The sequence below is a fragment of the Giraffa tippelskirchi genome, chromosome 7 (genome assembly GCF_054371585.1).
Source record: "Giraffa tippelskirchi isolate mGirTip1 chromosome 7, T2T-mGirTip1v1.2.pri, whole genome shotgun sequence".
Lineage (NCBI taxonomy): Eukaryota > Metazoa > Chordata > Mammalia > Artiodactyla > Giraffidae > Giraffa > Giraffa tippelskirchi.
The window spans coordinates 7,600,106-7,712,260 of record NC_137281.1 but is presented as its reverse complement, the minus strand read 5'-3'; the positions used below and the strand labels follow the sequence as shown (position 1 = coordinate 7,712,260).

At 50.1% G+C, this 112,155-nt stretch overlaps 7 protein-coding genes across 26 annotated transcripts; 3 read left to right on the top strand and 4 right to left on the bottom strand.

Annotated features, from left to right (window-relative positions):
* Positions 1-2,351: 2,351 nt before the first annotated feature.
* On the bottom strand, positions 2,352-15,191 carry BCAT2 (branched chain amino acid transaminase 2). Of its 7 annotated transcripts, none has more exons than XM_081515333.1 (11): positions 15,012-15,191; positions 11,664-11,738; positions 11,140-11,420; positions 7,331-7,441; positions 7,116-7,235; positions 6,805-6,968; positions 4,293-4,435; positions 4,044-4,129; positions 3,719-3,859; positions 3,571-3,645; positions 2,352-2,768 (listed from the first exon to the last, which is right to left on the bottom strand). In XM_081515333.1, the coding sequence occupies exons 3-11, from the start codon at positions 11,320-11,322 to the stop codon at positions 2,730-2,732; spliced, it is 1,062 nt and encodes a 353-aa protein (XP_081371459.1). In that variant the 5' UTR covers positions 11,323-11,420; positions 11,664-11,738; positions 15,012-15,191; the 3' UTR covers positions 2,352-2,729. The 7 variants fall into 7 exon arrangements, with proteins under 7 accessions (XP_081371459.1, XP_081371457.1, XP_081371460.1 ...); XM_081515331.1 differs by having other exon boundaries at positions 11,140-11,343; XM_081515334.1 differs by lacking the exon at positions 15,012-15,191 and adding an exon at positions 14,815-14,887.
* A 1,785-nt stretch (positions 15,192-16,976) lies between these two features.
* HSD17B14 (hydroxysteroid 17-beta dehydrogenase 14) lies at positions 16,977-38,921 on the bottom strand. 2 transcript variants are annotated; one of them, XM_081515329.1, is made up of 9 exons: positions 38,209-38,921; positions 37,664-37,702; positions 37,430-37,512; positions 36,835-36,901; positions 30,534-30,625; positions 18,058-18,162; positions 17,634-17,701; positions 17,437-17,533; positions 16,977-17,346 (listed from the first exon to the last, which is right to left on the bottom strand). In XM_081515329.1, the coding sequence occupies exons 1-9, from the start codon at positions 38,306-38,308 to the stop codon at positions 17,173-17,175; spliced, it is 825 nt and encodes a 274-aa protein (XP_081371455.1). In that variant the 5' UTR covers positions 38,309-38,921; the 3' UTR covers positions 16,977-17,172. The 2 variants fall into 2 exon arrangements, with proteins under 2 accessions (XP_081371455.1, XP_081371456.1); XM_081515330.1 differs by lacking the exon at positions 37,664-37,702 and having other exon boundaries at positions 38,209-38,358.
* Positions 38,778-65,284, bottom strand: PLEKHA4 (pleckstrin homology domain containing A4). Of its 4 annotated transcripts, none has more exons than XM_081515325.1 (20): positions 65,184-65,284; positions 62,503-62,592; positions 61,268-61,375; positions 59,427-59,499; positions 59,210-59,310; positions 58,943-59,052; positions 57,168-57,386; positions 56,534-56,813; positions 55,422-55,496; positions 54,171-54,218; positions 53,961-54,041; positions 53,652-53,801; positions 52,627-52,725; positions 51,122-51,262; positions 49,318-49,417; positions 49,170-49,246; positions 41,991-42,152; positions 40,042-40,100; positions 39,533-39,645; positions 38,778-39,209 (listed from the first exon to the last, which is right to left on the bottom strand). In XM_081515325.1, the coding sequence occupies exons 2-20, from the start codon at positions 62,584-62,586 to the stop codon at positions 38,947-38,949; spliced, it is 2,343 nt and encodes a 780-aa protein (XP_081371451.1). In that variant the 5' UTR covers positions 62,587-62,592; positions 65,184-65,284; the 3' UTR covers positions 38,778-38,946. The 4 variants fall into 4 exon arrangements, with proteins under 4 accessions (XP_081371451.1, XP_081371449.1, XP_081371453.1 ...); XM_081515323.1 differs by lacking the exon at positions 65,184-65,284 and adding an exon at positions 63,064-63,609; XM_081515327.1 differs by lacking the exons at positions 59,427-59,499; positions 65,184-65,284 and adding an exon at positions 63,064-63,609.
* PPP1R15A (protein phosphatase 1 regulatory subunit 15A) lies at positions 65,217-68,806 on the top strand. The gene is made up of 3 exons (XM_081515328.1): positions 65,217-65,473; positions 66,154-67,962; positions 68,386-68,806. The coding sequence occupies exons 2-3, from the start codon at positions 66,163-66,165 to the stop codon at positions 68,728-68,730; spliced, it is 2,145 nt and encodes a 714-aa protein (XP_081371454.1). The 5' UTR covers positions 65,217-65,473; positions 66,154-66,162; the 3' UTR covers positions 68,731-68,806.
* Positions 68,807-69,896: 1,090 nt separating this feature from the next.
* On the bottom strand, positions 69,897-79,107 carry TULP2 (TUB like protein 2). Of its 5 annotated transcripts, none has more exons than XM_081515308.1 (14): positions 78,634-79,107; positions 77,709-77,850; positions 77,385-77,417; positions 76,895-76,946; positions 76,351-76,477; positions 75,576-75,677; positions 75,183-75,299; positions 74,149-74,372; positions 73,234-73,536; positions 71,533-71,642; positions 70,914-71,028; positions 70,723-70,821; positions 70,318-70,489; positions 69,897-70,054 (listed from the first exon to the last, which is right to left on the bottom strand). In XM_081515308.1, exons 3-14 carry the CDS (start codon positions 77,414-77,416, stop codon positions 69,921-69,923), a joined length of 1,587 nt encoding a protein of 528 aa, XP_081371434.1. In that variant the 5' UTR covers position 77,417; positions 77,709-77,850; positions 78,634-79,107; the 3' UTR covers positions 69,897-69,920. The 5 variants fall into 5 exon arrangements, with proteins under 5 accessions (XP_081371434.1, XP_081371432.1, XP_081371431.1 ...); XM_081515306.1 differs by lacking the exon at positions 78,634-79,107 and adding an exon at positions 78,000-78,383; XM_081515305.1 differs by lacking the exon at positions 78,634-79,107 and having other exon boundaries at positions 75,540-75,677; positions 77,709-77,940.
* On the top strand, positions 78,450-94,313 carry NUCB1 (nucleobindin 1). 5 transcript variants are annotated; one of them, XM_081515311.1, is made up of 13 exons: positions 78,450-78,534; positions 78,924-79,060; positions 82,196-82,303; positions 83,526-83,658; positions 84,787-84,890; positions 87,250-87,435; positions 87,700-87,790; positions 91,606-91,664; positions 92,027-92,119; positions 92,211-92,303; positions 92,614-92,784; positions 93,211-93,307; positions 93,422-94,313. In XM_081515311.1, the coding sequence occupies exons 2-13, from the start codon at positions 78,935-78,937 to the stop codon at positions 93,532-93,534; spliced, it is 1,374 nt and encodes a 457-aa protein (XP_081371437.1). In that variant the 5' UTR covers positions 78,450-78,534; positions 78,924-78,934; the 3' UTR covers positions 93,535-94,313. The 5 variants fall into 5 exon arrangements, with proteins under 5 accessions (XP_081371437.1, XP_081371436.1, XP_081371438.1 ...); XM_081515310.1 differs by having other exon boundaries at positions 83,526-83,667; XM_081515312.1 differs by having other exon boundaries at positions 78,831-79,060.
* Positions 94,314-100,232: 5,919 nt separating this feature from the next.
* On the top strand, positions 100,233-111,163 carry DHDH (dihydrodiol dehydrogenase). Of its 2 annotated transcripts, XM_081515315.1 has the most exons (7): positions 100,233-100,394; positions 100,841-100,952; positions 103,225-103,388; positions 105,962-106,214; positions 109,670-109,794; positions 110,619-110,772; positions 111,020-111,163. In XM_081515315.1, exons 1-7 carry the CDS (start codon positions 100,305-100,307, stop codon positions 111,127-111,129), a joined length of 1,008 nt encoding a protein of 335 aa, XP_081371441.1. In that variant the 5' UTR covers positions 100,233-100,304; the 3' UTR covers positions 111,130-111,163. The 2 variants fall into 2 exon arrangements, with proteins under 2 accessions (XP_081371441.1, XP_081371442.1); XM_081515316.1 differs by lacking the exon at positions 105,962-106,214 and having other exon boundaries at positions 109,585-109,794.
* Positions 111,164-112,155: the final 992 nt, after the last annotated feature.

The following is a 112,155-nucleotide window of genomic DNA, read 5'->3' as shown; positions in this document are numbered from 1 at the left end:
GCCACCCGGTGTGTCAAAAAAAAAAAAAAATTGAGCGGGCTTCTGCCTTATCTCCTAATATAATTCTCCAGGCAAGAATACTGGAGTGGCCGTGCCCTCCTCCAGGGGATCTTCCTGACTCAGGGATTGAACCCAGGTCTCTTATGTCTCCTGTATTGGCAGGTGGGTTCTTTACCACTAGCACTACCTGGGAAGCCCCGTAAATATTGCCTGGCACCTCAATAAACAAAGGATGTGGCAGCCACCAAGTCATCGCATCACAGTCCCCCTGACAGTGAGCCCTGAGGGAACTCAGGATCAAAACAGACTGCCTGCCACCCAACAGTCAGCTGCTGCAGCCACCCTTCTCCCCAACGATGCACTCAGAGACCAGAGACGGAAAAGAATAAGATACTGACCCTAGATAGTTAAGGAGCATAGCAAAGGAATGATTTCAAGGAGCAGACTCTTGCATCTTCCCATACACAGAAAAGGGCTAAATTCCTTAACTTGAGGTATTTGGTTTTCTTTAATTGACAGTCATCTCTGTTTTTGGCTTCCCAGGTGGGTCGGCTCAGTAGGAAAGAATCTGCCTGCCAATGCCAGAGAGGCAGGAGACTCGGGTTTGATCCCTGGGTCAGGAAGATCCCCTGGAGAAGGAAGTGGCAACCCACTCCAGTATTCTTGCCTGGGAAATCCCATGGACAGAGGAGCCTGGCGGGCTACAGTCTATGTGGTCACAAAGAGTTGGACGTGACTGAACACGCACACAATCTGTTTTTTAAAGTTTATTTTTATTTATTGATTTGACTGTGCTGGGTCTTAGTTGTGGCACACAGGATTTTCCATCTTCATTGCAGCATGCAGGATCTAGTTCCCTGATCAGGGATGGAACCCGGGGCCCCCCGCATTGAGAGCGCAGAGTCTTAACCCCTGGACCACCATAATTAACAGTAATCTCTTGATGTTTTGACTACCTAGTTTTCATTGCAAAAACTCCTATATATCCTGGCTCCCCCACTCTTTGCCTCTTTGGAGCATCTCTTATTATCTGAGATGCTGTGTCTTTGGCTTAAGTCCTCAGTTTTGTCCACCAAATAAAACATAATTCTGAGTTTTGGGGTTTTTTTTTTTAAGGTGACAGCTACTTACCCTTTCCTGATCATTCCCTTAGGATTCATATCTAAGATAAAAACCTGGCCTAGGTCTTCATTTGGGACCTGGCTACTAGAATCAGGAATTCTTCCTGATGTGATCAGCTCTGGCTAACAGAAGATCCAGAGAAGCAAAGAAGTTTTTGACTGTAAGTCTCTCTCTCTCTCTCTCTCTCTCTCACACACACACACACACACACACACATATAATACAATCGCAAATAACAAAAGATAAATCATCTGACAAAAGTGACTTAAATGGCTTTTTGTTCTTTTTTTTTTTTTTTTTTTAAACTAAACAATGCAGAAATCAGAGGCTTCCCCGTTGGAGGAGCCAGGATCTTCCTTTGTGCTCTGTTATATTCAGAGTAGGCCTGGCACTCTTGGCTATGAAATGGCTGCAGCAGCTCCAAGCATCACACTTGTAACTAAGCCAAAACATAGAGGAAAGAAAAGCAGACATAGCCCTTCTGGAGCATTTAATTTAGGAAGGACAGCCTTCCCAGAGGCCTCCAGGCAAATTTCCTCTTGTATCCCCTTGGCCTATGGCCTTCCCTTGAACAACCATTGAAAAAGAGAATGAGAGGGGTGTGGCAATTGTTGGCTGCTGTCCCAACAGATCAGAATCCTGGTACCAAAGCTGATGGCTGCTGGACAGGCCACAGATGGAGTCTACCCAATAGTCCCACAGGGTTTCCCCCAGGATTAGAGCTCAGGTGGCATACCCCAGGTTACACACTGATCAGATAACAGAAGAAGGTTAGAATCCAGATCTGTAGCCAGTTATGCCTGGCCCTGCAGGGGCAGCTCTGAGTATAGAAAGACCTTTTCCAGGTCAAACTGAAGGCCAGGACATGGGTCCAGGGAGGAGACAAGATCTGAGCTGAAGCCAAGAAGACAGAGTCTGGGGAAAGAGGACAGGGCTGGGGACTCAGGGGCTTTGGGGTGAGGGGTACAGTGCAGAGGGGTCTGGCAGAGTGATTGGAGTGTACAGTGGCGCTGTCCTGCAAGATGGGGAGGTGGGGGAGGCACAGCTTAGTGAGGGAAGATGCTAAGCTCAATTTGTGACAAGTGGGAAAATCTCCCCATCTGAGAAACCACCAGGACTTTGAGGGTTTGGATTGCTGGGCCTTTGAAAATGAAATGGGTTGAACATGGGGGGTTCCTGGTTAAGACGCTAGAGCCGCTGAATTGCTTCATTGAAGATGAAACTTAATGTCTTGTTCTTTGGCATTTTATTTCAAAATCGCAGCTAGGGAAAAAAAAAAAAAATCAACTGCAGCACCAGAAGATCCGGCCTGAAAACGGAGATGCAGATTTGGAGTCAAGGTGTATCCCTGACCCACAACAGGGAGCAGTGGGGAGTATGGGTCCCCAAGGTCTGAGTGGCAGGGCTAGGGGCCAAGATGCCTGGGTCAGGCCCTTATGGCTTTGGGAGTGTAACGTGGGGGCATCAGAGACCCAGGCGTCCCGGCTCCCCCGTCTTTTACTTCATATTGCACTTCAGGTGAGTCACTGGTACGAAGGTGAAGGTCCAATAGTGGCTGGATGCTACAGGTCGGTGGTCCGTGGAGTGGTCCAGCGTAGCCCAGAGCATTACACCGGGAGCATCCATTCATGGGCTTTTGATCCGTACTATGAGATAACACAGGCGGAGGTGAGAGGAAGCCACACTACAACTCCCAGCAGGCCCTGGGGCATCCTAGCCTCAGTGCCGGCAAAGTTACGCCCCAGGGCCTCATGGGAAATGTAGTCCACTTCCCGGAAGCCCACCGAACGTGGCAAAGATGGCGCAGAGGCCGAAAGGAGTTGTAGTTCTGCAAAGAGGCGTTCTTGTAAGGCCCTGAAGGCTCGGGGGAGAAGTTCTTCAGCTGAGAAAACCTGGATAGGCAGGAGGTGTAGTTCTCGGTCCAGATACTCAGGAATTTACCGAAGCTCACAGAAAAAGGAGCTCCAGTTCCTGTGCCAGGAAAGGCAAGATAGCTTGGTTCAGACAAATGAAAAGTACCTCCAGAGGCTTATGATAGGAAACGTTCTTAGGCCACAGAGTCGGGGCAGAGGCGAGAGGCTGGTAGCAGCAAGATTTCTCAAGCCAGCGAAATAGCCCAGGGCTCCTGGGGATCCTTGGGACTCGGAACTCAGTGGCCAGAAGGTTGGCTTCAGGTCCCGGAGGCTCATGGGAAGGGAATTTCTCAAGCCGGGGCTCCCGAGGCTCACAGAGAAGCACCATTTAGTCCCCAAAAGTGTTCTAGGCCACAGGGCCTCAAGGAAAGCAAACTCAATCGGAGGCCCAGAGGCCGATGGAAGGAGCCATTTTCAGCTGGTGGGACTATGGTGGGGGGTGGGGTGGAGGAGGGGAAGCCTCAGTTCAGAGGCTCGTGGGAACTTCTCTTGGGCAACCGAGCATCCAGCCCAGCTCCCAGCAGGGGCACCTCACCTGGATCGCCTTCAGTTCCTTGTGGAAGCGGAGGATAAGCTCGGGCCCGTTCTCCATGGTGGGAATGTGGAAATGCTGGGGAAGAAAGGGTGGTAAGGACGGGCCCCCACCCCCTTCTCCCTCACGGTCCAAGCCGGCCCTTCCTCACCTTGCCTTGGTACAGGATTCGGTGCACAGGGCAGACCTGGCAAGCGGTGCCTGAACCAAAGACTTCTCGAACCCGGCCGTCTTTCAGCGCCCGCAGGAACTCCTTCATGGTGATCTTACGCTCTACCACTCGGAACTCACCCTGCGGGGTGAGACACAAATAACCTCTGAGCCCTCCGTGCTGCCTTGCTGCTCCCTCCGTGTGGATGGTGAAAAAGACAGAGACATGCCATTGTGCCCAGTCCCCTCCACCACCCCCAATACTCCAACCCTGAGACACAGCAGTACCCCATCACTCTGGCCACCCGAAGACAGCATGCCCTCACCCAGGTCCGGGCCAGGTCCAGCAAACTCTGTCGGACTACTCCAGGTAGGATGATGCCGTCCAGTGGGGGGGTCACCAGTTCCAGCGCTGGGTCAGGTGGAAGAGAAGGGGGAGGGGCGTGTTACCTCACACCATCCCATCCTCTTAGGAGCCACCCCACTCACAGCCAAGCCCCAAGACCTGCAGCCACTAAGAATTTCTGCTCCCACCCACTTCCGCCCGGCCTGGGGTTGGTCATGGGTGGGCTCACCCCCGTCCTCATAGGTCCAGAAGACGAAGATGTTCATGGTGCCCACCTCAGTGAGCTCGTGGTCAGGCCCGAACAGCCAGAGGACCTGCTCGCAGCCCTTCTTTTGTGCCTCCTGCTGCACTAACACGGTGGGCCCGTAATTCCTGGCAGACAGCAACATGGTGGACCAGGTCAAGGGGCCCCCCAGCCTTCCCCCGACGTGGCCCGATGTGAGTCTTTCCAGACCAGCGCTCATCCTGCTCCCGCCCCACTCACAAACAGCTGTGAGGTCCTTCAAAACTACCTGTGACATCACCTCCTCTGAGAGGCTTACTGAACCTCCAGGCTGGGTTTCAAGCCTCCTCTGGGCTCTTATGATCAACTGGCCACCTCGATGCTTTCCTGTTTTGCCCTGATTTAACACTCACTATCTCTCACCCAGAGCTGACCTCGCACCTTGTCTGCTCACAAGCCTCCCAAGGGCTCCCCACTGCCTCTGGGACAAGATCCCAGCCCTTCAGTCCAGTGTTCAGGGCTGGGCCTGGTCTGGGACTACTTGTTAAGCCTTTTGCAAAAGCCAGACTTATTTTTCTTCTCTGACAACTTTGGTGACTCTGCCCCTCCCCCCTGCCTACTGGTGTATTCCCAGGATTTGAAATTGACCCATTCCATGGACGGAGGAGCCTGGTGAGCCACAGTCCATGGGGTCGTGAAGAGTCAGACACGACTGAGCGACTCACATACACACTTTTGTATCCAGAAAACCATCTCCCTACCCATCGGACCTCCTCTGTGAAGACTTTCCCATGTTCTGGTCATCTCCACCAGAGCACGTGCTGCCCTGGATACTGGGGTTTCCACCAGCCTGGGAGCCCCTGGAGGGCAGGGCCCAGATCAGGCTCATCTGTGTCCCCAGCTTCACCCAACACAGGGGTTCAGTTCAGTTGCTCAGTCGTGTCCAACTCTGCGACCCCCTGGACTGCAGCACACCAGGCCTCCCTGTCCATCACCAAGTCCCGGAGTTTACTCAAACTCATGTCCATTGAGTCGGTGATGCCATCCAACCATCTCATCCTCTGTCGTCCCCTTCTCCCACCTTCAATCTTTTCCAGCATCAGGGTCTTTTCAAATGAGTCAGCTCTTCGCATCAGGTGGCCAAAGAATTGAAGTTTCAGCTTCAACATCAGTCCTTCCAATGAACACTCAGGACTGATCCTCTTTAGGGTGGACTGGTTGGATCTCCTTGCAGTCCAAGGGACTCTCAAGAGTCTTCTCCAAAACCACAGTTAAAAAGCATCAATTCTTCTGCGCTCAGCTTTCTTTATAGTCCAACTCACATCCATACATCCATACATGACTACTGGAAAAACCATAGCCTTGACTAGATGGACCTTTGTTGGCAAAGTAATGTCTCTGCTTTTTAATATGCTGTCTAGGCTGGTCATAACTTTCCTGCCAAAGAGTAAGTGTCTTTTAATTTCACAGCTGCAGTAACCATCTGCAGTGATTTTGGAGCCCCAAAAAATAAAGTCTGCCATTGTTTCTCCATCTATTTGCCATGAAGTGATGGGACCAGATGACATGATATTAGTTTTCTGAATGTTGAACTTTAAGCCAACTTTTTCACTCTCCTCTTTCACTTTCATCAAGAGGCTCTTTAGTTCTTTGCTTTCTGCCATAAGGGTGATGTCATCTGCATATCTGAAGTTATTGATATTTCTCCCGGCAATCTTGATTCTAGCTTGTGCTTCATCCAGCCCAGAGTTTCCCATGATGTACTCTGCATATAAATTAAATAAGCAGGGTGACAATATACAGCCCTGATGTACTCCTTTTCCTATTTGGAACCAGTCTGTTGTTCCAAGTCCAGTTCTAACTGTTGCTTCCTGACCTGCATACAGATTTCTCAAGAGGCAGGTCAGGTGGTCTGGTATTCCCATCTCTTTCAGAATTTTCCACCATTTATTGTGATCCACACAGTCAAAGGCTTTGGCATAGTCAATATAGCAGAAATAGATGTTTTTCTGGAACTCTTTTGCTTTTTTGATGATCCAGCGGATGTTGGCAATTTTATGTCTGGTTCCTCTGCCTTTTCTAAAACCAGCTTGAACATTGAGAAGTTCACGTTGGCCCTCAGGAAACCTCACGAGATATGTTTTGAAAGGACCTGAATGAACTCCCAGGTGGGGCCACACTTGCTGTCCCAACACACCGTAAACCTGCCCTCTGCCTTATCCCCATCCTAACCCTCCTTGCCCTGTTGAGCCGAGGCCCGTGGCAAGACAGATAAATCCACAGGAAGTCCACAGGCAGGATGGTGGATGCCAGAGCCCCTGGGCATTATGGGAGCTGATGGAGGTTGGGTTTTCAGGGGAGGCTACCTGGAGGAGAGACCAGTGAGCTAAGTGTGAATTCATTTCTAGAGACTTCCCTGGTGGCCAATCTGAGTTTCTCCACTAGACATCCAAAGACACACCCTGTGTCTCTGAGGCCCAGTGCACCAGACCCGAGGGGTGGGCAAGGGACTACTTACCCTCCCAGCTTGTAGTTGCCAACCCCACCCACCCAGGCCCGGATGAATGATGGATCTGCCAGGAGGGAGACAGCTTTCAAGGCATCTCCAGGGAAGTAGGTGCCCACCGGGCTGAGAATGACGAACAGGAGGGCTCGAGTTGGGCGGCCGACACCTAGCGAGGGCTGCAATGGGCGGAAAGGGGCATCAGGGACCCAGGAATCCAGGCCCCCAGCCCCTTCCCTGACCCATGCCTGGGTCCCTGGCCCTTCTCCTTCAGGAAGGCAACCCGCTCCCCAAGTATGGCTCCCCAGCCCCCGGAGCCGGCCCACCTCGTTCCCGATCAACACGGGCCGCACGTAGAGGCTAGTACCCGCACTGCCAGGGACCCAGTCCTGGTCCACTTCCACCAGCCGGCGGATGCACTCCAGCAACTCAATTTTGTCGAAACTCTGGCGGGATGAAGATGAGTCGGGACCCTCGCGACCCTGGCCCCGCCCATGCCCTCCTGCCCCACCCTCCTCGGGCTTTGGCCGGGGCCCCTCACCGGCAGGCAGAGGCGGAGGGCCGAGCGCAGCATTCGTTCCATGTTGAGCCAAGGTCGGAAGAGGCGCACACGCTGGTCCCCGCCTTTGAACGCCTTCATGCCTTCAAAGAGCTGCAGGGACAGGCAGGGCGAGAGGTCCGAGTTCAGGGACAGCTCACCCAGCCAGGGAGAGACAGAGGCTGATACATAGGGATACAGACACAGAAAAATACAGCGACTTAGGAAGAGATTAACCCACTGAGCATAGAGAGGAAGAGAGAGAAAAGATCCAGACAGGCCTGGAGAGGACACAGCAAAGGACAGAAGCCAGAGAAAGCAGAACAGAGACCCAGAGCAAGGAACACACTTTGCTTAAACCCTTTCCATGTTAGTGGGACCATTTCTCAGGAATGAGGATGACATGGAAGTTACCTATTTATTTATTTGGCCATACCACATGCTTTGTGGGATCTTAGTTCCCTGAGTAGGGATTGAACCCAGGTCATTCCATAGTGAGAACTCAAAGTCTTAACCACTGGACCACCAGGGAATCCCCAGAAATTATCTTTTTAAACAGCCTTTTTGTATTTTAGAGGAATACTTTAATAAACATGGATGAAATCATACAGTGTTCACCCAGATGGCCAATAGGGAAAAGATGCTCAATGTCGCTAATTATTAGGAAAATGCAAATCAAAACTGCAGAGAGGCCCCACTTCACAGATCAATATAGCTATCATTCAAATATCTACCAATAATCAAATGCTGGAGAGGGTGTGGAGAAAGGGACCCCTCCTGCACTGTTGGTGGGAATATAAATTAGTGCACCCATTATGGAATACAATACGGAGGTTCCTAAAAGAAACCAAAAACTAAAAATAGAGTTGCTGTATGATTCAACAATCCCACTTTTGGGCATATATCAGACAGAACTAATTCAAAAAGATGCCTGCACCCCGGTGTCCACAGCAGTGCTATTTACAATAACCAAGATATGGAAGCAATTTAAATGTTCACCAACAAATAAATAAAAAAAGATATCACTTTGGAACCACCTCCCTATTTCCACTAAGTCCAGGGCAGTTCTTGGCAAATAGTAGGTTTCTGTTGACTGAATGAATAAATGAATGAATGAAGAATGCAAAATAAAAATAATTGGAGTATTTTGGAAAAAAATCTAAAAATAAGGGCAAGAGGTAAGAGTGGGAAGCTGCCTTATCAGATATGAAAACAGATTATAAATCTGCAACACTTAAAGTGACATTGACAAATGAACTGACAGATCGAACAATGCAAGAGACTAGAAACTGGATTATTGTATAACTGAATCACTTTGCTGTACACCTGAAACCACCACAATATTGTAACCCAACTGTATTTCAATAAAAACTGTAAAAACATGATCAATTCAGTCAAATGGTGCTGAACAACCAAATATACATTTCTGGGAGAAAAAAAAATTAAGTTGAATCTCTACCTCATACCTCACATCAGGAAAATTTTTAAGTTTAAATGAAATTTCTTCTATAAGCAATAGAAGAAAAGACAAGAGGACCATTTTATATCTTGAATTGGGGCTGGTGTTCTAAATATGACAAATCACAGAAACCAAAAAGAAAAGACTGCATAAAAATAAAAATAAACAAACTAGGTAGAAACTTTCAACTCACATCACAAATGACTTATCTTTAATACACAAAGTACTCCCACTAATAAATACAGAAACCCACTCTAATAGAAAAATCAGTCAAGAAAATGGACAGTTCACAGGAAGGAACTAAAAATGGCTCTTACATTGTGAAAAGATGGTCAACTCCATTCATAATCAGGGGGGAAAATGCAAATTAAAATTACTTTGAACTACGTTTAAAAACACTTAGGAGGTTACAAGACATCTAAGTTTGACAAGGGTCATCCAGAGTATGGGGAAAACAGGTCTGGCTAGTAAGTGTGGAAATTGCCACAGCTTCTGTCACAATGTCTGTCATAGAAGATATTGATGACTCAACACCTGTCAACAATTACAAGCACATACACCCTTTGAGCCAACAGTTTCAGAAATTGAAAGGAGAGATAGATTTGCTCTTAAAGGAAGTGAAGTGTTTGCTGGTTTACTGCAGTGCTGTGTATAACAGCACAAGACTGGAGACAACCTAAGTGTCCAACAACAGGGGATCCCCTAAATGAGGCATTTTCAGGATGGAATACTGCACAGCAGCAGAAAAGGGGGACAGAGCTCTTCAAGGGCTGCTCAAGACTATCTAGGCTACCTTAAGAGAAGGAAAAATGAAAGTGTTCGTCACTCGGTCGTGTCGACTCTGTGACCCCGTGGACTGTAGCCCACCAGCCTCCTCTGTCCATGGGATTCTCCAGGCAAGAATACTGGGGTGGGTTGCCATTTCCTCCTCCAGGGGATCTTCCCCACCCAGGGACCAAACCCGCATCTCATGTCGCCTGCATTGGTTGGTGGATTCTTTACCACTGTGCCACCTGGGAAGCCCTATGTAAGAGATATCATGAAAGATATGTGTTTTGGATGCTCAATCCCTTCATCTGCACTCACTCTACTAAAGAAAAAGTACTGGGTCCCCGAAAGTGCTTTTGTCCTCCAAAGTACTGTTGGAGGACATCCTGTCATGCTGGGCTGAAAGGAGAGCCAAATAAATGGTGATCTCCAAAAGCCACTTTCCTAGGGCGGACTCTGTGGACACGTCCTGACCATCTGTCCTTTGTATCTGTTCCCCACGCTGGGTCTCGTCTGCACAGAACTAATCCATTCGAATCAAATGTCCAGAGTAGGTGGGAAGAAAAACCATCAAAATTCTGAAAAGAAAAAAAAAAAAAAAGGCAGGGGGGAACATGCCTAATGTTGGAGAACGACTCCATAAGGGACAAAAATTACTCAAACTGCCAACCAGCTACTAGAACTGCAGTGCGTACCTCCAAAATTTTGCAACAGCTAAAGCTTCTTCGGAAAAGACTTTGCTTTCAGCCATAGCTTGAAGCTGGAAACTGGGTCAAATGCCTCCTGGGTCTCTCTCCTCTTGGGCCCTCACCAAGTCCCACAAAGCCAATCCTCCTCCTCCTCCTACGTCCCCATATTGGCATGGTCCCGTGGTCTACACAGTCACCTGACTAAACCTGCAGGCACAGTCTTCAGCCTTCCCTGCCCTTCTCTAGCCCTGCCGGTCAATCCCTGGTATCTCTGAATCTCTCTGCCCCATCCCCTCCTTGCAACCCCCCCGGCTCTGACCTCAGCTCATCCTTCACATGGCCTGAGAGGGGTCTTACTCTACCTGCTCAGAGCCCTCTGGGGCTCCCAGTGCCCTTGACACGGTCCCAGCTCCTCTGGGGTTCTGATGACATCCTCAGCCTCCCTGTAGCCTCCAACCCCACCCTTCTCTCCCAAATATACCAGGCTCTTCTTCGGACTGTGTCTTTATACCGATGTCGTCTCTCCCTCTAAGAGCCTCAGCTCCCCTCTTTGCCAGGAAAGACCCCACTTTCGGTCGAATCAGAGGTAGGGTGGGCGTTCCCCTTCTGGCCTCCCACAACACCTCAGCTGCCTTCATCAGAGTCCAGTTCCCCCTGCGTGGTCACCAAAGCGTGGGGGTTTTCAAGTGAAGGAACTGGGTCTGCTCATCCCAGGGGACCCAGCATCACCCAGCATGGGGCCTGGAACATGACAAGCCTCAGAAAAATGGATGAGGAGTGCGCAGAAGTGAGAAACACACAAAAAGCAAGCCCAGGGAGGTAGACCCAGCAAGAGACCCAGCAAGATGAAAGAGATGCAGGGAGAGGCAGGGGAGGGAGGGGAGCTGCCCTGCCACCTGCAGGGAGTAGTGTAGAGCAGAGCAGGCCGGGTGCAGAGTGAGGTTCTGGAAGGGCTGGATTCGGGGCTGGCCCCAGCCCTTCTCCTGTTTCCATTCCACCATCAGCATGTGGTCGGTGAATGTCTTCCCGAACAGCAGGGGCTGGCTGGGGTCAGGCTTCTTATGAGGCTCCTGTGTCATTTCCAGCTGCAGGTCAGCAGCCTAAGACAAGACAGGCATCCTGGAGTCTGAACACAGCTTCCAATCTGAAAAACTACAACTCCCAGGAACCCCTGGGGCTGAGAACCAGAGAGAAGAGGGATCTGTAGTCCCAGAGGCTTCTGGGACATGCAGTTTCATCTCTTTCCCACGGCCTGATGGCAAGCAATTAGGCTAACCCATTGCCACCCATCTTCACCTTCGGACCCTGGATCTTTTGGAGATGCCCAAAGCTAGCTCCCAGCCCTTGCCTCCCTCAGACCCACTGGTCCAGGCCCTCAGCCCCTCTTCCTTGAGATCCAAACCCTAATCCCCACTGTCACCTTGAAGCTGGATGAGGCATATCTTCTGGGACCACACAGAAACCAAGGAACAGGGAGAAATCTGGGGGTCCAAATCTGGGGGTGGGGACAGAAGTAAGAAAGGTGATGAGACCAGGAGATAGAGAGAGCAGGGGATCCTGGCACCCATCTTTTCCACAACCTGCACTTAGGATGTTCCTCGGGCGTGCTCTGTCCCAGGCCCAGTGCTTCCAGACAGAGCACGCGGCCCTGGCCAGGTCCCTTCCCCTGTCCTGATCGGCATGGAGCAGGAGATCCCGAAGGAGGCCAAGTCCGCTCCCTGCCCCCACAAGGGCCATCTCAATAAAGAGCTGAATCAGCTCCCATCCCTTCCTCCAAGCTGGGCAAAGTCAAATACAGGCGCCTCCTACCCCAGGGAACTTTGGCCCCAGCCCTCCCTGGGCCCAGATCAGACAGAGGACAACAAGAGAAGGTGTGCAGGTAAGTGAAGGCCTCCCCAGGGAACTGAAATCCTGAAAAGCATTAGAAAAGTGGAGGGCCCATAGGTCATGCTTCCTCAGGACACGGGAACCAGGGCCCCAGCCCTTCCTATTGCAGACCCCAGATTTCAGGCCCCCACCTCAGGATCCAGACCTCCAGCCCCCTCCGCCTTCAGACCCAGAATTCCAAGTCCTTCTCTTTGGAGGCATTAGATCAACTGGGCTCAGCTTACTTGAGGCCCCAATCCCACACCTTGGACACCAGCAATTCCAATTCCCTATGGTTCCCGGGGCTGTAGGGAACTGAGGGGCAGCCACATACACTTGGGGACCACCCCAGCCATCAGGAAACACTGCTCGGATGAACACTTCCTCTGTGGTCCGGCCCGAGGCCAGCGGGGGAGAGAAGGTCTGTCTGTGTCTAGCAGGATGGTCTCTCCCCCACAGTCTCTGACCTCGCGATACCTCTTTCCTCAGCCCAGTGGGAAGGCAGCTGTGATGAGGTTTGGCGGAGACAGAACAGCCTAGCCTGCTCCTGCTCTGTGAGCTGAGGGAACTGAGAACATATGTGAATGGCCGAAGTCACTGGTCAGTAGGTGAGTCATGGGGAGACGGGGGCTGTGGGTTTGGAATGTCCTAAAGTCTAGACCATGAAGTCTGAGGAGTGGTCCTGGATGTTATGAGGGCCAGACAGCTTCTGGTATGATCGGAGTGGGGGTCCTGGGCATGGCCTCTAGGTGGCGCTCTGTGGCCAGTCCAAGCCAGGGGCGGGTTACTGGCCAGGAGGGGGCAAGACACCCATGGTATGGAGACAACATGGACCGGCAGGGCAGAGGCAGGCACCAGGTGGGCAGGAAAGCAGCCCTCAGAGGAAGGCAGAAAGGAAAAAAATAGAGAAGAGGAAGAATGAGAAAAAATAAGAGACAAGGAAGTAAAAGACACGGACGTTAAGGAACAGGAATCCAAGGCCGAGAGAGGTCAAATCAGATATGATCATAGAGGGGCTCAGCTGATAAAGAATCTGCCTGTCAATACAGGAGACCTGGATTCAATCCCTGAATCGAGAAGATCCCCCAGAGAAGGGAATGGCAACCCACTCCAGTATTCTTGCCTGGAGAATTCCATGGACAGAGGAGCCTGGCGGACTACAGCCCAGGGGGTTAAAAAGAGTGGGACACGACTGAGCAACTAACGCTTTCACTTTTATACGGAGAAAGGGGAAAATCCCCTGGAGGAGGAAATGGCAACCCACCCCAGTATTCTTGCCTGGGATATCCCATGGACAGAGAAGCCTGGTAAGCTACAGTCCATGGGGTTGCAAGAGTTGGACACAACTTAGTGACTAAACCACCACCACCACCATATATAGAGAGAGACTGAGACAAGACACACGAGGGAGGGAAATTCAGGCATGGAAAAGCCTGGAGAAATCAAGAAAAAAAAAATACTGAAGGCAAGATAAACTGAAGCCATAAGAGAGAGAGAACAGGAAAAAGGAGAGAAATAGATCAAGACCCAACTTCAGGGGACAGCACAAAGTGAGAGAGAGACCCAGGGAAATGAGGAGAGACTGGCAGAGACAGAGCGATGCCAATACCTGGAGAGAAGCTGCCTCAGCGATGCTTGGAGACAGAGATATCCAGGAGAGACAGAGAGGAGGGGCAGGAAAACACAACCACAGGCAGAGAAAAGGTGCCGGGCACTGTTTCCGGGAGATTATAAATCTGTACTGGCCCCAGAGACGCTATCACGCTGAGAGAAGCTGCCTTCCTCCTGCCAGGATATTTTTCTAGGGGCAGGGGTCTCACCTCCCCTCAGGGAAGGTGCTCCACCACCCGATACCTCAAACCATTGGGGGATTGGGCCCCAAGGAGATCTCAGATGATCGCTGGCCTTTAGAGTCTTAGAGCTGTAAAAAGGACTGGGGCTGAATTGGGAAATGAGAAATGGTTGGAGTTGGGGTGGGGTATGCACAGGGAAGGGCTCTACAATATGATGGAATCTCCACTGACCCCAGCACTCACAGCCCAAGGCTGTCCTACCACCACGGCCCAGGAGTGTCATCGTAAAGCCAAGACTGTCCCAGACACAGCCCAGGCTGGTCTCTGTCTCAACTCAGAAAGGAAACATCTGTCCTGCTATCCATCAAGCTAAGAGTCCCATTTAAAGTCAGGTACAAAGTTAACAGGAACCATTTTTCCCAACGTTAAGCTGCAGCTGTCAAGGGTTATAAAGATTCCCTTCTTCGAGTTATTCTTGTTTCCTTCCTCATTGAGAAACCCTGTTCTCTCAAATCACAGGCTCTCCGAAGCTCTGCCTGTTGACATGTATCAGTAAGAATGGAGGGTCCCACTCTCAGCAGGAGAATCTCTGTCGCTGACAATGAGGTACTAACTCTGTTTTCAACCCTGGCGCAGAGTTTCAGATAAGGGGTTCCAGGACACAACATTCTACCTCTATCTTTAGTGCCAAGAAAATAGGGCCTTGGGTCCTAGTCGCAGTCCAGACCTGAAACTGAACTCTGCCTTCATCCTACTCCCACACCTAGAGGGTCTGGGAATCTTATCCTGGCGCCCCCAAAGGCTCTCTTCCCTCCTAATCCATCCCGTCACCCCAGTCCCATGCTTCTCCCCTTGCCATCTCCCCTTCCATATATCCATCCCTAGAAGTCCCATCTGGGTCCCCCTTCCTACCGATTACTTCTCTCCCTTCATCCCCATTAAAGCCTCGTGCTCCTTTCTAAGGGGCCCCCTCCTCCTTGGCTCCCTGCAGCGGAACCTGAGTGCGGGAGGATCGGCGCCCCACCGGATGGGCCACCGGCTAGTGGTCCACCCGGAAGTGCACCTCCCCTAAGAGCTCCCCAGACGCCGGCCCTGGGCCGCGAACCCACCTGCCTCAATGCCGCTGCAGCCATGGTCCGTGCGGCTGGTATCTGTGCCCGCCCAGGGTGCGGCCGGGATTAAAGACGTTCCGGCCCCGCCCCGCTCACGCCTCCTCCTGTGGGATGGTTTGTCAGCCTAGCACCCCAGTCGGGCCTGGCTTTCCCAGTTGCAGGGCGCCCTCGGGGAGCAGGGCCCTACCGCAGAGCGCATGCGCTAGACCCCGCGAGCAGAAGGGAGTAACTTGAAACACACTCTCCTTCCAGCCCTGACGCTAGAGTGTGCATTCTGCGGTTTTCAGAAATGCATTTTAGTAGATACCGTACCGTGGTGGAGAGCTAAAGGGAAAAGAAGGGAGGGATGGGGAGCAGAAATCTTCACATATCGCGATTCTTGGTGAAAAGAAAAACCACGCAATTAAGGTCGGTGGGCGCAGATGTTATGTAAGAATACACCTTTGAAGGGAAAGGACTCTGAAGAGAGTGGCAGATAGGGATGAAGGGGAAGCTTCACTCTGTCCGGATACTTCCCTGTTTGAATATAGGTTTCCTTTCCAACGAGAAGATATACGTGTACTCTTGGTAACTTTTTAAAGAGATAAACACACAGGGTTCACCATGCCTCCTTCCAGCCCTTTTCATCAGGGGCGCCTGAAAATGTTCAGTCCCCCAGTTCATCAATGAACTTCAGTGAGCAGCCTCTAGGCAGGATTCCCTGGTTACGCCCCTTCAAGACTGTCTCCCCAATTTCATGACCCCCAGAGGCAGACAGTCGATTACAGTCCCTGCTGAGTGCGTGCATGCTCAGTCGCTTCAGTTGTGTCCGACTCTGTCCGTGGGATTTTCCTGGCAAGAATAATGGAGTGGGTTGCCATGCCGTCCTCCTTCCCGACTCAGCAGGGATCGAACCCGCTTTCCCTGCATTGCAGGCGGATTATTTACCCACTGAGCCACTTGGGAAGCCCTAGAGCCCCTCAGGATCTCTCTAATCGCTAGCAATTCAAACCTGTTTCAGTGTTCCCTATATCGTGCCCCGAGGTCACCGTGCGCGCACCCCCCCCCCCAAATCTTCCGTGGTCAAAGTTCCCCCATCTCCTGCATCCAGGTTACTGTGACACCAAACTACTGTTCCTGTTGTATCCTCAAACTCCGCTCCTTAGGTCACTGTGTCTGCGTAATTCTACCCTGAGACATTTTGCTCCCAAATTCTGTTTCCCCAGTACGAAAAGCCACAGGCCCGGGCAGTCAAATTCTGAGTCCTTCCCCGCAGAGTGTCTCCTTGTTTTCCTTCCCACCTGCCCAGTCCTCCTCCCCTGCCAACCACCTAGCCTGGAGCCGTAAGGGTGAGGCGCCCCAGCTCCCCGCCTCCGCCGCAGCCAATCAGCGATTGCCGCACACACCCTCGGCCAATCCCGCAGCAGCGATGCAGCCCCACCTCCGCACCCGGGGACTTACCCCGATGGGGCCCCTCGCCCCATCTCGCGGGGCGGCCAGACTCCGCTCCCTCCCAGCCGGGGAGTCCACACCGCCGTTTCCTCCTCCTCAAACCCTGGAGTCCAGATCCCAGCCCTTTCTCCTTCTGACCCGGGAGTGTCAACCCCCTAGCTTTCTCTTCCCTCATTATTTTTGATGCTGTACTCCGCTGCAAGCGAGGTCAAAGCTCCTTTTCCCTAAGGGGCAAGAATAAAGTGGAGGCCTGTTTGCTTAACCCCCTCCATTATCTCCTAATTAGAGCTTAATTGACTCTCCCTTGCGGGCCTTTTTAATTAGCTCGCCGGTGAAGCCGACCTGCAGTACTTTTCCCAAGAGCCCGGGGCTGCAGTCTCCTGCCGCAAGTCCTGTCGGGAGTTGTAGTCCCTCGGGTCCAAGCCACCCGTGGGAATGCGTGGGAGCTGGGTGGGGCGGGGTCGGGGGACTGGGTCTTGGCATGGTAGGACTCATAAAGGACCGGAAATAAAGGCAATGATGCCCTCCTCCTCCTGGTTGCAAAGTGCTTTTATGGGAAACTGTGGGGCGGTTTGGCACATTGGTGAGTGGGCTGAATGTCTACAGTCGGGGCTGGGGTGGGTGGAGTGCTGCACCTGAGAGGCAGCGGGTGGAAACTGGAATTTGGGAGACTAAGTTTGGGGTGGGAGAACCCTCGTCAGGGAGGCCCAGGTGGAAATGTGGGGGATCAGGAAGGGGTGGTGGGGGCCTCCGCCGGGGTGGCCTGGCCTGCCTTGCGCCCATACCCCAGTTCCGCACCCCCGGTCACGAGCAGCTCAGTCCCCGTGCAGAAGCTGGCTTCGGAGGCCAAGAACACAGCAGCAGCCGCCACCTCAGATGGCTGGCCCATGCGGCCCAGGGGCTGGGGAGAGACAAGGGGGAAAGGAGAGTCAGGAGGAGCTCCCACCTGACCTCCACCCCCACACCACCTCGACCCGGCCCCCACTCCTACCTGGGCCAGTGTACCCTCTCGGATTGTAGCAGTGGGGTCAGGTGTTGAGGCCGCCAGCTCTTCCCACAGAGGGGTCCAGATGTTTCCAGGGGAGATGCTGGGGTGGGGGAGGAGAGGGGGTCAGGGGAGTCCAATGCACACACTGCCCCTTGGGCTCACTTCCCCAAGAGGCTCTCAACCCACGTGAAGCTGCTCACCAGTTGACACGGACACCATATTGACTCTCATCCAGGGCCAAGGCTTTGGTCATGGCTGTCACTGCCCCCTGCAGAAGACGGGGCACAGAGAAAGTTCAGACCGGAGGAGATGAGGTTCCTTCTCTTCCCATCCCTGAAGGAGGGCATGGCAACCCACTCCAGTATTCTTTCCTGGAGAATCCCATGGCCTGAGGAGCCTGGTGGGCTATTGTCTACCGGGTCCCAAAGAGTCGGACACAACTGAGCGACCTAGAACTCATGCACCCAACCAGGGGGCGTCAAGCAGGGGCATTGGGAGAGGGAAGTCACGCTCTCCCTGCAGGTTTCAGCCGGCTGCACCAGGCTCTGTTTCCTGGAAGACCAGGTGGCTGTGCCTCAGGGCTGAGACACTCTAAAGAAGGGGCAGGGTATCTCGGCGGTGTACCTTGGTGGCTACGTAGGGAACTGCTTGGGATTGCCCAATCGCCCCGACCAGGCTGGAGATGTTGATGACATTCCCCCGGCTCTTGCGCAGGTGAGGGAGGGCGAGCTGGGGAGACAGAAAGCGGAGTAAGCCGCCCAAGCCCCTGGATCTCCCCCGGCCCCGCTGAAATGCCTCCTGGCCATCTCCCTGGTGTGCTCACTAGTGGATCTGGGTGGCTTGTGTGGACAGCAGCCAGGGCTCCAGAGCACCTTCTGTGGTTTGGCCCACAGTCTCTGAGTATCAGAGGAGTCCATCTTTGTCTAAAAGGAATTTTTCTTTCTTTCTTTTTGGCTGTGCTGTGTCTTCGTTGCTGCACGCAGGCTTTCTCTAGTTGAGGAGAGCGGGGCCTACTCTTCAGTAGCCTCTAGTTGCGGGCTTCTCCTGTGGTGCACCGGCTTAGGTGCCCCGAGGCATGTGGGATCTTCCTGGACCGGGATTCAAATGTGTGTCCCCTGCACTGGCGGGAAGATTCTAAGCCACTGGACTACCAGAGAAGTCCTGGAAAGGATCCTTCTGTCTCCTCTACTGTCTGCCCCTTCTCTCTCCGTCTCTGCCTCCCCCTTCTGTGTCCCTGACCCCCTCTCTCAGGGTCCCTGTGCCTCTCTCTCCAGGTCTTTATGTATGACTCAGACTCCTGTCCATTATAAGATAGGAAAATGAAAGATAGACCAAGATGGCTGCATATTTTACCAAAAAAACGGGAGGATTCCCTTTTATCCATGAAGGGGAAGATAGTTTCTCTGAGTTTCAGGGAAAACTCTGTGGTCAAAATGTGACATGGGAGACCTTCACGACATGAACTCCCTACTCTGCCAACCCTGCAACCCCCTGGCCACCTGGAGGTCCCTAAACTAACTCGCAACTCTCTCTCCCTTTCCTTTTCTCTTCACCCCAGCCTGTCTCTCTGCTCTTCAGTCACGCTTGACCTTGAGTAAATTCCAATTCTATTCCTCCCCTCACTCGCCTTGGGCAAGGCCCATTCCTATCACTAAAGATTGATTAATGGGTACAAGGTGGCTCCCCCCAAGGGATACTCAGAATGGGAAGCTAAACTAGTTCCCCCTCCGGATCACCCCACCAGCTCTTGCAGACCTCCACTCCCTCACAAAACAGCCTCTGCCCCATCCTCAGTGCTGTATCTTCAGATATTCCCCCAAGTGTTCCAACCTCAGGGCCTTTGCACTTGCTATTCTCTCTGCCTGGAACTTTTTTCCTGATATAGCATGTGACTTACTCCTAGGGTGACCAACTCTCCCCAGTTTGCCCAGAACTGAAGGGTCTCTGAGGGCATGGGGCATTCAATTCAGGGCTGAAAGGGGACAATCCTATCCCCTCAGCAACTTCAGTGCAAATGTCACCTCCTCAGTGAGGTTTCCCTGACCATTCTATTTAAAACATCATGTTTTTTTTAAAGGATGGCTAAGTGTCCAGCTCTGTAGGAATTTGGTTTATTAATCCCAAGTGACCGTTCACACAGACATTCAACACACTGTGACTTTCTTTTTTGGCAGCGCCTCAGATCTTAGTTCCCCAACAAGGGATTGAACCAACACCCCTACGGAGGAAGCACGGAGTCTTAACCACTGCACCACCAGGGAAGTCCCTACCATTCTATTTAAAACTGCAACCTGCCTATCCCTGGGTCCCCAACCAATTAACTCCTTCCTCTCCCCCACCCTGGAAAGGTGAGGTTTGTGGGAGCTGAGCCACGTTTATTTGCCACCTCATCTCAGCACTGGGCACACAGCTAGCGTTCAATAAATATTTGTCCCGCACTCCTGTGGCCCCTGTCCAACTCTCACATGCACTCCTTGGCTGGCATCCTCCCCCACCCCTCCCGCCAAGGTCACCTACGCCTCTGTGTGGCTACATCAAGGACCTGCTAGTCTCTTATCAGCCTGACCTCTGCGCCTCCCTCCCTCCCTTCGGACAACCCAACCCGAGAGAGCCTGGCTCACTCAGTGGACACCCTGTAGCCTCACCCTGGCCTGACTCCATTTCCCCTAAATGTTGGGGTTCCTGGGTCTGCTTCTTGCCCTACCTGCTCTGCCATGGGAGCCCCACTTTCCTGGGTTTCCATGGGCATCTCCTAAGTCTCCCTCGGAGCCTCCTTGTGGAGTTCCTGACCTGCCACCTGCGGGCATTTCCATCTCTGTGTCTCAAGGGCAAAACTTAAGTGTTGGGTCCCCCAAACCTGCCCCCATCCATGGTCCCCAGTCTCTGACGTGAGGTCCACTCCCACTCAGCCTCTCAAACCAGAGTCTCAGAAGATCTGGGAGGGCCTTCAGGAGACCCCCCCTTGGGTTCGCAACAGACCCATCACCAAGGCGCCCTTAAATCTCTACAATTCCCTCGCTCACTAATTCATTCAACCAACATTTCATGAGGACCTACTATGTGCTGGGTAATGGGGTAAAAGCTGGGGATACTGTAGGAAACAAGACTAGGAGAGATTTCTGCCCTCATGGAGCTCAAGTTGCGTGGGGAGGCAGCCAGAAACAAATGCAAGTGCACTGTGGAATGTTCTAGAGTGTGTTTGCGCTTCCCAGGTGGCTCAGTGGTAAAGAATCTGCCTGTCAAAGCAGAAGACTCGGGTTTGATCCCTGGGTCGGGAAGATCCCCTGGAGAAGGAAATGGCAACCCACTCCAGTATTCTTGCCTGGGAAATCCCATGGACAGAGGAGCCTGGTGGGCTACAGTCCATGGGGTCGCAAGAGTTGGACACAACTGAGTGACTAGACAACAAATAAAGAGCGTGACCGGGGACACGAAACCAGAAGGAGAGCAGGATAAGGGAGAATGGGAGTGTTGGGCTGGGTGCAGTTTCAAACAGGGTGGCCGAGGGAGGGCTTTGGGAAAGTGTGTGTATGCTCAATAGTTTCAGTCGTGTCCAACTCTTTGAGACCCCATGGACTGTAAGCCTCCAGTCGCCTCTGTCCATGGGATTCTCCAGGCAAGAATATTGGAGTGGGTTGCCATTTCCTTCTCCAGGGCATCTTCCTGACTCAGGGATCGAACCTGTGCCCCCTACAGTGGAAGCACAGAGTGCTAATCACTGGATGGCCAGGGAAAGCCCAGATTTGAGCATTTTGAGTCCAGGTGTGAGCTATGGGCATCTCTTAGAGAAAACCATGCCAGGCAGCAAGAACACAGAGTGCAGAGGCCCTGAGGCAAGATCAGGTAGGGAGTGTTTGGCAGCAACAAGGCCACTGTGGAGGGAGGTGAGATCAGAGGAGCAACAGGGGTCAGATTGCGTGAGGCTGTGAAAGCCACCTCTTCTCATGTGCGCAAATGCAACCGCCTCCTGATGTCAGTTCCCACCCCACTCTGCCCTCTGATTTCTTCCTCATACAAGAGCCAGAGTGGTCTGTTACTACTAACGATCTTAGCATTCATGGGCTAACATCATCTTCCCCGGGTGGCACTAGTAGTAAGCAACCTGCCTGCCGATGCAGGAGTCGCAAGAGACATGAATTCGATCCCTGGATCGGGAAGATCTCCTGGAGGAGGGGCATGGTTACCCCCTCCAGTATTCTTGCCTGGAGAGTCCCATGGACAGAGGAGACTGGTGAGCTACAGTCCATAGGTTAGCAAAGAGTCAGACAGGACTGAAGCGACGTAGCACGCACATCACCTTCTTGCTCAAATGCCTCCGATGCCTCCCTGCTGCTCTTGGGTGAAGACCAGATGCCTCAGGGATTTCTCTGGCAGTTCAGTGGTTAAGTCTCCACGCTTCCAAATGCAGGAGGCGCGGGTTCTATCCCTGGGCAAGAAACTAAGATCCCACGTGCCACTCAGCATGGCTGAAAAATTAAAAACAAAAAAGTCCAGATGCCTCAACAGGGCCCCCCAGGCCCCACGTATGTGCCCCTCAACCCCTTCCTGCACCACCCCCTTCCCTCAGCCTTGGGTCCTCAACAGACCCATCACCAAGGCACTCTTGAATTTCTACGATTCCCTTGCTCATTAATTCATTCAACCAACATTTTGTGAGGACCTACTATGTGCCGGGTAACGGGGTAAAAGCTGGGGATACTGCAGGAAACAAGACTGGGAGAGATTTCTGCCCTCATGGAGCTCAAGTTGCATGGGGAGGCAGCCAGAAGCAAATGCAAGTGCACTGTGGAATGTTCTAGAATGTGTCTGGGCTCCTAATTCTCTCTCAGGGCCAGGCCTCTGCACAGCCTACCAGGAACGTCTGCACCTCTGTGTACCTCCAGTAAGGACCCACCAGACTCTTAACGGCCTGACTCCCTCCCCTTCAGACACCAATCTCCCCCACCGCTCCCCGAGTTAACATCTCTCATCTTTCATTTCCTCCAGGAAGCCTACCGTGACCTCCAGAACACATTCATTCATATAAACTCATCTCTTGTTTATTTAGTAACACTTGGCTGCCCTGTGACTATAAACTCCACAAGGGCAAAGACCACGTGGTGCACCCCCCAGCACCTACAAACGCTCACTCAGTCTTTGATGAATAAATAGATAAATGAATGGATGGGTCTCTAAGAACTAATCCGGCTGCGAGCGCTTACAACGGACACTCCAGTGCTCAAACACCTTCCGTGAACGCCCTCCTGACAACATCCCCTTTCCTTAACTATATAAATATCCCAACCTCCTCTGGTGTTTTCTCAAACCTGGGGAATGGCTAACTTTGCATCAGAATTTGCCAGGGAGGCCGAAGACCCAGAGATTCTGACTCAGGAGGCCTGGGCTGGGGTCTCAAGGATCAATATTTATAGAGCTTATAAGGGGGTGCTTGCCTGGTGGTCCAGTGGCTAAGACTCCAAGCTCCTAATGCAGGGGGCGTGGGTTCAATCCCCGGTCAGGGAACTACATCCCCCGTGCCACAACTAAGACTCAGCACTGCCAAATAAACAGATAAATATTTTTAAAAATAAATAAAGGGCTTGCAAGGAATGCTGGTGGTGATGATGATGATGGTGGTGAAGGTAATAATGATGACGGTGGGAGGATGATGGCAATGATGATGACGATGGTCATGATAATGATGGTTAATGATGATGATGTTGGTGACGGTGGTGATGGAAATGATGGTGATGGTGACTAAAACGATGATGAAGGTGAAGGTGGCCATCATGGTGACGATGGCTACGATGAGGTTAATGATGACGGTGATGGCAGTGGCAGTCATGGTGGTGACGGTTATAATGACAATGGCGGCAAGGGCAGCAACTTACGCATGTCGACAAATTTCTTTGCAATAGGCACTTGGATAGAGGCAAGAACAAGCAGACAAAAGTCTCTGCCCTCTGAAAAACCAGATGCAACGGGCAGACTTTGGAGCTTGGTGTGAACAAATCAACTGTATTAATAATAAGACATTTGGGAACAACTAGGTGAATTTCAATAGGGCTTGGGCATTAAATGGTATTAAGAAATTACTGTTCATTTTCTTAGGAGATCTAATAGTAATTTGGTCATGTAAAAAAGTCTTAATTTTAATTTTTAACGTGAAGTCAAATTTTTCATTGTTAGTCTTGCATTTTTTTTTTTTTTTTTTTTGCCACCCCAAGCCTCTTGTGGGAGTTTTAGTTCCCTGACCAGGGACTGAACCCGGGCTCTTGTCAGCGAAAGCACTGAGTCCTAACCACTGCACCGCCAGGGAATTCCCTAAATGTATTTTTAAATGAAAACAGTATTTGGCTTTCCTTTGCCTCTTGGGAGTGGGGGGTGACTCTGGGGTTCATGTTTCTCCGTGACTCCCAGAGTGTCCCCAGGGAGTAGTGGCCCCCACTTGTGCTGGTGGTAACTTGCCTGGTGATGCCCTTCATTGGCTCCCTGACAACTACTCCCCAGGCTGAAGACAGCAATTCACAGGATCGCTTTCCATCCACCCTGGCCTTCAATCCCCACCTAGGCTCTGCTTCTGGGGGAGCCCCAACTAACACAGGTGTGGCCACGAAACTGTGATGATAAGAATTCTAAGTATCTGCATAAGAAAGTGTCAAGATTAGCTAAGACCATGGTATCAATGTTAGTCTTACTGTGATTTCTCAAAAGAATATTCTTTTGATTTTAGGAAATACCCTCCAAAGCACTATGGGTAAAGAGACGTCATACGTATACATGCGGGCTCAGTTATGTCTCTGTGACCCTATAGACTGTAGCTCGCCAGGCTCCTCTGTCCATGGAATTCTCCAGGCAAGAATACTGGAGTGAGATACGATTTCCTTCTCCAGGGAATCTTCCCAACCTGGAGGTCGAACCCGAGTCTCTTGTATCTCCTGCGTTGGCAAGTGGATTCTTTACCACCTGCCCCATGTGGGAAGCCCTCAAAATAGATTGCAACTTTCCCAAATACAGAGATAGAAAGATGTAGCAAATGTGGTTTAAAAAAGAAAAGTGTTAACAACAGGGAGTCTGGATATACAGGAATTCTCTGTACTATCCGGGAAATATTCTAAAAGTCTTAAGTTATGTCAAAATAAAAATAAATAAATGTCCTAATCCATTGGTAGTATTCATGAAGTTCATACTAATGAAATTATATATGTCCAGGTAGGGGATGGTAGAAGGCAATGGATACAACAAGCTTAACAACATGTTTCTGATATAATTGGACTTCCTTGAAGATCAGTGGTTAAGACTCCCGGTCAGGAAAGTTCCACAAGGCACACAATGTGGCCCAAAATAAATAAAATAAAATACATTTACCTTGCAAAATATTTACAATTGCTAAAGGCAAATGGAGATGGAGAATTTCTTGGTCTTAAAATCCACCTGGGTGGTTTCTGCCCCCAGGGCCTTTGCTACTCTTTTGGCAAGCAAAATGTCCTATTTCTCTACTTCCTTCGCTTCCAAAGTTCAGCTCAAGCGTTAACCTTTCCCTTCTACTCCTTCCAGGCTTCATTTGCCCAGTATGTATATCAGAGACTGCGGACTCAGTAGCCGTGAGAAATAGAATGAAACAAGCTTCACAATAACAATGAAAGCTTGCAGAGAGTAAACTGTGTGCCAAGCATGTTCTATGGGCTTTGTGGGTATTTAATCATATTCAATTCTCAGGACAACTCTGTGAATTAGCTAACGCTATTCAGGTTCCTACTACAGATGAGAAAACCTAGATGCAGAGAGACTGAGTAACTTGCCCAATGTTACAAACAAGGAGTGACAGAGAACCCGGGCAGGCAGACACCAGATCTAGACCCTCAGAGATTTCCGCACCCGCCCTTCACAGGTAAGAGTCAGGAGAAGGAGACCCAGGAGGGAGAACTTGGGACTGGGGTACAGTGGAGAGTCAGGCCACGTCTAGGGAGTGGCCTCCCCGTGGGTCCAGTTGGCCAAATTTCCAGGAGAAACCAGAAAACTGGTTGTTTAGGAGAAATTTCTCTCTCTTTCTCTTTTTTTTAAAATGCTGATTGCTAATGAGGGAGGGAGAGGAAAGAACAAAATATATAGGGCTTCCCTGGTGGGGCTCAGTGGTAAAGAATCCCCCTCCTAGTGCAGAAGACACAGGTTCAGTCCCTGCTCCGGGAAGATCCCCCATGCTGTGGAGCAATTAAGCCTCCATGCTGCAACTACTGAAGCCCGAGGAACCTGGAGTCCGTGCTCAGCAACAGGAGAAGCCACCGCAGTGAGAGGCCCCACACACAACATGTACAGAGCCGTCCCCACTCTCCACAACTAGAGAAAAGCCTGAGCACAAAAAAGACCCAGCATAGCCAAAAAAAAAATTCAATTCAATTAAAAAATATATATATATATATATATACACACACATATCCTTTAGGGGCTGTGATTTATGCCTGTCTTACTGTGCAGAGGTGCTAATCTCCCTCTTAGTGTTATTATTATTATGCCATGCCCCACTGCTCTCAGGGTCTTAGTTCCCAGACCGAGGATTAACCCCACACCCTCAACGATGAAATCACAGAGTCCTAACCACTGGACTGTGAGGGAATTCTGGCTGTGCTTAGCCACTCAGTCATGCCCGACTCTCTGTGACCCCATGGGCTGTAGCCTGCCAGGCTCCTCTGTCCATGGGGATTCTTCAGGCAAGAATACTGGAGTGGGTTGCCATGCCCTCCTCCAGGGAATCTTTCCAACCCAGGGATCGAACCCACGTCTCCTGTGTTGCAGGCAGATTCTTTACCGGTCTGAACCACCAGGGAAGCCCATGAATACTGGAGTGGGTAGCCTATCCCTTCTCCAGGGGATCTTCCCAACCCAGGAATCAAACCGGTGTCTCCTGCATTTCAGGCGGATTCTTCACCAGCTGAGCTAAGCACCAATCTTAGGAGCTGAACAGAAATTGGGAACAGGAGCCAAGGCTGACTGGTTGAGCAACAGATTATCCAGTTTCCCTGGGGATATTTCACCTGAATCTCTGACAAGATCTGGGTAGCATTTGAGCACCCCCACACAGGTGACCCCTGACCCACAGAGTGGGCCTCCGCCCTCTGATTATATTGTTTTTTTTTTTTTTAGTATTTATTTATTTGGCTGTGCTGGGTCTTAGTTGTGTCATGTGGGATATTTTTTAGTTGGGGCCTGTGGGATCTAGTTCCCTGATGAAGGATGGAATGTGGGCCACCTATATTGGAGGTGTGGAGTCTTAGCCACTGGACCACCAGGGAAGTTCCAGTTTATAGGTTTTTTTTTTTTTTTCTGAGCTCCTTTAGCCTTGGACTGGTGGGCTCCAAACTGATGTCTCCAGGCCTCAACCTCTGCCCTAGACGCAGAGCTCCCACGAGGGCATCTGGTTAGCATCTCTCATTCAACAGTCCCCCAGGCGGTCTACTTCTCCCCCAGCTTCCCCAGGGCAGTGGATGGCCACACATTTCTGCCAATCACTGGGGATGGGGGTGAGGGAAACAGATGAATCAAAACCAAACTCCACCGCTCCTTTCTTTGGCAAATCTGCCCCCACATCTAGTCAACCATAAGGAAATCTTTACAAGTCCACCATTACAATGCATACAGAATCAGACCGTTTCTCACCAAATTCACCAGACTGGTGGCCTCCAACATCACCTCCTCCGGCCGGGACCATCCCATCATCACCTGTTCACTGGTTTCACGGCCTCTGCCCTCACGCCCCACTCTGTTCCCCACGTAGCCGCCAGATGGCGCAATATCCCACTTACAGCAGTTCTAGTTCCTCTGCTCTGAACACTCTATGGCTCCCAGCTCAGTTCAGTTCAGTTCAGTTGCTCAGTCGTGTCCGACTCTTTGTGACCCCATGGACTGCAGCACTCCAGGCTTCCCTAGCCATCACCAACTCCTGCAGCTTGCTCAAACTCCTGTCCATCGAGTTGGTGATGTCATCCAACCATCTCATCCTCTGTCGTCCCATTCTCCTCCTGCCTTCAATCTTTCTCAGCATCAGGGTCTTTTCCAATGAGTCAGTTCTTTGCATCAGGTGGCCAAAGTATTGGAGCTTCAGCTTCAGCATCAGTCCTTCTGGTGAATATTCAGGATTGATTTCCTTTAGGACTGATTGGTTTGATCTCCTTGCAGTCCAAGAGTCTTCTCCAACACCACAGTTCAAAAGCATCAATTCTTTGGTGCTCAGCTTTCTTTATGGTCCAACTCTCACATCCATACATGACTACTGGAAAATCCATAGCTTTGACTGTATGGACCTTTGTCGGCAAAGTAATGTCTCTGTGTTTTAATATGCTGTCTAGGTTGGTCGCAGCTTTTCTTCCAAGGAGCAAGCATCTTTTAATTTTGTGGCTGCAGCCACCATCTGCAATGATTTTGGAGCCCAAGAAAATAAATGGCTCCTGGCTCAGTCAGTGTCAAAGCCCAGTCCTCTCTGTGGTTCACCAAGCCCCAGCACGATCTACCCTCAACTTGTGTCCTCTCTCTGCTTTGCCTGTGTCAGTCACACTGCCCTTCTCGCTGTAGATTCCCACCCCAGGGCCTTTGCACTGGATGTTCCTCTGCTAGATTGCAATTGCTCACACATCTCCTTGGGGGCTTGATTCAAATGTCACCTCTTAGAGAAGCCTTCTGACCACCTACCATGTCTAAAAGAGCACACAGATACACACACACAAACAAAAAACAAACAAACAAAAACCTTATCTGGTAAAGATCATACTGAATTATTTACAGATGAAATACGATATCTGAGATTTACTTTCCTAGTGGTTCAGACGGTAAAGAATCTGCTTGTATAAGTCAGAAAGAAAAACACCAATACAGTATATTAATGCATATATATGGAATTTAGAAAGATGGTAACGATGACCCTATACGCCAGACAGCAAAAGAGACACAGATGTAAAGAACAGACTGTTGGATTCTGTGGGAGAGGGCGAGGGTGGGATGATTTGAGAGAATAGCATTGAAACATGTATATTATCGTATGTGAAATAGATCGCCAGTCCAGGTTTGATGCATGAGGCAGGGTGCTCAGGGCTGGTGCACTGGGATGACCCTGAGGGATGGGATGGGGAGGGAGGTGGAGGGGGGCTCAGGATGGGGAACACATGTATACCCATGGCTGATTCATGTGACTATATGGCAAAAACCACACACACAAAAAAAGAATCTGCCTGTAATGCAAGAGATCTGGGTTCCGTCCTTGGGTTGGGAAGATTCCCTGGAAAAGGAAATGGCAACCCACTCCAGTATCCTTGCCCGGAGAATTCTATAGACAAAGGAGCCTGGCGGGCTACAGTCCATAGGGTCGCAATGAGTCAGACACAACTAAGCCACTGACATTTTCACTTTTCACTCCAGATAAGATAAAGAGAAGAGAAAAGTGAGGAGTTGACAAGAAGCAAGAATGGTAGAATACTGAGTGTCAGCATCGGGGGATGGGTATGTGGGTTCAGTAATAGTAATACAATTCTGTCTGTTTTCCTGTGTGCTTGTAAAATGCCAGAAGAAAAAGTTGTATAACATAGCATTTACACTTTCCCATACTTCTTGGGGGCAGGAGGAGAAGGGGACGACAGAGGATGAGATGGCTGGGTGGCATCACCGACTCGATGGACATGAGTGTGGGTAGACTCCAGGAGTTGGTGATGGACAGGGAACCCTGGCGTGCTGCAATTCATGGGGTCGCAAAGAGTCGGACACGACTGAGCAAGTGAACTGAACTGAACTGATACTTCTTGATCCCCTTACCTCCCTTCACTTTTTGGCACAGCACTTATCACTCCCTGACATTATGTCGTATTTCCTGGCTTACTGTCTGTCTCCCCCATGAGAATGTTGGCTCCCCAGGGTCACAGCTCTTTGTTTTGTTCCCTGCTGCACAGCCAGTGCTTAGCGCATGTCTGGTGCTAAATAAATATTTGTTGAATGAGTGAATCCAGAAGTATTATGATGGGGAATTCCCTGGTGGTCCAGTGGTTAGGACTCTGAGTTTCCACTGCAGGGGGCATGGGTTCAATCCCTGGTTGGGAAAATAAGATCTTGCAAGCTGCCAAGTAGCCCCTCAAAATGTAGTAGGATAAAAAATAGAAGTAATCAATTAATTAAAATTTATTTATTTTATTTACTAATGATGGGGCTCCACTGGAAGTCCAGTGGTTCACCTTCCAATGCAGGGGGTGAGGGTTTGATCCCTGGTCAGAGAGCTAAGATCCCACATGCCTACTGGCCAAAAAACCAAAATATAAAGCAGAAGCAATACTGCACCAAATTCAATGAAGACTTCTTAAATGGTCTATATAAAAAAAAAAAAAAAACTTACCAAAAAAGAGAGTAAACTATAATCTTAAAAAATACTTTGATGAAAATAAGCTGTTATCATAGAGAATGAACATATAGGTGTGAAAGTGAAAGTCGCTCAGTGGTGTCTGACTCTTTGTGACCCCATGGACTCTACAGTCCATGGGATTCTCCAAGCCAGAATACTGGAGTGGGTAGGATCCTTTCCCTTCTCCAGGGGATCTTCCCGACCCAAGAATCAAACCGGGGTCTCCTGAATTTCAGGTGGATTCTTTACCAGCGGAGATACTAGGGAAGCCCCATATATAGGTGTAGATGCCACATAAGCAAGGATGATTGGGAAAGGCCTTTCTGAAGATGTGGTATTTTAACTGGGATGGTAAATAGGAGGCGGTTATAGGAAGATTCAGAGGAAAGGCATACAGGTAGAGGGGGGATGCTCTTTCCTCTTAATACCTATTTGTTGGATGGCAAAGCTGTAACTGTCTATTACTGACTCCTTGCCCCAACCCCTCCCTCCACATCCTTAACATCCCTCACCACACCATGCTGGAAGGTTCTGGAAGGTTCCTAAGAAGATGGGGCTATGTAGCCGACATGGGTAGCTTTGTCTGGGTATAGGGATCTGCAAGCATTTCTTTTCTACAAAGAATGGAGCCCTTCCAGAATAAGATCAAAGCAAGGCACAGAAAACATTTGGCTCTTAGACCAAATGAGTCTGACAAGCTCATGGTCAGGAGGTCACTCAGGCCTGGTGACAGGGACCCCAGCCTCACCTTGGTCAGGGTGTACATCCCCAGCAGGTTCAGCTCCAGCAGCTGGCGAAAGCCCTGGGCGGAGGTCTCCTCGAGCCACTGTGGAGGTGGGTCTAAGGGTGGGATGAGAGAGAGACAGACGAGAGGATGAGGGAACCGTGATGACAGGAGAACAGGGAAGGGAAATGGGCATGGGGGGCAGAGGGCGGGGGGGAAGAGGGTGGGGGGAGTGGCAGACAAGAGGGTCAGGGGTCCTGAAAAGGAAAGGAGGCTGAATAATGGGTTACTAAAAAAAAAGCAGTCCAGCTGGGTTAAGAAGATGGAGTTTAGGATTTCCCTGGTGGGCCAGTGGCTAAGAATCCACCTGCCAGTGCAGAGGACATGGGTTCGATCCCTGGTCTAGGAAGATTCCACACGCGCAGGGGCAACCAAGCCCACGTGCCGCAGCTACTGAGCCCAGGCTGCAACTACTGAAGCCCCTGTACCTCGAGCCTGTGCTTCGCAAGAGAAGCCAGCACCTCACTAGTTGCGAGCACATCGATTAGAGAATAGCCCCCTGCTTTCTGAAACTGGAGGAAGCGCTCAGGCAGCAACAAAGACACAGCACTGCCAACAAAAAAATAATAAAAAAAATTTTTTAAGATGCGGTTTATATGTACAAATGGACTATTACTCAGCCTTAAAAAAAAAAGGAAATACTGCCATTTGCAGCAACCTAGAGAATATTATGCTTAGTGAAATAAGTCAGATGGAGAAAGACAAATGCCGTATGATGTCACTTGTATGTGGAATCTAACAGATAATATAAATAAATGTATTAATATATGCAAAATGGAAACAGACTCAGATATAGAAAACAAACTTGTGGTTACCAAAGGGGTGAAGGAAGGAGGGAGGGACAAAATAGGGGTATACAAGATGAAAAAACAGAAACAGGAAACTAGGAGTATGCAAACTCCTACAGATACAAACTACTATGTATACAATAGATAAGCAACAAGGATATACTCTATAGCACAGGAAACTGTAGCCATTATCTTGAAATAACCTATAATGGAATACAGCCTGTAAAAACATTGCATCACTATGCTGCAAACCTGAAGCTAACATAATACTGTAAATCAACTGTACATCAATTAAAAAATTTAAAAGAAGCAACAAAAGAAAAAAAAAAAACCCACCTTGGAAGCAGTCACAGGGCCAGAAAACCTGGGTTCAAACCTCAACCCTGCCATTTCTTAGCTGTGTGACCTTAGGCAAATCACTTTGCTTCTTTGTGCCTGTTTGTTCATGTGCAAAATGAGGATAACACCTTGTTCTTGAGCTCAGAAATTTCACAAGTCAATATTTGTGCCTGACACCTAGTACAATAAATGTGTTTATTAAGTACATAGAACTGGGTGGATAGTAGAGAGACAGAAAAACCAACATTCAGAAGAAAAGAGGCAGGAAAGATAGGAACAAGAACAGGAAAATTAAAAAAAAAACCTGGGAAAAATGGACCCCAAACCTTCCAAAGGCTTTAGGAGTCGAAGTGGATGAAGAGGGTCTTCCCTGGCGGTCCAGTGACCAAAGAGTTAAGTCATGAGGATGGAGCCCTCTTGAATGGGATTAGTGCCCTCATAAAAGAGACTCCAGTGAGGTCCTTCATTCCTTCCACCTTGTGAGGCCCCAGGAAGCAGGGCCTCACCAGACACCAAATCTGCCTCTGACTTGATCTTGGACTTCCCAGCCTCCAGAAATAAATGTTCATTGTTTAAGTCACTGAGTCCATGATATTTCTATTATAGCAGCATGAGCAGACTAAGACAGAACATATATGTATTATGTATATAATGAATATTGTGCTCCTGCTCAGTCGCTTCAGTCATGTCCAACTCTTTGTGATTCCATGGACTGTAGCCCACCAGGCTCCACTGTCCACAGGATTCTCCAGGCAAGAACACTGGAGTCGGTTGCCATGCCCTCCTCCAGGGGATCCTCCCAACCCAAGATTGAACCTGAGTCTCTTGCATCTCCTGCACTGCATTACCGCTGAGCCACAGGGGAAGCCCAAATATGCACATATGTATATGTATACAAGTATATGTTTCTCTAACATAGATTATAATCTTAAATCCTAAAAATGGACTCATGTATTTTGCAAATAAGGCAATAGAGATTCAGGAGTGTAGGTGACTTACCTGAGGCTGCCTCACTCCAGGTACCAGATTTAGGATTCAAACCTGTCCAACTAGCCCCAGAGAGGCTTAGAAGACACTGCCCTCTTCTGTCTCCGCCTCTGGACATCTCTCTGTTTGAAAGCTGAACTCAGAGGGCAGAGCATCACCTTGTTTGACCTTAGCTGGGAACATGTGCTGCTGGTGACTCAAATTTTTGCCTCTCTGAACTTGTCTGCAAATACTCAGAAAGCATAGTGGGATTCTGAAGTTACAACCCACGCCCCCACCAAGTAGGTGAGTTCACAAATACGGAATCAGTGAATAAATGAGCATTAACCATATCTCCCTTTTATTGTCTATTTCCTTACTTTACAATGTGAATCCCATGAGGACAGGAAATGAAAGTTGCTCAGTCGTGTCCGACTCTTTGCAACCCCATGGACTATACAGTCCATGAAATTCTTCAGGCCAGAATACTGGAGTAGGTAGCCTTTCCCTTCTCCAAGGGATCTTCCCAACACAGGGATCAAACCCAGTTCTCCCACATTGCAGGCAGATTCTTTACCAACTGAGCTATGAGGACATGAAAGCTTGGTGGATTTTGCTCACTGCTAAATCTCCAGTCCCTAGGACAGAAGGTGGAGTATAGTAGATGCTCAAAAAATATCTGCTGAATGGATCAAGCACACGGAGAGAAAGGAAGTACTCAGTTCAGTCGCTCAGTCGTGTCCGACTCTCTGCGACCCCATGAATTGCAGCACGCCAGGCCTCTCTGTCCATCACCAACTCCCGGAGTCTACCCAAACCCATGTTCATCAAGTCGGTGATGCCATCCAACCATCTCATCCTCTGTCGTCCCCTTCTCCTCCCGCCCTCAATCCTACCCAGCATTAGGGTCTTTTCCAATGAGTCAACCCCTCGCATGAGGTGGCCAAAGTATTGGAGCTTCAGCTTCAACATCAGACCTTCCAATGAACACCCAGGATTGATCTCTTTTAGGATGGATTGATTGGATCTCCTTGCAGTCCAAGAAACTCTCAAGAGTCTTCTCCAACACCACAGTTCAAAAGCATCAATTCTTCGGCGCTCAGCTTTCTTCACCGTCCAACTCTCACATCCATACATGACCACTGGAAAAACCATAGTCTTGACTAGACGGACTTTTGTTGGCAAAGTAATGTCTCTGCTTTTAAACATGCTATCTAGGTTGGCCATAACCTTCCTTCCAAGGAGTAAGCGTCTTTTAATTTCATGGCTGCAGTCACCATCAGCAGTGATTCTGGAGCCCAAAAAAGTAAAGTCTGACACTGTTTCCACTGTTTCCCCATCTATTTCCCGTGGAGTGATGGGACCAGATGCCATGATCTTAGTTTTCTGAACGTTGAGCTTTAAGCCAACTTTTTCACTCTCCTCCTTCACCTTCATCAAGAGGCTCTTTAGTTCTTCTTCACTTTCTGCCATAAGGGTGGTGTCATCCGCATATCTGAGGTTATTGATATTTCTCCCGGCAATCTTGATTCCAGCTTGTGTTTCTTCCAGCCCAGCGTTTCTCATGATGTACTCTGCATATAAGTTAAACAAGCAGGGTGACAATATACAGCCTTGACGTACTCCTTTTCCTATTTGGAACCAGTCTGTTGTTCCATGTCCAGTTCTGACTGTTGCTTCCTGACCTGCATACAGGTTTCTCAAGAGACAGGTCAGATGGTCTGGTATTCCCATCTCTTTCAGAATTTTCCACAGTTTATTGTGATCCACACAGTCAAAGGCTTTGGCATAGTCAATAAAGCAGAAATAGATGTTTTTCTGGAACTCTCTTGCTTTTTCGATGATCCAGCGGATATTGGCAATTTGATCTCTGGTTCCTCTGCCTTTTCTAAAACCAGCTTGAACATCTGGAAGTTCACGGTTCACGTATTGCTGAAGCCTGGCTTGGAGAATTTTGAGTATTACTTTACTAGCATGTGAGATGAGTGCAATTGTGCGGTAGTTTGAGCATTCTTTGGCATTGCCTTTCTTTGGGATTGGAACGAAGACTGACCTCTTCCAGTCCTGTGGCCACTGCTGAGTTTTCCAAATTTGCTGGCATATCGAGTGCAGCACTTTCACAGCATCACCTTTGAGGATTTGAAATAGCTCAACTGGAATTCCATCACCTCCACTAGCTTTGTTCGTAGTGATGCTTTCTAAGGCCCACTTGACTTCACATTCCAAGATGTCTGGCTCTAGGTGAGTGATCACACCATCGTGATTATCTGGGTCGTGAAGATCTTTTTTGTACAGTTCTTCTGTGTATTCTTGCCACCTCTTCTTAATATCTTCTGCTTCTGTTAGGTCCATACCATTTCCGTCCTTTATCGAGCCTATCTTTGCGTGAAATGTTCCCTTGGTATCTCTAATTTTCTTGAAGAGGTCTCTAGTCTTTCCCAATCTGTTGTTTTCCTCTATTTGTTTGCACTGATCGCTGAGGAAGGCTTTCTTATCTCTCCTTGCTATTCTTTGGAACTCTGCATTCAGATGAGAATATCTTTCCTTTTCTCCTTTGCTTTTCGCTTCTCTTCTCTTCCCAGCTATCTGTAAGGCCTCCTCAGACAGCCATTTTGCTTTTTTGCATTTCTTTTCCTTGGGGATTTTCTTGATCCCTGTCTCCTGTACAATGTCACGAACCTCTGTCCATAGTTCATCAGGCATTCTGTCTATCAGGTCTAGTCCCTTAAATCTATTTTTCACTTCCACTGTATACTCATAAGGGATTTGATCTAGGTCATACCTGAATGGTCTAGTGGTTTTCCCTACTTTCTTCAATTTAAGTCTGAATTTGGCAATAAGCAGTTCATGATCTGAGCAATATTGCATAGGAACCTGGAATGTTAGGTCCATGAATCAAGGCAAACTGGAAGTGGTCAAACAGGAGATGGCAAGAGTGAACATTGACATTCTAGGAATCAGCGAACTAAGATGGACTGGAATGGGTGAATTTAACTCAGATAACCATTATATCTACTACTGTGGGCAAGAATCCCTTAGAAGAAATGGAGTAGCCATCATGGTCAACAGAAGAGTCCGAAATGCAGTACTTGGATGCAATCTCAAAAACGACAGAATGATCTCTGTTCGCTTCCAAGGCAAACCGTTCAATATCACGGTAATCCAAGTCTATGCCCTGACCAGTAACGCCGAAGAAGCTGAAGTTGAACGATTCTATGAAGACCTACAAGACCTTCTAGAACTAACACCCAAAAAAGATGTCCTTTTCATTATAGGGGACTGGAATGCAAAAGTAGGAAGTCAAGAAACACCTGGCGTAACAGGCAGGTTTGGCCTTGGAGTACAGAATGAAGCAGGGCAAAGGCTAATAGAGTTTTGCCACGAGAACGCACTGGTAATAGCAAACACCCTATTCCAACAACACAAGAGAAGACTCTACACGTGGACATCACCAGATGGTCAACACCGAAATCAGATTGATTATATTCTTTGCAGCCAAAGATGGAGAAGCTCTATACAGTCAGCAAAAACAAGACCGGGAGCAGACTGTGGCTCAGATCATGAACTGCTTATTGCCAAATTCAGACTTAAATTGAAGAAAGGAAGTACTAGTATCTCTTTAAATCTTTACAACAAGAGGAGAGTGCTGCCCAGAGAGAGTAAGTCAATTGCTCAACGTTGCCCAGTCAAGAAGAAAGGCTTCTTTCGACCACAGTGTGTGATCCCAGTCCAATCAGTTCGCCTCTCTGAGTCTCGGTTTAGCATTGTGAGGCATTGTTATGAAGGGTGGTCATTAAATGGATGGCAATTTCTCTTCAAAGCCTCCACACCAAGCCCTATAAATCATGTGTGGAGAATACATCTTTTCAGTCATGGAAAAAGAGAAGGGCCATCAGCCTCGCTTCATAGATAAGAAACAGGCTACAAGATGGAAGTTATCCTTCCAAGACAGCTCCCATAATTATGAGGCTGAGCAGTTACACTGTTCAGCACAACAACCCTATAACAATGACGAAGATGGTCATTTTCATTTTACAAATGTAGAAACGGATGCAGAAAGGGCTAAGGGTACAGGCCTGGGGGCACACAGTAGGGGTGGAGTCAGGATGGGGTGAGAAGCCAGGAGGTGGGTTGACACCAGTGGGGAATGGCCCTCAGGCCTCACGACTCACGGTAGCCAGCGTTGTTGACTATGCAATCCAGGCGGCCAAAACGGCGGATGGTCTCAGAAACGAGGGTCTGGGGAGAGAGAGATCTTGTGAGTGAGCGGTGCTGGCACCAGGCTTATAGAGCCAGGGGTTCCAAAGGCGAGGTGGGGACAGGAGTCACAGCTGAGGGGCTGGAGACCAGCGGGCTGGTGACATTCATACTGCGGTCACTACCCCAGAGACCTGAGACTGGGGACAGATGTCAGAGATACTGACTAAACGGAAGGAATGGAAACTAAGGAAAGAGAAAAGAATCTTGCCGAATGAGACCCCCTTTTGAGGAATGTATTTGTCCCAATCCATGTGACAGCACCTTGAAAGAGTGGGAGGTAAAAGCAAATCCACCCAGGAGACACAAGACCTGGTCAGTACAGTTAGGGAAAGCCTTGAAGTGATACGGAGCTGAATGGTACAATAAAGCCACAAGAACTGCAGGGAAAGGCAGAGGGAATGGCATGTGCAGAAGTCTTGGGGGTGGCCAGAGGACAGGGGTGGGGGGGGCGTGAGGAGAGAGAATCAATTGGACATGGCAGGTAGTAGAGACAGAATATCCGCTCACCCTCACATCTTCCTCCTGAGTCACGTCACAGAGCAGAAAGACAGTGCCAGGAAGTTCTCGCTCCACCGCCCTGCCCCTGGCCTCTGCAGGAAGAGAAGGGCTGGGGGCTGGACTTCTGAGTCTGAGGGAGGAGGGGGCTGGGGGTTTGGACTCCTGGGTCTGGCAGAGGAGGGGTCTGGAGTCCTGGACGCCTCCTGGAGGGTTGGGGATGAGGACTGAGGGACCCTCACTCACCATTTTTGTCACAGATAACCACCTGGGCACCGCTTTCCACTGAGAATTGGAAAAGAAGAGGTTACCCCAGCAAAGACTTTGGCGAAGGCCTCGGCTGCCCTCTAGTGGCCACTTACGGTGGGTGGGGCCCGTCTCCCACTCTGCTCCCCTCGTGACCCCAAAGTCTCATGATGACTCCCTAGGACAGGGGCAGAAGTTTTGACAGATACTCTTCTGGGCTACTCTAAGTGCCTGCTGGGGGCTCCTGAGCCTGCCTTCCTGGGTTCCAGAGTAAACCTGAAATCTGCAAGAGACACAGTCCCCCAAACCGCATGTTCTGCAGGGACAACTGAGACCACAGAAACGGCGTTTGGAAATCTGCCAAAATCTCAGGCCCTAGGCAGCCACTGCCTACATTTTCGTTCACTTTGCAAACTGGATCTTGTAAGATAAGAATCTAGACTCCAGTATAGGACCTACTTTTTTCCTCACACTCGTTAGTTAGCCCTCGGAGGTCCCTCCTCTCCCAGATTCCCAATATTTACAGCCAGCCAGACCCCACTCACCGAAAGCTCGAACGATCCCGGCTCCTATGCCTCGCCCGCCGCCGGTCACGATGACCACCTTCCCAGCATAGCGCGTTCCCATTGCCATACTGCCAGACATCGCCTCGCCGCTGTCACTCACTCCGGGCTTCTATCCACCTCCAAAGTCCGGTGAGGTCGTGGGGTCGAATCGTAAATAGGGGCCGGATCCTGGAAGCCCGGCCCTGAGGGTGGGGGTGGGGGGCGTTGCCAGGAAAGCCAGAAGCCTGGAAGCCTGGTCCCTCCCTCAGATCCAAGAGTCGGGATGCCCAGACCTTCTTCCCTCAAATTCAGGATTCCTGGCGTCCGGCCGCCCTCTGCCCTCGGACCTAAAAGTCCAGGTCCTTAGTCTTCCTTCAGACGCAAGAATCCAGGTCCCCATCCCCCTCTTCCCTCAGACCCAGTACTCCGGACCCTGAGATTTCCTCCTTCCTCAGACCTACAAGTCCAAGGTCCCGGTCCCCTCCTCCTTTGCGACCCAGAAATCCACGACCCCAGCTCTACCCCCCTCCGAGACACCAGTGTCACAACCTCAAACAGACAAAAAGTTATTGACTAAAAAGTTCAAAGTTTTAATCCAAATTTGGACAAGTGTTGGGAAAAGCAAACTTTGGCCACAGAAACCATTTCTAGGTCACGGGAGGCGAGAGGCTCCAGATCTTCAGGTGGTCCCGCCAGACCACGCCCTCACGCTCTGATTGGCTGCCACGTCTGGGCGGGTCAGAAGCTGGACTGCAGCAGGGTGACTCTCAGAGGCCACGCCCCCTCGTCGGGGGTCAGGGCGGGAGGGGCGGGCCCGGAATCCCAGGTCGGCTCCCAGGAGGCGGGGCCTGCGCCGCGCCCACTACCTCTGGGGGAAAAACCCGTGGAGCAGGAATTGGCTGTTGGAGGAGATCTTCGGGGTGAGGACACCTGGGGCGTGGGATCTGACGGAGGAGGCGGCGCAGGGGGAAGAGGGTCCCCTCGAGAGTCCAAATTTCCACCTGGAGACGATGAATGGGGGATGAGAATGGCAAACTCAGGGATCCAGAAGTCCAGACACCGCCCCCCGCCCCCAGGCCTTTCCTCTCAAACCTAGGAGTCCGGCCTCCCTGCCCCCTGCTCTCCCCGACTCTGCACTCCTGCACCCCTGGCCCCTCCTGCCTGGAATCTAGCACTCCCAAGCCCTGTCCAGGTCTTTCCTCATCAAGACAAAGGATTCTCAAGGGCCCTCAGACCCCTCCCCATCACGACCTGAGATTCCAGACCTCCGACCCCCGCCTCATCCCTAAAACCTAGGATTCCTAAATCCCCAGGTCATTCTCACCTGTCATCATTCCGCGCCACTGCGATGCCTCAGCGGCCAGGGCTTGAGAGAGGCTGAGAACTCGCTCCCGGTGCCCTTCGGATGTCAGCAAATAAGGGGTGGTGCTCCTTGGACTAGAAAAAAAGAGTTTGGGGGAACTTCAGTTAGCCAGTACAGTAAAGGCCACAGTGCCGCGCGTGGCCTTCTGGGAGTTGTAGTCCCTAGCACGTGTCTCTGAAGGATTTTAAACCTCGAGCGACCCTCTTTTTCAGAAGCCCGCGTGCATTGTGGGATTTGTAGTCCAGTTGCCCGATAATTTCTCCGATTTCCTGACAGCGGGGCGGAGTTTGATATAGAACAAGGAACTGCAGTTCTCCCCGCGGACTAGGGTTTTCTGATTCCCCAAGAACTCGAGCGACTCTAAAAGATTCTGCGATCTGTACTTTAGTATTCAGGAGACATTAACAGTAATACTACTCCCCTTCTCTTTGTTATTTCCCTTCTTGTTGCCTCGATCTCCAATTCCTTACCTGCTCCAGGACCCCGAACTTCTGAGCCATTTCTGGGCTCCTGAGTGTCCTAGGATAGGCTGCAAAGGAATGGGGGCATTAGAATTCCTCACCCTGGAAGTTCCCATGTTCTCATTCTGAGGGTGAAGGGGCTCAGAGGATAATACTGCCCCAAAGACACCGCTAATTCTTAACTTTACCAGAACTCCTGGGAAAGAGGGAAGAGTTTGGAAAATCACCACCCCCAGCCACTTCCCCACGCCTCTTTGCATTCGGTAAACAGCTTTTTCATATGCCTTAGATAAGCCTGATGATGTGAAATTGATATTTTAGGACAGGAAAATTAAAGATCAAAGTCTCTCTGTGTGCTTGTTTGGGGCTCCTCCATCCTTAATGTGCAGTGTGCACCAGGATTACACATTAGCCAGAGCTCCTCAGAGTTGGCAGTGCTTGCTCTGTCGTGAAGATCATTTCTTTTTTCTCTTTCTTCTGACACTACCAATATAACTTCTTAAAAGAATAGCTTCTTTCACAATTCTGCAGGGGATCATAGTAACTTGCTTTAGGCTTTACATGTGCTTCCCTAGACTATGTACACTTGGTGAACCTTAGGTAAAATATCAATATGTTATTTTGTTTCTTTGTTTGTTTTAACTTGTCTGGCTGCATCAAGACTTAGTTGTGGCACTTGGGATCTTAGTTGCATCATGTGGGATCTTTTGTCGCACTGCATGGGGCTTCCCTGGTGGCTCAGCGGTAAAGAATCTGCCTGCCAATGCAGGAGACTAACTTGCTCAACAGGAGATGTGGGTTCCATCCCTGGGTCAGGAAGATTGCCTGGAGGGCTACAGTCCATGGGGTTGCAAAAGAGTCGTACATGACTCAGTGACTAAACAACAACAGATTCTGCAGTTGTGGCGCACAGGCTTAGTTGCCCAGAGACATGTGGGATCTTAGTTCCCAGACCAGGTATCAAACCCTCGTCCCCTGCATTGCAAGGCAAATTCTTAACCACTGGACTGCCAGGAAAGTCCTGTCAGTATGTCATTTTGATGTTTGATCTTTTGTCTGGAAAACAGATACAAGTGTGCCTCTTGACTTCTAACAGATGGTGAAACAGTTCTCAGAACTTTCTGAGAGTCTCTCTCCCGAGTTCTAATCCTGTTTGGCTCAAATAAAAGTCCCCTTTTTTCTTGTTAACTTGATTTTAATAGAATTTTCATCGACAAGATTCACAGATGAGCCCCCTGTGACAAGGCCAGAAACAGACCCTCCAAATTCACATTCCTTTTGTCATAAATGATTAATGAACTTCTTGTCCCCAAAAAACTAGCTAGACATAGAGATCAGTGTTTGATATTCAGCAGACTTGAGCTGCCCCCCGTTTACAAAAACAATCACAACCACAAAATCACCCCACTTGTCTAATTCCTTCCTAGAAGAGTCTTAAGATGAAACTATCCATGGGGAATTCCCTGGTGGTCCAGTAGGCAGGGCTCCATGATCCCACAGCCAAGTCCTCAAACATGGACTGAACCCAAGCCCTAAAATCCCACAAGCTGCGCAGTGGCACAGCCCAAAACAAAAAACAAACGAAAAAACCATCCTGCCCAGACACTCTGATCTTCAGATTGGCAGTGTGATCTCCACGGCAATAGAGTAAATACATTTTTTTCTTTTTTCTTTGCCTTTGACAGAATAGGAACTGAACAGGAAAACATGGCTTCCAATCCAGCTCTAAAACCCACTCCTCCCAGAGGAGTGAGAATGCTGGTGAGGATGGAGATGTTGCCTCTGGCCCATCCTGTTCACCACTGATAAGGGAGACAGGATGCTGAATGCAAAACAGGTACAAATAAACCTGATACAGAGGAAGGAAAAAATCCCCATTTTACGGAGAGGAAAACTGAGACTCCAGCCAGGAACTGAGAACCCCTGCCCCCTCACTGACCCACCCCTGTTTCCCTCACTTTTTGTTCCGTGTCAGGCTGGCGTCTGGCTGGGGACAGTGTCCTCCCCAGGGTGAGGAGCCGGGGGGAGGCTGGGCGAGGGAGAAGCCGTCCACACTCTTGATTTCTTCGGATTCTCTCCAACTGCTCCTGAGCACTCATCCGGGGCCTGGCCAGCGGGACCTGGGGAGATGAGAAACATCTCGAGATTCCAACCATAGCATCTGTTTTCTCTCTTCCCTGAACCTCTCAGCCTCCTGAGTCTTGGGCTTCCCTCATAGCTCAGTTGGTAAAGAATCTACCTGCAATGCAGGAGACCCCGGTTCGATTCCTGGGTAGGGAAGATCCCCTGGAGATGGGATAGGAAACCCACTCCAGTATTCTGGCCTGGAGAATTCCTGTGTCTTGCCTTTCCCAGTAAGTTCAGCCCTGGATCTCGAGGCCTTATTTCTACACCTGGAGCCCAGGCTGTCCCTCTGCTGGAAATAAGTCCTTCCATATCCCACAAGGCTCTCAGGACAAAGGTGTTACAGTTCCCGTGTAACTCGTTGCTACCCACCCCTCTGGCCTCAATCCCATCAGCTGCCCCGTTGGAACCTGTAGTGCCAGCCTGACCAACACCCACTCTTCTCTGGACATAACAAGTCTCTTGGAAGTAGTAGTCGGGACTCTGGTTTGCTCATGATTTTAAAAAAATAATAATAAGTCTGGTTTCAATCAGCTTTGAAAACATTAACATGAAGAATGAGATTTATTGTGTAACTAGATCATCAAGAAGATCACTTTGGGTTTGCCTGAGGGAGGACTCGACAAGTTCTCTTGTGCCCTCAAAACCGGAGGGAAGAGACTCACAGGGAGACTAGTTATCTGCCACAAGCCAGGGAACTTTGCCTGAAGCTTCCAGAAGTATGATCCTGACGACACCTTGATCTTGGACTTAGAGCCTTAGGAACTCAAAACGCAAGAGGACGGGGATGAACGGAAGGAGAACTTGAAATCTGGAACATTCTCCATCTATCTGCTTTGCAAGGAAGCTTGCTCTGAAGAGAATGCCAAGGGTGTGGCCGGAAAACCATTTGCTAAGAGATCAGGCATGTGATGTGTGAGTCCAGTAAACCAGCTCAGCAGAAAAGCTGCCCAGTCAAAACGAAGGAAGGCTGTCGGACATCCAGGATGCTATGAGCAGGAAAGGGGCCAACAGAGCGGCAAATGTGTGTCATCCTTCAGGAAAGGGGGTAATTGGGACACAGACATGCGTCTAGGGAGAAGGCCACGTGACAGGTGAAGTCACGGTGCTGCAAGCCAAGGAAGTGATCCCTCCCTAGCGCCTTCAGAAGGCGCGTGGCCCTGTGGACACCTAGATTTCAGGCTTCTAGCCTACAGAACTGCAAGACAATACATTTATTGTTTAAACAAAAAACAAAGGGAAGCGGGGGTGGGGAGAGAACTCTGGACTGCAGTCTCCAGTTAGAAAATTCTAGGCAGACAGCTTGGATCTGTTGCTTATTGTAGGTCTAATCACTGCAGTTTACTCGCTTTGATTTGATCGATCCTGGGTCACATGCCCACCTGGAAACTGGCTCTATGTTTTCGTTTTTGTTTTTTTCCTGTCATGCCATGGGTTTTGTGGGATCTCTGTTCCAAAGGATCGAACTTGCGCCTCTGCAGTGAAAGCACAGAGTGTTAACTACAGGACCGCCAGGGACTTCCCTGGCCCTGTGTCACCAACTTCTTCACAACAGGCTAGACCGCCTACCCGGAAGTCTCGGCCTTGGCCAAACTGAAACTTTTACACAACCCCTTGTTTCAAAGACAGCCCACATAGGTGGATATTTTTAGCCATTTGGAGCCTGCCTGCTTTAAATTCTTCCTGAAGTTGTAACCAGCATCTGCTGGCCATAAGCAGGATTAACTTGTAGCTATAAAAGCCCCACCCACTCACCCCTCAACAGGCTGCTGCCCTTAGGAAACTCCTCTGTGCTGCTAAGCACATCACCTAGATCCTTAAGTCCCTTCTCCAATCTCTTTCTTTCCTGGGAGTCCCCTTGTCCCCGGTCCCTCTCCTCCTGGGCGGTGGCCCCCACGCAGTAACCTCTGGAGGGCCCCTTGCTGTGACGGACTTATTCCACAAGAAAATCGGTCAGCCGTGGACCAACTAGAACTCTTTGCGCTACCGCCACCTAGTGGTCATATCTTTTTCCTTGATCAGTTCTGAAATTCCTGGCTCCCCTTGCACCACCCCTGTATGTAAGCCGCCCATAGGGTTGGGGGAGGAGACATTCCCAAGATTTTTTTTTTTTTTGGACGCGCGACATCGCATGTGGGGTCTCAGTTCCCGGACCAGGGATTGAGCCTGCACCCCCTGCATTGGAAACGCGGGATCTTCACCACTGGACCTTAACCAGGGAAGTCCCCCAATATGTTACTTGGTGCAGCCCCAACCTGATGGCTCACATGGCAAAGAATCGGCCCGCAATGCGGGAAATGCAGCTTCGATTCCTGGGTCTGTAATATCCCCTGGAGAAGGGAATGGCTGCCCACTTCAGTATTCTTGCCTGGAAAATTCCATGGACAGAGGAGCCTGGAGGGCTACAGTCCATGGGGTCGCAGAGAATCGGACACGACTGAACGACTAACACTTTTCAGCAATCCTTAACACACACCACTGAAAATAGTTCTTCTCTTCCTAAGAAAGGCCAGATTGAGTATCTGGTTTCCATCCGATAGTAAGGAAGCACCATAAAAGCTTTTAAACCTATTCGAATAAGCAATCATAACTGGCATGCCATCGCCTTAAAAACCAGCCAATCAGCGCCGGCCCTGCGTTTCCGAAAATCAGCCAATCAACAACAGACACAAAGCCTCCCCAGCTTATGGTAGAACAACTCAACACTCCAGGCTCCACAAGCCCACCCATGTCCCAACTCTACGCCATATGACATCAACTCTTCGCTTTGCTCAGATCGGCTGTATCTTACAAGGGGTCTCTCTTGCCTGTGCTGTGCTAAGTCGCTCAGTCCGTATCCGACTCTACGACCCTTTAGACTGTAGCCCGCCAGGCTCCTCTGCCCATGGGATTCTCCAGGCAAGAATACTGGAGTGGGTTGCCATGCCCTCCTCCAAGGGATCTTCCCAACCCAGGGATCGAACCCAGGTCTCCCGCATTGCAGGAGGCTTCTTTACTGTCTGAGCCACCAGGGAATAAATTCAGCTTTGTTTCCTATACAAAGCAGCTGCTTTTTTCTTTATCCGCTCCATGCCTTTGCATGCATAGCCTGTTCCCCTTTGGAGTACTGTTTCGTGCAGAGCCAAAGTTTTTGCATTCATCCAGACACAGCTTATTGTTGTCCTCCTCGTTTAGCCGCTAAGTCATGTCCGACTCTTTTGTTTACCTAACCTTTAAAAGGCTTCCTAATGCTGAGTCCCCCTAGGAAATAGCTTAACTCTGTTAGATGTGTGTAAGGATTGCATTCATGCCTTTCCTGCATCAGACTCCAGCATCAGGAGTAATTCCTGGCAGGTCCCCCAACACCTTCCACACGGGCTGGCCCCCAGAAGATCAGAATCTTGAACAAATAAGGGAATTCGGGATTTCTTCCTGCATTTGCCAAAGTTTAGGGAGAAAGGAAGAAACAGCAACTCCTCTTGACACTGTACTTGGATTGGTCATCTGCTGATGGCTTAGTGGGCATCAGAATGGTCCTGCCAAGTCCAGCAGCCATACTTTTCCTGCAGGATCTGTTTGCCAGCTTCAGGATGGGGGAAGCCACAGAAAAATAGGGTTAAGTACAGACTTAACCACTGGCAGTCCAGCGGTTAAGACTCTGTGCTTTCAATGCAGAGGGCACCAGTTCAATCTCTAGCTGGGGAACTAAGATCCCAGATGCAACGTGGCACGGCCAAAAAAAATAAACAACAAACAAACAGCAACAACAAAGTTTAAAAAAACTAGAGATTGTGATGCAGGGATTCACTACACTGGCAAACTCAGAAACGCAGGTCCTTGAAAATAGGACATGGTCTGGGGATCTTGCCTTGTAGGGCCTGGCAGTCAAGAAGGGTCCGAGAAATTCATTGACTTGAACTGAAATACCCTTCAGTTGGTGGATGGCATTCCAGAGGTCAGAGCTCTGTGTTCCCAAGAGGCCATGTGTAGTTATATGGGTTGCTCACTGCCCAAGGGCTGAGCCCTCCACTGATGGCTCCAGGTTCTGCCCACATAGAAGGGGGCACCTGTCTCTAATTCACAAAAAGGTATCCTGGAGGCTAATAGAAGCCCCGGCTTCCTAAATCCCCACTTCACTCTAGACATTTACACCAGCTGTTGCCCTGCTTTGGCGTGGATAAATTCTAACTCATTCTTCAAGGTCTGTCTGCCTCCGGGAAACCATCCCCAACATGCCCAGGTTGCCTGGGAACTGTCCCCTGAAGTCCCCAATGCCTTGTGCTTGTGAGATCTTTGATCTTCACTGTGTCACATGGAAACTTTAGTTGCAGCATGGGAAGTCTCCTAGTTTGGGCATGCAAGCTCTTAGCTGTGGCATGCGGGATCTAGTTCCCTGACCAGGGATGGAACCTGGGCCCCCTGCATTGGGAGCACGAGTCTTAGCCACTGGACCACCAGGGAAGTTCCTGATCCTTGCTCTTTTTACCCAAGGTGATCAGGTAAAACTGGAAGCTCCCACTGGTCGCAGCAATGACTCACTCGGTCGGCACTGGTTGGGAGACAAAGAAACTGAGGCTGTGGCTTGAGATTCTGAAATGGGAGAAGATTACAGCGATGCTGTTGACGACCTTAGGGCTACAGGGTGGAAACTCCCCACAGATGAAATGATGAAATGGGCAGTCAGTTCATTGCTGACCTTCAGGGGTTTGTGTTTATGAGCAACCAAGAGACTCTAACCAGTGTACTCAATTAAAAGGACAGGGCCCAGACAAGACCCTTTATTAAGGAGCAGACAAGGGGATTCCCAGGGGTTAGGACTTGGCACTTTCACTGCTGTGGCCTGAGTCCATTCCCTGTTTGGGGAAGTAAGCAGTTTGGGGAAAAAAAAAAAAAAAACCAGATGACACAGCAAGAAACTCTACAGAGGTCACCTGCTTCATCCTCAGGAACCCCCAGCCCTGGTCCTGCCTCTTATGTCCAACTTGATGATGGCACTGCTGGCCCGACCAATGACCTCTGTCCCCAGAATCCTCAAGCCACCAGATATCATGTGCATTCACTGCGTGTGAATAGTTAGGTTCTTGGCTTCCTTTGTATTTGGATGTGTGACATGTTTACTAAACCTTTTCCTGAGAAATAAAAAAGCGGCTGATATTTTTATTCCACTGACTTCCTCACTTAAGTAATTCACTGCTCTGCTTTTATCTTGACATTTAAATGGAAGTATTATTTATAGCCTTTATCCCATTTCATATGCAGATTCATACATTTTATTAGAGAAATGGTAATGTATTTGATGAAGCATGTGCTCCAGACAGAGTAGGGCATGGTAACCCACTCCAGTATTTTAGCCTGGAGAATCCCATGGACAGAGGAGCCTGGCGGGCTACAGTCCATGGGGTCACACAGAATCAGAAACGACTGAAGCGACTTAGCGTGCATACACACGCAGTACACAGTATAAGCACCAAATTACCAGTCTAGAATCTGCAAAATTTTGCATTTTAAACATCCGAATTCCCTGGCAGCTCAGTGGTTAGGACTTGGTGCTCTCACTGTCCGGGACTGAGGTTCCAACCCTGGTCCTGGAACTAAGAACCGACAAGCTCGTGGGGGGCGGCCAAAACAAAAACAAAAATGGCATCTGAGGTCCCAAGGGTTTTTAATAAAGTTTGAAAACCCAGTATATCTAGAATCTGACTCCCTCTTGATGTCTCCACTCCTAAGTTAGTGCAAACAACTGTTATCCGCCCCCCCCCCAAATATCCCACTGGCCCCCTCAACCCTGACTTGGCCGTATCCACACAGTCCATTCCCCCAAGTGGCCGCCAGAGAGCGCCAGTTTCCATTTATGGAAACTCCCGTTCCTCTGCTCAGAACTCTCCATGGCTCCAGCTTACCCAGTGTCAAAGTTAAGTCCTCACGCTGGATCACAAGGCCCAGCAAGATCTGCCCCTATTATCTCTCTGTCCTCATCAGCACCCCGTTCCCCTTACTCGGTTACTTGGTTCTACCCACAGTGACTTTCTAGCTGCTCCTCCAACACGCCAGACTCTTCAGCCGCAGAACCTTTGCAAACACTCTTCCCTTTGCCTCTAATGCTCCTCCACCAGACATTCCCAGGCTCCCTCCCCGACAGAAGCCTCCCCAGACCAAAACATTTACAACTCCATCCATTCGCCAAAATTCCAAATCCCCTCCCCAGGTTGTTTTTATTTATTTAGCACTTACATAAAATAATTATAATCAATTAATTATTATCTACCTCTTCCCACTAGAATGTCAGATTCATGACAGAAGGATGTTTTTTCTCATCTTGCTCACATTTGGGTCCTGAGTGAACTTTCCTGAATGATGAAAATATTTTCTATTTTCATTATTCAACAGGGTAGCTGCTGGCCACGTGTATCTCCTGAATACTTGAATTCCTCAAATGAAAGTGATTTTTTATTTTATTTCATTTAAATTCATTTAAATAGCCTCATGTGGCTACTGGCTACCTTATTAGATAGCAAAGTCTTAGTCACTCAGTCATGTCCGACTCTTTGTGACCCCGTGGAATGTAGCCCACCAGGCTCCTTTGTCCATGAGATTTTCCAGGCAAGAATACTGGAGTGGGTTGCCATTTCCTTCTCCAATTAGATAGCAAAGAGGGCATTTAATAAATATCTGTTGAATGAATGATTGATAAATGAATGAGTGAATGAAGTGCTTGCTCTAAGGCACTACTTTCAAACTTCAGGGGCATTCATCTAGTTTGACTCTTCACATCAACTCTGGGTGGTGGACACCGCTATCAGCTCCATTTTGCCGATGAGAAAATGGAGGCAGAGAGGTTTCTTAACCAACCCAAAGTCACACAGGTTAGAAGTGGCAGAGATAAAATTCAATCCCAGTGCTCTTAACAAATCTCACTCTCTCTCCTCTGGGGTGTGGCTTAGAATGCTCCTCTCCCAGATGTTTCCCCAAGAGTAGGGGATCTGTGGTGGGCAAAGGGTTACAATGGACCTGAGGAGATCGGATGGACCGCCTACCTTGGTTCCTGGCTGAGGGGAAGTGGGGCGGTGACCCTCGGGGCTGGGAGCCCGGGAGACCCTTGGAGATCCAATTCCTGGAGGAGCAGAACGGGACAGGTGAGGACATGGAATGCCTGGTAAGTCCCTCCCAACCCCAGATGCTCACCTGAGCGAGGGCTGGCCAGCTCTCTGTCGCCCCCTGGGGGCCTCCCCCAGTCAGCCTCAGGGGACCGGGATGAGCTCAGTTCCAAGGACTCAGTCAGGCTCTGGGGAGGTCAGGAAAGGGGATAATAGATCACTAGGATTACAGTTTTCAAGCACTTAGCAGTAGAGACACTACACAAGCAGGATTAAGATTGAAAACCAGGAGCCAGACCTCGTTTTCAAACCTCAGCTCTGCCATTTTTCTTGCTGTGTGACCTTGGGCAAGTTACTTTCCCTCTCTGTGCCACATTTCACCTTTTGATATGAGGACTGAATGGATACAAGTAAGGCACTTAGAACAGTGCCTGGCACATAACAAGCCTTTATAACCTGTGAGGTGGGTTTTTTAATTAATTAATTAATTGTGGCTGCTCTGGACCTTTGTGGCTTTGCCTAGACTTTCTCTAGTTGCAGCAAGTGGGGGCTTCTCTCTAGTTGCAGTGCATGGGCTTCTCACTGTGGTGGCTTCTCTTGTTGCAGAGCACAGGCTCTAGAGGGCATGGACTTTAGTAGTTGGAGTACTTGGGGGGCTTAGTCACCCAAAAGCATGTGGAATCCTCCCGAACCAGAGATAGAACCCATGTCCCCTGTGCTGCCAGGTGAATTCCCAACCACTGGACCACCAGGGATTCCCACACTGGTCCATGTCTGAGGTTTTATAATGACTATGCATCTGGCATGGTGTTAAACACTTTACCAGAATTATCTCATTGAATCCCTTCGGTAAACGTATGAGATGCTATTATTACTCCTCTTTGACAGATGGGGAAACTGAGGCTCAGAGAATGAGGTTTTTTACCAGAATTATCTCATTGAATCCCTTCAGTAAACGTATGAGATGCTATTATTACTCCTCTTTGACAGATGGGGAAACTGAGGCTCAGAGAATGAGGTCAATGACTGATGTCACAAAGACAGCAGAGGTGAGATCAAAACCCAGGTCTCCCAGATACATGACCTGATGATCAGGGCCGGCAACAGTTCTACTCAGCTGTGACCATAATGGCTCCTGGTTCCTGAGAGCTTACTCTATGTCAAGCACTTTCTAGTCACAATGTCTTCTTTCTAAAGCACCCTGCAGGAGAAGGAAATGGCAACCCACTCCAGTATCCTTGCTTGGGAAATCCCATGGGGAGTCTGGTGTGCTACGGTCCACGGAGTCACAAAAGGGTTGGACACGGCTTAGCAACTAAACAACAACAAATGGCAGTTCTAGCCAATGTATGAGAAAAAAAACTTGTAAGGAATTGGGGGTTGGGGCTGAAACCAAAATCCTATTGTTTACAGATGTGAATGTCTATTTAGAAAAACCAAAATAAACTGCAAGCAAATATTTAAACTAAAATAAAGAAAAAGAACCCTGCAGGGTAGGGGTTAAGATCAGTGGTATCTGGCAAATGTTTAACAAATGCCCTCAGGAAGAAAAGAGCCCTGGTTTGCAGCAGTTTGCCAATTTCCATGGTGTAAATACTCCCACCAGAGTCAATTTCAAGCTACCAACAGGTCATCACTGAGTGTGGAGTTGAGATGCAGGCAACTGGACCTTGTAAGCTGTTGGCAACTCACCAAGTTGTTGTGTTGTGGGTCCAGCACACCTCTGGACTATGACCATAATACCAAATAAGGAAATAGAGGCTTCTAAAGCTTAAGATATGTACCTGAGGTTGGTTAGCTGATCAAGGGTAAAAGAGGTGAGTGAGGGATGAGTTAGGCCAGGGGCAGACGGGACAGGAAACTGGAGGTGGGAAAGATGTGTGTGGCCTCACCTCCCTCTCTGAGGACTCCTCGCCTTGGAGAGCAGGGGAAGGGGAGTCAGGCTCAGTGTTGGAGGGTGGCTTCTGGGGGCCCCCCAGACCTGCCAGCGTGTCTTCCACCATCCATAGTTGCTGCTGAGCAGATGCTCTGTCCTGGAGAGAGGAAAGGAATTTGTTACTCACAGGTGGGAAAATGCAAGGAGGGTTAAAGTTGATAAGCCACGGAAAGGGTCTGAAATCTCCCCATTCTACTGACCCATTACCATATATCATAAATATTGTCTTTTTCTGCACTGTTCTACAGTGTAACCTCTGTTGTAAATAGGTGACCATATAAGTAAATATGAGTCTGTTTCTTAATATTCTATCCTTTTAGTCTATTTGTCTAAATTTGTGTCAGTACTACACCGCCTTCTTGTTAACTGTAGCTTTAAAGTCAGACACCATCCAGTTGTGTTAGTCCTCAGGCTTTGTTCTTGGAGGCTGTCTTGGCTTACTCTTGGCCTTCTGCACTTCCAGATACAATTTAAAGTCAGCTTGTCAATCTCCACATATTGTGTTGGGACAGCAGATCCCCACTGGGGAAGTCAAGCTGTGGCGACCACATCTTTTACTAGTATATTTCCTATCCATGCACATGGTACATCTCTCCATTTATACAGGCCTTCTTTAACTTCTCTCAATGACATTTTGTGGCTTTCAGAGTAGACGTCTTGCATATCTTTCATTAGGCTTCTTCCAGATAGTTGATTTGTTTATGTTAATTGTAAACACTAGTGTTTATAAATATTTCTTTTCCAGTTGTTCAGTATTAGCATACAGGAAGATGATTGTTGCATATTATCCTTGCATTCAGTTACCCTGCTGGTTTTGCTTATGCTAACAGTTTACCTGGAGATTATTTTGGATTTTCTACATATACAATTTCATCATCTATAAGTAAAAACAGCTTTACTTTTTCCTCTTTGGTGGTCCTTATACCTTTGACTTATTTCTTAGACTCGCTTGTACTGTTTAGGATCCCTGGTACAACGCTGACCAGAACTGGCAAGAGCATACATCCTGGCCTTATTCTGAATACTGGGGGAGAGGTTGCAGTATTTCACTGTCAACAACAATGCTTGTTGTAGGTTTGTTATAGACGCCTAATCAGGTTAAAGAAGTAGTTTATATTCCTGCTTTGCTGAGAGATTTTATCATGAAAGGATACTGAAAACGAAAGTGAAGGAGGCTCAGTCGTGTCCGACTCTCTGCAACCCCATGGACTATACAGTCCACGGAATTCTCCAGGCCAGAATACCGGAGTGGGTAGCCTTTCCCTTCTCCAGGGGATCTTCCCAACCCAGGGATGGAATCCAGGCCTCCCGCATTGCAGGTGGATTCTTTACCAACTGAGCTATGACAGAAGCCCCTGAAAGGATATTACATTTTATAAACGTTTTTCCTGCATTTATTGAGATGACCAAGTGAACTTGGGAGAGCAAGGTGGGGTTTGGGGCCTTGGGGCAGGGGGGTACCTGGGGGGACCCGAGGTGCAGCAGGTACTCAAGGGTCTCTCTCAAGCTGCCCAGCTCCTGCTCCAGGCCGCTGTATGTGTCCCAAACACGCTCTCGCTCCTCAGGTCCCAGAAAAAGAGAGACACAGTTAGCATGCCCCCCCCACCATATCCTTTCCCATTCTATCTTTTCCTAGCTGAGCAGGAGAAAGCGTCCCCTGGGGCTACATGGACTACAATCCCAAGGGCCTCTTTGCTCAGACTACTGGGAACCCCAGCATATGTATGGAACTTGCCATTCCAATGAACAGCTAGTGCAGACACAGAACAGCTTTCCCTGAGTCTTCTGGATTACCTCTGCTCACCTCTAGGGTGACAGGGTCCACAGATGTAATGCATTCTTGGAACAGACAAGACCATGAGCCTTATGCCCCACTGGGCAGCAGAAACCTCTTTGCCAGTACCAGTAACAAGAGCAGCTAACATTTTTTTGGCACTTATTTAACATTATTTGGCACATTTTCTTGGTACTGTTCCTAGCTCTCACTTAATTCTTTTGAGGTAGGTACTATTAATGTCTCCATTTTACAGTAACAATAATTACAGCTAACACAAGTAATGCTTATCATATACTAGGTGCATAAGCGTTAAATATTCTGTGATTCATTTACATATACTTATGAAATCTTCACAATGGCCGTAAGAAGTAAATATTACTTTTATCATCTCAAGTTTACAGAAGAGGCATCTAAGGTCCAGAGAGGTTAAGTAACTTTTCTAAGGTCACACAGCAACTGTGAATGGGAGCTGAGATTCAAAGCCAGGAAGTCCATATTGAAATCACCCCTCTTAAATGGCTAAATTAAATACTGCTGTTTCTTGGCTGCTTGCGCCTCACCCTCTAGGACTGTCAAGATCATTGGTTTCAAAAGGAGAGGGATTCTCAAGAACTATCTTCCCAAGAGTCTCTGGGGGAAAGTTCCCTTTAGTAACAACTTGTAGAGTCCTGGGGTCTCCTAGGAGATATGTCCCTTCTCAGATGCTCACCTGGGTCAGGTGACAGAGAGTGGCCCTCACACTGACTAATCGGTCCTGCAGGAGGCGCTGGTGCCCCCAAGCCCTCCCAGGAGCTGCAGCTTCCCTGGTTGTTTGGCCCAGCTGCTGTCGGGTCAATTCCAGGGCTGCTTCTAATTGCTCCTGCACCAAGAGAGAAGATGGTTAGACTTCTGAAACCATACCCAGCCTCGGGGCAAGAGAAAAGCTGGCTTCTGGTATCCTCTCGTATCCTGGGGGTCAGGATGGGCTAAGGGCAGGTGGAGAGGCCAAGTGTCCCTCCCCTGTCCCAGAGTCCTGTACCTTCTCCTCCTGCCTCTGATCTATCTCCTCCTGCAGCCTCCTCAGGAGCCGGTCCTGCCCACACAACTTGGTCAACAGAGTCTGGAGAAACGAGGACAGGAGATGTTCATGGACCAGACATGGCTCTTCTCCCTGCCCACCCTCCCACCTTCCAAAACATTCTATCCCCAATCCCGTGAATTCAATAAGGGTTGGATCAGGAGAGCTTACATCTGTCTCCAAGCTTTGATGGAAGGTGGAGTCTAGAGGGGGTCCCGGCTGAGGAGAAAGAGAAAAGTTGGGGGTCACATGCCCAAACAAGTCCTCATTGTAGCTCAGTGCTGAGCTGGCACCCCTTGTCCTTATTAGCTTTGTTCCAAGCTTTACCAAAGCAAACCTCAGTAGACCAGCTGCCAGATTTTTGGCTTTAGGAAGATCCAGTGGGCTTTGCTACCAAATAACTAGAGCAAATACAATAACTGATGGAGAAAATTTAGACAGTTCCTTTGTGATTGAGAATAAAACAAGGATGCTCACTGCCACTGTTACAGTTTAACACAGTATTAGAGATCTTGACAAATGCTGTAACTTAAGAAACAGAAAAGTGTAAGGGTAGGAAGGAGAATGATAAAACCATCATTATTTACAGATGATGCACTCATCTGCCCTGAAAATCAACAGAATGAAAAAATTATTAAAAGAAAAAAAATCTTTAAAAATTATTAGAACAAATAAGAGAATTCAGCAAGGATGACCTATGTAAAAGGAAGTTGCAAATATTATTTCTACATCATCAATAACTATTAATAGAAAATAATTTTTTAAAAAGAAGAATACACCATTCATATAACTGTAAAAACTATCAGTGTTACCTTAACTAACAGCACACAAAATCTCTATGGAAAAACTTTAAGACTCAAATGAAAGATGAAGAAGACTCTTGAGAGTCCCTTGGACTGCAAGGAGATCAAACCAGTCAATCCTAAAGGAAATCAATCCTGAATATTCATTGAAAGGACTGATACTGAAGCTGAAGCTCCAATATTTTGGCCACCTGATGCGAAGAACCAACTCATTAGAAAAGACCCTGATGCTGGGAAAGACTGAAGGCAGGAGGAGAAGGGGACAACAGAGGATGAGATGGTTGGATGGCACCACTGACTCAATAGACATGAGTTTGAGCAAACTCTGGGAGTTGGTGAAGGACAGGGAAGCTTGGCGTGCTGCAGTCCATGGGGTCACAAAGAGTTGGACATGGCTGAGCGACTGAACAACAAGAAGATAGTATGAATGGTGGAGAGATATTCTTATACATATGCCACTGAGTTTTCAGCAGCCCTAGGAAACTAACACAGCACCTATGCAGGCACCTTGAAATGCCCAGCCTTCTCTAGGCACACTAGTCGATGAGATGACACTCACTATAGGAAGGGAAGCATGGGAGGGGGCTCTGGCAGATTCACAGTGCCCCAGGATACCTACCAATAAAACCATGGAAGCCCGGGTCCCAGGAGGCCTTGGAGGGAGCTGGAGATATGTGGAGGTTCCAGAGTGGGCCTGGGAGGAATATTGAAATAGAGATGTTTAGAAATTGGCATGTCTTAATAACAGATGAAGAAAGCTGAGTGCCAAAGAATTGATGCTTTTGAACTGTGGTGTTGGAGAAGACTCTTGAGAGTCCCTTGGACTGCAAGGAGATCCAATCAATCCATCCTAAAAGAGATCAATCCTGGGTGTTCATTGGAAGGTTTGATGTTGAAGCTGAAACTCCAATACTTTGGCCACCTCATGCGAAGGGTTGACTCATTGGAAAAGACCCTAATGCTGGGTAGGATTGGGGGCGGGAGGAGAAGGGGACGACAGAGGATGAGATGGTTGGATGGCATAACCGACTCGATGGACATGGGTTTGGGTAGACTCCGGGAGTTGGTGATGGACAGAGAGGCCTGGCGTGCTGCAATTCATGGGGTCGCAACGAGTCGGACACGACTGAGCGACTGAACTGAACTGAATAACAGATATAGAAAGGATGTGTCTGGCATTGAAGTAACATAGGAGACTCTCTGAGGTTCAGAACTGGGCCCCCAGAACTTCAACTATCTTCTCTCCAGCTGTGTGCCACTGTGAGGACACACAGGATGATAATAAATGAACAGCCTGCAAAACAGTCCCAGGGACCAGTGAAAGCTGCAGTCTGCTCTTACTCTCACATTTGTGGTTAGCTGTGGATTTTCTGGGCTGCAATCCCGTGATGCTCAGAGAAAACAGTGGGTGACCAACTTGGAAAGATAAAACTGGAGACACGAAGCAGATGCAATTCTCACTGCCTCTCACAGCATTGTATTAGAGGAGCTTATTCTGGACTATTCCATAACGCTTAAGGGGTAATAACTGCCGAAGACCAGCCTGAAGACAGCCCTGAGAACTGACAGGAGATAAAGTTCACTCTCCCTTTCACGTCTGAACCCAGCTGTGATTGTGCTAAACTACAATCTCCATGATACCCAGGGGCCAATGGCTTAGAGACTAGCCTGGAAAGGCAGCCAGCGGGCCATATGGGAGCTGTAGTCCCTCTCCCTGCCATCTTTGCTCACCGGTGTTCTGGCCTCTTGACTCCAGTGCTGAGGACTTCTGGGGGGCCTTCCTCCCCTAGCCTCAGAAGAAGGTCCTCGGCGGGGAGTGGGGGGCCTGGAGAGGGTCTGGCGCTGGAGGCCCCAGTCCAGGGGAGGCCGGACATCGATGCGACTCAGGGGGGTATGGGGTCTGGCAGAAACTGCTGTGTCTCCAGAGGAGGGCGGGGGTCTGCGTGCAGGAGCAGAACGGGGCCGGGGGAGGCTCAGAGGCGAGGGAGGACGGGAGAGGGGTGTGAACAGGCTGTGGAGAGGAGAAACGGCGAACTGCGTCAACAAGAGCCCCCTCATCCCACTACCCATCGAGTCAGCCTCAAAGACGGGTCTGCCTTCAGTGTGTCTCATTGTCCCTCTGGAGCAGAACCCTCCTCTCGTAGCCAGATCCCGAATGATTTCCCTCTTTGTGACATCCCCTCCTTAGGACTTCTCAACAGGCTCTGACCCCGCAAGGGTCCAGCAAGTCACACACAACTTCGAGAAAGCGCTAAGCTACGCCCCTAACCAGTCCCAGCCCTGCCCCTCCGCCACGCCCTCAGAATGCCCTCGAAAGCTCAGCCCTATAGAACCTTCTCATCCCAGACTCCGTCGTCCAACTCACTCTGGGCTCCTCGTCCTCCGAATTCGGGGTCCAGATTGCAGGTCAGCCGTGGGGCTGGGAGTGAGTTGCCCGGGTCGGCCACGACCTCTGGAGAGCCGCGCCACCTCTGGTGATTCTGAGCCGCGCCCCTCTTCCGCGCCCCTGTTCAGTTCTGGGGGACCACCGGGGCCGCCCGGGCCCTCCCCAGTCTGGGGCCGTGCAGATGACCTGGGCTGCCCACTAACGAATGGACACAGAAAAAGACATCACTCCTTTGAATCTTATAATAGCCCTTATTCTCATTTCACCGACAAGGACACAGGGATCTACAAAGAAAAAAGGGGAGGTAGTGCACTATCAACTGTTGTCCCCATTTTGCAGATGGGGAAACTGAGGCCCGAGTAGTATCTTGTGCAATGCCACAAGGCCCATCCAGGTCGCTGGGCCCAAACTATGCGTCTCCAACCTGAACACTGGGGCAAGTAGACAGAGACAGCCTAGAGCCTTTCCTTTTTTTAATCTGACATTGTTTAGGTGGCAGCCTCAAGGGGTGGAGATTTCTGCGGCAGCCAATTAGAGTGAGCAGTACTGATGGACATGGAACAGAACCGGACATGGAACAACGGGGACCCGTTCCAAATTGGGAAAGGAGTAGGTCAAGGCTGTATATTGTCACCCTGCTTATTTAACTTATATTGCAGAGTACATCACGCAGAATGCCGGGCTGGATGAAGCACAAGCTGGAATCAAGATTACCAGGAGAAATATCAATAACCTCAGATACGCAGATGACCCCACCCTTGGTGGGTGACAGAAAAGTGAAGAAGAACTAAAGAGCCTCTTGATGAAAGTGAAAGAGAAGAGTGAAAAAGTTGGCTTAAAGGTCAACATTCAGAAAACTAAGATCATGGCATCCGGTCCCATCACTTCATGGCAGATAGATGGGGAAACAGTGGAAACAGTGGCTGACTTTATTTTGGGGGGCTCCAAAATCACTGCAGATGGTGACTGCAGCCATGAAATTAAAAGACGCTTACTCCTTGGAAGGAAAGTTATGACCAACCTAGACAGCATATTAAAAAGCAGAGACATTACTTTGTCAACAAAGGTCCGTACAGTCAAAGCTATGGTTTTTCCAGTGGTCATGTATGGATGTGAGAGTTGGACTATAAAGAAAGCTGAGCGCCGAAGAATTGATGCTTTTGAACTGTGGTGTTGGAGAAGACTCTTGAGAGTCCCTTGGACTGCAAGGAGATCCAACCAGTCCATCCTAAAGGAGATCAGTCCTGAGTGTTCATTGGAAGGACTGATGTTGAAGCTGAAATTCCAATACTTTGGCCACCTGATGCGAAGAGCTGACTCATTGGAAAAGACTCTGATGCTGGGAAAGATTGAGGGCAGGAGGAGAAGGGGACGACAGAGGATGAGATGGTTGGATGGCATCACCGACTCAATGGACGTGGGTTTGGGTGGACTCCGGGAGTTGGTGATGGACAGGGAAGCCTGGCATCTTGCAGTCTATGGGGTCGCAAGGAGTCGGACAGGACTGAGCGACTATTCTGAACCGAACTGAATACTGGTGAACAAAGTGTTCCGCGGAGCTTACGGAGAGATACTTTTGCCGATTTGAGGTGAAGTTTCCTGGAGGTGGGACCTGAAGGGCGGAGTCGCCTTAGCTAGAAGACTAGTGATTGGACACTGAAGGTGTCAGGGTCGCAAGGGGAGGAGTTTGGGTTGATTAGCCGGACCCAGATTGGAGGTATAGGGTCAGGGGCGTGGCCTAGACCTATACTCACCAATCGTCCCCCTCTGCGCGAGAGGCCCGTCCCAGCGCGCGTAACCAGCCCCGCAGGTCCTCTAGCGTGTCAGCAGCCAGAACGTAGGTCCTCATGCCCGGGTGCTCTGCCTGCGAGAAGAGAGAGCTGGGGGACTGGGACATCGGGCCCTCTAAAAAGAAGGATGCCACGGACCCTGGTAAAGGTCTTTTATCTTCAATAATGGATGCTGCATGCCTGCTCCCACTGCCCAGTGCCTTAGTGCCCAATGGGGATGAAAGGACTCACGGTGAAGGTGAAGCGCCGCCCTCGGGGAGCTCCTGGCCCATCTGGCCTGATACTGTAGCTGGGCAGCAGGACGCTTCCCAGGACGCTCTCCTCGCGGCTGTCTGCAAAAGAGAGGCTGGGATAACGGATCACACAGAGACCTGGAGGCCCAGAGACTCGAGGAAAGGGAGATGGGGAGGGGGTGCCCCGCCCATCCCATGCCAGCTGGGGCACTGACCCTTGTAATAGAAGAGGCAATGGCCAGAGAGGACGAACCAGCGGCGTTTCCAGAGCCGGAGCCCGGAGCTGTCCTGGGGAGACAGAGTGGAAGTAGAGAGGGGAGGGGAAAAGCTGGAGATAGCAACACTTGGAAGCAAAGACCCACAGAAAGGGGAGGAGCAGAGACACATATGAGATGTAACAGATTCAGATGGAGAACTGGAAACCAGTGGGTTGCAGCTGAGGGGACACAGATTTTAGACACAGCGGGACCTGAGTATGACTCCTAACTCCAGCATTTTCACACTGGGCCCTTAAGCAAGTCATTTCTCCACTAGGAACCTCATGGTTTCTCATCTGTCATTTGGGGATTGGGAAATTACAGGAAGACTGGGACAGAAAGACACTTTACCACACACTGGCAGCAGCTTTCTGTAGGATAACTTGGCCCATTTAATACGGCATGTGAGACACAAAGAGGTCAGGAAGGTGATGCTGAGCCATATCCTGCGTCTCCCCATTTCCTCTGCCAGAACTAATCCATCTCCAACCTTGTGCTCCTCTTCTCTTCAATCCCATCCCACAGAAGCAGCATGGTCTTTTTAAAAATATTTATTTATTTACTTATTTATTTGGTTGTGCCAGGTCTTAATTGCGACACTCTTGATCTTCATCCTGGCTTGTGGGATTTTTAGTTGCGGGGTGTAGGATCTAGTTCTTTGATCGGGGATGGAAGCCAGGCCCCGAATTGGGAGTGAGGCCCACCGGGCATGTCCCCACTCATGATTCCTTAAATTTATAAATCAGATCATGTGAGTCCCCTGCTCAAAACAGAGATAACCATCACACTTAGAATAAATCTCAAATTTCTTACCCTAATTTTCTGCTTTACAAGGCATCTCCAACTTGAGTACACATAAGAATCACCAGCAGGGCTTATTAAAACACAGATCCCTGGGTCCCACCCCCAGCATTCTCCAGTCAGTAGATCTGGGGTGGGAGCTGACAATTTGCATTTCTAGAAAGTTCCCAGGTGATGCTGATACTGCTGGTCTGGGACCACTCTTAGAGAACTCTTCCCTGCCTCCTGTTGCTCCTCCTTTCTCTCACCTTAGCTCGCTCCAAACACCAAATTTTTGCCTGCTGCAGGGTCCTTTGCTTTCAGATTCCCTCTGCTCCCCAGATCTTAACAGAGTAAGATCCTTCTTGACATATAATTCTCAGCTCAAATGTCATCTCCCCAGAGACACTTTTCCTGACCAACAGTCAAACATAGCTCTCATCCTTCAACCACCTTCCAGCACATTTCCCTATGTTATTTCTTCCTGCTCAGTCACTAGGTCATGTCCAACTCTTTGCAACCCCATGGACTGTGGCCCTCCAGGCTCCTCTGTCCACGGGATTTCCCAGGTAAGAATACTGGAGTAGCTTGCCATTTCCTTCTCCGGGGATCTTCCCAACCTAGGGATCAAATCTGCATCTCTGGCATTGGCAGGTGGGTTCTTTACCACTGAGCCACTGGGGAAGCCTGCGTTATTTCTTCACAGCGCTTCATTTCCCACCATCTGAAATCATCGAATCCATTTTTATATATATTATTATTCATCCCTGCCATCTTGGATGTAGCTATATACTTGTTTGTTTTATTTACATGATATGTGCCCCAGGGCTTGGCACAGGGTAAATGTTCAAGAAGTAGTCATGGCAGGAATGAATGAGTTGACAGAATAAGGGAGGTAGCAGGGATCGGAAAAAAACAAAACATATTTGGAGACTTGGAAGGAGAGAAACAGTGGACAGCCAAGGCCAGAGCCTCTGACATCACTTGGAGGGTCCTTTCCCTTCTCTCACTCACTCTACCTGTTTATGAAGCCAGCCTCGGATGTGCACAGGGAGGTTGGGGTCCCTTCTGAGCGCATTGCCCCTCTTGCCGAAGGCGTGCACCTTGCTTACTGCCCGGGTGGACTTCTAAGGAAACAAGGAGGACAGAAGTGAACACGGGCTTGAGATGGGCTTGGGAAAGGAGGCAGTGGGACCCAGGCAACCCAAGGCCCTCACTCAGCTGTCTTTAGAAACCTGGTCAAGGAGGGAGCTGAGTTTGGGGATTAGAATTGTATGTACATAGTGCAGAGTTGAGAGACACTTTCCATGGATGGAGGGAGGTGTATGGAGTCAAGGAAAAGGCCACTGACCACTAGGCAGGGACTTTGGGAATAAAGGGTCCATTGCCAAGGAGAGCATGCCCTTAGCCACCAAAGTCAGAGATGGAGATCCAAAGCCTTTGGGATCTGAACCAGCAACATGGCTGAGTTCCTGGTGATGGGTCAGCTGGAATCAAAGGACACCTTCGATTTGCCAGGGAATGGCATTCCATAGTGACCACATCCAGGGTGGTGGTGTGAGCTCCAAATCTCTCCATTCCAATAGATGCCATCACCCCCCACCCCCGCCAACCCCCGTCCACAAGGATATCCCAGGCCAGATTCCCAAAGGATGCCCTTTCTTGCCAATGGTGCTGATGAAGGTCAGAATCAAATCTACAGAATCTGAACTTGGGAAGCTGGAAATGAGTTAGGGGAGGGGTTGGAGGACAAAAAAATGAATGTCACTGCTGAACTTTGGGCTGGGATGACGATTTGGGAGGCAAGTATCTCGGGCCCCATGAGGCCTTATAGTCAGAGAAGGGTCTTTCCTTTATCAGATTTCAGCACTGGGGAGATGGGATGGCTAGAGAAAGAATTTCTTAGTCCCTAATAAGAGTAGACACTGAGTTCCTGGCTGGGGAGGGGGGAGGTCACGGCTGGGGAGTGGCCTTATCCTAGCAACCAGAGTCAAGCAGGGTTGTTAGTCTGGCTTCAAATTAGGAAAATACCGTGGGGTGGGGACAGCTGGGAGTGCCTCTGAATTCCTAGCTTCAGCGGGTGGGCAATTTGGGACCTTGCTAGGTCTGGCAGACCCCATTGCTAAAGATCCTTGCTCTTGACACCCGGAGTCCCTTGGGTGGTGCCGAAACCAGGGCTTGGAAACAGGAGGATGGGGGAGCCCAGAGCACCCCCCCACCCCCGCTCCTCCCCAGCCCCACCAAGAAGTCGAACCTTGGTGCTCAGGCTGCCTAGTGAGGAGATGGTCGAGGCGCTGCTGGCCAGGCTGAGGCTGCTCCGAGGTCTGCCGTCCTCCATTGGGGGCTTGAGGAGAGAAAAAAGGGAGCTGTGTGCGCCTCTCTCTGCAGATGACCCGGGTGGGGATAGAGACAGGGTCAGGGGCTTGCAGGTTGGTGGAGGCTGAGGAGAAAGAGCCTGTTGTTTGGAGCCTGGGGGTGCTGGGGGAGGCCCCGGCCTGGGACCGCATACCAAGAGTGATGCCAAGAGAGGTGGGCGGCCCTGGCAGCTGTGGGGATGGGGGGGAAGTCATCTGTAGCCCGAGACAGAGAATAGGGGCCCCTTTATTCTTGCCCCCTGCCCTCTGGCCAGGAATTTGACCCTCTCTGTGCTCAGGAAACCCCCCCCCATTCCCTGACTCTTTCCGGGGCTACCCCCCCTCAGCTACCTGTCTCCTGCCCTCCCTCCCACATGCACCCCTAAAACATCCCTGCCAAGTCCCAGGACACCAGGAATGTGCACTCTGGCAGCTCCTCGCAGCCCAGCCAGGGGACTTACCAGCTCTGGGGTCTGGAGGGCAGAGAGCACAAGAGGGCAGCGTGGGTGCTGGGACACCCAGCCTCAGTCCCCCTCCTCCGCCGCCTCTCAGGGGCTGCTGCCTCTCATGGCCCTCCGCTCTCACCTGCTCATCCACACCCTTTTTGTCTCTTTGTCTCTGATGGTGTCTCTTCCTCGGCCGATCTCTCTGCCTCTTATCCTGTCTCTCTTTCTCCAGTCTCACCTTCTGTCTCCGCGTCTCTGGCTCTGGAATCTCTTGTCTCTCCCAGTCTCTCCCTTAATCTTTCTCTCCTCTACGGCACCCCCACCCCGCATACCACTTTCTCTCCTAGTCTTTCTTATTTCTGTCCAGATCTTTTTCTGGGACTCACGGAGTTCTCGTCTTTAAGTCTCCATCCCCTTTTCTCTCTCTCTCTCCCTCGCTGTCTCGCCCCGTCTCTCCCTCTCCCCCACAATCTCTTTCTCTTTCTCTCCGTGGCCCTCCACGACCGCTGTTTCCTCCTCTCCCAGATTCCCCTTCTCACTTTCTCTCTTCCTCGCTCGCCCAGTTTCTCTTTCCTCTCTGCGGGTCCTTCCCTCCCTCTGCCAGCCGCCCACGCGCCTGTCTCCCCTCCCAATCCCAGCTGACCCCGCCCCTCTTGGCCTCCCCACCGCAGCCTGACCTCTGGCTTAGCTGTCCCCGCAGCCGAGGGGAGGGGTTGGGGGCGACGTCCAGCCCCTTCTCCAACCCCTAGATCCCTGCTGGACTGGAGCCTGGGCCACCAGGGTCCCATTAAAGCTGAAGCTAGGATTCCTAAATATTTGGCGAGTTGCAACCGGGCCTGGACTCCAGGGCCTCAGTGGGTTGGTCGCTGTCAGGGGCCTGGGTCACTGGCGCGCCCTGAATGGAGCTCACTGGGATCTTGGAAGGGGCAGGGGCTCAGACTCCTGGATACCTGGAAAGGTGTGAGCTAGGATTCAGGACTGCTGGGCTGTGAATGGAGCTGGGATCTGGAAGGGTGGCTTTAAGTGGACGGGTCCAAGTGTGCCAGTGAGGAGGAGTGGCCCAGATTCCTGAGCTGAGCGAGCAGGGTCAAGTGGCCAGGGTCAATGTCCACCTCGGATTCAGGTGAGAATTCCATTCTAGACTGAGGATGACCCCTTCAGGAGGGAGACTTGGGTCCTGGGCATATTTTGAAGAACAGGATTATGGGGTTGGGGGGAGGGGGGCGTGAGTGTGCGGGGGTGGGGTGGGGGCGGAACGGGGGAGGACTGGGACTGTGTTCCTGGGCCTGGAATTTGTGGCAGAAGACCCACTCCCATGAGGCTCCATTGGTGCTACACAGCCGGAATTTCAGTTTGTGTAAGCAGAGGGTTTTTTTGTTCTGTTTTTATAAATTTGAAGCAGGTGAAACCTACGAGTGGAGACTTGTGCCCGAGACAGGGGAGGGGTCTGAATTTTTGGTTAAGTATCCCCTCACCACGGTAAAGAATCTGCCTGCAATGCAGGAGACCTGGGTTCGATCCCTGGGTCGGGAAAAACCCCTGGAGAAGGGAATGGCTATCCACCCCAGTATTCTGGCCTGGAGAATTCTAGGGACAGAGGAGCCTGGCAGGGTATGGTCCAGGGGGTCGCAAAGAATCGGGCACAACTCAGCGACTAACACCTTCACTTTCACTTTCACCACGTATTTGTTGAGCACCTACTATGTGCCAGGCAGTGAGCAAAGTGTCTGCCTTCAGGGGGCTTACACATTCTGTCTCTTTTGCAATGAATCTAGACTCTGCTGTGACCGCCTTGGGCAAGTGATTGCATTCCCAAGCCTCAGTTTCCCCATCTGTGATATGGGAACAATAATACTCTTCCACACCAGGTAGGAAGACGAACAGATGGAAAGTGGGAGACTCTAGACTGGGGCCTGGTCTTCAATTGGAGGCGAGGCATTTGCCTGAAACAAGGGTTAAACGAGCTCGCTTTCTGCTTGAGCAGTTCACGCGCTTGAGTGACAGCTCGCTCGGTTGGGGCGTGGCCACGCTTGGAAACCCCGCCGCCGCGTGATGTCACAAAGCCCGGAATCTCCGCGAGAAGTCCAACCTTGTTTTCCGTTCCCTTCCCTCACGTTTACGTTTCGAAACCCCACCTCCCCTCTGACGTCAGCACGTCCGGCTGCCTTGGTCCATAAAAGCGCTGAGGGTAGCGTCACCTCTTCGTTAAGTTTCCTGCCTGGATGTATTTGTAGGTTTCCCTGGACGGTCGTACGCCTCTTTGTCGCGACAGCGCTTGCAGCAGCCGGTGACAACTTGAGTCCTCGAGCCCGACGCCGGAGGGTGAGATGAACGCGCTGACCTCCCGAGCCGTCCGAACCTGCGATCGCTTGTGGCAACCTCAGCCGGCGCTCCTGCCTCCAGGTTGACGCGCAGTCCCGAGCTGGTGAGTTGAGGGTATCGGAACACCTAGGTTCCCATGGGTTGGGGGCTGGGACCGGACTCCTGGCCAGTTAGGAGGCGGGAGCTCAGACTTCTGAGTTCCGGTGGGTACTTAGGAAGGCCTGGGAACCTGAGGGTTTCTGGAGGGGTGGGAAGAACCCCAGGGCTCCGACTTAGGAAGCAGAAAGAATTGGGAACTTGGGAGTCCTGAGGCAGACAGAGAGGAGGGGTCTGGGAGCCAGACTCTTGGGTCCCCAGAGAAGTAACCATCTAGGGATAGGAATTTTTGAGTTTCCAGGGCGGGGGTGGGTGACGGGGGCTGATTTGTCAGTCCTCAGGAGATTGAGAGAAGCAAGGACTAGGACTTTGTCCCCAAGAGAAGCAAGTAGAGGACCTGCGTTTTGACTTCCTGGGACTAGGACTTATGGGTTTGAGAGCAGATGGGTCTGGGGGCTTGTTGGACTAAGAAAGGAGAGAACTGGGGACTCCTGGGTTTTGAGAGAAGAGGTGGGGAAACAAGGGTCAAAGACTGGAGTGGCTGGGATCAGAAAGGAATGTGGGGCAGGAACTCTTGCGTTGCTATTTGTGTTACTATTTCCGTTGCTATGACTCAAGGTCATCCTCTGATGCTATTCCCTAAATGGCTTCTAAACTTGACTCCTTTTTTTCCTCCCTTTTCCCCAGCCCAGACAGATGGCTCCAGGCCAAATGCCCGATCAGCCTGCCCCCTGGAGAGGTACCCACCCCTTCTTCCTCCTGTCCCCACTGATGGGCCTTCTCAGCCGGGCCTGGAGCCTCCTGAGGGGCCCAGGACCTCTAGAGCCCTGGCTAGTGGAAGCAGTAACCGGAGCAGATCAGGGAGGAGCTGGCCTGGGGGGTGAAGCAAAGGCTTCTCTGGCCACCTACTGTGCCCCCTGGGGCAGGCACCCTCAAGAGGAGACCGAAGACAGTGGAGCGGCTGAGGAGGATGGAGAAGCCTCCCCGGGGGCCTGCCTTGACCTGGAAGCCGAGCATTCTCTTCCCGAAGTCTGGGGACTTTCAGATGATGATGATGAAAAGTATGGTGGGGAAGAAGCAACTGGTGTCCCTAGAGAGCAGGAAGAATTTATGGATGGCCAGCCTGCTCCCCTGTCCCTCAGCCTTCTGATAAGATCTCTGCCAGACCTTCCTGGGGAGGAGGAATCTAAGGAAGAAGCGGTTACTGGACATAAAGAAGTGACCACGTTCTCTTTTCCTCTGTCACACTGGGAGTGTTGCCCAGGGGAGGAGGAAGAAGAGGAGGAGGAGGATGGAGAAGCTGTTAGAGAGTGCGGCCCCGTGAATGGAGCCAGAGAAGAAAGAACAGAGACTGAAGCAGCCACGAAGACCTCCATGTCCCCCTCATCTGTAGGCTCCCACCTCAGGGCCTGGGAATGTTGTTCAGGAAAAGAGCCTGAGGAGGAGGAGAAGGACAAACAGGCTGAGAAAGGAGATGCTGACCCAGGGCCACACTCCGTAAGTCTAGCCCAGAGGCCCTCACTCAGGACCTGGCAGCATCCGTCCAGTGCGATCACAGAGGAGGAGGAGGACCGTGATTCAGAGGAAATGGGGGCTTCTTCTTCCATCTCACCCACAAGTGCCTTCCTGAGCGCCTGGGTGTATCGACCAGGAGGAGACACAGAGGAGGAGGAGGAGGACTGTGATTCAGAAGCAACTGAAGATGGGGGAGAAGCCGAGGTCTCCTCTTCCATCCCACCCACAAGTGCCTTCCTGAGCGCCTGGGTGTATCGACCAGGAGAAGACACAGAGGAGGAGGAGGAGGAGGAGGAGGACTGTGATTCAGAAGCAACTGAAGACGGGGGAGAAGCCGAGGTCTCCTCTTCCATCCCACTCACAAGTGCCTTCCTGAGCGCCTGGGTGTATCGACCAGGAGGAGACACAGAGGAGGAGGAGGAGGACTGTGATTCAGAAGCAACTGAAGACGGGGGAGAAGCCGAGGTCTCCTCTTCCATCCCACCCACAAGTGCCTTCCTGAGCGCCTGGGTGTATCGACCAGGAGAAGACACAGAGGAGGAGGAGGAGGACTGTGATTCAGAAGCAACTGAAGACGGGGGAGAAGCCGAGGTCTCCTCTTCCATCCCACTCACAAGTGCCTTCCTGAGCGCCTGGGTGTATCGACCAGGAGAAGACACAGAGGAAGATGATGAGTATGAGGATGAAGATGATGAATCAGGAGCAGCTGACTTGGGACCCAGCCCCTCCCTTCAGACCCAGAGTGCCCTCCTCAGGGACCAGATTTATCAGCCTGGAGAGAAAACAGACGGAGGGGAAGGTGCTGAGAAGTGGGGAGAAGCTGAGCCCTGCCCTTTCCGAGTGGCCATCTATCTACCTGGAGAGAAGCCCCCACCTCCCTGGGCTCCTCCTCGGCTGCCCCTCCGACTGCAAAGACGGCTCAAGTCTGCACAGACCCCCACCAGGCATCCAGACCTTGAACCTCTCCCAGAGACCAGAAAGGTGGGTACTGAGAACTTAGATTCTTGAGGTTAGGGAGGAGAGGGCTGGGAGCTGGTGCTCCTGGGCCTGGGGACCAAAGGACTGGAGGCCCCGACTCCTGGCTCCCCCATGTTGCAGAGGGTTGCATGTGAGCTCCATTGGGAGGGCTGTGTTCACGTTAATGCAATCCTTTGCAAGACGCTGGCCCCTGTGGGAGGAAGGAGCCTCCGAGCTCATGTCAACACCAGGGCCCCACCTCTTCGTTCAGTGAGTCAGCTGGGGAATCTCTCGGGCGGGCGAGATAACAAGCCAGATGACAAGCATTGTTGTGCAACTCATTTTTTTGTTTCTCTTTCTCCCCACCTGCGGCCCTTTGTATTTTGTGTGTGTGTGTGTGTGTGTGTGTGTGTGTGTTTCCCCGTGTCTGTGCTGGTCCATCTCCAGGTGCGCTTCTCTGAGCAGGTCTCCGTCCATCCCCTGGTTGTCTGGGCAGGACCGGCCCAGGCCGCCCGCAGAGGCCCCTGGGAGCAGTTCGCCCGAGATCGAAGTCGCTTTGCCCGACGGATCGCCCAGGTCCAAGAGGAGCTGGGTCCCTACCTCACCCCTGCTGCCCGGGCCAGGGCCTGGGCACGTCTCGGGAACCCCCCCACTTCCCTGGCCCCCGTACCTGCCCCTACGCAGACCTCACCGATGTCCCCCATCCAGGCCACGAGCTTGAGCCATGCCCTGGCTTCTCCCTCCCCTCGCTGTGTGTCTCCCAGCCTAGACCTCAGTGGGAGGCGTGGCTAATGTGAAGTAGTTTTTGTGTTAACTATTTCTTTATTTGAATGTTGGTATATATAATGAATAAAGCTTTTTGTAGTAAGCAGCGTCTCCATGTGTGTCTGAACTGACAGCATCCACTACTCCTGAGTTCCTAAGACAGTTGAGGGGGGAATACAGAAACGCTAGCCCTTCCATGGAGGATAAACTACATTTCCCATCATCCCTTGAATCTGCCTCTTCCCATCAAAAGGAGGCTTTTGAACTAGCTGGTGGGTTTTGTCGGGTTTTTGGGGTTTTTTTGGCTTCTGCCTACATTTTATTAAACCTAGGACAGATGTCTCCCCAAAGGGCCTGGGAGCTGAACTCACTAATTCCGAAAAAAGGGTTAAGCTCCAGTTTTCTATGTGCTCCTGAAATACAAAGACTTATCCTCCCTACTGGCAGATGTGCTCAGTTCCCCAAGGCTTTCACACTTATAATGTACCTGATTTCACATTTATAAATCCTGTGTCCATAAACTGTTTCCTTATCTGTAAAATGCGGCTAACAACTGCACATACCTTATGAGTTTGTAAGATCCCAAAATAAGTCATAATTAAAACAATGTTAAATAACATGTTAAGTGTTGGCTACTATTGTAATTATTCTCTCACCCACACTTGCATGTCTTCAATTACCCATTCCTACTTACTGCTCCAACTTAAAAAACTCTTCTCAGCAGTTCAAAAGAGAGTGCTCCAAATGTCCTGCACCGGGTCCAGCCTCATACCCTGCCCCTCCCCACTGGTTCCCCAGGCTGATGCTACACCATCCTTTCATTCCGAAAACCACCAACCCCGCTTCCACCTTTGTATGAGCTGCTGCTGCCTGATGTTCCCGTCCCTGACCTCTCTGGCTCAGATAGTTCCTTGTGGTTATTCAGATGTAGCATAAAAGTATATATATTTTAGAGATGTCTTGCTCTGACCCAGCCACCTTATATCTTCCTCTTTTATAGCAGGTGAGCATTTTGAATTTTTGTTAAGACCGTGATCGGACTATGATTTCAGGAGGGCAAGTGTTGCCCAACAGCCCACTCCCTAGAGCACAGAACGGGGCGCCCAGGCGGCATCTAGTAAGTATTGGTTATTAGTAAACTCATGTAAAAGAAGGCATACTGAGGCCCTTTCTTTAAATGAGCAGGCACAGAAGCTGATGCGAGTTATTTATTGAATTTACTCACATGCCAGCTTCCCACCGAAACTGGACAAGCAGATGGCAAAGGCTTGGAGCGGGCAAAGTGGGAAGCTGAAGTCCATGGTGAACGTGTCTGAGTCTATACGACCAAACTGGAGCACGAGGTGGTCCGCTGAAGAGGGAGTCGGGAAATGAGAGTGCGTGATTTCCCTGCCGCGGGCCTCTGAGCCGCGAGAACTACGATTCCCGAGAGGCCCTTATTCCGCCCAGAATCCCGGAAGTGTGTTTACATGGCCCTCAGCCCTGTAAATTACACTTCCCAATAGGCTTTGCAATAACGTGGAGTCGGCCCTCCCTACAAAAACGCTCAAGTGCTAATGGGAATATTTCTCCTCCTGCCCCCTTGCCCAGGTAAATCGATTTTTAGGAGCTCACGGTCATTCGGATGCACGATCTGGAAGTTCTTGACCGAGGCCCGCGTGATCCGACCATGAAAATTGAGCATGTAGCCGCCGCTCTCGTCGTTCCACGATGGGGCTTTATTTTGCAGCTGGACCAGGCCCTGACTAGCCCCGCGTTGGAGGCGACTCAGGAGCGATTCTTGTTCCTAAAGGGTAAAGTAGGGGGCGTGGTTAACCAACTACCAACCAGCTTTCTTCCTCCGAACGCAGAATTTTGAGTCCCTAGTTTTCGCTTCCTAAGACATCTAAGTCACAAAATCCTCCTGGCTTATGTGACCTTATGCAACCCATCGGCCCTCTCTCCTCTTAGAACCTATGGCCGGTCCCCCAGACCTTCCTCCTCCACTGACCCAGAGATTCTCAAGCTTGGTGGACTCACATTTTGTGGCTGGACACAGAATCTCTGGTTCTGGGCGTTGATTTCCGGAATAACAACATTCATTTTCCGGGGCCCTCGGAATCCCAAGACGCTGGGCTCCTGAGGGTGGTATGCTCCATTTGGCCTGCTTCTCCCACCCCCCCCACCCCCCGCCCCGTTCTACTCCTCTTTCTCATCCCCAGGACACTCACATAACATACAGCCCCCAGCTCCTCCCTGATCCGAGCAGTCTCCGGAAAAAAATTTTTCCTTTCCGGATTCACCCCATTGTCGAAGATGCTGAACTTGGTGCCCAAGACATTAGATCTGCTCCAGGAGGGAAGTGGTCAGAATAAAGACTAATTATTTCTGTTTTGCTGTACATTAACTACTTTCCCATGTCATCTCATCAAGTCTTTTGATCCATCCTCTACATAAGACTCATGTTCCATGTATCCAGTCCCAGGTCCCTCTCTTCTTTTGGGGAGAAGGATTTTTAGGCTCCTGCCTTGGGCCTTTAGCAACGCTCTTCCTCTAAGGCAGAACTCAAATATACCAGCCCTCTTCTGTCACAGGAACTTAGGAGTCCCAGCCCCCTGCCCCTCAAGAAGTCAAATGTCTTTAATGCCAGCCTTGCCCCTGAAGTCTTCAGTTCTATTACCAACCACCCTGGGGTTCCTTGAAGGACTACATAACCCATTAGTCCCTAACAGAAAAAGTTCTAGAACAGGTGCAACTTATACCCTTAGACTGCTGGGAAGTGTAGTTCAATTGTCCCCTTCCTCCCACCCCTTGCCACCTGTTTAGCACACACATCAAGACTCTGCCCACCTGACTTTGCCCACAAAATTGTCTCCATCTCGAGACAGATCTGTAGGGTCCAGGGAGATGAGGTAATTAGAAGTTTTGCTCCTTCTCTTGCGCCCCGCCAGAAGGAAGTGCTGCAGATGTGATAAATAGCCCATTAGAATCGACTTCTGGTATTTGTCTAGAGCTAGGGGTCCAAAGACCAGGGCTTCCCTGGTGGGGGTGGTGCTAGTGGTAAAGAACCCACCTGCCAATGCAGGAAACCTTAGAGATGTGGGTTCAATCCCTGGATCAGGAAGATCCCCTGGAGGAGGGAATGGCAACCCACTCCAATATACTTGCCTGGAGAATCCCATGGACAGAGGAGTCTGGTGGGCTATTGTCCATAGGGTCACAGAGTTAGACAGGATTGAAGCAACTTAGCATGCACGCAGGGGTCCAAAAACAAGGAAACACCATGTCCCAAGACAGAGAAAAGGGTAATGGAGCAATAAGTGTCCTAAGACTTGCTGGAAAGGAAAGGGAATCAGTCCTGAATATTGGTTGGAAGGACTGACGCTGAAGCTGAAACTCCAATACTTTGGCCACCTGATGCAAAGGTCTTCTTTCGAAAAGACCCTGATGTTTGGAAAGACTGGAGGTGGGAGTAGGGGATGACAGAGGAAGAGCTGGTTGGATGGCATCATGCCTCAATGGACAGGAGTTTGAGTAAGCTCTGGGAGGTGGTGATGGACAGGGAAGCCTGGCATGCTACAGTCCATGGCGTCGCAGAGTCAAACATGACTGAGTGACTGAACTGAGGCTTGCTGGGAGATGCAGTTCTCACTGAAGGAAGTCAGCTGGGTCCCGAAAGGGCAGCTTCATTTCACATCTTAATATCCTTCAGATATTGGGCCCAAGGCTGAGGGAAAGCCAAGGCAGGGGCAAAGTTGCCTGGCAGGCAGGGCCTGGCTTTGAAATAGGGAAGGACCTCACTTGGAACATTACAGCAGGACTTTAGTGGTTCATCTGTGAAAACCCAGTCTGGCACTGAGTAGGGGAAAAGCCTCTTTCTGGGGGAGAATGAATAATTGAGGAGAGGTGGCACACGTGAGAGAGAAATGACCTGACCGGGAGGGGCGCAGCTTGGCTATGAATGGAAAATCCACGAAGGGAGATTAGCTCCTGAGAGGGGGCGCGGCCTGGCTCAGGACTGGGTGGGACTAGGGCCTAGATTTGGACCAAGTGAGAAGTGAAAGTTGCTCAGCCGTGTCCAACTCTTTGCGTCTCCATGGACTGTAGTCCACGGAATTCTCCAGGCCAGAATACTGGAGTGGGTAGTTCCCTTCTCCAGGGGATGTTGCCGACCCAGGAATCCAACCGGGGTCTCCTGCATTGAAGGCAGATTCTGTACCAGCTGAGCTACCAGGGAAGCCCCAACAAAAAGGTGGCCAATGCCCTGAGCGTCTATAAGGGGTGGGGCTTGGGACTCTGAGGGGGCGTGGCCTACCTGTGAGAAAGGCCAGCTCAATTCGAAAGTGGACAAGCTTGAGTTACGGGATGGGGAGGGCCTATGGCACTGGGCTCTGAGAATAAAGGAGCCTAGTTCTCTGAAGGGCAGGGCCTGGCGTTGGAGCTGATTAGTCCTAGTTCAATGAAGAGCAAGGCCTCGATTCGCCTAAGTTAAGTCTTGACCTCACTCAGACCCTGGGAGGTGAGACTTGTTTCCAAGCTGCCAGACCGCACCTTCCGGCCGTCGGCCGCCTCCAGGTAGAGATAGTAGAAAGGGAACATGCCCTTGTCTACCCCGTGCTTGTCGCGGCTGATGCGACACTGCACTATGAGACCGTGCATCGCTGGCCGCAGCACATATGCTTTCATGTCCTCGCGCAGCCGAGGGCCTGGGGCACAGGGAGGCGTGCGGGGCGAGCTCCCCACATCGCCGCTGCCCACGCCGCGCGCGCCCTCGGACACCACTTCGTCGGCCGTCCCTGGGGATTTCCTCATGGTAGACTCCAGCTCCTCTTTCTTCTCCTCCAGGTCTTCGCCCTGGCCCACGCACCAAATTCAAGTTGAGAGACGGCGGAGACTTGCTCTCCTCATCCCGCCCCGCTCCCTCTCCTCCGCGCAACCCCCTCCCCCGCTCAACCCCCTCCCCCCGCTCCCCGCTTTGCCAACTAGTGATTGGCCATCCCACCTCAGGGTTACGCCTTCTCTCGACCAAGTTTCTGTCTATTGGTCAAATATCTCAGCCACCTGCTGATTGGCCAGTACGTTCAATTTCCCCAAGATCAAACCCCAAGACGGCTTCATTTGTTGATTGGCCAGTAACATTAGCCACACCCATTTCAGTTACCAATTGGAGAATCCTCTTGAAAGCACTGCCCATTCCTTTAATACCCGTCTTCACCCCCGTCTATATATTAACAACATATAATACCGCCCAGAACTTCTCAACTGAAAGTATCTCGCTTTCATCCATACCAAAATGAGTGCCACCTGGCCCTTTCCTATCACTATTTCACCCTCTCCAAAGCTCACTGCCTTTCGGTGGACTGGGTTTTAAGGTATATGCTCACATCAGTTCCGATCCTCTAGGTTGAAAATAAATGGTGCACACAAAGAACTTCTGCTAGCCCAAACATAACAGGTTCCACTCACCAGTAAAAAGGGCCCTTGATTGGGCTGCAGAATTTCAGCGCCCCGCGGGCCTGAGACTAGCCCTCCTCCTCCTATATCCTTATTGGCTGTGCCACCTCCCACCTTGTTGGAGGCCAAGTCTCCAAGGCCACCGTCACCATCCATTCCAGGGCTTGATCTGGCACTGGGCACTTCGTATTCATTTCCAACATCCTGTAATTCGCTCTTGTCCTCAGCACTGGCGCCTAACGGGTAGAAAAAGCCCTGAAAAGACTGAGCTCAGGACACCTGGGTCCCAGGAGTTTGGGACAAAGGTCATCAGTGCTAGCTGAAGAAGGTCAGAACTCCTAGGTTTCCGACTCCTACTTATTCATCATCGACCTCACTTGCCAGATCCTCCTCCTCCCCTGTGTGCACAGGGGTCTATACAAGTTGAGAAGTCTGTGACTGCCCCGGATCTAAGGACAGGGAGGGGTTAGAGTCCTCTCTTTCCTTTGTCCCAGAGGGACCATCCGGGAGACTGGGGAACTAAAATGGGAGGAGGGAGCAAATTTGGGGTGATAACCCAGAGTCCTGTTATTGAAATCACTGGTCAAGTCATGAGAATAAAAAGAAATATCCCTACCATTGAATATTATTAAGAAAAAGGAATGAAATACTGATAATGCTACAAAATAGATGAACACTGAAAACATGCTAAGCAAAAGAAGCCAATCACAAGAGATTATATACTGTATATACTGTATTATTCTACATATGAAGTGTCTAAAGACAGAAATTAAATTAGTAGTTACTTAGGTCTGGGAGAAATGGGTGGGGCAGTGACTGATAAAATGTATAGGGTTTTCTTTTGTGGGTAATGATAATTAATAGTCTAGAATTCATTGTGGTATGTGTTGCACATCTCGGTAAATACACTGAAAACCATGGATTGTAAAATTTAAATGAACTTGTATAATATGTGAAATATATCTCAACAGAGCTATTACAAAAAAGGGGGAGGAAGTGCCACATGGACCTGGGGAACAGATTTCACCCAGTGTCACAGAAATTACCAGATCGTTGGCGGGCTGGCCAACCTTTGCGCCGAGTCCCCGGAGGCTCTTCACATGGAGGTGGCGAGGCAGGAACATCCTCCATGGAGACTTCCTCCAACTCCAGATCAGAACTGCCTGGTAGTCAAGAAAGAGAGAACTGGAGACTGGGATTTCTGAATACCAGGGAAGGAAGGGGGCTGGAGATGCCGATTCCTGGGTATTGGAGGAGAAGGTTCATGACCTGGACTCCTTGAGATGAAGCATATCCGGGCCCGCGGAGGTCCTTTGGAGAGAGCAAGGACTGAGTGGTTCTAGACTCCCGGGTTCTAGGGGGAGTGGAGTTCTAGGGTATCAAGCCCAAGGATTTGAGATTACCTGCTTCTGTCGGCGGTAACAGAGGGTCATGCTCACCATTGCCATCTCCACCGCAGCTCACGGTGCTCAGGATACCGTGGGATCCAGTGCACAAATGCGCCTCTGGCACATTCTCCTGAAGGAAAGGGTCCCTGGGGCCTGGGAGAAGGTGTGGCGAGGCCCATTAACACGAAGCACAAAATCCTGGTCCTCTGAGAAGATCCGCCTCCTCTCTGGTCTCCCAAACCTCGTCCCTGATTGACTACCCAAATCCCCGAGACCCACTCAGAACCCAAACCTCAAGACTCAAACAAGCACAGCTCTACCACTAAACTGTCGCGATTCCGTGTGTAAACAGTCTCACGCGGGCTCTCCAGTAAATCGGCTTTAAATTACCCAGGCCTGGCCCCGGGGCTTTGCCTACTTCGGCCCCGAGGTTTCTTACGAGCTGCGTCCTGGCGCTTTTCCAGGCGCCTCCCCCAGCTCTCCCAAGCCCAGTTCCACGACTCCTTAGACCCCGGCCCTGCACTCTCCGGGCGGTCTCCGGCTCTCCCAGGCTCCACCCTAGCCGAATCACAGAATTCTTTCGGGGCCCACCCCTACTTGCACCATACCCCACACTCTCGACCTCTCTGGCCACGTCCCCGAACTCTCACAGGCCCCGCCCACGGATCCATCAGGCCCCGCCCCGCGCTCTATCAAAGCGCTCCCACCCTCCACGAGCTCCGCCAGGCCCCTCCCCTCCAGGCCCTTTAGCCCCACCCCCAGCCCACTCCCACAGGCCCCTCCCTCCAGCCTGTGCTCCTGCCGGAGTTGGGGCACTTTTCCTCACCGCTGTCAGCCGAGAAGCGCTCCTCCCGCCGCCTCGGTCTCCGCGGCCGCAGTGCAGCGATAGGATTGGCCTGAACCATGAGGAGCTCTTGGCGCTTCCGTCGCTGCTTCTTCTCAAACAGACGCCACTGCGGGAGCGGGAAAGAGGTGGGGTGCGGGTCTAGGAACCGAACCGGTAAACAGATGTGCAAGGGGGCCTGGGGCAAGGGGAGTCCTTGCATAGGTAGGAGAGATCCAGGCCTTCAGTCTCTCAGCAACTCTTTCCACAGAACCCTGAGTCCTGGCATTTAGGCCCCTCCTCCCGAAGGACCTAGGAGCCCTAAGGACCCAGAACCCTTGTTCCTTTAGAAATTTTGGAGTCTCGTCACCAAGATTTGCTTCCTGAGGATTCCGAATTCCTGTTTTCTCGTTTCCCAATTGCAAAACTTGAGGCTCCAAGAGAACCAACGAGGACTAGGAATCCCAGAGCAAGTCCTGGGGGTGGGACTCCTGAGGGGGTATGGAAGATAGAAGAGGAGGGTTGGCAGGATTCCTGGGCACAGTACCTGCTGTTCCAGCTTCTGCAGTCTCATGGCGGCAAGCTCACCTCCCAGGGCCCTGAGAGAGGTGCAGGCTCATAATGACAGCAAGCAGGGCACCCCCGTTGCCCAAGAGCCCTTCCACTTATTCCCGCTGCCCAACTTAGGGTTCTGAACACTTGTGAGGTCACAGAAGAGATAGAACCTGAGTCTGCTCTGCCAGTGCTGCAGTTCTTTCTCTCTGCACTGGCCTATCTAGAGTCCAGGGGTCAGAGATCTCAAGCCCCTCCTATCTCAGGACTCGAAGCCCCCAGCCCTTCCTCTTTCAGACCCAGGGTTCCTCATCTGTAGCTCCCTCCCGTTAGGTAGGTAGGACCCAGAAGTCCAAGCCCCCAGCCCCTCCCTGCAAGGCACACATCATTAGGAGACCAGAGCTGCTGAGCAGGTGTGGGCATAATCAAAGAGCCCCCTTGCCCCCTCCATCTCTACCCTTGCCCATCCCATTTCCCCCACTCACTCTTTCTTCCATGTATCACTTTCCTGAGACATCCTGGAGAAGCAAAACAAGGAGTCAGGAATCAGACCCAACATCCAAATAGGCTCTGCCCTCCAACATCTGATCTTAAGCTTGAGATTTTCTCCTGGACCCAGGCAACCCAAATTCCAGTGCCAATACTTGTTAGGGACCCTGAAGCCTGTTTCCAGCTTTCACCACTATCAGGAGCCCAGGAGTCCAGCTTGCTCTTCCCCCAATACCTCACTCCTTCACTCAGACATGAGCACTCAGGACTCTGGACCCCAAACACCCCATCCCCAGTGATCCTAGACCCCCAGTACCCACCTGCCTGGGATCCTGGAGACCTCTCCTCCTCTCCTGCCTGGAGAGGCTTTTCACATTCACTCCTCAATTCCTTTCCTGTCTGGCCAATTTCTAATCGTAACTGACCCTCTCTTTGGAAACCAGGGACATAATGTCTGGGTCTCTGGGATGTAAGCAGGGGAGAAAAGAGGGCTCAGAGGGAGGGCGGGGGATTCCCTTGGAACCTGCCCTAATCCCCCTCCCTCCTGACCCCACCCCGCGCTCCACTTCCAACAAAGCAATGATCTTTGGCTTTTGCTGCAGCCAGGCAACCTTGCTCCAGGGGTTCTAAATTGGAAGACCATGCAAGTGTGTCTTAAAGGGACCTGCGAGGGGCTGTGTCGCAAGCTCTCTTCTCTCTTACATAAGAAACTTATAATGTGACGTGTGCCAACTACTATCGCTCTGTAATTTACAGCCACGTCCAGGCGAGAAAATAAATGCGAAAACTACAACTCCCATGAGCCACAGAGGCCAAGATGCCCGCGGAAGTAGACTCATTTTGCCCCGGTCCGAGAGGGAGTTGTAGTTCTCTTTGAAAGTCTCCGTTCTTTCTCCTGAAAAGCAGGATATGTGGCGTCAAAAGGTAAAGCTTCCAAGAAAGGAGGCTAGGCTTTCGAGAAAAGGCCAGCGACTTCGACAAGGGGCGGAGCCGCTAGACAGAGGCCCGAGGAACCTGGAGCCAGCGTGGACCAATCAGGCTGCTGAGATCGGGTCCTCTGCGGGGAAGTGGGCGTGGCCTAGGGGGGAAAACACCGGGAAAGCTCCGGAGGTCCTACGCCAGGAAGACCTCTGCGGCGAAGGAGAGGTAAGGGGCTGGAGGGTGCTAGACTCTTCGGTCCTGGGAAGAAGGGAGGCGGGGGACTGGAGGGCTGGAAAACTGGATCTCGGGGGAGGACCCCGGTACCTCTAGGTCCTGGGAGAAGAGGAGGCTGGGGCCTCGACCTTTGGGTTTAGGGAAAGAGGGGGTCGAGATCCCGGATTCCTGAGTCTAAGCGAAGAGGATGCTGGAAGCCAGGACTTCTGGGTCTGAGGAAGGAAAGGCTGGAGGCTCAGACTCCTAGGTCCGGAGAACTAAACGCTTTGAATCTTGATTCTTGGAAGGGGGCGGAGAGCGGCGCTGGAAGTCCAGACTCCTGGGTCCAGGGGTAGGAGGAGTCTTGGGACAGACATATTCTACCTCTCCGCCCCCAACAGACCACGCCGCCATGCCTCTCTATGGGCCCCGTGCAGCCCTCTTCCTCCTGCCATCTCTACTGCTGCTGCGCGCTGTTCTGGCCGTGCCGCTGGAGCGGGGGGCGCCCAAGGAGGAGAATCCCGCGACCGAGAGCCCTGTGAGTGGCCCTGTCCTGCTTGCCAGCCAGGTGTTTGCAGCGGTACTACAATTCCCGCTCCCCCGTGGCCCCTGGGTGGCTACGGATGTGGCTTGGAGTTTGCCTGCCAATCTTCGCAGTCCCAGGGCTTTGACGTGGTGAAAAACTTGAGGGCATGTGTGTGTGTCAGATTTTAAGTCTCTCTCTGACTATGAGGGATGGGGAATCAGGTCAGAGTTTAGATAGAAAATCTGCATCCCGTCCCCGGGCCCCTACCCGCCCTCCCTCCCCCCAAAATCTCTCTGCTCCTTTAAGACGCCCTCCCCTCAAGAAGGAATCTGGAAAAAAAAAAAACACTACATTTCCCAGTAGCACGCCGAGCTGGTGATATTAGCTAACTGGGGTGGTCTCCCGTTAGGGAGCTCATGGGAGTTGTAGTTTAAAGTATGATGGGCATGGGGCATGGAAAATGCTCGTTTATTCCAATGCGTGTCTGTCAAACACTATGAAACCTATGGTCTTAGGGAATTTGGAACTTCGAAAGATCCTCAAGGCCAGTGCCGTGATTCATGGCCCGAATCTTACAGCTTCCGCTAGGAATGGACACGTTGCTGTCTCTGGAACAGATCATTCCGAGTTCCTGTGTGTGGTGTGGCAGGTCCCCACCCAGCAGCTAAGACCTTCGCCCCGTGAATTCTCTGCAGACACAGAAGTGCAGCTTGAGTGCCTTTTCCCTTAGTTCATTTAGAGCAAGTCCCTTGCCCTCACAGACCAGCCTAGCTCACTGGAAAGGCTGGGGCCGCTGAGAAAGAACCACCAGCGGTGGTGGTCAGGGAGGAAGGAGGGATCATTTGAACTGAGATCTGGAGTGCCGGTAAGAATATTCCAGGCAGAAGGAACAGCCTGGGCAAAGGCTGCATAGTGGAGGAGAGCAGAGTGAGTAGAAGGACATAAAGGAGGCCAGTGTGGCTTGAGACAGAGTGAGCGAAGGGGCGACGAGGTCAGACAGGCCGGGGCAGATCACACGGGGCCTTGTGGACCATGGTGGAGACTTTATTCTGAGGCGAATAGAAGGTTATAAATGTCAATGATAGCAGTCATAATAACACTGACAGCTCCTACTAAGTGCTTAAGGCAAAAAGAGAAAGGGGCAGCAGAGGATAAGATGGTTAGATAGCATCACCAACTCAGTGAACATGAGTTTGAGCAATCTCAAGGAGATAATGAAGGACAGAGAAGCCTGGCATGCTGCAGTCCATGGGGTCGCAAAGAATCAGACATGACTGAGCAACTGAACAGCAACAACTAAGCTCTGAGTTAAATATTTAGCAATATTAACTCCTCTAATCCTCATAACAGCCCCTATGAGGTAGGTATTCCTTAACCTTACTTTACAGGTGAGGAACTTGACCAAGGACTAAGGTTGCAAGACTTCGCAAATAAAGGATGCTCAGTTAAAATTAAATTTCAGATACACAATGAATGATTATTAATATAAGTGCCCTCCATGCAGTATCCGTATTCTGAAAGTTATTCGTTGTTTTAGCTGAAATTGAAATTTAACTAGGCATCCTAGCAGTCGTAATAAGGTTACATAGCTAGTCATTGGCAGATTTGGGATTCAGCCTACTCTGGTTGAATGATGGCCCCCAAAGATGTCCATGCCCAGAACCTGTGAATATATGGCAAAAGAGTGTTTGCAGGTGTGATTGAGTTAGGTGGAGAAGTAATCCTGTATTTTTTGTTTGTTTTGTTTGCAGAGTATGACTTTACTTTTATGAAACAAAAAAAAACTTGTATCTGAATATATATGTCTAGTTGCTGGCATATACAGGGGTGTATCCATGTGCAGAAAGGGCTGCAAAAACATTCCATGCTGCAAACTCTGTTTTTCTCCTTGACACTTTTCACTTTCTTTTTCACAGTTCTGTATACTGTAGTATTTTGTTGTTGTTGAGTCGCTAAGTCGTGTCCGACTCCTTGCGACCCCACAGACTGGAGCCAGCCAGGCTCTTCTGTCTGTGGGATTTCCCAGGCAAGAATACTGGAGAGGGTTGGCCATTTCCTTCTCTATGTCCTATACTGTTCAGATGGGCCCAGTGTAACCACGAGGGTCCCCTAGAAGGGTGAGGCAAGAAGGTCAGTGTCAGAGGCAATGTGATGATGTAAGCAGAGGTCAGAGTGAGGCAAGGCCATAAGCCAAGGAAGACAGGCAGCCTCTTAGATGCTGGAAAAGACAAGGAAGCTGACTGTTCCCTCAAGTCTCCAGAATAAGCCCAGTCCTGCTGAACCAGTTTGGACTTGTGACTCCAGAACTCTGTAAGAGAATAAATTTTTATGGCTCTAAGTCGCTTAATTTGTGATATTTGTTAGAGCAGCAATAGGAAGCTATTATAACCACAGTGACATAGCTGGGTGATCTCTTCCCATTTATTTTCCTCAACATGTGTAATGATCGCTATGGTAGACCGAGTGTCTTCTCAAGCCTTACTATGTGTCAAGCTTCTTATCTCATTCATTACTTTTTCACCACAGTTCTGAGAAGTAGGGAATTTTATTGTCTGTGGAAGAGTGAGACCCTGGAAAAGGAAAGTGGCAGGGCTAGGACTAGGAGCCCAGAGATTTTTGTCAGTCTCTTTTTTTGGCCTTGCCATGAGGCATGTGGGATCTTAGTTCCCCGACCAGGATTGAACCTACGCCCCCTGCATTGGAAGTGCAAAGTCTTAACCACTGGACCATGAGGGAAGTTCTGATTTTTGTCTCTCTTGTTCACTGGCTATGTTCTCTTGAACAGTGCCTTGGAAATGGTAGGGGCTAGGTGAATGCTTGTTGAATGAATGACTGTATGTTTCACTGCTTGCCAACAAATTGCAGTATGTCCACTCTGTGGGCAGTATTGGACTTGGTGTTTACCCATGTGATTTTAATTTCATCTCCAGCACAGACAGACCTAAGAGGAGGCGAGAGCTGAGGCCCATAGGATCGGGCAGTTTGTCTGGGATTACAGAGCAACCGAGGTCGCTGGCTCCAGAGCCTGTGTCCCATGGGGCAGATCTCCTGCTCAGGGTTGTGGGGTGGTCTCTGGGTCCTATCTGCAGGGCAGAACCAGAGAGGGGGCCAGGGCTGGCACCGCTACGTTCATCTTTGTTGCCCCAGGACACAGGCCTGTACTATCACCGGTACCTCCAGGAAGTCATCAATGTGTTGGAGACTGATGGGCACTTCCGGGAAAAGCTGCAGGCCGCCAACGCTGAGGACATCAAGGTGCGGTGTGGCTGGGTGCGAGCACGCTGGGCGGGGATGAGGGGATGCGTGCTCAGAGGGCAGAGTCTGAGCCTGGGGAAGAAGTTGCTTCTCCAGGTCGCACAGCTGGGAAGGGATCTGGGGGGGAAGACAGAATGTGTGGTTAAGCATGGATGTGGGTAGCCCATGGCTTCCAGTATCAGTTCTACCAGCTGTGTGGACTCCCTGTGCTGTGCCTCAGTTTTCCCATCTGTAAAGTGGGACGATGACAGGACTATCTAAGGTAAGACGTGGACGTGCACAGTGACTGTCCTCAGTCTGCACCCTGCAAGGGCTGGTTCTGAGAGTTCTCGGCAAAGTGCTGTCCACACAGGAAGAATTCAAAACACAGGAGATGCTGTCATCATGCACATCTCCTCTAACTCTCACCTTAAGCCTTCAGAGAAGCCAGGATTCTCCCCATTTTACAGAGGTGGAACCTGAGGTCCTGGTAGCAGTGTTTGTCCTTCCAGGAGGCCTGGGTCTCAATCCCTGGACTGACTGAGCCCTGAGCCCATATCCTGCCCCATCCCCTAAGCAGAGTCTCTTGAAAAGAATGCTCACTCTCACACACACACACAGATACACACACACACAGACACAGACAGACCACACACACACACACACGCACACACACACACACACTACTGCCTGCCCCACTCCTCTGCCCTACCCCAAACCCCTTGACCTAGGACTGATGAGGAGGGCAGCCCTGCTCCCCGACACCTCCCAGCATTCCTGGGGTTCTCATCTGTCCCCAGTCACCTGGACCCCCCGACAATGGATGGTGGAACCAGAGATCAATGAGCCCAGCCCTTCCTGCTGCCTAGCCATAGAAACAGCAGCCCTAGAGCCTACCTGGCTTGTTCAAGGTCATACACGTGGGAAATAATGTCAGAAACGGTGGCCACATAGGCAGGCAGGTTCTGGAGTGGCATGGTGCTGGGTTCCAATCCCAGCCCCGCCTCACGCTCTTCTGAGCAAGTGGACGCACCCCTCTGTGCCTTTTTTCCCCCAGAAAAAGATAGGCTCACGCAGCACTTTCTCTGTTGCCGGGGCAGGGGTGGGTGGTGTCGTGTGAATCGGCCTTCGGTAAATGTCGATAGTGTCTTGGGGGCTCTGGGGCAACCCAGGAAGGCATCAGAAAGCTTGCAGAAGGCTCTAAAGAGGGTGGCTTGACCAGTGTCCCCTCTCTCCCCGGCAGAGTGGGAAGCTGAGCCGGGAGCTGGACTTTGTCAGCCACCACGTCCGCACCAAGCTGGACGAGCTCAAGCGGCAGGAGGTGTCTCGGCTGAGGATGCTGCTGAAGGCCAAGATGGACGCCCAGCAGGAGCCCAGTGAGTGCGGTGCGGTGGGCGGGGCCGGTGGCGCGGTGGGCGGGGCCGGCGGCCTCCCTCCCCTGCATCTAGGTGATTTGGGCAGGGGGCGCCTCCGGGGCCACCTTCTCACCACCTTTGTAAAATCTGTGTAGAAGATTGATCAAATTTCCTTCCTAGCACAATGTACTTTAAAAAAAAATTTTTTTTTAATTTATTTATCTGGCTGTGCTGGGTCTTCCTTGCTGGGCAGACTTTAGTTACCACCAGTGAAAGAGCAAGGGCTACTCTTTAGTTGCAGTGCAGGGGCTTCTCTTGTGGTGGAGCACGGGCTTCAGACGCGGTGGGCTTCCGTAGTTGCGGCTCCCCGGCTCTAGAGCACAGGCTAGATAGTTGCGGCGGTCAGGCTCAGTTGCTCCAAGGCATGTGAGATCTTCCCAGACCAGGGATCGAACCTGTGTCTCCTGCATTAGCAGGCAGATTCTTCACCACTGAACCACCAGGGAGGCCTCCAGATTTTCCATTTTTATAAGGACTCCTGTCATATGGGATTAGGGCTCACCCTCATGACCTCATTTTAACTTGATCACCTCTGTAAAACCCTGTCTCCAAATAAGTTCTGCGATACTAGGGGTCAGGACTTCAACCCCTGTGTGAGTGTGGGGGCAAGGCAGTTCAGCCCATAACAGAGGTTGAGAATCATGTGCTCTGAAGCCCAACTAATCTTCATTCTGCCTCTTCTTAGATGGTGACCTAGATGTCCTTTTCCCTCTCTGAGCCTCAGTTTCCGCATCCATAAAGTGAGATAATTGCAGAACCTATGTGAGACTTTTGTGAAAAGTAAATGCATTAATATATTTAATGTGTTTAGGGAGCAGGGCCTGGCATATAGTATGTATTTGACACATGTTGGTTATTATCGTGGTTATTATCGTTTTCAACATCAGACTCAGTTGTGCTCATTGCCTCCTCCAGGAAGCCCTCCATGATTGCTCCAGGCCCATTCATGCTGTCCTCTGTGACATCCTTCCGTGCCCTCTGTGACCTCCTTTAGAGCACATCCAGCCCATCCAGTCCAGGATAGGGATTTTGGAAGAAGGAACATTCCATGAGTTCATGCTCTTCCCCCCCATCTTCCCTCTCATCCAGATGTACAGTTGGATCACCTGAACCTCCTAAAGCAATTTGAACACCTGGACCCTCAGAATCAGCACACATTCGAGGCCCGGGACCTAGAGCTGTTGATACAGACGGTAACTTGCAGGGGACTGGAAGGCAGAGGACTGAGGGCAGCCTTCTGCCCTCAGGGGAAGAAGGACGGAGCCCGGGACTGAGCCTGCTCACCCCTGCCTGGTGTTCTCTGAGGCCAGGAGGCTGCAGAGGGCTGGTTGTGCCTGAACGCCTTCCCCAGATTCTCTACAGGAAGGCAGAGTTGGGGGGTGGGGGGAGTTGGCTCCACTCACACCTGGATTCAGATCCCTCCCCTGTGACTGATGGGCAGGGATCTCCTCTGTGTCCTTGTTGTAGGCAGAATAACGGCCCCTTGAAAGATGTCACCTGTTCACTATATGACCTGATGCGGCAAAAGGGCAGGTGCATATGTGATTAAGCTGAGGATCTTGAGAGGAGGGATGAGCCTGAGTTATGCCGGTGGGCCCTTAGTGTCATCAAAAGGGTCCTTATAGGGTTCTCTGGCATCCTAGTGTTAGGATCCCAGGCTTTCACTGTAATGGCCTAGGTTCCAGCCCTGGTCAGGGAACTGAGATCCTGCCAAGTGTGTTGCGTGGCAAAGAAAAAAAAAAAAATTGAGTTTACTTCTGGATGTTCCCTGGGGGTCCAGTAGTTAGGATTCTGAACCTTCACTGCTGAGGGTAAAGGTTCATTCCCTGTCGGGGCAGCTGAGAAAAAAAGGTCTTTGTAAAAGCTGGAAAAGGCAAAGAAGAGGATTCTTTCCTAGAATCTCCGGAGGGAGCACAGCTTTGCCAGCACTCTAATTGCAGCCCACTGAAACTAATTTTAGACTCCAACCTCCATACTGTAAGATGATAAGTGTGTTTTTTTAAGCCACAAAATTGATGGTAATTTGTTAGACCAGCCCAGCAACTAAATAGTCCTCATGTGAGAAGTGGGATCCACAACCGTGCCTCCTGCGCAAAGCCGAGTGTGGGGCTGGGGAGTGGCTGGGGATACTCAGGCCTGCCCCTGCCTCTGCCTCTCCCTGGCTCACAGCCCTGCTATAGCTGCCCAGCACCCCCTGGACAGAACCCACTCCCTTCCTCCTGGCCTGAACCTCAGCCTGCTTTCCTGGCTGATTGGAGTGCCATCTAGTGGACATAAAGATAATAGCAGCCATTTGATTGGGTCCATGCCTGACCTTTGTCCCTGAGGGATGTTTCTGCCGCTTCTTTCCAAAACATTCCAGAAACTGCTTTCCTCCAGCCCCACTGTCATTCTCCTGGTCTCAACCCCTGTCATATTGAGAGACGGGCTTCTTGCTTTTGCCTTTCACACGTGCCAGCAGGGTTTCTCGGCACTTTTGGCATTTGGGGCTGAATAATTTGTTGTGGGGCTGTTTGTGGTATTTAGCAGCATCCCTGGCCTCTACCCACTAGATGCCAATAGACCTCCCCTAGCTGTGACCAACAGCATCTGCAGACATTGACAGCTGAACCCTGGGGACCGCAGTCAGCCCAGGTTGAGAACCTCTGTCTGTTCCCCACACAACAGCTGTATTGGCTTTCTATTGCTGCCATATAACAAATGACCACAGACTCTTGGTTTAAAACAACACAAAGGTTTCTCTTACAGTTCTGGAGGATGGAAGTCCAAAATCAGTATCACTGGGCCAAAGCCAAAGTTTCTTTAGAGGCATCTGCTCCTTTCTACTTCTAGCTGCTGGGGGTCGCCAGCATTCCTTGGCTTGTAGACACCTCACTCCAGTCTCTACTTCTACCATCACATGGCATTCTCTCTGTCTCTCTCTGTGTCCTCTCTGTAGACACTAGTCCTTAGAATTAGGGCCCACCCTCATCCAGCAGGACCTCATCTTACCTAATTACATCTACAGAGACCCTGTTTCAAAGAAAAGTCACATTCTGCAGTTCTTTTCACATGAATTCTGAGGTGCGAGGTGAGGGACCTTGTACCACCCCCTATGTATGTTATCTCCAATTTCCAGAGGCAGAGAGAGGCACAGAGAGAATGAGTGACTTGCCCGAGGTCATACAGCGGCTGGGACTTGCTCACATAACAGAGCCTAGATTTGAACCCTGGACAGAATAATTAGAGCCCCCATGTTCTTTACCCTCTAACTGTACTGCTTTCCATAGTAAGCCACCTCATGAGCTATTCCTGATTATTTATTCCTCCAAGATCTTGAGATTGTGGAGGACTTGAAAAAGGTGAGTTAATGTCGCTATTGTGTAACCATCCTCATCTTTTTTTGAGCAAAGGGGAGGCTGTGTGTTATGGGGCAAGAAGCGACATCAGGACATAAGACCCAGCACAGGTGGAAGAGGGGCCAGATTCAGAGCCAAAGGCCTGGCATTCAGAGGTTGGAATTAGGAACTGGGCATAGAGGTGAGGTGGGAATGACCGACTGCCTTTCCCCAGGCCACTCGGGACCTGGCCCAGTACGACGCAGCCCATCATGAAGAGTTCAAACGCTACGAAATGCTCAAGGAACATGAGCGACGACGTTATCTGGAGTCCCTGGGGGAAGAGCAGCGGAAGGAGGCAGAGAGGAAGCTAGAAGAGCAACAGCGCCGGCACCGAGAACACCCCAAAGTCAATGTGCCTGTAAGGACCCCCATTCATGCCCAGCCCCCACCACGTCCAACTTTCTGAGCTCCACAAGGAAGCAGCTGAAAAACTAGAACTCCCAGCAGACCTTGAGGCAGAGCTCCCTTTTAATGTGCCTAGCTACCTCCAGGGGCTGCTGGGGGTTGTAGTTTTTTTGTTTGAGGGGTAAGACATTCAAGGGATGGGGGTAAAGGGTTCTCTAGCTTCATCCTGTGGGACCCAGCCTTCTTGCTCATGAGCCCCTGGCTCTCCCTTCCACAGGGCAGCCAAGCCCAGTTGAAGGAGGTGTGGGAGGAACTGGACGGATTGGACCCCAACAGGTTTAACCCCAAGACCTTCTTCATACTGCATGGTAAGGTGGGGAGGGAGTCCCAGGACCCAGGCTAACACTGAGGTCTGACCTATCTGGGGCCTAAATGCTGGAAACAGGTCTCCCTTATGTCATGGAGCTTAAGAAGGCCAAAGAGTGCTGAGCCCCTCTCCCCTGGTGGTCAGGAAGACCCTATCACTCCCTGTTGTTGGGGCCAAGATCCTGCATACAAGAGCTGGTCCTTTCTTCTGGGGTACACCAGACTTCTGGGTTGTAAGGACTGATCAGTATCCCTAACAGAGCAAACCAGGCTTGGCTAGGCATGGACACCCCCCCCACCCCCCCCTTCATAGCAGTCCAGAAGCCCCGGTCCCCCTGGGGGTCCTATCGCTAAGTTGGAGTGTGTGGGGGTGGTGGGTGGCTGAACCCTAGTCACCAGGCCTCCAGGGAGCCAGGAAGCCCCTTCTGCATGCTAATTCAGGGGCATATTCCCCTTCATTCTCCTCCTGTCTGGAAACATCACCTCTGTGTCCAGCCTCTAATCCCAAAACCTCCAAATGCCAGGCGTTTGGCTCTGAATCTGGCCCATGCTGGGTCTCATAGCCTGATGTCACTTTTTTTTTTTTTTGGACTGTGCCTCGAGGCTTGCAGGATCTTAGTTCTCCGACCAGGGATTGAACCAAGGGCGCTTGGCAGTGAAAGCGCAGAGTCCTAACCACAGGACCACCAGGGAATCCCCCTGATGTCACTTCTTGCCGGGCCCCCTCAGTTGTGCCCAGGGCCCCAACCCAAAAGCTATAGCCTGTCACCAGAGCTTAGCAGGGTCTGATTGATTTATTCAACAAACGTTTGCTAAGTGATCTCTGAGGACTGAGCTTCACAGAGACCCTGTGGATACAGATGTGAACAAAAGAAAGTCAGAGCCAGTGATCAGGCAAATACTCTATTTCAGTGAATCAAAGTGACCTTGGAGTGTAAGACATACTTGAATTTTATACAAACTGCCCATTAAACTGACACACCCTCAATGATAAGATGCCTCCCAATTTCATGGATGATAAAATATGGGGAGCAAAAAAAGTACATCTTTAGAATCAGTGAAGTTGGTTTTATAGTAGATGATCAGAGAGTCACATGTACCATGGAAACAAGGACAGCAGAATTAAGGGTCTACAGTGATGATTTTTAGTAGCTTGGTCTGGAAAGGTGTTTGCTAGATCAGCATTGTCCAGCAGAACTTTCTATGCTGATGGAAATTGTTCCACGGCTGTGTTGTCCAATACAGCAGCCACCAGCATGTGTTTTTTTTTTTTTTTTTTTTTTACCATACCACACAGAGTACGGGATCTTAGTTCCCCAACCAGGGATTGAACCCGTGCCCCCTGCAGTAGAAGCATAGAGTCTTAACCCCCTGCAGTAGAAGCATAGAGTCTTAACCACTGCATCACCAGCAAAGCCTTTTTTTTTTTTAATGAATGAAGAAGTTTATTAACCCAGCATCCCTTGTTCTTTTTTTGAATTAATTTTTATTGGACCATAGTTGATTTACAGTGTTGTGGTAATTTCTGCTGTACAGCAAAATTGGCTCTAGCTTTTTTTTTTTAGCTTTAGCTTTTTTTTTTTAGCTTACTTTTTTAAGCTACTTTTCCCACGTAGATCATTACAGAATATTGAGTAGAGTTCCCTGTGCCATACAATAGGTTCTTATTAGTTCCCATGTGTTCCATTAGTTCCCATGGCTATTAATTAAGCACTTGAAATGTGGGTTTTACAACTAAGAAACAGAATAGTGGTGGGGGGGCAGTTAAGTTAAATTTTTTAAATTTTGTAATTGTAGTAAAATACACGACATAAAATCTACCATTGTAGCCATTTTTAAATGTACTTTTCATTAGGGTTAAGTACACTCACATTGTTATGCAAGTGTTTTGCTCCTTACAAAACTGAAGCTCTATGTTAATCATCCGTTCCGCATGACCTTTCCCCCAACCCCTGGTTACTTCTGTTCTCTCTTCTCTATAATTTTGACTCTTCTAGCTACTTCATAGCAGTGGAATTGTACGGTATTTGTCTTCTTTGTGACTGGCTTATTTCAGTTAGCATAATGTCAAGGAAATTTTTCATTGTATGTGATTGTTGCTCATTTAAATTTCATTTGCCGTGTGTAGCTGGCAGCCACTGGATGGCCCAGCACAGCTCAAGAGAGATGACATTTGAACCAAGACCTCGGTGAAGTGAGGGGCTGAGCCTCACAGACACTTGTCTAAATTGGGGGCACAGCAAACACAGGCAGGGGAAGAATGAACTTGGTGGGTTTTCCAAGGTCACTTGGAAGAATGAGAAGAATGATGAGAAATGGAATTCCCTGGCAATCCAGGGGTTAGGACTTCAAGCTTTTACTGCTGAGGGCATGGGTTCAATCCCTAGTTGGGGAACTAAGATCCCACCTGCTGAGTGGCTCAACCAAAAAAAAAGAATGATAGGAAAGACTGTTGGGGAGGTAACAGCAGTTCTACAGTCAGAGTAAGAAAGCTGGATTTTATTCTGTCTTGAGTGAGACACTGAAAAAGGATTTTGAGCAGAGGAACTGACCCCACCTGTCTTAAGTGTTGACAGGATTCATCTGAGTGCTGGGTGCTGTGTGAGGACAGGCTGTAGAGGCCGAGGGTCAAAACCAGGACCCAAGTCAGAAGTCATGAGATGCTGATGGCTGGACCATGGGAGTAGGAAAGAGTGATAGGATTCTGGATTCATCTTGAAGGTCAAGCTGGTAGGACTCGGAGATGGACTAGATGAAGACTGTAATGGAACATGAGAGTCAAGGGTGACTCTGAGGTATTTGGCCTGAGCAACTGGAAGGAATGGGAGAAAAAAGCAAACAAGATTGGGAGCTGGGTCTGTTCACGTCAAGTTGGAGATGTCTGTTAGACACTGAGGTGGCGATGGAGAGTAGGCAGTGGGGTATTCAAGTGTGGAGGCAGCTTGTGGATGGCATTAAAGTGAGGGAAACCCATCTAAGGAAGTCTGGGCCAATTGAACTTTATTTACGAAGGCTAATGTTCTGTGCTGCCCAATATGGCAGCCACTGGCCATTTATGGGTATTGAGCGCTTGCCATGTAGCAAGTGGGGCTAATAAACTGAAATCTTAATCTTATTTGATACTGATTTAAATTTAAACAGCCCATCTGACTAGTGGCAACCGTAATGGACAAATCTGAATGCTTGATAGGAAAGACGACCTTGATCCCTGGGGTACACCAAAATGTAGCGGTCAGGGAGAGGGCAGGGCCAGCTAAGGAAAATAAGGGCAGCTGGAGAGGAGAGAATGATGTTCTTGGAGCCAAAGGCAGAAAGTCAAGTTAAGGTGCAGGCTAAAGACTAACCATTGGATTTGCAAGGTCAGGGTTCCTGGCTACCTCTGTGGGGGCAGTGAGCAAGTCACATATGGTACATTGGCAGGGAGAAGCTTCTCTGGCGATCGGATTCAGCCCTGGGCGGTTCTTGGAGCGGCGTCGCTGACACCTCTGGATCCTGGGGAAAGGGGCTGATCCTGTGGCCAGATCACTGTAGCTAGAGATCAAGTTATTCTGCAAGACAGTGTGCCCATGAATGGTCCCAACGGAGCCTGACCTTCATCTATTCCATTCTTGAGATCCTGGTTGGGGAAGGGGTGCCCTAGCATCAAGTCTATGAGGCACTGAAGCCTGAAGGCCACCATCCTAACCACCACCCTGCTGTTGCCTATCCTCTGAGAACACACCTCGCATCAGCCAGAATTCCTTCTCTAGCAGATTACTTAGGGATTTGACCCACTCTGTGCTCAGTCCCCCAAGAAACCTTGTTGTCTATTCTTCAGATATCAACAGCGATGGTGTCCTGGATGAGCAGGAGCTGGAGGCCCTCTTCACCAAGGAGGTGAGCGTCTTGAGGCCGTGGGTGGAGAGGATGCCCAGATCAACCACATGTCCCCTCAGGATTCTCGGGGTCCCCTCAGGTCCTCCTGGATATGAGTTAGGGGGAAAACTACAACTCCCAGCAGTCCTTGGGGCAAAGAGGCTGCCAGGAGTGGCAGGATATCCCAAGGACTGATGGGAGTTGAAGTTTTCTGTGTGTGTGTGTGTGTGTGTGTGTGTGTGTGTGTGTGTGTGTGTGTCTGTGTCTGTGTGTGTGTGTGTGTCTGTGTGTGTGTGTCTGTGTGTGGTGGGGGTTAGATTAGCCTGGGAAGGAGCATACCCTGGACCTCTCAGTACATCCTGCATTTCACTTGACCCTTGCAGCTGGAGAAGGTGTACGACCCGAAGAATGAGGAAGATGACATGCGAGAGATGGAAGAGGAGCGGCTGCGCATGCGCGAGCACGTGATGAAGAATGTGCGCGGTGGGACCCGGGCCGTGGGCGGGGGTGAGGCAGGTAGGTGGAGGGAGGTCCTGCTCCGTTGCTTACCCTTACCTGGCTCCCCAGGTGGACACCAACCAGGACCGCCTCGTGACGCTGGAGGAGTTCCTCGCATCCACGCAGAGGAAGGAGTTCGGGGACACCGGGGAGGGCTGGGAGGTGAGGACACGGGCGATACTCTGGGTCCTGAGTGTCCCTCTCACAGACCGAACGCTTCCTTCCGGGTCTCTGGCCACCTCTCTTTCTCTCTGGGTCTCCCACCCCCAGATCTCTGTCCCCTCACGCCCCTGGTATTTCTCTTCCCCCAACCCTGTTCTCCCTCCAACTCTGGCCTTGATCCCCTTTCCTAGTTCCGGTCTCTCCACCCACACCCCCGGCCCAGGCCTCCCCACCTTCCCTGAACCACCTCCTTCTCAGCAGGGCCAAGGCTGGAGTCCCCCTGCTGATGGCCCCTGTTCTCACCCTGCAGACGGTAGAGATGCACCCTGCCTACACGGAGGAGGAGCTGAGGCGTTTTGAGGAGGAGCTGGCTGCCCGGGAGGCAGAGCTCAATGCCAAGGCCCAGCGCCTCAGCCAGGAAACCGAGGCTCTGGGGCGCTCCCAGGGCCGCCTGGAGGCCCAGAAGAGAGAGCTGCAGCAGGTGACTGGCCAAGGAAATGGGTCCATTCTCTGATTCCCTGGTGGCCTTGTGGGGAAGGCCTACGGCCACTATGTTAATCACTGGTAGATCCATGGGTGGCAGCAGCCGCCATCTTGAGTGAGGGCAGACATTGTTCTCATTCCTGGCTGCTGTGCAGCTGCCATGTTGGATAAGGGCAGTGAGGTTGTAAGCAGGAAAGGAGAGGAAGGCCAAAGAGGGAGGAGGAGGCTTCCCTGTCCCAAGGTGTGACCCAAGCCATGACAGGTAAGGGAGAACTGGATCTTAAACTAGTATTAAGCCCAACTCTCAATGAGAGAGAAAAACTGAAGCCCCTCAAGAAAGGACTGGTCCATGACCACACAGCAGGTTGCCATGGAGACTCAACATCATACTGTCTTGCCTCTGTGATCTCCCCCACCCCCGAAGGCCGTTCTGCAAATGGAACAGAGGAAACAGCAGCAGCAAAGCCACAACAACCCAGCCCCCGGCCCCGAGGGACAGCTCAAGTTCCACCCAGACACAGGTGCTGGCCCCTTGGGCCCAGGGGCCAGGGAGGGAGCTGGGGGCCCGGACTTCCGGGTCTGAGGGAGGAGGGGCTGCGATGTCTAGCCCTACCATGTTCTCCCTCCATCTCCAGATGATGCACCCGTCCCACCTCCAGCCGGTGACCAGAAGGATGTGGATGCTTCAGAAAAGAAGGTCCCAGAACAGACCCCTGAGCCTCCCCAGCTGGATTCACAGCACCTGTGATCGTTCCAGGACCCCAACACTCTGGGTTCCTCCCAAGGCTGATGGGAGGGGGGTGGAGTGTCACAATCAACCTCCTCTGGGGACCTGGCCACACCTGTGGCCTCCTGGGGGAGGGGGAACAGGCTGGCTGTTCCCTTCTCATACTGCTGCCCGGGCCCCGTATCTGCCGCCTCAGCCTCCACCGCCTTCCAGTCTGTGGTCCCTTCTTTCTGTTCCCCTCCAAGGGACCTGCCTTCTCGTATCCAGTTGAGTGCTCACTGGCCTCAGCCTCACTTAGGGAAGCCCTCTCCCTAGAGGGAGGGTCTGCTCATACCTGCCTTTCTAGTTGGTTTGGCCTTGATGCCCAGGTTATGGCCACTCCAGTATCCCACGTCCCCACAGCTGCTGGAATCCTGCCTGCTGCTCTGGGCCCAGCTTCCGCTGGTCTATGGGGCTTCGGTGGCCCCTCAACACCTTTCTCTACCTTTTGTGGGACTGGCGATGCCTCAAAGACAGTGTCTCCCCCACAGCTGGGTGTGAGGGCCAGAAGAGTCCTCCGCATCGCTGATCAACTCTGATCCCAGGAGTCCTGACTCTCCTGACCCCTGGTTTCCAGCCATCTCAGCCCCCTCCCTGATGTCATGGCTCCTAGCCCCTTCCTTCCACAGCCCCAGAAGGGTCACAGAACTGACCCTACCCCAGGATTAGGTTCCAGCCCCTCAGCCTTTCTGACCTTATCTCACATGGCTCCCTGTCCTGCTCTGTACGCTGTTCCATCCAAATACACTTTCTGGAACAAATCTATGTCTCTGTTTCTTCTGAAACTCCACCTGTGCTTCACCTTCCAAAGTCCTCTTCATTCTTTAAGAATCAATTCAAGCATCATTTCTGAGAGGCTCCATCCTGGCATCTTTGTCCTGTCCTGATGGGTCTGCTGCCTACACATATATGCATACCTTCAGTAGAATCCCTTCAGCCACAAGGACAGAAAACCCAAACCTAGGCTTACACAATAAAGAAAAGTGTATTATTGCCCAAACAAGAAGTCTCAAGGTAAAGTGACTCCAAAGCCTTCAGGGAACTACGTTCTCCCATCTGCTAGCCCTGCGGTGATAGGTGTGCATGGAGTGGGGGGAAGAAGGGGAAACCTGTACTCCTCTTGTCCCGAAGTGGCTGCAGCTGCTCTGGATGTCACATCTGCCTGCACTAACAACTGACAAAGGAAATTGGCAGAGGCTAAAAATCAGAGCCTCCTGAGCCCACCCAGAGCCTGTTTACCAGAATGTTACTGAGAATGAGAGTGGTCTAGTTTAGCATCCACAAAGAGGAAGAAATGTAAAGGAGGCCGCAGTGGTAAAAACTATCTGTGAGGGTCATTAACAATACGTATTCTCGGGATTTTGCTGGTGGCCCAGTTGATAAGAATCTGCCTGCCAATGCAGGGGACTCAGGTTTGATCCCTGGTCTGGGAAGACTTAACATGCTGCAGAGCCATTAAGCCTGAGTACCACAACTACTGAGTCTGTGCTCTAGGGCCTGTGTGCTGCAGCTACTGAAACCTGTGTGCTCTGGAGCCCACACTCCACAACAAGAGAAGCCACAGCAATGATGAGCCCTCGCACCACAACAGAGTAGCCCCTGATCGCTGCTACTAAAGAAAAGCCTGCACAGCAATGAAGACCCAGTGCAACCAAAATCAATTCAAAACAAAAAAGCAAGACACATTCCCAGATCTTGGAATGTTCAAGGAAGTTTACTGGGAAGATACATGTGCTGCACCCACCCTTCCCTTCGGAACTTCAACAATGACCGTCACAAACTTCAGCCACAGCCTCTCTGCTTCTCTTGGAAAACTGGAAGCTGGGCCTCAGTGAGCCAATCTGGAAAATGAGCTTAAAATTGTAGCCACTTTCCAGCATTCTTTGAAGGATCTAATAAGCATATACATGATGCCACATGAGTGGCATCTCTTCTGGCCTGAAATATAAGGTTAGCAAGTAATAGCTGTTATTGGTATTAAAGGGACATGTTTATACAACTAGGGCTTCCCAGGTGGTGCTAGTGGTAAAGGATCCACCCGCCAATGCAGGAGAATCGAGTTCAATCCCGGCGTCAGGAAGATACCCTGGAGGAGGAAATCCTACCAACTCCTGTATTCTTGCCTGGAGAATCCCATGGACAGAGAAGCCTGGCAGACTACAGTCCACGGGGCTGCAGAGAGTTGAACGTGACTGAGTGAGCACACACATAACCAGGGTCTCTGGGAGCCAGTCTCTGACTCCCATATCTAAGGAAACACATTCTAGTCACCCAGGGTGCCTTCTACGTTTGGTAATTCTTTACCTGCAAGTGTATTCACTTGTTCACACTCTGTCTCCTCCAGTGGATCTAAATTCCAAAAGGAGCATCAAGTTCATTGTCTCATACAACAGAGTCCCCTGCATACATGGTCAAGAATGGAGTCACCTCTGCCCTGGACCAACACCATCCATCCCTGTCTCCTGTCTGAATTTCATCCTAGTCTTAAATCGACAGTTATCTTGGCCCTTCGTGTGTAATCTGAAAATGATCTTTTTAATCTGTGTGTGCAAAGGTTTTACAACAATGACTATCTCTTTGGAATGTTCTTTCACATAGGAGCTGCAGTTCGTGCTGTAGCCAGGACTCAGAGTGGATTGAGAGGATTTGGGAATCTCAAGGGAGAGACAAAAATAGGGAGCTAGGGATTCCAACTCTGCCTTCACCTCATATTTGGGTCTCTGCTCCCACTTTGTAGTAACCATGTGATTCTGATGTTTCAACATCTGAGGTTTTGCAGACTCTGGAGGGACTGCCCCTCCCAGAGTTAGCTAGTTGCTAGAGATCATAAACCACTCAGCTGTGAGTGACTGTACATTTCCTATGCAGACCAACGCAGACCAACCCAGACCCCAACCACCTGCTTTAGGGAGCTTCTACAGTCCCCACAGTCTGGGACAATAGTTTCCTGCCCTAGTCATGCCAGGACCAGGTCCCAGACAATTCAGACAGCTCCTCCACTGCAGAGTCTGCTGAAATTATTCCATCATGTGCCTCTTCACCTTTTTCATGAGCTCTGAGCAGCCACCAGAACTCTCATAGTATAACCCTAATATTACCACTGATAGTGGGTAATTTCTTATAGCAACAGATGGAAATGAATACACAGTAGCTAACAGTCCCATAATACTTATAATGTAGCAGGTGCTGTTCCAAACACATTATATATTATAAATAAAATTCATTTCATCCTCACAAAAGCCCTGGGAGGTAACATTCATCACTCCCATTTTACAGATGAGGCAAGGAAGAGAAGCCAAGACACTTGCCTGAGGTCCCACAGCTAGTAAGTGGCAGAGTGGGGACTGGAACCCCAGCAGGCTGGATCCAAAGTTCGCTCTCTGAAGAATGATGAGGGGTTGGTTTGGGCGGGGGTTTGGGGGGTTGGCACAGCATGTACACTCAAAAAAATTCCAATGAACAAATGAGTTAATGTATAAATGCTATTGGTTTCTTCCTAGCACACCATCCACCCAGTCATTGCCTGGCCGACAGTGTCTGTGTGACCTTTAATTTCACAGGTTTTTTTCTAACATTTGAATATGACGCAGCTCATCATCTCCTTTCCCCTCTCTTTCACACTTCATCACCTGCAGGGTGAGCTCTCCGACCCTTCACAAATGGCCCAATTACTCTCTGTAAATGAATCTTTCATGCGTCCCCTGTGCTCCAAGCTCTCAGTTCTAACTGGATTCAGCTTTTTTCCTGCATAGGTTGTTTCTTCTGTCTGGAAGGCCAGACAGAAGTTTCTATACCAGTTTCTATACCAGGAAAACCTACATCAAAATCTTGCAAAATGCAGGACTTCCCAGGTGGTGCAGTGGATGACAGTCCACCAGCCAATGCAGGGATCACTAGTTCGATCCCTGGTCTGGGAGGATTCCACATGCTGTGGAGCAACTAAGCCCAGGTATGCTCTAGGGCCCGAGAGCCACAGCTAATGAGCCTCTGTGCTGCAACTACTGAAGCCTGCACACCTAGAGCCTGTGCTCTGCAACAAGAGAAGTCACTGCAATGAGAAGCCCGTGAACCACAACTAGACAGCAGCCCCCAATCTCTACAACTCGAGAAAGCCTGCGTGTAGCAATGAAGACCCGACACAGCCAGAAATAAGTAAGTAAATAAATCCACTCTTTTCAAAAATCTTTCAAAATGCATTTCAATCATGCCCTCATCTGCCCAGGCTTTCCTGGTCTTCAGGTTGGGCTACGAGTGCCCCCAACCCCCGCCTCTATACTGCCTAGTGTTTCCACCATTATGACCTGCATCATCCAAGACATGCAAAAAAGAAAAGTGGTTGTCTGAGGAGGCCTTACAAATAGCTGAGAAAAGAAGAGCAGCAAAAGGCAAAGGAGAAAGGGAAAGATAGACCCAAATGAATGCCGAGTTCCAGAGAAATAAGACAGTAAGAAGGCCTTCTTAAGTGAACAATGCAAGCAAATAGAGGACAACAACAGAATGGAAAAGACTAGAACTCTCTTCAAGAAAATTGGAGATAGCAAGGGACATTTCATGCAAAGATGGGCACAGTAAAGGAGAGAAACGGCAAGGACTTAACAGAAGCAGAAGAGATTAAGAAGAGGTGGCAAGAACACACAGAACTATACAAGAAAGTCTTAAGGACTCAGATAAACACAATGGTGTGGTCACTCACCTAGAGCCAGACAGCCTGGAGTGTGAAGTGAAGTGGGCCTTAGGAAGCATTACTACAAACAAAGCTACTGGAGGTGATGAAATTCAAGCTGAGCTATTTCAAATCCTAAAGAATGATGCTGTTAAAGTGCTGCACTCAATATGTCAACACATTTGGAAAACTCAGCTGTGGCCACAGACTGTAAACAGTTTGCTTTCATTCCAATTCCAAAGAAAGGCAATGCCAAAGAATATTCAAAAGACCGTACAATTGTGCTCATTTCACATGCTAGCAAGTGAATGTTCAAAATCCTTCAAGTTAGGGTTCAACAGTATGTGAACTGAGAACTTCCATATGTACAAGCTGGAGTTGGAAAAGACAGAGGAGCCAGAAATCAAATTGCCAAAGTCCACTGGATCACAGAAAAAGCAAGAGAATTCCAGAAAAAAACACCTGCTTCATTGACTATACTAAAGCCTTTGACTGTGTATATCACAACAAACTGTGGAAAATTCTTAAAGAGATGGGAATATCAGACCACCTTACTTGTCTCCTGAGAAACTTGTATGCTGGACAAGAAGCAACAGTTAGAACTGGACATGAAACAACAAATTGGGAAAGGAGTACGTCAAGGCTGTATATTGTCTCCCTGCTTATTTAACTTCTCTGCAGAGTAAATCGGGCAAAATGACAGGCTGGATGACTTGCAAGCTGGAATCAAGATTGCCAGGAGAAATATCAACAATATCAACCTCAGATATGCAGATATCACTCTAATGGCAGAAAGTGAAGAGGAACTAAAGAGCCTCTTGGATGAAGCTCTCTAGTGAAAGAGGAGAGTGAAAAATCTGGCTTAAAACTCAACATTCAAAAAACTAAGATCGTGGCATCCAGTCTTGTCACTTCATCGCAAATGAATAGGGAAAAAGTGGAAACCATGACAGACTTTATTTTCTTGGGCTCCAAAATCACTGCAGATGGTGACTGCAGCCATGAATTTTTCTTTTAAAGTAGCTTTCTTCTTGGAAGGAAAGCTATGACAAAGCTAGACAGCATATTACAAAGCAGAGACATCATTTTGCTGAGAAAAGTCCATACAGTCAAAGTTATGGTTTTTCCAGTAGTCATGTATGGATGTGATAGTTGGACCACAAAGAAGACTGAGCATCAGAGAACTGATGCTTTCGAATGTGGTGCTGTAGAAGATTCTTGAGAGTCCCTTGGACTGGAAGGAAATCAAACCAGTCAATCCTACAGGAAATCAACCCTGAATATTCACTGGAAAGCCTGATGCTGAAGCTGAAGCTCCAGTACTTTGGCCACTTGATGTGAAGAGCAGACTCACTGGAAAAGACCCTGATGCTGGGAAAGATTGAGGGCAGGAGGAGAAGGAGGCGACAGCAGATTAAATGTCTACAAGGAAAATTGACTAATTTGTTGTGGGTGAAGTTGGCCAGTCTTTTTATTTATTGTTCGCGTTCCTAGCTAAAAACGATCGTGGTTTTCTGGGTCTGTTTCTGCGTCTGTAAATAGGGCACAATAGAATCTCATTCGCAGGTTTGTGGTGAGAAATTAGGGATGGGGAAAGGAAAGCTCGGAGCTAGCTAGGGGCCTTGGACCTCCACGGGCGTTCTATAAATATTCAGTTAAGAAATATAAAAATTAGTGAATATATTACCTTTGCTATTATTATCCTCTCTCTCCCTCTGGACAATTCCTAAGGGTACGCGGTTTTCTGAACAAAAGAGAGGTTAAGTTCCAAGGGTCGAAGTTGAATGGAAAAGAAAGCGCCTCTCTTTCTGTCACGTGGCTAGTCTCTAGGGGAGACGACTCTCGAAGGGTTTTTGCTCCATCCTGTTAGGCGGAGCCTTCGGTGCGTTCTTCCAATGGGGATGCTAGAATTAAATATCCGTCCCCTTTGCCCTGGGACTGGCAGGGCGCACAGGCGCCGTGGCCAATGAGGAGCGGCGTAGGAGCAATGGGGGCGGAGAAAAGGGCCACGCCCCCCGGAGCGCCGGGCATCTGGTCCTTAACTCCCGCCGGGAAAAAGTAAGGACATTTGGGACTCCGGGTTGCGGCGATGGCGCTTCGCTGGGGCATCGTGTCGGCTGGCCTTATCTCCAGCGACTTCACGACGATGCTGCGGATGCTGCCTCGCTCTGAGCACCAGGTCCTCCCTCTCTCAGAGACCTGGGGAAGAATGGGCGGGGGTCTGAGGGAGGAGGGAACTAGGCTTCTGGACTTGCAAGCCCCACAAGGCCCTGAAACAACCTCAAAATCCGTATCACTCTTTTCTCCCCTCTGTCTTTTTAACACGAATTACGCGAGGTTTGGGAGAGTCTTGATCTGTTTTGTTGTGTAAGGAAGAAATTTAAATATTAAAAGGAGTTTAATAATCGGGGTTGAATAATCGTCTGCCTCAGATCTCTTTTTCCCAAACCCAGGTGTCCAGCCCCCGGTCACCTCATCCCCCAGGACCACATCCCCCTTGCCCCGTTTTGGGCGTTGTTAATTTCTCCCTTCCCCCGCCCCGAGGCCTTCTCCATCACCTTCCTCCCATCCACCCGTCTTCCTTCCTGCCCCAGCCCCTCCAGTCTGACTCAGGCGTCCCTCTAGGTAGTGGCAGTAGCGGCCCGTGACCTGAGCCGGGCGAAGGAGTTTGCTAAGAAACACGACATCCCCAAGGCCTACGGATCCTATGAGGAACTGGCCAAGGACCCAGACGTGGGTGAGTGGCCCGGGCGGCGGCGGGGGAGAGGGGGCGTCGGGGGCGCTGCCTTCAGGCTGCTCCGTAGGAGAAACGAGGCTCTGCGCGGTGAGCCAATCCCTCTGGGCTGCCGAAAGGACTCCGGGCTGGGAGGCGGGGCGATAGGAACCGGTTTCGTCTGAAATTATCTGTCCAGCATGAAATAGCGAGTAGGGGCCACACCTCCGCGGTAAAGACAGGGCTCGAATTTCTGAGCGAGGCCTTTCAGGTTTTAAATACGACCCGTGTGGCTCGGGCTTCTGCGTTCCAGAGGAGCCTGGATGGAGAGGCAGGACAGCGTAGTTGGACAACAGTCTGGCTCTGGAGTCAGATTGGCTGAGTGGGCATTTTCCCCTCTTCTGCTTGCCCTTCTCAGGTTCCTCATTTTTGAAACGGGCAAAATAGTAATCTTACTTCTTGGTGGTGTTGTGAGGACTAAGTGAGTGAATACGATAATTTCAGAAGACTGGAAATAATCTGAAGGAAATAGAGTGATAGTACACAATGGTTTTGTTGTTGTTTAGTCGCTAAGTCGTGACCAACACTTTTTCAACCCCATGGACCGTAGCCTGCCAGGCTCCTCTGTCCATGGGATTCTCCAGGAAAGAATACTGGAGTGGGTTGCCATTCCTTCTCCAGGAGTTCTTCCCAACCCAGGGATCGAACCTGAGTTTCCTGCACTGGCAGCCGGATTCTTTGCCTCTAAGCCATCAGGGAGGCCCTTCAGTTCAGTTCAGTTCAGTCGCTCAGTCGTGTCCGACTCTTTGCGACTCCATGGACTGCAGCATGCCAGGCCTCTCTGTCCATCACCAACTCCCGGAGTTTACTCAAACTCATGTCCATTGAGTCGGTGATGCCATCCAACCACTTCATCCTCTGTTGTCCCCTTCTCCTCCCGCCTTCAATCTTTCAGTCAGCATCAGGGTCTTTTCCAATGAGTCAGTTCTTCACATCAGGTGGCCAAAGTATTGGAGTTTCAGCTTCAGCATCAGTCCTTCCAATGAATATTCAGGACTGATTTCCTTTAGGATGGACTGGTTGGATCTCTTGCTGTCCAAGGGACTCTCAAGAGTCTTCTCCAACTCCACAGTTAAAAAGCATCAATTCTTCAGGATTCAGCTTTCTTTATAGTTCAATTCTCACATCCATACATGACTATGGGGAAAACCATAGCTTTGACTAGATGGACCTCTGTTGGTGAATTAATGTCTCTACTTTTTAATAAGCCATCTAGGTTGGTCATAACTTTTCTTTCAAGGAGCAAGCATCTTTTAATTTCATGGCTGCAGTCACCATCTGCAGTGATTTTGGAGCCCCCCAAAATAAAGTCTTTAACTGTTTCCATTGTTTCCCCATTTGCCATGAACTGATGGGACCAGATGCCATAATCTTAAGTTTTCTGAATGTTGAGTTTTAAGCCAACTTTTTCACTCTCCTCTTTCACTTTCATCAAGAGGCTCATTAGTTCTTCTTCGCTTTCTGCCATAAGGGTGGTGTCATCTGCATGTCTGAGGTTATTGATCTTTCTCCCGGCAATCTTGACTCCAGCTTGTGCTTCATCTAGCCCAGCATTTCTCAGGCACCCCACTCCAGTACTCTTGCCTGGAAAATCCCATGGACGGAGGAGCCTGGTAGGCTACAGTCCATGTGGTCGCTAAGAGTCGGACACGACTTCACTTTCACTTTCACTTTTCCCTTTCATGCACTGGAGAAGGAAATGGCAACCCACTCCAGTATTCTTGCCTGGAGAATCCCAGGGACGGTGGAGCCTGGTGGGCTGCCGTCTATGGGGTCGCACAGAGTCGGACACGACTGAAGCGACTTAGCAGCAGCAGCAGCAGCACTCTGCATAGAAGTTAAATAAGCAGGGTGACAATATACAGCCTTGACGTACTCCTTTTCCTATTTGGAACCAGTCTGTTGTTCCGTGTCCAGTTCTAACTGTTGCTTCTTGACCTGCAGACAGATTTCTCAAGAGGCAGGTCAGGTGGTCTGGTATTCCCATCTCTTGAAGAATTTTCCACAGGTTGTTGTGATTCACACAGTCAAAGGCTTTGGCATAGTCAATAAAGCAGAAGCCCTTAGCTCCGTCCAAATGGGAGGCTAGAGTTTGACCACTGCGGTAGGACTTCCTGCCTGCTTGGAGGAACTCAGGCTCTTGGAATCTGGGGGGGCGGGGCCTCTAAACGGTGGGCGGTGCTGGAGGTCTCAGTGGGCGGGGCTATTGATCTCGACCTTTCTCCTCCCACCCTAGAGGTGGCCTACATTGGCACTCAGCACCCCCAGCACAAGGCCGCGGTGTTACTCTGCCTGACAGCGGGCAAGGCTGTGTTGTGCGAGAAGCCCATGGGCGTGAATGCCGCGGAAGTGCGCGAAATGGTTGCTGAGGCCCGATCCCGAGGCCTCTTCTTTATGGAGGTGAGGGTGCAGGGCCCTTCCAACATGTCACATTAGAGCTACTTGCCATGGCTAAACGTGGTTGCCGGTCGACAGTTTTGGAGGAACACAAGGGTGGATTGCCAAGAGTTAAGATGACCACAAAATGAACCGAGGTCCTTGCGTTTGTCGGGATGCTGTTGAGCTATGTCAGGGAATCTACTAGCAACATCCCCCCATGGGTGGGAGCCACTGCTTTTGGCCCTTAGCAAACGTGGCCGCCTAAAGGATTGTGCGTCAGCGTCTCCGAAAAAAGATGCCGATAGTGAAAGGGGCACAAAAAACGCAATGGGCTTAGTTTGGGTGGATTTGCAGAATTAGAGATCCGAAGTACCAAGGAACCCCCTACCAAACTTCAATGTCAAACTGCCTTTGTTTTTACCCTTATCAGACTTGGCTACCTATAGGGGCCTTTGACATCTTGCAAATTGCCAGTAATTAAAATGGCCACCAACAGCAATGGCTATTGCCAGAAGTTAAGATGGCCACCGTATGACACCATCCGTCCCACCACCACCCCAAGCTATTTTCATGTTAAGGAGTATTAGGGTTCTTTTTTCTTTTTGGCCACACCGAGAGGCATGTGGAACTTTCCTGAACAGGGATGGAACCTGTGCCCCCTTCAGAAGCCCAGAGTCTTAACTGCTGGACCACCACCAGGGAAGTCTGAGTATTATGGTTTTTAAACATATTGCTGTAGTTTCTGCTAGTAGTCACAGTGGCTCGTACTTCCCCATGTTCTATCTAGTTATCATATGCTCAGTATTTCTGAGCCTCCTAGTCTGCAAAGTTCTATGTGCCCAAGAAGTAGTCAAGATATCAGTGCCCAAATTCTGTTTAGTTATTATTTATTCATTTTTATTGGCACCTAATGTGTACCAGATCCAATCCTAGGAACTGGGGACTCATAACATACAAGACAGAGGCTCAGTTTTCAAGGACCTCAAGATCTCTTCTGGTCATGGAAATAGGTAACCCCAATGTCCATGGGCATGCGCTTTTGTGGATATAGGACTGAGCGGTTTATGGAGCACAGACAGACACCCTGTCCCAGCTTGGGTGATGATCAAGGAGGTTTCCTGTCGGTAGAGGCTGACCTGTGTCTTTCAGAAAAGTAAACTGCATAGGTAAATAGGCCAGAGAGGGAAAACAGAGTTAAGACTTAAAGAGAACGAGAATTGGCAGATTTCATTTCCTTAGTATGAAATTTATCTTGGACAGGTCAAGATTTCTGGCTTTAGAGTCAGAGGACTCTAGACTCCAGTTCCCCAGTTCCTAGCTCCGTGACCCTGGGCAAATAATTTGATTCAACTGAGCCTCAGTTTTCTGATTTAAAAAACGGACATAATGATAGCTACCTGGCAGGGATATTGGGAGGACTCATTATGCACAGCATGTACATATTGTCTTGTCATAATATATAGCCAATAAATGCAAGCTGTTGTTAGGCAATGGGGAGCAACAGAAGGGGACTGAGCAGGGGTGAGACAGGGTCAGCTCTTAGAGAAGGAAAGATCCCTCTGGGCTATGTGGGGATTGGACTGGAGGGGAGAGACTGGGCATGTTAGTTTGCCAGGGCTGCTATAATAAAGTGCCACCTATGGACCAGGTGGCTGAAACAACAGATTTATTTTCCCATATTTCTGGGGAGTTCATTGGTGGCCTAGTGGTTAGGATTCTGGGCTTTCACTACAGTGGCCTGGGTTTAAAATTGCGATCCTGCAAGCCTCATGGTGAAGCCCCCCAAAAAAATAATTAAATTTTTTAAAAGTTAAAAATAAAATAAAATTTAAAAAATAAATATTTTCTTACACTCTGGAGGCTAGAGAAGTCAAGGTGTCAGCAGGGTTGGCTCCTCCTGAGGCCTCTCTCTGTGACTTGCAGATGGCAGCCTCCTCCCTGTGTCTACACATGGTCTCTCTGGGCAGAGTTGTGTCCTAACTTTCTCTTCTTCTAAGGACACCAGTCCTATTGGATAAGGGCCCACCTTAATGACCTTTAATGTAATTACCTCTTTAAAAAAACCCCACCTCCGGGAACTTCCCTGGCAGTCCTGTGATCAAGATACCATGCTTCCAATGCAGGGGGCGGGGGGGCGCATGTTTAATCCCTGGTCAAGGAAATAAGATCCCACATACCATGAGATGCGGCAAAAAAGAAAAAAAAACACACACACACATACACATATACACACTCCAAATACACTCACATTAGGAGGTTCTGGGGAGGGGTTGGGCCTCAACATGAATTTGGTGGGGAGACAATTCAGCCCATAACACTGGGGGGCTGGTGTAATGGTCCAGATAAGGAAGGGCAAGGCCGGCCTTGGGGCTGCAGGACTGGAGAGGAGAGAAGGCGGCAGAGAGGGTCAGGCTAGACACAGCTTGGGGACTGCCAGGCTGTGGAAGGAAGACAGAGGGGCCTTGTTTGGGGAGCAGTGGGTACCCACTCAAGATTGAGTCCTCGAAGAGAGAAAAACTGGTTCGTTAACTTCTGGGTCCTGATCGCTTTCCTTCTCTTTCTGCACCCTGCTTTCTTCCCTCTGTGGTCTGCAGGCCATCTGGACCCGGTTCTTCCCTGCTGTAGAGGCTCTGAGGTCTGTCCTGGCCCAGGGAACTCTGGGGGACCTTCGGGTGGTTCGGGCAGAATTTGGGAAGAATCTCACCCATGTACACCGGGCCACAGACTGGGCCCAGGCTGGAGGTGGCTTGTTAGACCTTGGCATCTACTGCCTCCAGTTCATCTCCATGGTCTTCGGTGGGCAGAAGCCGGAGAAGATTTCAGCTGTGGGAAGGTGCTATGAAACAGGTACGGTCTATCCTGGAGTTGGTTGGTTGGTTGGTCAGTCACTAAGTTGTGTCTGACTCTGTGAGCCCACGGACCATAACATGCCAGGTTCCTCTGTCTATGGGGTTCTCCAGGCAAGGAATACTGGAGTGGATTGCCATTTTCTTCTCCAGGGGATCTTCCTGGACCAGGGATCAAACCTATGTCTCCTGCATTGGCAGGTGGGTTCTTTACCACTGAGCCACCAAGGAATATCCTGGACTATGTGATGGTAATAGGAGTGATCATGTCTTACTGGGAGCAGTGAGCTGGGGATAAGTCTCCTCCCTGATGAGAATCAGGTTAGACAGCTAGACAAACTTCCCATATGAAGCCACCCAAGCCACCTCCAGCCTGGGCTCAGAGTTGAGAGTGTGAGCAGGGTCTGTGCTGGGACTTTGCTGTGTGATGTTGGCCAAGGGACACAACATCTCTGAGTCTTAATCAGTTGCCAATTAGTTACCTAATTACTTTTAATTAGGTAAAATGTCAATAATAGAGTTATCATAAGGAGTTAATAAAGTAACTTTTGAAGCAAATGCTAAGCAGTTATTTAATATAAACAATTATCATTTTTTGCATTTGTCTCAGTTAGCCTTTGCTGCATAACAAACTATCCTAGAACTTAGTGACCTTAAATAACAATCATTTATTAGCTTGTGATCCTGTGGGTTGGCCATTTGGGCTGGGCTCAGCTTGAGTGGTTCTTCTGCTGGTCTTAGTTGTATAGCTGCAGTTGGCTGGCTGTCCCACTGGAGGTAGATGCTCTAGGATGGCCTCACTATGTCTTGCATGTGTTGGTTATTCTATGGGGAGCCTTGGTTCTCCTTCACATGGCCTCTCCTGCTGGCTAATTCAGGTTCATTCATATTGTGGTCTCAGAGTTCCAGGTGGAGCAACAGGAAGGTGGACCTCAGCATGCAAACACTTTTCAGACCTTTGCTTCTATCATATTTGCCACTGTCCCATGGCCCAACATCAGCTCAGATTTCAGAGGTGGGCAAATAGACTTTACCTCTTGATGGAAGGAGCTACTGCAAAGGGGCACTCATAGAGGAACAAGAGGAATTACTGTAGCCATCTTTGCAAACCGCAGAAAGCAATGAATAGCCAGGAAAATAGTACATGAGATGAAGGTCACTCTTTAGATAAACTGTCTCAGTCTAACATCTGGCCAGTTCCTAGGCTAAACAGTAGTTATAAAAACAGATCCCGTTTATTAAGTGCTACCTTAATAAATATTAAGGTTATTATAAATTATAACTTTAGGGTTATTATAGATATGACCTTTCTGATATATTAAATTTGTCCCCATTTTACAGATTAGGAAACTGAAGTGCAGAGAGGGGTGGTGACTTATCCAGGGTCACACAGCAGACCTGAGATAAGAACTTGGGCTTAAAAGAGAGCTGAGTCAGGGGACTTACCTGGCAGTCCAGCGGTTGGGACTCTGCACTTGCACTGCAAGGGCTGCAGGTTTGATTCCTGGTCAGAGAATTAGGCTCCCCCATGCCACATGGTGGAACTAGGATTCCAAGTTCCAAAGAGAGAGAGGGCTGAGTCAGTAGACTCCTCCATCTGTGGCCTGCCTGATGTGGAACCAGGCTAGTACTTTACCTGCTCTGTTTAATTTTTAACTAAGGCTTATGTATCACTTATTGTCATCTAAATAGTCTTCTTAGTACATTGTGCATTTTATAGCACTTAATGTAATACTGGAAATGGCCCTATGAGGCAGCTTTTCTTATTATCCTCATTTCAGAGATCAGGTAACTGATGCTCACAAACCTATACAATAGGTATTTACAGAGGAGGAAACTGAGGCTTAGAGAGGTGAAATCTCTCTCTTTACTTTTTTAGCATATTTTTCTTTATTTATTTAGATTACATCTTTACTGTGATATAATTCATATACCATACAATTTATTCATTGAAAGTATATAATTTTGTGGCTTTAGTATAGTCAAAGAGTTGTGTATTTATCACTATAATAAATTTTTAAATTAATTTTTATTGAAGTATAGTTGATTTTATGGGATTTTCCAGGTGGCACTAGTGGTAAAGAACCCCCCTGCCAATGCAGGAGACATAAGAGATGTGGGTTTGACCCCTGGGTCAGGAAGGTCCCTTGGAGGAGGGCATGGCAACCCATTGCAGTATTCTTGCCTAGAGAATCCCATGGACAGAGAAGCCTGGTGGACTACAGTCACAAAGAGTTGGACACGATCAAAGCAACTTAGCACACACACGCATGCATTATACAGCAAATGTAGCATGGACTCATAGCTGATTTACAATATTGTGTTAATTTCAGGTATATAGCAAAGTGATTCAGTTATGCATATACTATAGCCACTGTTTTTAGATTCTTTTCCCATATAGGTTATTACAGAGTATTGAGTGGAGTTCCCTGTGCTATACAGTAGGTTTGTATTAGTTATCTATTTTATATAGTGTGTATATGTCGATCCCAATCTCTCCCAATTTATCTCTCCTGCACTGTAATCAATTCTAGAATATTTTCATTACTCAAAAAAAAAAAAAAAAAAACCCACCAATTTTCCCATGCCCCTGAGCCCTAACCAACCACAAATCTGCTTTCTGATTCTATGGATTTGCCAAATATTATTCTTGCCTGGAAGATTCCAAGGACAGAGGAGCTTGTCACACTGTAGTCCATGGGAGTCACAAAGTGTTGGACACGACTGACCACATGGCACCAGACATTTCATATAAATGGAATCCTGCAACATGTGACTTTTGTGTCTGGCTTCTTTCATTTGACGTGTTTTCAGGGTTCATCCATGTGGTAGGACATATCACTACTTCTGGCTTCAGTATCTCTCATTGTCATATTAGAGATGAGATCTCAGGACTTCCCTAGTGGTCCAGTGGCTAAGACTCTGCACTCCCAGTGCAGGGGGCCTGGGTTTGATCCCTGGACAGGAAACTAGATTCCCATATGCTGCATCTAAAAATTTTGCATGCTGCAACTTAAAAGAGCCCACATGCTGCAACTAAGACTCAGTGCAACCAAATAAATACTTAAAATTTAAGAAAAAAAAGATATCTTGCCCAAGGTTCTTCAGACGGGACTTTTTTTTTTGGTTGTGCTGAGTCTTCACTGCTGCTCAGGCTTTCCCTAGTTGCAGCGATTGGGGGCTACTCTCTACTCGCAGTGCGTGGGTTTCTTGTTGCAGTGGCTTCACTTGTGGAGCACTGGCTCTAGTACGCGCAAACTTTAGTAGCTTCAGCACGTGGGTTCAGTAGTTGTGGTGCATGGGGTTAGTTGCCTCGCAGCTTGTGCGTTTTCCCAGACACAGGATCGAATCTGTTTCTCCTACATTGGCAGGTGGACTCTTTACCAATGAGCCACCAGGGAAGCACTCAGGCAGGATTTGAGGCCAGGCTTGCCCTTGTCCTGTGCCTTCCCCCAGGTGTGGACGACACTGTCACTGTGATACTCGAGTACCCAGGAGGGGTCCACGGCAGCTTCACCTGCAGCATCTCTGCCCAGCTCTCCAACACGGTCTCCGTGAGTGGTACCAAGGGCATGGCCCAGGTGAGGCACGATTGGCTGAGCTGGGATGGGTCCAAGTACTGGGAACCAGGGCCCTTAGCGAGAGGAATAGGCCAGTCATGGCTGTTGGAGCTGGATGGTGACTGAACTTGCCTCTTCCCACACCGTTGATAAGAAATTCATCCTTAGCTACAAGGCCATGGGATAGAGTTTGGACCTCCAGGCTCCTTCCTGAGGGTGAACCCATTGGTCTGTCAAAAGCCCTTAGTCCTTTCTTGGGAGAAACCAGTTCTTAATCACCACCCTCTGAGAGCAGCTATAAGCTTTGGAATTGCACTCAGGACAGAATACGGGCATTATCAAATGGCAGCTTCATGGGGCTTCCTGGAGCCATGTTGCTAGAAAGAAATTCTATTCTCAGCAGAATAATTTGTACCCTGTCCCAAACTGGAACTTCAGAATTTGCCCTAGCTGTATCTCTGTATTTCCATTTTGACTTAGACTTGGGTATGGGAATAATTTAGGCTTCCTTGGGGCTAAAACAAAATGGATAAGCAGGTGATGGGTTGTCTCTGCTCCTCCTTGCAAAGGGGATTCCACAGAGGCAATGATAATCTGTCTTCAAGGCCTGAGCATAGGGTTACAGAAAGGTTTGTTCCTGGGGAAATGAACATACAAGACAGACTTGTACTGTGGCAACCCTGATGCTAAGGAATAATCCCCCAGCAACCAGGGCAGGGCTAGGTTGGTTGGGGACACAAACCTCCCTGAGGATGGCAGGTGATCAGTACTTAACTGATAAGAGAGAGGCTCCTGAGCAGCCCTGTTGTGAGGGCAGTAGGACCACCTCTTATCTCCTCTCTCAGCTCCTCGACCCCTGCTGGAGCCCAACAGAGCTGGTGGTGAAGGGGGAGCATAAGGAATTCCCACTGCCTCCAGCCCCAGGCAAGGAGTTCAATTTTACAAATGGAATGGGCATGAGTTATGAGGCCAAGCATGTCCGGGAATGCCTGCAGAAAGGTAAGGATGTGGAGGACAGGGGTGGGAGGGTGGGAGGGTAGCAGGGCAAGCCTGGTAGTGGAGGTAGGTATCCTCCCTACCCCTCACCCACTCAAGCAACTGTATAGAACTACATCTCCCAGGACTCCCTGTGGCATCCATAAGTTAGAACCATGAATTATTGTGCCTCATGGGATTCTGGGAATTGTAGTTCTTTTGGTCTTTGGGCTATGACTAGGAGGGTGTCCCTAATTGCACTCTCCCCCAGGCCTGAAGGAAAGTCCTGTGATTCCTCTGGTGGAAAGTGAGCTCCTGGCTGACATCCTTGATGAGGTGAGGAAGGCCATTGGAATTACCTTCCCCCAAGACAAACGCTGATGTATGCCCTGAACAAATAAAGACCTGCTGGGAATTCTTTGGCTGTCAGTGGTCAGGACTCAGCACTGTCACTTGTGGGGCCTGGGTTCAATCCCTGGCCGGAGAACTCAGATCCTGTAAGCCTCAGGGAATGGCAAAGTTAATACAAAAATTAAATAAAATAAATAATAAAGTGGTGATTTCCACAGAGATCTTGGCAGTGGTGGTTGGACAGGAGCTGGAGAGAGCCCACCATCAAAGAGGTCACTAGAGGTCACATAAATTGGTTGGAAGGATGAGAGTGGGGGAAGGAGGGATCAGGATCGTATTTCCCACAAGCTCCTGGAACAGACATGTGTGGGAAGATCCACAGTTTGCCTGCCTCAACCTGTGTGACCTTGGCTGGGGTGTGGGTATGTGTATGGGTAGAAGGTGTCCCTAACTGCACCCTCCCTAGCCTCTCTCTGACTTTGTCTCGTCATCAGTAAATGGGAGATACCACACTAAACACCCTCTGGTGGGGGTTAAATGGGCCCTAGCACACAGTAGGTTCTCTGTAGATGTTAGCTGATGGCCCTTCACTTTGAGGTCAGGCCTCTAGAAGCTCCAGGCTCCCATTAAGGTATAGAGAATCACGGGACTTCCCTGGTGGTCCGGTGGCCAAGACACCATGCTCCCAATGCAGGGGGCCTGGGTTCAATCCCTGGTCAGGGAACTAGATCCCAAATGCCGCAACTAAGAGTTCATATGCAGCAACTAAAGATTTTGCATGCCACAATGAAGATCAAAGATCTCAAGTTCCAAAACTAAGACACAGCACAGCCCAATAAACAAATAAGTAAAATATTAAAAACAAGGGACTTTCCTGGCGGTCCAGTGGTAAGACTTCACCTTTCAATGCAGGGGGTGTGGGTTCGATCCTCAATTGTGGAGCTAAGATACCACATGACTCACAGCCAAAACGAACAAACAACAACAATAAAAACATAAAACAGAAGCAATATTGTAATAAATCCAGTAAAGACTTAAAAAATGGTCCACATCAAA

Excerpts from the sequence above, each read along its gene's own strand:
- PLEKHA4 (XM_081515325.1), bottom strand. The coding sequence starts at position 62,586 with ATGGAGGACGGCAGACCTCGGAGCAGCCTCAGCCTGGCCAGCAGCGCC. Across the intron at positions 59,053-59,209 it reads GGCGGCGCTTCACCTTCACC|GCAGAGCACCCGGGCATGAG; the intron begins GTGAGTCCTTTC and ends CTCTTCTCGCAG. Across the intron at positions 51,263-52,626 it reads TGCACCTCGGGTCCCCCCAG|GACAGAGCATCTGCTCAGCA; the intron begins GTACCCCCCTGC and ends TCCTCTCTCCAG.
- BCAT2 (XM_081515331.1), bottom strand. The coding sequence starts at position 15,035 with ATGGCTGCAGCGGCATTGAGGCAG. Across the intron at positions 7,236-7,330 it reads CCCTCCGCCTCTGCCTGCCG|AGTTTCGACAAAATTGAGTT; the intron begins GTGAGGGGCCCC and ends TCATCCCGCCAG. Across the intron at positions 2,769-3,570 it reads AGGAACTGAAGGCGATCCAG|TACGGATCAAAAGCCCATGA; the intron begins GTGAGGTGCCCC and ends GTTATCTCATAG.
- TULP2 (XM_081515305.1), bottom strand. The coding sequence starts at position 77,416 with ATGTCTCAGGAAAGTGATACATGGAAGAAAGA. Across the intron at positions 74,373-75,182 it reads GCCAGCCCGCCAACGATCTG|GCGCCAGTGCTGAGGACAAG; the intron begins GTAATTTCTGTG and ends TCTACCCGTTAG. Across the intron at positions 71,029-71,532 it reads AATTTTGTGGGCAAAGTCAG|ATCTAATGTCTTGGGCACCA; the intron begins GTGGGCAGAGTC and ends CTCCTGGAGCAG.
- PPP1R15A (XM_081515328.1), top strand. The coding sequence starts at position 66,163 with ATGGCTCCAGGCCAAATGCCCGATCAGCCTGCCCCCTGGAGAGGTACC. Across the intron at positions 67,963-68,385 it reads CTCTCCCAGAGACCAGAAAG|GTGCGCTTCTCTGAGCAGGT; the intron begins GTGGGTACTGAG and ends GTCCATCTCCAG.
- HSD17B14 (XM_081515329.1), bottom strand. The coding sequence starts at position 38,308 with ATGTCTGGCAGTATGGCAATGGGAACGCGCTATGCTGGGAAGGTGGTC. Across the intron at positions 37,703-38,208 it reads CGGGATCGTTCGAGCTTTCG|TGGAAAGCGGTGCCCAGGTG; the intron begins GTGAGTGGGGTC and ends TCCAATTCTCAG. Across the intron at positions 30,626-36,834 it reads AGTCAACAACGCTGGCTACC|ACCCACCTCCACAGTGGCTC; the intron begins GTGAGTCGTGAG and ends TCCCACCCTTAG.
- NUCB1 (XM_081515310.1), top strand. The coding sequence starts at position 78,935 with ATGCCTCTCTATGGGCCCCGTGCAGCCCTCTTCCTCCTGCCATCTCTA. Across the intron at positions 82,304-83,525 it reads CCAACGCTGAGGACATCAAG|AGTGGGAAGCTGAGCCGGGA; the intron begins GTGCGGTGTGGC and ends TCTCCCCGGCAG. Across the intron at positions 92,304-92,613 it reads ACACCGGGGAGGGCTGGGAG|ACGGTAGAGATGCACCCTGC; the intron begins GTGAGGACACGG and ends CTCACCCTGCAG.
- DHDH (XM_081515315.1), top strand. The coding sequence starts at position 100,305 with ATGGCGCTTCGCTGGGGCATCGTGTCGGCTGGCCTTATCTCCAGCGAC. Across the intron at positions 100,953-103,224 it reads GGCCAAGGACCCAGACGTGG|AGGTGGCCTACATTGGCACT; the intron begins GTGAGTGGCCCG and ends CTCCCACCCTAG. Across the intron at positions 106,215-109,669 it reads GGGAAGGTGCTATGAAACAG|GTGTGGACGACACTGTCACT; the intron begins GTACGGTCTATC and ends GCCTTCCCCCAG.